This window comes from Schistocerca gregaria, chromosome 3, assembly GCF_023897955.1.
Source record: "Schistocerca gregaria isolate iqSchGreg1 chromosome 3, iqSchGreg1.2, whole genome shotgun sequence".
Lineage (NCBI taxonomy): Eukaryota > Metazoa > Arthropoda > Insecta > Orthoptera > Acrididae > Schistocerca > Schistocerca gregaria.
The window spans coordinates 768612674-768756852 of record NC_064922.1 but is presented as its reverse complement, the minus strand read 5'-3'; positions in this window follow the sequence as shown (position 1 = coordinate 768756852).

Below are 144179 nucleotides of genomic sequence, written 5' to 3'. Positions count from 1 at the left end.
TTTGCAGATTAATTGCCGACATAGTGTAACTGAGGCCAAACAAGAGGAGCTAGCCTGCATTCGCTAAGCCAAATAGAAAACCACCTTAAAAACCATCCACAGAATGGCCAGCACAATGGACCTCAACATTAAACTGTGAGGTGGATTCGTGCCAGGGACCAGCACACACTCCTGCCCAGAAAGCAGTGCATTAGACCACACAGATAACTGGGCGGCCATCTGCTACTTTGTTCAAGGCAAAAGAGGAGTTAGTGTAGTTTTTGGTAGAATGTGACAGGTGCTCATTGGCAGGAAATAACCACTTGAGGGAGGGAGGGGGGGGGGGAGGGAGGGATAGATAGATAGAGAGAGAGAGCATGTTCTTTGACAGGAATTTCCTAAGTATCAATAGCAAAGGCTTGCTGTCAGCTAATGCTTTGTCTGACATATAGTAACCAGAGGGGCGAAAGGAGAGGGGAGGAAGGGACTGCTTCTCCCAGCGTCCTCTGCTGCTGGTATTGTGAACTAGCTCAGTCAGCATCTGCACATCAGCATTAGTAAATAGAGCAGCTACATCCACTGACCTGGTATGGAAGTTGTGTGTTTGGGAACAAAACAGGAAGTGAGTCTTGTTTCAAATTTCAAAGGAAGCTGACATCTGGTATGAGTATTCCTCCACAGGCAAGCAGCGCCTCCCAGTAGAGCACCTGGTACTGAAAGGATTGCCAGCAGTCTGGCACATGTGTTGTGGTGTGGCTAGCACGAAGAAATTAAGAAATTACCAGACGGTTTTTTACTCTGGTTAAGGCTTGTAGTGGTGGAGGAGAGCGCTTTTGTAATCAAGCATCAGTCCATGCAAAACCTCAGACATATGATGAGTGTTTTTCATACAAATTGCAATATTACATATGGTCAGTCAGTCTGTGAGATGTTTCCTAGCAAATATACAAGAGATCAGTCAAAAGTGCCTCAGTATTTGCAAGGAATTGGGTTGGAGGTCGATACACTAGCGATTTTGACATAACTTCACCAGTATCCAACAAGAGGGTGTCAGGTGATTTCATAGGAGTAGAGGTACCACAATTGAGTTATTTCCCACCAGGGATGAGCTCTGTCTTCTGCAAACCCAATGAAATAAAGAATATGCAGCAATATATTATTGACACTGATTTGAATTTCATATCATGAAGTCCTTCCTCTCCAGCACAATCTTAGTTTTTCCAACAATTTCCAGTTGAGTATGTGGATGGGGAAGGAGGGGAGGGGAGAGCTGGGGGATTTTCCAAGAGGGGAGAAAGTGGTGCAGAACTGAACAAGGGCACGTTTTTCCAGAGGGTAGGAGGAGGGGGTTTCTCAGAAGTACTACTGTCCACAGGAGGTAATAAAACAACTCTATGGGGGCATGAATCACATGGCAGAATAATAGGTTAAGGTGAGAGGGAGATGTGGTTAAATTGATCAATTTAATTAAATAGTATATCAATTTGATATCAACATTGTGTCAGAACTCTCTTTGCCCTACTACTAACCACTATTCTATACAGATAAAATAAAATAATTTACTGATAAAGTTTCAGAGGTCTTGCATTTTTGCCTTATTGCACTGTTTACAACAGAACGTTTTTAGATGTTCATTGTCCTGATGGTTAAGTTGCTAAACTTCAGTGCTCCGCTCGGTACCAGCCTCAGCTCCAGCACACAACATTATAAGCAGTACCATACTCAGCTCATGGCACTCAAAGATTATTAGGCCCCTTAGAGCCCTCAAAGTGAGGGGAAGATTCGTTTGACTGGCCATTTCAAATCGTCCTAGACATTTGCTGTGCGATTAAAGTTGGATGATTTAGTGACTCATTCGAATACAATAGTGTTCCTGACACCAGCAAAGTACGTGTGTAGTCTTGTGAACACGGCTTTTGTCTGGAGATGTGAGTATCCATAGAAATTTCGTCGTGAATGTAGAAGAAAGGACAACAATTGGTCACTGAGGATGCTACAATAAAAACGCTGACTCACGTCCAAGTGTGTGGGCTCAGGTCGTAGTACATAAAACACGCCCAAACAACGCTGAACCACGTGTTTTCTGAACTGAACCTTCCACGCACAGTGGGTTAAATGTCACACTGGGCAATCTGTGCATGCGCTGGTTCCGTACAGCCAATTGACACAGATACTTTCCTTAGTAAAGTTATCAGTGCAGCGTTGGCGACAGCCTCACGCCAGTCCTACACCATCTGCAGCCCTGAAAAAGCGACGTGTTCGTTCTTTTAAGAGGATTATTATTATCTATATACACTCCTGGAAATTGAAATAAGAACACCGTGAATTCATTGTCCCAGCAAGGGGAAACTTTATTGACACATTCCTGGGGTCAGATACATCACATGATCACACTGACAGAACCACAGGCACATAGACACAGGCAACAGAGCATGCACAATGTCGGCACTAGTACAGTGTATATCCGCCTTTCTCAGCAATGCAGGCTGCTATTCTCCCATGGAGACGATCGTAGAGATGCTGGATGTAGTCCTGTGGAACGGCTTGCCATGCCATTTCCACCTGGCGCCTCAGTTGGACCAGCGTTCGTGCTGGACGTGCAGACCGCGTGAGACGACGCTTCAGTCAGTCCCAAACATGCTCAATGGGGGACAGATCCAGAGATCTTGCTGGCCAGGGTAGTAGACTTACACCTTCTAGAGCACGATGGGTGGCACGGGATACGTGCGGACGTGCATTGTCCTGTTGGAACAGCAAGTTCCCTTGCCGGTCTAGGAATGGTAGAACGATGGGTTCGATGACGGTTTGGATGTACCGTACACTATTCAATGTCCCCTCGACGATCACCAGAGGTGTACGGCCAGTGTAGGAGATCGCTCCCCACACCATGATGCCGGGTGTTGGCCCTGTGTGCCTCGGTCGTATGCAGTCCTGATGGTGGCGCTCACCTGGACGGCGCCAAACACGCATACGACCAACATTGGCACCAAGGCAGAAGCGACTCTCATCGCTGAAGACGACACGTCTCCATTCGTCCCTCCATTCACGCCTGTCGCGTCACCACTGGAGGCGGGCTGCACAATGTTGGGGCGTGAGCGGAAGACGGCCTGACGGTGTGCGGGACCGTAGCCCAGGTTCATGGAGACGGTTGCGAATGGTCCTCGCCGATACCCCAGGTGCAACAGTGTCCCTAATTTGCTGGGAAGTGGCGGTGCAGTCCCCTACGGCACTGCGTAGGATCCTACGGTCTTGGCGTGCATCAGTGCGTCGCTGCGGTCCGGTCCCAGGTCGACGGGCACGTGCACCTTCCGCCGACCACTGGCGACAACATCGATGTACTGTGGAGACCTCACGCCCCACGTGTTGAGCAATTCGGCGGTACGTCCACCCGGCCTCCCGCATGCCCACTATACGCCCTCGCTCAAAGTCCGTCAACTGCACATACGGTTCACGTCCACGCTGTTGCGGCATGCTACCAGTGTTAAAGACTGCGATGGAGCTCCGTATGCCACGGCAAACTGCCTGACACTGACGGCGGCGGTGCACAAATGCTGCGGAGCTAGCGCCATTCGACGGCCAACACCGCGATTCCTGGTGTGTCCGCTGTGCCGTGCGTGTGATCATTGCTTGTACTGCCCTCTCGCAGTGTCCGGAGCACGTATGGTGGGTCTGACACACCGGTGTCAATGTGTTCTTTTTTCCATTTCCAGGAGTGTATAAAGTGTACAGCCAACCGGTCGCAAAATTTTAATGTAAAAACGTTGACCAGGTTTCAGTAGCACTAAGGGTATCATCTTCAGAAGGAAGTCACTTAAATTAAATCACGTTAAAATTATAGACATACATGAAGAACTAAGGAGCTCAAGTCAAACAGCAGATAATATGGAATCAAGTTCTCCATGGAAACAGTAAAAGTTGTTACACAAGTAGAGCTTGTTAAAAGACATTACACCAGCTTTACGTATGTAATTGTTTGTACTGTTTCTATGGAGGACTTGATTCCATATTTTCTATTGTGTGACTTGAGCTCCTTAGCTTATCATGTACGTTTACAGTTTTAACGTCCTGCAATTTACGTGACTTCCTTCTGAAGAATATACCCTTTGGGTACTGAAAGTTTTTAGATGAAACTTATACGACCGGTTGGCTGTATAGTTTATATAATGAAAATTTATTTACGGTTGCTGCTGTCAGCCAAGTTTAAAACTGTGGAATTATTATTTTTTTCTGGTGAGCTTACTTAAGATCTGTTACACCTGTTTTAGTTAACTCGAAATTCAGTCTTTTTGTGAAAAGTATGTGTTTCGAGAAGCCTACTAAATTAATAGTAATATTAATAGTAATAATAATCATTTTTAATCATTATTAATATTGTTATTAATTGAAGCAGGTATTGATACAGCTAGTCAGCATACTCGACTGGATTAGGCATAAGGAAAGCTTTGTCTTTCAGCATTTACAACTTAAATATTACACAATATGGCTGATAGTTTTGCAGATACTGGGAACCAAAGCCCTATCTAATGACACTGTACCACACACTGGTACGGTGAGTTATGGAAGAGTTAGGAGAAAGCGGAGTTAAAAACATGACTGCTTTCAGCAGACAGTTATAAATCACAAAAACATAGAGTATATAAATAGATGCTGTTGGATCATATGAGGAGAGATGGTACCCTCAATCCAGGGTTTATCACCCTGTAAGTAGGCTGTATAGGTTTTTTTTTTATTGGTAACGCCAGGTAGCGCTCTGTATGAAAATCACTGACTGTGCTGCGTGCAGTCTTTGGCTGGTTTGCATTGTTGTTGGCTATTGTAGTGTTGGGCAGTTGGCTGTTAACAGCGCGTAGCGTTGTGCAGTTGAAGGTGAGCCGCCAGCAGTGGTGGATGAGGGGAAGTGAGATGGCGGATTTTTGAGAGCGGATGATCTGGAGGTGTGTCCATCAGAAACAGTACATTTCTAAGAATGGATGTCATGAACTGCTATATATATTATGAGTTTTGAACACTATTAAGGTAAATAGATTGTTTTTACTCTACCAAATTCCTTCATTTGCTAACTATGCCTATCAGTAGTTAGTGCCTTCAGTAGTTTGAATTTTTTATTTAGCTGGCAGTAGTGGTGCTCTCTGTATTGCAGTAGTTCGAGTAACGAAGATTTTTGTGAGGTAAGTGATTAGTGAAAAGTATAGGCTAATGTTAGTCAGGGCCATACTTTTGTAGGCATTATTGAAAGTCAGATTGCGATGCACTAAAATATTGTGTGTTAGTTTAGTGTTGATCAGAATAGGTAAAGAGCGAAATGTCTGAGTACGTTCAGTTGCTGAGCTGTTTGAAAATCAAATAATGTAAGAGATTTATCAGCACAGTAATTCAATAATTTTTCTAAGGGGACGTTTCAACACTTTCACAACACTGCCCGTCTAGCCTTCCATCCATGCATGACAGATGCTAAACACTTCAGAAGGAACTGCTGCCAGACCTTCACGAGCAGGAAAAAGACTTCTGCCCACACAAAAAACATTACGTTCACTCAGTACTCAGAGTAATGGAAAATTTCTGTCTCGCTCTTTCTCCGTCTCTCCTTCACTTTCTCAATTTTACTCGCTCGCTCGCTCGCTCCCTACTGCCCCTGTCCCCCTCTCTCTCCCTATCCCACCCTCTCTCCCTCCTTCCCTCTCTCTCTCTCTCTCTCTCTCTCTCTCTCTCTCTCTCTGTCTCTCATCGCTCCTCCTGTCTCTGCTGTAATTTATCTGTACACATAATATACACTGGCATGCCAAACTTGAGGACGGAAGTAAAAGTAGGTCGATGAAACACGGACCGTACTTAGAAAGATCTGCTACAGCATAGTACAGGAGGTAACTGAAAGAAATACGCAAGTAGACGAAATGAAATGACACTTGTATTCAAAGATATCAGTTACACTGAAGTTGCCGCGAATGGTGATGGTCCGCTGGTCACTACAAAATGTGGGGCTTAGTTCTTAACAGGGTGTGTAATGACCACGGACGGCAGTGCACACTCTGCTTCGTGTTCCCACGCTGGCCATAAGGTTAGTAAGCAACTCTTGTGGTGCGGCGTTCCATTCCGCCGCAACTGCGATTGACAACAGGTGGATGATCGTTGGTACACGGAATCGTGCTGCAATATGTCTCTCCCAGGCATCCCACACGTACTCGATGGGATTTAAGTCAGAGCAGCGACTAGGTCAGTTCAAGCGCGGAATCTCCTTTCGTTTCAAGATGCCCTCCACCAGGGCTCTTCGATTCTGTGACGTATTATCACCCATAAAAAAAATGTATCAGGGTTGATGCACCTCTGAAACTACACACATGGGGAAGGACTACAGTGTCACCGTAACGTTGAGTGTATTGTGTTCAAATATCTGGACGTCTGTACGCCCATCCGCCCATGCAACATTATGCCTCCCCACGCCATAAGACCTGGACCACCAAAACAATCACGTTCGACGACGCTGGACGTGCCCTCACACGGCGAGAAGTGGGGACATGTAATGCACTACACAGGGGTATGCCTCCCCACACCGTAACACCTGGACCACCAAAATAATCGCGTTCGACGACGCTGGACGTGCTCTCACACGGCGAGAAGTGAGGACTTGTAATGCACCACACATACGGTATGCTTAACTAGAGAGCTATGGAGTAAGTATGGGGCGCGAAAAAAATGACTGCTTAAGTACCTTTGGACGTGCTGCAGTTACCCTAATCTTGTTTGTTTGCAGTCACTAAGGGAGCGATATGTAGGGGTTGTTAAAAGTAAGTACGTAGGATAGTCAGAGTCTGTCATCAAGCATCTCCTACTTAACGTTTTTCGACATCTTCGTGACACTCTTCAATGCGTAAAACGAACCTGTGGCTATTCATGCTGCTACGTTCAATGCACCCTGTTGGTAATGTTTGGCACATATCCCATATACTTCAGCAGTTTTCTGGGATTGGTCAGACGAGTGTCTAAAGTAATGAAATTTCGCGAATACTTTCGTCTATGTATCATATTTAAGTGATTAAGACTGCAAGATCACAGGTTGATGATGTAAGCGCGAGATAAGCCATTGCAAATGTGAATTGCTGGTATATTAATAACCAGTGTACAGCCAGCATGTTGATTACAAGCATGGAAAAATGCATGTATTGTTTTACAGGTACCAGATAGCAGTTTGTGGGGTGCAGCCCAATTCCGTTGCACTTGCTCCGTGAATACAGGGGTGGTTGTTGTAGGTTCTGGATGATAGTGGAGTTGTCGGGAGACAAATATGGTGATCGAGCAGACCATGTAGACACTTTGTAGAGCATGTTAGGTTCGGTTACAACAGCGGTGTGCCGGCCAGGGTGGCCGAGCGGTTCTAGGCGCTACAGTCTGGAACCGCGCGACCGCTACGGTCGCAGGTTCGAATCTTGCCTCGGGCATGGATGTGTGTGATGTCCTTAGGTTAGTTAAGTTTAAGTACTTATAAGTTGTAAGGGACTGATGACCTCAGATGTTAAGTCCCATAGTGCTCAAAGCCATTCGAACCAACAGCGGTGTGTGGGTGAGCGCTGTACTTTTGGGAAACACCTCCTGGAATGCTGTTCATGAATGGCAGCACAACAGTCCATATCATCAAATTGAGGCACACATTTTCAGAGAGTGTTGTCATAAGAATTTACACTCTAGGCTATAACTCCCGGTGTAGGACCACTGCAATTAGCACGCAGACAGATTGGTTGCAGGCCCTCTTAATCAACACTCAGCCATCACTGGCACCTAGGCGCAACCAGCTTTTGTCAGAAAATACAATGAACTTCCGCTCTGACCTCCGATGAGCTCTCGCTTGACACCACTTAAGTCGCAAATGGCGCTGGTTTGGGGCCAGTGGAATGCACGCTACAGGGCGTCTGGCTCTTAGCTGTCCTCGAACTAACCTTTTTGTAACGGTTCGTTGTGTCACAACTGACTGTTGTTGCAGATGCAGTGCGACGCGCCAGAGCCATATGCCTAACACGATGGTTTTCCCTCTCGGTAGTGCCATGTGGCCATCCGGAGCCTGGTATTCTTGCGTCCGTACATTCCTGTGACCACCGCTGCCAGCAATCATGTACTAGAGTGGCTACATTCCTGCCGAGTCTTTCTGCAACATCGCAGAAGGGACATCCAGCTTCTCGAAGCCCTACGCCACCTTGTTCAAACTCGATAAGCTCTTGATAGTGGCGTCTTTGTCGCCTTAAAGACATTCTTGACGAACGTCAACTCACCCTGCCCAGTCTCAAAGGCAACTAACGCTCACGACCGTTAGAGCGTGTATTTAGAGGAAACCTGATCTGCATCCTCAAGTGGCGCTGCTAGCGCAGCTCTTATGCTACTGGCGCGAAATCTTTCAGATGTAGAAACACGCCTCCGAACTGTCGCTTATGTCGCACAACTCTTTCGTGTTGTGATTCGTTTTTCCGTCGGGGCAGAATCAAAAATTGAAGGAATATTTTTACAGTGTTTTTTTCTCGGAGATTTCTTTACTCTTATACTTGTTTTACGTCAACTTGGAAATAATCGTTTAATGTGAACCGAATACAGTTTTGTGTGAAGCTGGTAATAAGTTCTCAGTACAATGCGTCGTCTGCAAGAAACCTTTTCAGAATCCAGGTTTTTTTTTTTTATTTTCTTGTCATCAGTTGCCAATGATCCCTCGCGACGGGATTTGACGTGGCTTTGACGGTGGTACTACCGGAGATAACATTTGGACGCCATGGAAAATCTCCGGCACTGTAGAACGGTGTCAGAAGGTTCTTTGCACTGACGAGTCACGGTTTATGATGTGACAATTAGAGTGACGAGTGCAGACTAGGCGGGTGGCGGAAAAGCGGTGTTTCTCTCAGAATAATTTGACGGCGGTGAAATTCAGCGGAGATGGTGCCAGTTGTGTAGTGCTATATTTCTTGGTTTTGCCTCGGGTCATTACTCTTTGGTTCACACCAAACTCGGTGCAGGGGCAAACATTGTAATCGATGACACGCCTCTCAAACGGTGGTTATAGTTTACAGTATCTGTATCGGTATTATAACACACCTGTCTACAAAGTAAGGAACAATGTACCGTGTATTCTAAAAAGATTCATCCGATATCTCACATCTGTATACTCTATATGAATGAAGATAGAAACTTGGAATGGATTTCAGTTTATGCATAGGAAAATGAAGTTTTTATTTTCAGAAGATCTTTTACATGCATCCTGATATATTTTTTACAATTACATTTAGGAAAGAAATTTTTTATTTACATTTCATAACGTTCAGTGAGCTGTCCGCCGGGCGCACGATAAACGTCCAGACAATGGTCAAAATCGTCCAACATTTTTGGGAGGATGACGGATAGGGTGATCAGTAATCTGCTACCGTTTGCTGATGACGCTTTGTTATAGAAGGAAGTACCGTCGTCGTATGCCTGAAGTAACATACTGGATGACTCGGATAGAATTTCTACATGGATTGCTCTAAATTTAGAAAAATGTAAGATAATGCAGATGAGTAGGAAAAACAGCCCTGTAATATTTGAACACAGTATTACTGATGTTCTGCTTGACAAAGTCGACATGACTAAATATCTAGGTCTAACGTTGCACAGTAATATGAAACAGAAATAGAAAGTGAATGGTGAATTTCTTTTTACTGGGAGAGTTTTAGGAAAGTGTAGCTCGTCTGCAAAAGAGGCTGCGTACAGAGCATTTGCGCGACCCATTCCTGAGTATTTCTCGAGTGTGCAGGAGAGCCAACTTAATTCAACAATGACGTGATAGTTATTTGTGTACCATGCGGTTTGCTGTTTACTATTCTGAAAACAAGAAATATATACAAGAAATTTCCTTTCTTATGTTGCTGACGGAAGATTGCAAATAATACATATTTTGTTAATCTACTCACATCACAAATATGGAGAAATTGTTTATTTTTCCTTCCTCAAAATGAATTTCGTCCTTTTCGTCAAATAAAAAAATTTAAAAAGGCAGAGCACTGATCTCGTAAACCAGGATCGTGAGCTCGATTCTCACAGGGGGCAGCACAATTTTAAATCGGCCGACGTAACGCTTTGAAAAACAAATAATTTGGTCTAGGAGTAGTGCCTTTGGTTAGTAGTCAAAACGTCCTCAGTCCCAGGTTGCTGATTATCAGAATTGGCGGCCGAAGACTTCCGGCGCAAGAAATCACTCTCATTCTGCCAACGGCCTTGTCGAAGAGGAAGATGAGCGTACAGAGGTTCAGAGCATTCTCTTCTCCTTGGGGTGGGAGACTGCCCCTAAAGGCGGAAAAATCAGCAATGATCAACGGCACGAGGATGTAGAATGCAATCAAAACCACTGCATTAAGGACACAGTAAAGTGTACCCACAGAACATATGGCCTGCAATTGAAAAAGTGCCAGGATGATCTCTCCATTGGCAGAAGATTCCGGAATAGTCACTCAGTCGGATCTCCGGGAGGGGACTGCCAGGGGGGAGGTGACCATGAGAAAAAGCATGAATAGGCAACGAAAGGATAACGTTCTGCGAATTGAGCGTGGAATGTCAGAAGCTTGAAAGTGGCAGGGAAAACTTGAAAATCTGAAACGAGAAATTCAAAGGCTCAATCTAGGTATAGCAGGGTCAGTGAAGCGAAACGGAAAGAAGACAAGGACTTCTGGTCAGATGAGTAAGAGTAATATCAACAGCAGCGGAAAATGGTATAACGGGAGTAGGATTCGTTATTAACAGGAAGGAAAGTAGGGCACAGAATGTGTTACTCTGAGCAGTTCAGTGATAGGGTTGTTTTTATCAGAATCGACAGCAAAACAATACCATCAACGACAGTTCAGGTATACACGCCGATGTCGCAAGCTGAGGATGAAGAGACAGGGAAAGTAAACAGACATTGAAGGAGTAATACTGTGCGTAAAGGGAGACGAAAATCTAACGATCATGGCGGACCCAAATGCAGTTGCAGGTGAAGGAGTAGAAGAAAAGGTTACAGGAGAAAGTTGGTTTGGGACAAGGAATGAGAGAGGAGAAAGAATAATGGAATTTCAGTTAATAATAGGAATACTCCGTCCAAGAATCACAAGAGGAGAAAGTGTACTTGGAAAAGGCCGGGAGATACTGTAAAATTTCAGTTAGATTACATCACGGTCAGACAGAGATTCCGAAATCAGACGCTGGATTGTAAGGCGTTCCCAGGAAAGGGCATAGACTCAGATCACAATGCAGTAATCATTAATAGCACGCTGAAGTTTGAGATTAGTCAGGAAGTATGAATACACAAAGAAGTGGGATACGGAAGTACTAAGGAATGACGAGATACGCTTGCAATTCTCTAGACTGTAGATACAGTAGTAATGTATAGCCCAGTAAGCAGTTCAGTTCAAGAGGAATGGCCATCTATAAAAATGGCAGTCACAGAAGTTGGAAAGAAAAAAATAGGTACAAAGAAGGTAACTTCGAAAAAAAAGCCTTGGGTAACAGAAGAAATAGTTGAGTTGATCAGTGAAAGAAGAAAGTACAAAAATGTTCAAGGAATTCAGGAAATCGGAAATAAAAATCGCTGAGAAATGAAATAAATAGGAAGTGCAGGGAAGCTAAGACGAAATGGGTGCAGGAAAAATGTGAAGAAATCGAAAAAGAAATGATTCTCGGAAGGACTGACTCAGCATATAGAAAAGTTGAAACAAACTTTGGTGAAGTTAGAAGCAAGGGTGGTAACGTTAAGACCGCAATGGGAATTCCACTGTTAAATTCAGAGGAGAGAGCGGATAGTGGAAGACAGTAATGGCGTCCACGAGGGAGAAGATTAGTCTGAGGTGATAGAAGAAGATGCCGGAGGCGATACACAAGAGATAGGAAATCCAGTATTAGAATCAGAATTAAAGAGAGCTTTGAAGGGCTTAAGGTCAAATAAGGTAGAAGGGATAGAGTACATTCCACAAGAATTTCTAAAATCACTGGGGGAAGTGGCAACAAAAGAACTGGCGACATAACATCTAACTTTCGAAAAATATCATCCACACAATTCTGAAGACTGCAAGAGCCGACAAGCATGAGAATTATCGCACAATAAGCTTAACAGCTCATGCATCCAAGTTGTTTACAAGAATAATATACAGAATAATGGAAAAGAAAATTGAGGATGTGTTAGATGACGATCAGATTGGCTTTAGGAAAGATAAAGGCACCAGAGAGGCAATTATGACGTTGCAATTGATAACAGAAGCAAGACAAAAGAAAAATCAAGTCACGTTCGTAGGGTTTGTCGACCTGGAAAAAGCGTTCGACAATGCAAAATGGTGCAAGATGTTCGAAATCCTTAGAAAAACAGAGGTAAGCTGTAGGGAGAGACGGGTAATATACAATATGTACAAGACCCAAGAGGGAATAATAAAGAATGGACAACCAAGAACAAAGCGCTCGGGTTAAAAAGAGTGTAAGACAGGGATGTAGTCTGTCGCCCCTACTGTTCAATCTGTATGTCCAAGAAGCAATGAAGGAAATAAAAGGGGTTCAGGAGTGGAATTAAAATTCAAGGTGAAAGGATGTCAATGAAGCAATTCGCCGGTGATATTACTATACAGAGTGAAAATGAAGAAGAAATACATGATCGGCTGAACGGAGAGAACGGTCTAATGAGTATAGAATATGAACAGAATGCAAATCGAAAAAAGGCGAAAGTAATGAGAAATAGCAGAAGTGAGAACAGCGCGAAACTTGACATCAGGACTGATGGTCACGAAGTGGATGAATTTAAGGAATTCAACTACATACACAGCAAACTAGCCAGTGACGGATGGAGCAAGGAGGACATCAAAAGCAGACTAACACTTGGCAGCAAGGGCATCCTTGGCCACGAGAATCTACTAATATCAATCATAGGCGTTAATTTGAGGAAGAAATTTCTGGGAATGTACGTCTGGAGCACAGCATTGTATGGTAGTGAAACATGGACTTGTGGGAAAATCGGAACAGAAGAGAATCGAAGCATTTGAGATGTGGTGTTATGAAAGAATGTTGAAAATAAGTGGGCTGAGGGGGCTCAGCGTAGAATCGGAGAGGAAAGAAGTATGTGGAAAATACTGACAAGAAGAACGGACAGGTTGATAGGATATCTGTTAAGATATCGGGGAGATGACTTCCATGGTACTAGAGGAAGCTGTAAAAGGCAAAAACTGAAGAGGAAGACAGAGGTTGGAATACTGAGGACGTAGGTTACAAGTGCTACTCTGAGATGAAGAAGTTGTTGACACAGAAGAGGAATTCGTAGCGCGGCGCATGAAACCAGTCATAAGACTGATGACTCAGAAAAAAAAGGAAAAAGAAAAAAGAGCATGTCTGGGATGCAAGAGGGAGACGGGGGGGGGGGGGGGAGGGGGTTACATGACGTCAGCATCCACCAACCACTCTGCAAGACTTGTGAGCAGCTCTGCAGGAAGAATGTGCGTTATTGTCTCACCATGGGACTGATGACATCATTCACAGCATGTCCCGTCGCTGTCAGGCCTCTATTGATGCCAGAGGTGGTCACATCCCATACTGAGCGCCATTAACAAGTTGACAGAACCAGTGTGCAAATCCGTTAAGTTGGAAAGAGCGAAGAACATTTTTGTCTACTGTTATGCTTGTTGCAGTTGTATTCTTTACATTGTTTCTACTTTACTGTCTCCTGTTTACACTATTTGTATAAATAAACGCAGCCTTGCAAAATTTCCAATTGTTGCTTTAAATTTGGCCACCAGCGTATTTTTCAGAATATTTGCCCTTGACAGTGAGAATAAATTCGAAACGCATAGTGCTAAGCGTAAATAAATAAATTAATTAATAAACATACGCACCGGGCGCACTAACTGAATATTTAAATCAGAAACATTTGAGCAACAGGAAGAGAGCAATGGTGTCAACTAGCGATACAGGTGGTCAAACAACGAAACACGCAAAATATGCGTTCGAGTGAACCCAAAGGGTTCTGCCGGTCTAAACTATCGCGATACTGCGCATGTGCAGTAGTGAAAGTCTGAAAACGGTTTTACTCAACGAACCTAGAGTTTCTGCAAGTCAGTGCCTACTGCCTGCAACAGAAGCTCTCACGAAGCAATGAGCCACCTGCGATGTCCATCGCGAGTCCCAGTGTGCAGTTAGATCAGGAGCCGCTTACGTTTTCGTACTTGATGAGGCATTTCCGTTATTAAAATACTTAATAAGACCCTACCTTATATGCAGAGTTACTGCTAACGACAAAAATAAAGTTTTTATCTCCTGATCTCGTGCTCTGTAGGGTGTGCATTTGGTATACTGAGTTCCAGATTTCATGTGTTTGAACGGCATTTTGATTGTAAGTTGGAGACAGTAGATGGTACTGCGACGGCTACATGCGTACTGCATACTTACTTGAGGACTGGAAACATTACGATATGTGATCTTGCCGAGAAGCTGGAAATGGGAGCACTGAGAACTAACCAGCTTCTGTCGCCTGGTCCAAGTAGATGCAAAAACATGAGTGAAGCTTCTGTTACGAGAGAAAGATTAATAAATATTTTAATTCACCAGGAGGTTTAGTTCGACAGCAGTATGCAGCCGTAAAGAGAGGCAAATGCTGATGTGATGAACGTAACATAGTTATGTTAACTGTTTATTGTAAAGATGGTATAAAATAAGTAAATACATCAAATAATGAACAATACTTACAACTGCTGTCATGTAATTCCTCTGCAACCTTATTCCAGTTTCAACCTTTCCTTATCTGTAGCTGCTTGAAATATGGCCATAGATATGGAAGTTTCGCATATTTATTTTATAGCAAAATACTTTCCTCTTTGTGTTTCAACATTTCCCAAAATCTTGAACCGATATCTCAAACCGTTTATGAAATATGAGGTATTTATGAATATTTCATTTCGGCTTTTTTGCTGGCTTGTGCCTTCGGGACGGAGTGGCTTACACATACGACCCATTTTCTCGAGATTGGAGACAACAGCGATATCCTTCCAAGTTCAAAGAATAATTCAATATGTTAGCTACATTTTGTACGAAGCAACAAATGACCTAACAGGCACCAAACGCAAATTCACAGCGACCCCCAATTCTCAATGCAAACTTAAGAATTTCTTATACTACCGTTGTTGCGGTCTTCAGTCCGAAGACTGGTTTAATGCAGTTCTGCATACCATTCTATCCTGTGCAAGCCTCTTCACCTCCGGATATACTAATGCAGCCTACATCCTTCTGAATTGTTTACAGTGTTCATCTCTAGGTCTCCCTCCAAGAGTTTACCCCTCCTCCTTTCCCTCCAATAATAAATTGGTGATTCCTATATCTCTCAGAATATGTGTATCAACCGATCCCTTCTTTTAGTCAAGTTCTGCCACAGACCTCTTGTCTCTCCAGTTTTGTTCAGTACCTCCTCATTTGTTATACGATCTACCCATTTACTTTTCAGCATTCCTCTGTAGCACCACAATTCAAAAGCTTCTGTTCCCTTTCTGTCTAAACTGTGCATCGTTCACGTTTCAGTTCCGTACATGGCTACGCTCCAGATAAATAGCTTCGGAAATGATTTCCTAACGCTTAGGCCTACTTTAGATATTAACAAATTTCTCTTCTTCAGAAGCAGTTTTCTTGTCATTGTTAGTCTGAATTTTATATCTTCTCTACTTCGGCCAGCATCAGTTATTTTGCTGCTCAAATAGCAAAATCTGTCTACTACTTTAAGTGTCTTGCTTCCTAAGCTAATTTTTTCAGTATCACCTGATTTAATTCGACTACATTCCATTATACTTGTTTTGCTTTTGTTGATGTTCGTCTCATGTTCTCCTTTCAAGACAGTACCCATTCTGTTCATCTGATCTTCCAAATATTTTACTGTCTCTGACAGAATTACAAGGTCTTCGGAAACCGCGAAGTTTTTATTTTTTCTCCCTCCAAATGTCTCTTTGGTTTGCCTTACTGCTTACTAAATGTATAGGTTGAATAACAATGTGGAAATGACATAACCCTGCCTCACTTGTTTCTCAGACACTAGTAACGTAACAATTGTTACGAGTTGTCATCTTGCACTGAAAGCGTAGCTTGTCATGGAGCCAGGAAGAAAGCGGATTGTGGTTCACACGCTCGCAAAGCTGACGGCGGCTACTGGGCCGAACGAGCCATTGTACTCGCTTAACGTTGCGTGCAGTACGTTACACATACTCTCTGTGAATCTGAAGAAGTACTGTTAAACGTTAATCGATGTTTTTCATACTTATTCTACCAAAGTCTATGGATAATAGAACTATACTGCTAAAATTTTGAATTCGCAACTTCACTACTTTCGGAGCCAAATTTTTACCTAAAACACATAATGACCGTTCTGGCATTATTAAACCGTGTTAGGACCTGTAATGCCTTCATTTACTATGTTAATTGAATCTAGAATTACGAGGATATGTTCATATAATCTAATTTTCTGAAATTTTCTTTAGTTTCGTGGCGACAGGTTTCTGACCAATGAACAGTATATTGGTAAGTTATTATTTCATTGTGTTTCGATTGTGTGAATGTTTTGGAGAGACTGAGACAGTGAATGGGGGACATACGTGAAGTGAGAATGTGGTATTTTATTAAAACTGAGTAAACGTTAGCGTGAGAAAGTTGTTATGTAATAGGGGAATTTGTGACGATGTCCGAGATGTCCGAGTGAGACTGATTTCGTAAAAGGCAGCCCGAAGTGGCATTGGGTATTAACTTTATTAGTAACTTATTTTGTGGAAAGGAATAAAACTTTGTTTTCATTAAACTTTATTTAGTTTCGGCATTACGAAATTTCTACTCTAAATTCCTTGTGGTAATCTGATTGGCTGGCATTAGAAATACCGAGAGTATAGAAGTGCTCGAGATGATCTGATTGGCTACTTAACATACCATCCAATAGGAACTCAGCACTTCCCGCGCGTATGAGTAGGGCTTTGAGCCAAAGATCTATGAGTCGAGATGTCGCTCAGCTGCCGTCTTCCGGTAAGCACCTATGTTGGTAAATCGCGCAGATCAGATGAGTAGCAAAATGAAGAAATCTGCGCCTTTGATTGGTTGTCATGTAGCTGAACGGCTGTGTTAACTCGCAAGTAGTCGTGGGTCAGTAACTGCTTATGACGTATAAAACATCGGGTCTAACTAACATCTTCTGGCTGCTGTTGGGTGTGAACTTGCTACTGAGACAGTCAGCAACATTGCATACTTACTGTCGTGGTATTAAATATGGACTTGATAGCCATTTTCCTTGTTTTAGAGACAATAAATCAACTAAAAGGAAATTATTGACATTTTTTTCCAAACGAATCATGCGAGAATCCCGAAGACTCGATAGTTTAACTAACTTTCAGATGCTGCCCATGGACTGGAGTTATGTGGCCTTTGCGTGGTAGGTATTTAGCCGAATTGTGTCAACGCTGCTTTTGTCGGCTAAACCAGTATCTGCCATAGCAGAGTGAAGGGGCAGACAACCTGGAGCCTATCCAAGTAGGTGAAACGATTGTTTAAAGAATAGTGAGAGACCGACACGCTGTTTCCTTTTCATGCGTTTCATCTCTTACAAATACCGTCTGGCTTGTGTACGAATTGTAAATAGCCTCTCGCTCCCTGTATTTTACCCGGTTACTTTCAGAATTAGAAAGAGAGTATTCCAGTCAACATTGTCCGAAGATTACTGTAAGTCTACAAATGTTATAAACGCAGGTTTGCGTTACCTTAACCTATCTTCAAAGGTAAGTCGTGGAGTCAGTGTTGTCTCGCGTGTCTCTACATTTCTCTGACACCCAAACATATCTTCCCTGAGGTAGGCATTTACCAGTTTTTCCATTCTTATGTAAGGAATTCGTGTTAGTATTTTGCAACCATGACTTATTAAACCGAGAGTTCGGCAATTTTCACACCTGTCAGCATCCGCTTTCTTTGGGATTACTACACTCTACTTGGAATCTACCTCGTACATCTTGCACATCATATGGAGGAGTTTTGTCATAGATTGTTCTTCCAAGGCTATCAGTGGTTCTGACGGAATGTCTACCCTCGTGGCCTTGTTTCGACTTAGGTACTGCAGTACTCCGTCAAGTTACTCTCACCCATCTCATCTTCATCTACATCGTTTCCCATTTCTGTCATATTGATTTCATCTCCCTTGTACTGACCCCCTACACATTCCTTCGACCTTCCACATTTCCCTTCTTTGCGACTGGTTTTCCGTCTGAGTTCTTAATATTCTCACAACTGCTTCTCTTTTCTCTAAAAGAAGGTATATATTTTTCCCCTACTGGAATATGCTTGTAAATCCTTACATTTGTCGTCTATCCATTCCTAATTATCCATTTTGGACTTCCTGTCACACTCATTTTTAGAGATTTGTATTCTCTTTCGCCTGCCTCATTTGTTGGAGTTCTACATTTTTGCCTTTAGTAAAGGTAAAGGTAAAGGAAAGAAAAATTTTAAGACAAATCATTGGGCCAAAATTTCAAGACAATAAGATTATATACATAAAATATGAAACTCTCTACAAGAAAATTGAAAAAGTTTCAGATTCTATGCGAAAAAGGAGAATAAATTTTTATGGTCATCTTCTCAGAATGAATTCCAACAGATTAACTAAACAAATCTTTGACTTCTTCCGTAAACGAAAAACGAAGCCCAACTGGTTTAAAGAAACTGAGAAAGACCTGGTGGAATTAAAGATTTCAGAAAATTCACTTATTGATCGAACTGCTAAATTAATTACTAAAGATGAAAACATACGGTTCCAAGACAAATCCACACAAAAGTCCAAACCCTTCATCTCAGAAGAAGAAAGGAGAAGAATATCAGAAAGAACGAAGAAATACTGGGCCCTAAAAAAAGAAGAACGCACAAAGAAATGATTGATCCAGCGTACCCCAAAGAGGGTGAAACGGAAGAAGAAGAAAATTACATTCGGTATCTCCTGCATTATACAAGGATTTCTATTAGGCATTGCATTTTTACCTATTTGATCCTCTACTGCCTTCATTATTTTGTCTCTTAAAGCTACCCATCCTTTCCCCTGTTCTAGTCAACCGTTGCCTAATGCTCCCTCTGTAGTACTGTACCTAATCTAGAAATATCACGAAGTTACAGGCAATTCATCACTAAGCTAATTTACCGAGCGTTTTTACCGAACATTATCTTTACAGTCGTTTGGGAAAGAGTGCACATCGACCGACTTGCGCGCTCAGCCGCTCACGTACCTCACGCGAGCCTGCTAACTAACGCTCGCCGAATCAACAGGCTCCGAGGGTACGACACAATCAAGCGCAGGTAGAGGGAAACCGAGCGGCTCGGACAACGGGACAGAGGGCTGGTGTCCTGCCCTGCGTCTCGGCTGCTTGTAGTGTGCGGTGCGTCATTGGAAAGCTTGCTTAACAAAAGCCGCGCCGCCTCTGCCCAGCCTCTGCTGCCTCCAGTGTGCGGAGGGCCTTTGAAGTTCGCGGTCAAGGGCTGGCGTGTACAGCCCTGTAAGCGGGTGGCGAGGAACCGTTGGTTGTCTCATCCACCAGGCAGCTCTGCGCTCTACTGGTCTAAATATTCACAATGTCTCCGAAGGCCTTTACGGCAGGAACTGCTATACGTCATTAACATCCATGTGAGACGCAAACTTGGAAACTATACGCAAAGGGTCTTTTCAACTCTCTAGCATCAAGCGGGAAAAACGAACAATTAAATCTTTCTGTGCCAGCTCTGATTTCTCTTATTTTACCCGAGGTATTATATTTTCGGTTTCAACATTTTGCTGACAGGGAATTAGCAATTTTATTAAATTACTTAAAGCGTTTGTTAACGCGTCTGTCAAAAGTTGTAGTACTTACACTAGGCGACTAGTTTCAAACCTTACATGTTCATTTTCAAGCCTGGCCTACTGAGGGTGCAATGGCAGTCAAATTTAACTTGCTAAGCGCCAAATGTGTAATGTCACATTCATTCTGCAATCATTTTTATAAAGCACGTGTTCGCAGGAGAGGTTCCGTAAAGTTTGGAAGGTAGGAGACGAGGTACTGGCAGAAGTAAAGCTGTGAGGACGGGGCATGAGTCGTGTTTGGGTAGCTCAGACGGTAGAGCACTTGCTCGCGAAAGGCAAGGGTCCCGGCTTGGCTCTGAGCACTATGAGACTTAACTTCTGAGGTCATCAGTCCCCTAGAACTTAGAACTACTTAAACCTAAGGACATCACACACATCCGTGCCCGAGGCAGGATTCGAACCTGTGACCGTAGCGGTCGCGCGGTTCCAGACTGAAGCGCCTAGAACCGCTCGGTTACCCCGGCCGGCACAAAGGTCCCGAGTTCGAATTTCGGTCCGGCACATAGTTTTAATCTGCCAGGAAGTTTCACGCGTTTTCATGTAAGTGCAGCCTCAGTGTGCCAGGCTTGAAAATGAGCCTGTAAGGTTTTAAAATAGTCTCCCAATATAAGTACTGCAAATGTTGACAGAATCGTTAACAAATGCGTGAACAAAAATATTTTCGCTTTCAGAGGAGAACGACTGGTATTTCGTGAAAATATCTCGCTACAATGAAACACGCAATTGTCTTAATGACAGCCACCCTCTATCTTAGACGTGACACTCTCTCGCCTATTTCGCGTTAATACTGATCGTGCCGATCCCCTTTGAGATTTTTCGACGTCCTCCACCAACACAGTCTGGTAAGCATTCCATACGGCACAGCAGTACTCTTGCAGAGGATAGACAAGTGTAGTGTAGGCAGTCTCTTTAGCATACCTGTTGCATCTTCTAAGTGTTCTGCCAGTAAAACACAGTCTTTTGTTTGCCTTCCCCACAACATTATCTGTGTGATCGCTCCAATTTAGTTGTTCGTATTAGTAATTCCTAGGTATTTAGCTGAATTTACAGCCTTTAAATGTGTGTGATTTATCATCCAACCGAAATTTAACGATTTCCTAGAAATATATCTACATAGAAACTAAGTATGCCACCAAATGCTGCGTGGCGGAGAGTATCCTGTACAACTACTAGTTATTTCGTTTTCTCATCACTCGCACGTAGAGAGAGGAAAAAACGACTATCTACAGGGTGTTATAAAAAAGTACGGCCAAACTTTTGGGAAACATTCCTCACACACAAATAAAGAAAATATGTTATGTAGACACGTGTCCGGAAACGCTTAATTTCCATGTTAGAGCTCATTTTAGTTTCGTAAGTATGTACTCCAACGTGATCAGATTGTAAATTTTCACAATCAAGATGTGTGGGCTGACGAGAATCCTCACGCAATTGTGCAATCACGTCATCAACACAGATTTTCTGTGAACGTTTGGGCAGGCATTGTTGGTGATGTCTTGATTGGGTCTCATGTTCTTCCACCTACGTTCAATGGAGCACGTTATCTTGATTTCATACGGGATACTCTAACTGTGCAGCTAGAACATGTGCCGTTACAAGTACGACACAACATGTGGTTCATGCACAATGGAGCTCCTGCACATTTGAGTCGAAGTGCTCGTACGCTTCTCAACAACAGATTTGGTGACCGATGGATTGGTAGAGGCGGACCAATTCCATGGCCTCCACGCTCTCCTGACCTTAATCCTCTTGACTTTCATTTATGGGGGCGTTTGAAAGCTCTTGTCCACGCAACCCCGGTACCAAATGTAGAGACTCTTCTTGCTCGTATTGTGGATGGCTGTGATACAATACACCATTCTCCAGGGCTGCATCAGCGCGTCAGGGATTCCATGCGACTGAGGGTGGACGCATGTATCCTCGCTAACGGAGGACATTTTGAACATTTCCTGTAACAAAGCGTTTGAAGTCACGCTAGTACTTTCTGTTGCTGTGTGTTTCCATTCCATGATTAACGTGATTTGAAGAGAAGTAATAAAATGATCTCTAACATGGATGGTAAGCGTTTCCGCACACATGTCCACATAACATATTGTCTTTCTGTGAGTGTGAGGAATGTTTCCTGAAAGTTTGGCCGTACCTTTTTGTAACACCCTGTATACGACTCCGCACGCGTCCTAATTTCTGTAATCTTAGCTTCATGGTCCCTACGCGAAATGTACGTTGGCGGCAGTAAAATCGTTCTGCAGTCAGCCTCTAGTGCCAATTCTCTAAATTTTCTCAATAGTGTTCCTCAAAAGTAACGTCGCCTTCGTCCAGTGGTACCCAAATGAGTTCCCGAAGCATCTCCAAAATACTTACATGTTTTTCGAACATACCTGTGTCTAGCAGCCCGCCTCTCAATTTCAATCCGAGTTGGTACGAATCCCGAACAGTCGTACAGTGAGTCGGACTCGTGCCCTATATGCGGCCACCTTTACAGATGTGCCACACTTTCCTAAAATTCTCCCACTACTACAGTTCTTACATGCTTATTTAATTTCATATCACTTTCCAACGTTACGCCCACATATTTAAACCACGTGACTGGGTCTTAAAGCAACACACTACTAATAGCCGCGAGATGTGGCCGCGCTGTCTAAGGGCGCCACGTCACGGATTGCGAGGCCCCTCCCGCAGGAGGTTCGAGTCCTCCCTCGGGCATGTGTGTGTGTGTGTGTTTGTGTGTGTGTTGTTCTTAGAATAAGTTAAGTGGTGTGTAGGTCTAGGGACCTATTACCTTAGCAGTTTAGTCTCTTAGGAATTCACGCACACTACCAATGTTGTATTCGAACGTTACGGGTTTGTTTTCCTTTTAGTACTCAAGTGGATGACCTCACACTTTTTACTATTTAGGGTCATTTGCCACTTTTTACACCTTATATGCGTGCGTCTATGAACTCGTAAAACAGAAACAGACATAACAGAGTTAAAGGCCACTGAAATATTATTCGTAACTGTTCATGAAATATGATGACATACTGCGAATACGGTACAACACAGGTACATAGTATACAGAAAACAAATAAAAGTTTGTGACGCACCAGGACTCGAACCCGAATTTCTACGTTACACGAGCAGTCGCCGCAACAACTTCAGCTATCTTCTTTTTATTTTTATTTTATTTTATTTTTACACAAATGGATAAAGGGAAGGCCGTTCCTCTTCGGCTACATAAACAGAATAATAGCAAGTCGTCCCGTTACGACAAAGGATGCTCCATACTACAGCCCGCTGAGAATTTTTCGATGACTGTCTTCTCGTTGCTGTGTCGTTTCCGTTGTTTGTTCAATCTCATAAAAAAAGGAACTGGGAAGGGGTGCTATATTTGTCTCCTGTCATCGATAATCCAGCTGCGAGGCGGATTATGGAATGCGCTCCAAAGAAAATTAGAAACATATTGCCTATATTTAGGGTTCTTGACGATCGCACAATGTCGTTCGTTGAGGTAATACCAAAAATCGGGTACTGTCTTTTGGCCATTACCGAATAGGTAGTGAACAGCGTGGCCGCTGATCCACGTCACAGAGTTCGTTTTTGCTCTTGGGAAATAAATCTTATTGGGGAAAATAAGTGGTCGGGTAGTTATTCTGTCAGGAGTCGTGCGTGTGAGAAAAGTCAAATATCTGAAGCACCAAATACCAAACGTCCTTTGCCGACTCGCATTCGAAACGATGTTCGTCTGTGTCAATCACTTGGCATGTGGCACACAAGGGTGAATTAGCGAGGTGGATGCGATGTAGGCGGGTCTGGCACAACTGTTTCCCATTAACAGTTACGTACCATGCAGATTGCACCTCAGTATCAAGGGTGGTGGCATTCACTGCCTGCCACACAGCGCGCCACTTTGCATTGGGGTGTTTGCTTTCAATCACATTCGGCGTCATGTTCATTTGCATGGCAGCATATATCGCCCTCGTCATCATCAAGCGTGTGGATAGTAGTGCGGTGCGGATGTAGCTTAATTCAAGGAAGAAGAAAGGTGCTGGGATGTCCGATATCATCACAGGGGGTGCGAGTGAGATTGGTCGTAAGGCTTCCAGTAATAGACTTGCGAGGCACGTCGTGCAGGTGACAGCTGACGAACAGGGCCTTCGCTCTGTTCTGAACATGACAAAGGCCGAAACCTCCTCTGCTCCCCGTGAGGGTTAGAGACTCGTAACGAATCTTAAATAAAATGCCCGTATTAGCAACGGATCCCAAAACCGCCAACATGCGGTGAGCCGGGGTAGGTAGTATCGGGAGTATCTGTGCAAAATTTGGGATACGTGACGCCAAATAGACGTTAGCATACCGTGTCCGTTGCAGGAGGTCTAGATGTCTCAGAGGGAGGTCACTTACTCCTGCTCTCATATGATTCAATAAACGCCTGTAGTTAAGGGCTGTTGAACGCTTCATGTCAGATGTGAAATCAATGCCAAGACAGCGGATTGTGTCACTGATTCGTAGCGGTGCGACGCTCTCGTCGGGTAGGCCTTTGCCTATAGACAGGGCGTGTGATTTGTGGAGATTGAGATGGCTCCCCGATGCCGCGCCGTAGGTCGCCACCCACGCCAGTGCTGCACGAACATCGTCATTATTGCGAAGAAGGAGTACCGGATCATCCGCATAGGCAGTGCAGCAAAAAGTGTGTCCACCAAGGGACATCCCAGTCAAGCGTTGTCGGAAGCCGCAGAGGAGTGGTTCCAAGACGAGGGCGTACAATGTCGCCGAAAGAGGGCACCCTTGTCGCGCCGATCGCTGGATCTGTATCGGCGGCGTGAGACGGCCATTATATAACACCTTGGATGTCGCGCGACGTAGGAGCATCAGAACATTAACTATGGCGTCCGGATACCCCATGTGTCGCAGTACCTCCATCAAAAATGTGTGGTCGACTCTGTCAAAGGCCTGGCTAAAGTCGAGTGAGGCCAAAACCCCTGGCAGTTGGCGAGCTTTGGCTAGCGCGATCATATCTCTATATAGGCACAATGCAGTGCGAATATTATGGTCACCACCTAACGGTGTCTGGTCCTGCGACACAACATATCGTACTGATCGCTTAGGCATGCCGCCAGAAGCAGGGTGAAAATCTTCAAGTCACTGTTGAGTAAAGTCAAGGGCCGATAGTCACTGATCGTGGATCCGCCTCGTGGTTTGTGTATGGGCACAATCAGTCCTTCTGGGAAAGCCCCAGGGATCTGCGTCGTGGGAGACATAAGATCGCGGCAAATAGTCACTGATCGTGGATCCGCCTCGTGGTTTGTGTATGGGCACAATCAGTCCTTCTGGGAAAGCCCCAGGGATCTGCGTCGTGGGAGACATAAGATCGCGGCAAATATCAGTCCATGCTGGTGCCAGCAATTGTTGATATGTCCGGTAAAATTCCAGAGGAAGGCCATCAGGTCCCGGGGACTTATGAGCAGCCCCAGCCTGTATTGCTCTTCCGTTACATCTGCAGTCAAATCCGTCGCCGCTCTCGGAGAGATCGTGCCATAAGTGAGTTGAGAGACTTCGGCGATCACCTCTGGGGGATGTCGATGTTCCGAGTACAGCCTAGTGTAGTGAGCATGAAGAGCGTTTCCTATGTCGCACTGTGTATCAAGGCGTAATCCGTCTTCCGTCATGATAGCTTGGATCAGTGTCTTGCGTCGGCGCCGTCGTTATGCACTGACGTGGTACGTGGACGGTTCCTCCTGTGCCACTCTGTGTTGAGTGCGCGCTCTGACGATCGCACCCTCAAGGTGGCAACGTGTTAATCTGATGATCTGTGCCTTGGCACGGTTCACCGTCACCTGCCGTGCAGGTGAGTACGGCAGTGTTGTACATTCCCTTAAGATGCTATAGTGAAAGTCCATGGTATGTCTCTTCCATGCTGCAACATCTCGGCCGTAGCCTATCAAGGTCTTCCGGAGGGCTGGTTTGGCGCAGAGTAACCACCACGACAGTGTAGATTGGTAGGTGCCACGCCGGCGGCTACAAGAGTCCCACGTGTTCTCTATAAGGCGGCGGCATTACTGAGAAGTTAGGTGGGCGACGTTCAACCTGTAAGAAGACCATCCACAGGTTGTACGATAAATTTGTACAGTAAGGAACAGTATTGGAAGCGAAGCGACCTCGGCCTAAGCCTTTTCTTTCGCCGAAGAATATTGAAGCGGTACGAGTTGCTGTACAGAGAAGTCTAGGGGAACTCGTGTAGAAAGGCAGCAGTGCAACTGGGAATATCCACACGCTCCGTTCAACGCATTCTTAAAAGTGACCTCCATATGTACCCATACAAGATGACCTGTGCACAGAAGCTCACTGAAGAACACAAGCAGCAGAGACTACTGTTTGCTCACTGGGCATAGGGAAGAAACTCTCAACAACGTTTGGTTTTCAGACGAGAAGCATTTTCATTCAAATGGTGTGGTTAACAAACAAAATGTACGCTTTTGGGCCACTGAAAACGCACAAGTGCTTCATGAACGACAACATTATGCTCCGAGGGTTGCAGCGTGGGCAGCAATTTCCAGTCACGGTCTTATTGGACCCTTTTTCTTTGAAGAAACTGTGAACAGCGAGCGTTATTTGAGCATGCTTCGCAATAGCTTCATTCCATAGTTTCTTGCTGCAGCCTTGCCCTTCAACACGCACTGGTTCATGCAAGATGGAGCAAGACCACATACTGCAAACACTGTGTGGAGTTTTTACACGAGCATTTCGATATGCGGATCGTTTCACTCAGGTTTCCAGGACGCTTCAATGACGGACAAAATTGCCCCCCCCCCCCCCAATAGTCCAGACCTCAATCCATGTAACTTTTTTCTTTGAGGGTACCTAAAGGAAAAAAAAATTCCCAAAACGTCCACGTGATTTAATGGCGCTCAGAAGACTTATTCTTCAAGCTTGTAGTGAAATTACGGAAGATATATGCCATAGGGTAATCACTAACTTCAGTTTTCGTTTGAAGGAAGTTAGGAAACGAAATGGTGGACATATTGAGCATGTGCTTAATTAGAACAAATCTCCATGGACGGCTCTTCATTGTAGTATATGTTCCTTTCAGATTGTATTGACAATAAAGTTTATATTCAAAAACAAAATGGTAACACATTTCGTGCGTCACCTTGCAGATACCCGCAAGAAGTACGTGTGTGAACTCCACACGTAATTTTATTTACTGGCTTTTACGCAATGAGTACTTTCTGCCCCAGGATAGTTTCCCACAACACATAATGAATGAAAATATGCAAATTTCAAGGAGTCTCAAAAGATATGGTGCAGCTTTAATGTGTTATAGCTAAGTAATTGAGATATTTACAACACGTTTGGCTTATGTGACACATTCCGAACCTAAAGAAAGTTCCGTACCTAAAGACTGGAAACTTGCTCAAGTCACGCCAATACCCAAAAAGGGAAATAGGAGTACTCCGCTGAATTACAGGCCCATATCACTAACGTCGATTTGCAGTAGGGTTTTGGAACATGTACTGTATTCGAAGAAAACGATTGACTGACACATAGTCAGCACGGATTCAGAAAATATCGGTCTTGCGGAACACAGCTGGCTCTTTACACACATGAAGTAATGAGTGCTATCCACAGGGGATGTCAAATTGACTCCATATTTTTAGATTTTCAGAAGGCTTTCGATACCGTTCCTCATAACCGTCTTCTAACCAAACTGCATGCCTACGGAATATCGCTGAGTTGTGCGACTGGATTTGTGACTTTCTGTCAAAGGGTAGCTCTATGATTATTAACCAAGCAAAACGTAAGTCTCAGTTTTAAGAACTATTAATTTTTAAAAGTAACACAAATTGTCTTTGTTACCACAGTCTTCTACTTTCTAGTCAATGGTTACATAGGTAACTCTGAAAGCCCACAAAACTTTAAACTGTACTGTTTCAATCACTTGGAGTCTTTCACAAAGCTACATTTACAACCTCCCACAATTTTACCAACTTCACAGTAAATCTGAATACTCCCTTCTTACCAAATATCAAACAATATTATTTAATTAGCTGTTTGGCTTTGCGGCTTTCATTTTTTCCACAACAGGGATACTCGCTACTCATAGTTCAAACGGAGAGAAACCTGAGATGTGTTGTGATAAGGAAATAATGAATGTAGGTACATAATTTCAGTTATAAGTTACCTTATATTTGAGTACTCTATAACATCCAACGAACTGATCCTTCACTGTACATTACTATAGTTCTTCTGTTCCATTATAGTGATTGCGCAATGTGGTAGCGGGTGCATGTTGGTAGGTGGATTTGCAGGTAGAATTGCTGGACTCTGTCACTCGTTGGCGGCGCCGATAGATTTCAATTCCAACATAATTTCAACTAGTTACTGCATCCACCCGAGACCTTGGCACATTGGAAAAAGCCACAAAAGCCCCTCTCGGCAGCAGCACAATTCAAAACTTTTACGTGAGCTGTTGGTGGTTCAGTAGCTTATCCCCGAACTGGCTTTCCCTTCCACCTGTCTATCCATGCCAACTACAATTTGCGTGCGCTACTAAGTTCCGTTCAGGAGGGGAACCACACCACCTTTTACATACAAAATAACTAAAAGCCCTTTGTGAGGATCAGTCTTTACATAACAGCAAGCAGTTACTTTAAACAAAACTTATCATTTGCACACATTGATATTTCTATAAAAATTATTTAAACAAAATTACAATTATATACATTAAGTTTTGTTTTCCCTCCAAACGAGACAAAGAATTTAAATGATAGATAGATTACATATCATTAAACCAGGACATCAAAGTTTCTACAAAGAGAAAAGTACACATTTTTATATAGTACAGAATTAATCATAGAACAATTACAGAAGCTCAACGATGGACTGTTGAACAAAACAGAAAGCAAAACGAATCAGCAAAAGGTATGTAGTATCTAAGCTATAGTGTTACAAACAGATTATTTTAAATTTTTTTATTAAATGACCCTTGTAGTTTGGGTGCTGTAAACACAATGAAGTTGTAGCGTACCTCTTGAGACACCTATATTGTAGAATGGACTATAGCAAATTAAGTAAAACTGTTAACATCGGAAGGTTGGTAAGAAATGTTTTAAAGCAAGCAAAGATGGTTGACTGGAAACTGGAAGGGGCAGTAGAAGGAGGAAGGACGATGGTTAGGGTATGTAAAATTGATTACCGAGGGTGTGGACGTAACGGATTAGAGACGGAATTACAATGACAAGGTTGGAAGAGGAGCGGGACGGGATCGTGCGACTGATGACATTTAATAAGAAGAACATTAAATGTATTCGCAGTTGTGGGTATGGATAACCATCAACTGTGTAATGGAATGACGAAAATGAAAATTTGTGCCAGACGGGGATTCGAACCCGGATTTCCCGCTTATCGCGAGCGGTCGTCTTAGCATTTGGCTAACCGAACAGGATGCAACATCGTATTTAATTAGAAAACCTAGAGCAAAACTTATTTTAAAAAAAAATAGTCGGGAATTTCACTCCAGCGTAAAATGAGTAACGGCAATGGGAAACGCTACGCGTTTCGGATCATGAAAACACGGAAGACTGTGGACGTAATGCAGTGTGTCTGAATATGGTGTGTGGAGAGTGGGACCCGCATCAGGATTCAGCTGAGGACACGGCAGGTGTAAAGAAGGCCAGCACGGCCGCGGCCGGCAACCGGTTTGCAGTCGCCAGGAAAGCGCCGAAGCGCGCTGCCCAAACGTCGGAGAAACCGCGTCTGGCTGCCTGCGGCCGCGACACACCTCTGCAATGCTGGCGGGCACTGGCCACCTGCCCTGGGGATGCGGCCTCAATGGTGTCTTAGCCCTCGGATGCATGAGTAGCGGGGCTCGTGGAGGTGTATGAGAGGGACCTATTACTCCCTACCTTCATGCAAAACGTTAGCAGTAAAGCAATATTATCAAACTAGCTGGGCACCCGGCGTTGCCCGGATATGAAAACCGTTACTCCATCTCATCTCTCTCTGTCCGTATCTTTCTCCCTCTTCTCCGTCCATCTCCTTCTCCCATCCTCCATCTTTGCAGCTCCCCCACGCCTCACTGCCTGTCCATCTCCTCCTGCCCCTCTTTCTGTCCATCTCCTACTCCCCCCTCTCTCTTTCCATCTTTACCTCCCGACTCTCTCTGTCCATCTGGTCCTTCCCCATCTACTTCCCACTCCCTCGATCTCATCCTCCCCATCTCTCGCTTCATCTCACATTTTCTCCTCCCTCTGCCCATCTCCCACTACCCCTTCTCTCCCTTTCCTCTTCTCTTTCTCTGGTCATTTCCTCCTCCCCATCTCTCTGTCAATCTCTTCCTCTTTCCTTCCTCTACCTGTCTCGTCCTCCTCTCTGTCCCTTTCGTCCTCGCCCATATCTATGTCCATTTCCTCTTTCCCTCTCTCTCTCTGTGTCCATCTCTTCCTGCCTCCGTCAGTTAGTTAGTTAGTTATGTGTTCCATTGATCAATAGCACGGAAAACCGTTATTTTTACATTATAGCGTTATGCCTAAATATTTCTATTATTCTATCCCATTCCCTTAAATAGCACAAAATGCATATATTATAACTCCAGATTTATTTACTCATATTCAAGAATTCATCTATGGTATAGAAGGAGTTGTCAAGGAGGTATGATTTCAATTTGTTTTTGAAACTATTACTGCTGTCTGTCAGACATTTTATTTCATCTGGTAATTTATCAAAAAGTTTTATAGCAGCATATTTTACCCCTTTCTGTGCCAAAGATGGGTTAAATAAAGGATAGTGTAGGTCTTTCTTTTTTCTGGTATTGTAATCATGAATGTCGCTGTTGATTTTAAACTGGTCCATATTGTTGAGAAAAAATTTCATTACTGAGTAAATGTACTGTAAAGCAGTTGTAAGAATTCCTAACCTTCTAAACAGATGCCCCTAAGATGTGCGACTATGAACCCCACACATTATTCTAAATAGTTTCTTTTGAGCAGTGAATACCTTTTGCCTAAGTGTGGAGTTGCCTCAGAATACTATTCCGTATGACATCAGAGAGTGGGAGTGTGCAAAGTATGTTAGCTTACTAATTTCTACATCCTCAAAATTGGCAATTATTCTGATTGCAAACGTTGCTGAACCTAGTCGCTTTTGGAGATCCAAAATATGAATTTTCCAATTAAGATTCTCATCTATATGTACACCCAAAAACTTAGTATACTCTACCCTGGCTACTGACTTCTTTTGATGTGTTATGTTTACTGAAGGAATTATACTTTTTGCAAGTCCATTCGCCAATTAATAACTTTTCCAAAAACCTTATTTGTATCATTTTCTATCGGACTTTCTTTTACTGGATTCATAATTATCCTAGTATCATCAGCAAAACGTGTGAGTGCAGCATCTTGTTTCACATAAGAAGTGAGGTAATTCACATATATCAAGAACAGGAGGGGACCCATGATCGAACCTTGTGGAACACCTAACGTAATTCCACCACAATTAGAAGAAGTGGCAAACTCCTTTGAATTACTTGAAGCAATTAAAGAGACTTTTTTCTTCCTGTTATATAGATATGACTTAAACCACTCATATGCTGTTCCATTTATACCATAGACTTGTAATCTCTCTAATATAATGTCATGGTTCAAACAATCAAATGCTTGGATAAGTCACAGAATATTCCTACTGGTGACATTTTACTATTTAAAGACTCTACTATGTGGACAGTGAAATTGTATATTGCTGTCTCAGTGGAACAGCATTTCTGAAATCCGAACTGTGATCTACTAAGTATCTCATTACTTTTGAGGTGGCTAACCACTCTTGAGTACGTTTATTTCTCAAAGATTTTTGAAATTGCTGTAAGCAAGGATACTAGCCGGTAATTATTGACATCTGTGGTTTCCCCTTTTTTGCAGAGAGGTCTGACAATGGCATATTTTAACCTGTCTGGAAAAAAACACCTTGAGTCAGTAATGAATTACATATGTGACTCAAAACATCAGCTGTAATTGCTCCACATTGTTTTAATAACTTGTTAGAAATGTCATCTACTCCAACAGAAAATTTATTTTTCAAAGATTTAATAATTTTCCTTATTTCACAAGTTTGTTATCTGTTAATCTGACTAAAAATCTGACTAAAAATTTTCAAAATTGACTCTTCCGTGTACTGGCTGGCTTTTCCTTTTGAACTATTCTCACTATTTTTTTCTCTTACACTTAAGAAGTGATTGTTAAATACATTGGCTACCTGTGTACTGTTGGTTAAGATGGTCTCATTCTGTTTAACAGTAATACTACCTACCCCAGTAATCACTTTTCCTGTCTCCACTTTATCAATCGCGCCCAAATAGGAGGTTGCTGGTTTTTACTCCCACAGTATTTCTTTCCAGATGGGAAGCAATACGCTCTTCTTCCTAGGTGGGAAATATACAGTCTAAGACTTTTCATAGTAGGACCCTTTTGGTTGTCATCCGTGCCACCCTTACAGCACAGCGGTACGTCGACGATACTCCCCGTGTTCTTGCCCTTCATGGCAGCCATCCTTGTTTTACATTTCAGCAAGATAATGCCCGCCTGCACGCAGCGAGAGTTTCTACTGCTTCTGTCCGTGCTTGCCAAACCATACGTTCGCCAGCAAGGTCGTCGTATCTCTCTCCAACTGAGAACTTTTAGAGCATTACGGGCAGGGCTCTCCAATGAAAGCGAGATTTTGGCGGAATTTACTATTATATCCCTCAGGAGGCCAACCAACAGCTGTTATCAATCAATGCCAAGCCGAATATCTGCTTGCATACAGGCCACAAATAAACCAACGCGGTTTTTACTTGCTCAGTTTTGGACAAAATTATCCAATTTTTCTGAAATTGTTAGCATCGTTTTTCTGTACACGTACATCACATGTACGGATTTCCGTCCCCTTTGGATAATTCCTCCAGGCGTTTAGTAGGAGTTTCTTCATACGGCTTTGCTCCCAAACGCGTGTCTGATATATTTCACCTAAATACATATTTCACGCACATTTTCACGCATACTTCATCTATGTCTCTAGCGAAATTTTCGTTTTCACGTAGCTCAGAATTTACGACGTCATATAGCCTGGACTACGCATCGTAGGTGCATTCAGAGGGACATGTGAATATTACATGTGAAATGTGTTGCTAATAGAGTAAGTAGCAAAAATGTAATAAACTGAAACTTCATGCATGATGCGGTAGTTTTCACGTTTAGGGCCTACCCTAATGGAGCATTATAGATCAGTTTCTTCCACAATCTACGTAAATGACATAGAAGACAATATCGGAAGTTCCGTAAGGCTGTTAGCGGACGATGCTGTTGTAGAAAGAAACGTTGCAACGCTAGAAAGTTGTAGCGAAGTGCAGGAAGACCTGAAGTGGATAGACACCTGGGGCAGGGAGTGGCAAATGACCCTCAACATAACGAACTGTAATGTACTGCATATACATAAAGACTCATTATTGCACGAGAACACGATTGCAGAACAACAACTGGGAACAGTTACTTCCATGAAATATCAAGGATTATGCGCAATAATCGATTTTAAATGGAACGGCCATGTAAAACCAGTCGCAGGGAAGGCACATGCCACACTGAGTTTGATTGGCAGAAGCTACAGGACATGTAGTCCACCAACAATGGAGGTAATTTGTAAAACCCTCTTTCGACCATTCTCAGATGCTGCTCGTCTGTATGGGGTCCTTAACGCAAGGGATTGGTTATGAAACAAAGGAGATACAAAGCAGAGCAGCGCGTTTCGTTACAGGTTCATTGAGTAAGTCAGAAAGCATCAAAAGACATGAACCAAATTCGGTGGCACACGATGCAGGAGAGGCGCTCTGCATCATTTTATGGTTTACTAATAAAGTTCCTGAAAGAGTCAACAAACAATTGCTGCCTTCTACGCTTATCTCGTGAAAAGACAATGAAGATAAAATGAGTTTCGAGCCCAAATGGAGGCTTACTCGCGTTCGTTCTTCCCGCGAACTATTTGCGACTGGAACAGGAAAGGGTGAAGTGACGTGGTACACAAAGCTGTTACACTCTATTTTATTGTTTCCCTATAATTTTAGAACTGTGTACAATTAAGTGATTTCAACATTTTCCTGGCCGTTCTTCTTTGTAGCACGTATTTCTAATTTATCTCATTCATTACTCAGCATCGACCGACCGGAGTGGCCGAGCGGTTCTAGGCGCTTCAGTCTGGAACCGAGCGATCGCTACAGTCGCAGGTTCGAATCCCGCCTCGGGCATGGATGTGTGTGATGTCCTTAGGTTAGTTAGGTTTAAGCAGTTCTAAGTTCTAGGGAACTGATGGCTTCAGATGTTAAGTCCCATAGTGCTTAGAGCCATTTGAACCATACTCAGCATCGCACTTTCACTTACATTGTTCTAGACGTATTACAACAACAAATAGGTATACCATTCGCTATTTTCACTTAGTCTGAGCCTTCCTCAACAGCGAATTATTTTTAACAGTTTCGCCAGAACATGTTATTTTTCTTATTTGTTTTAATTAACTACCCCCAAAGTAAGAGATTCTTATTATATTAGTCGCTTATTTTCTGCATAAGATTTAAACCTCTTCTACTGTCTATCTCTTCAAAAAGTCTACCTTGTGAGCACCATTTTTTAAAAATGTGAAAATCTAGGCAGTTTTCCTCAAAACCGTTGGCATTACTTCGCTATGCGACAATTTTTCCTAGTTATATGACGGTAAGTTCTTCATTAACTATTATATCGCATGAAACTGTTGGTATGAACTGCTCTACATTCATTCTTAAAAATATTTTTAAAACACTGTAAGCGTTTAGAAGTTCTTCCAAGAGACTGGTCTTAGAGAGATTTTATTCCTTGTTCTTCTCTTATATTAGTCCAAGTATGTACTTTAAATGTCGATATGGACTGGATGTGACACCACATGCCTCAAAGTAGTACGTCACCTTATGCTGAGAAAGAGTATTCCGATCTGAGGTGCTACCAGATGATTGAGTCAATCGCGGTAGCTCGCTCTGCAAACTGTCATGATAACTAAGTACTGTTTAGTTTCTGTTCTGCTTTCTACGAAGCGTCGTCAGTATCTGACACGAAAGCACCGGACTGTGTCAACGCAACGCCTTACAAAGCAGCTGTCTACACAGATACAGACATAGCACGATTTATGGGTGTTTCAGTATCTGTGAAATGACCGTCTACTATTCGACAGCCTCTTGTGTACCTTGACAGCTTTCTACGTCGTTCGAATGTTTGTCCAGGCGCACAGTTAAGCAGTCGTTATCCCTTGCTGCAGGCCTCACGGTCTCCTCTATGCGGCATGTTTCTTGAAGGATTGTTTGAGGCGCCCCCCCTTTTTTTTCCAAGTTTAGTTTGCTTTACCTTGTTCATGTTGCATTGTGCAGCCTGCTCAAGTATTTTCTTTCCTGTTTATGGAGTGTGACATTATTCAGACTCGTAATGTTGAATGTGACTTTTAACAAATGCGGTAACGGGTCGTGACACGTTTACAAGCTGGTAGATAGTACATTTACGCCACGAAAATCTGTGTGTGTAGTATGTTATACATCTATATACATACTTTGCAAGTTCTTGGGCAGTGCACGGCGGAGGAAAATTTTTAACATTGTTGGTCATGCCTTTCCTGTTTTACAAAAGAATGGAGTAAGGGGAAAATTGTTTCCTGTTCGCCTCTCTATGAATCCTAATAGCCCTCGTTTTGTCCTTATGGTCAGTATGCGAGACGACAGCTGGAGATAGCGTCATTTTCCCGCATTCTATCGCAAATACCGGCTTTCTAAATTTTCTCAAAAGCATTTATTCTATAAAGGATTTTTCCATCAAAATTTATTTGGTGAAAGATGTTCCCTTATATAAATGAGAGTGCAGCTGCGGACAGCACGCGTTCCATGGAAATGTGGAATAGCCGGATTTTCCCCAATGCTCTTCCGTGGAAAGAAAGTCAGCTTCTCTACAAACATTCGCATCCGGTGCATTTCCGCAACAGGCGCGTTCTGATTTAAACCTTTAGAATTAAATTTACCAGCACCCGGCTTCGATGTCTTCCTTAAATCTAGTGAGAATCCCAAACTCTAGAGCAGTGCTTAAGAAGGAGTCACAGAAGCATCCTGTACTCGGTCTCCTTTGTAGATAAGCTACACTTTCTCAGAACTTCCCATTAACTTCACAGGGCAGTTCGCCTTTCCTACAAATGACCTTACGCAATCTTTCTGTTTCGAGTCGTTTTGAACATTACGCCAAGACATTTAATCAAACTTACTGAGCCAAGTCGAAAAGGAATTTCGCTAATACCCGTTTGCATTAACTTGCAGTTATTCATATTCAATGCAAGCTGCTATTCAATGCAGCAAATAAATACAACTGCATTCGCAATACGATACACATCACGGGAGCTACTTTATTTATCGTACAAAGATCTTGTCACTCTCTGTAAACGTGTAGACTATTTTCCTCATTAATGCACTGCACTGTGAGTGTGCTGCAAGTGATTTTATCACAGTGATACTTCGTTGTGCTCCACACCAACTACATAACATAATTACTATACATCCTGTACGCTAGCTATTAAAAACTGACAAAGAACATCTTGTTCACTCTTTCAGAACTAAGGATGAAAGAGCTTTGCTTGGTGAATTAGCCACGGCGCTAATAATTTGTGAAAAGTTAAAATTGTGCGTCGGATTAGGAGTCAAAACCAGATATCCACTTTTGGCCGGCAATGCTCTACTGCAGTGTTCCCAAACTTTTCCTCTGACAGAACACTTTGAGACTCCTGGTACTTCTACAGAACACCTTATTTATTTTGAAGGTTAATAAAATTATTAAAAAAAGCAAAAAACCTGTTTTATTCAGTGATTATTTCGTTTTGAATCATAACTAATAACACGAAAACCATTATAAAATTTTAAAAAACTAATTAGTGTCGTCAAAAATCCGGGAAAAGTGCCATATTATTATCAGTTTTTAGAGGAACACTTATTCACTTGCTACGGTCGCAGGTTCGAATCCTGCCTCGGGCATGGATGCGTTTGATGTCCTCAGGTTAATTAGGTTTACGTAGTTCTAAGTTCTAGGGGACTGATGACCTCAGATGTTATGTCCCATAGTGGTCAGAGCCATTTAAACCAACTTATTCACTTTCTACGGGACACTAGCGCTTCGCGGAACACAGTTTGGAAAGCCCCGCTCTACCGTTTGTACAACTCGAGCATGCCAAACTAATCAACAATACTCCAGACTTCCAATGGCTTTATTCCCATTTCTTTCGAGATAACCCCAGGCTGTTGACAAGTGCATACGAAATCCTGGAGTCAGAAGAGAGAGTGGCTTCACCGTAGACAAAGCTTCGTAATTCATTTACTTGGCACAGTCCTCTAAAATGCTCATTGTCTTTCTAAACAGAATCGTTTCAGAATTTATTTCAATACTCATACGTGAACAGATAAAACGTCCATTTATGATTTTTTTCTTTTCATAAATAACAGATGAAAGCTTGTTGGTACGAATCAAGTGATGCAGATCTTACCTTTTTTCTGTTTTTCATTATCATCGTCATCATCATCATTTTTGTCGTCGTCGAGCTCAATAGCAGCTGCGGCAGCAGCTGCCGCTTCTTTTTGACATCCACTGATTTCCATGCATTATCATCTCCACCTATATTCATCAATTAGATCCCGCAGGTTTTGTGTTTCAATTTACTACCTTCCGACAGACCGTCGTCTCGGTCAGTTTCGGCGTATTGGTTATAACTTTCAGTGTTATCAGCATTGATTTACAGGTACACATTAAATTTGCTCTATTAAGTTCTTCCATTCGTAGTTAAAGCTTATTTGGCGAAGAGACTAACAATGTCATCCAGAAAACGAATACCGTGCGGATATAATTCACTTTTTGTTTACCTTGCACACGTTTTTGTTTTTGTTGTTATTTTTATTGTTATTATTATCATTCGTGGTAGCAAGAAGTATCAGTTATACAGCAGCTTCCGAGAATTACAAACCGAGTGAAACAACGTGAACTACTAATAATTTTTTAAACATTTTTTCTCATGCTGTTGAGACACAATTGTTTTTAAAGTGCCAATGTGTTACACCTGGTTTCTTCTCCCTGCCCACTGGACAGGAAAAAAGAATGTTTACGTTCGCAAGATGCAATCTTCGTAGTAAAGTCTGGTTTCCGTCGTCTGTACGTCACAACTTACTTGTAGATAGATTTCCCAGTATACATATATCGAACAGCATTTTTCCGCACTCAGAAAATTAGATGACGTGGAAAGTAGACAGTCATTTCTTGCAGTATCTCGTCTTTACAAAGAATAACTCATGTTAGTTCATGTTCGCTCGCATCCCCTTGTGCCGGCCGTGGTAGTCGAGCGGTTCTAGGTGCTTCAGTCCGGAACCGCGAGACTGCTACGGTCGCAGGTTCGAATCCCGCCTCGGGCATGTGTATGTGTGATGTCCTTAGGTTAGTTAGGTTTAAGTAGTTCTAGGGGACTGATGACCTCAGATGGTAAGTCCCATAGTGCTCAGAGCCATGTTTGAGCCATCCCCTTGTCTAGGAAAACATTTGACAAAAAGCTTTCCTTATCTGGCAGAACATGGTACTCCAACCACTATCTGCATTTCAGTATACCCAGCAACATGTGCTTCGATTAGACTACATCAGATGTACGTTTTAATAGATTCATAGTGAGGAGATCCTCCAGGATATACAACCTATACTGAAACAAGAAAAAGTATTATGTATTTAAATAGAAAAAAAGTTCTAATGTACTTTCCGCAGATCTCAGTCTAAATGGGCCTCATAGCTGTACTGGACACTACAGCTATGTACTGGACAGTAATGCCTCCGAATATTTTATTTGAAAACTCTTAAAGCTTTTAAAATAAAACAAACGTTGTTAATATTCACATCTTTATCCTTCATGTTTGCATATTTGAAGCCCTCTGCCGCTAGATGGCTCCGAATTGCAGCATGTGACATCGCGGTGTGTAACGAAACTATGTCGGTGTATGAGGAACAGCGTTCTGTAGTCGAGTATTGAATGCGAACAGCAGCACCCACTCCTTCGGCATGACAGTGCCGGATCACACAATAGTTGCGCGACTTGTGCAACTGTCCTATGCCTTGGCTTCACTGTCATCGATCTTCCTCCATACAGCCCCGACTTGGCCGCATCCGATTTTCATCTGGTTCCGAAACTTAAAGAACACCTTTGAGGACTTCACTTTGATAGTAATGAAGCGATGCAAGCAGAGATAAGGTTGTGACTCCCTCAACAAAGTCAGATATTCTACAGTGACGGTATCAACAAACAGGTCTCTTGTTGAGTGAAATGTTTTCGTTGCCAGGGTAGCTATGTTGAGAAATAAACATGTAGGCATGAATAATAAAGACGTAGAATGTTAATAACGTTTGTTTTATTTAAAAAGCATTAAGAGTTTTCATACAAAATGTTAGGAGGCATTACTTTCCAGTACACCTTCGTATACGCAACTTCAGTCGAAAGAGACGTGTATCAAACTCTTTAGGTTATTTTCTACAGCTCTGATTACAAGCATTTTTATCTGTACCTTTTTATCTGTACCATCATACCATACACCAACAAATAGAAATATACACTCATGCTCATAAATTAAGAATAATTGCAGAATGTGGTGCCACACAAAGAGGCACTGCACAAAACTGTCGCTAATAGCATAGGCACACACTTGAACACAACGACACAGATCGGTATTGATGATAAGTTGGGAAAACTGTCCCGAAACTCATGTGTTACAAAACGCCATTGTTTCCTCCGCATGTACGCCGACATCAATATGGGATATGATCACCATGCACACGTACACAGGCCGCACAACGGGTTATCCTCTGGATAAGATAGTCGAGCAGCTGCTGGGGTATAGCCTCCCATTCTTTCCAGTGCCTGTCGGAGCTCCTGAAGTGTTCTAGGAGTTTGAAGACGTGCAGCGATACGTCGACCGAGAGCAACGCAGACGTGCTCGATAGGGTTTAGGGCTGGAGAACAGGCAGTCCACTCCATTCTCCCGATATCTTCTGTTTCAAGGTACTTCTCACGATGGCAGCTCGGTGGGTTCGTAGGGTATCATCCATAAGGAAGAAGGTGGGACCCACTGCACCCCTAAAAAGGCGGATATACTGGTACAAAATGACGTCCCGATACACCTGAACTGTTACAGTTCCTCTGTCAAAGACATGCAGGGGTGTACGTGCACCAGTCATAATCCCACCCCTCACCATCAAACCACGACCTGCATACAGATCCCTTTCAAGGACATTAAGGGGTTGGTATCTGGTTCCGGCGACAATCACATTTCAGACTATACCTGGACTCGTCCGTGAACATAATCTGAGACCACTGTTCCAATGACCATGTACTGTGTTCTTGACACCAGGCTTTACGGGCTCTCCTCTGACCAGGGGTCAGTGGAATGCACCTTGAAAGTCTGCAGGCGAATAAACCATGTCTGTTAAGTTGTCTGTAGACTGTGTGCCTGGAGACAACTGTCCCAGTGGCTCGGTAAACTCCCGAGCAAGGCTACCTTCAATACTCTGTGGCCGTCTGCGGGCACTGATGGTGAGATATCGATCTTTTTGTGGTGTTGTACACTGTGGACATCCCGTACTGTAGCGCCTGGACACGTTTCCTGTCTGCTGGAATCGTTGCCATTATCTTGAGATCACACTTTGTGGCACACGGAAGGCCCGTGCTACGACTTGCTGTGTTTGACCAGCCTCCAGTATTCTACCCCTTATAACGTCATCAATGTGTATTCTCTGAGCCATTTTCAACACACAGTCACCATTAGTACGTCTGGAAACGTCTGCACACTTACTAGCTGCACCGTACTCCGACATGCACCAACACACCTCTGCGTATGTGGACCGCTGCCAGCGCTGCCGTGCGACAACCGCAGGTCAAATGCACCGCCTGGTCATATCCCGAGGTGATTTAATCCCTCGCACCGCCCACCAGAGCGTTGTTCTACCATGTATGAGCATTATACTTAATTTATGAGCATGAGTGTACTTGTACAACATTTATTTAGAATAATTGCCTTATTACTGTGAATTAGTTCTGAAGTTAGATTGTACATAATACTTGCGTTATTTGATATTAGTAGTAACAAGTACACATCTGTCGGTTGAGCTAAGAAATTCATCAATGCAGTAGGAAGAATTGGCCACCAATAAATCATTTAGAATTCTCTTAAATTGAACTTTACTAGTAGTTAAACTTTTTATATCTGCTGCAACTTATTAGCAGTATGTGCTGTTGAATAATGGACCCGTTTCTGGACCAAAGTAAGTTACTTTAAATCTTTGTAAGGATAGCTCTTATTACTAGTACTGATGCCATGAACTGAGCTGTTGACTATATATATATATATTTTGACAAATTTTCATGATGAAACAATATATTCTGAGCTAGTAGTTAGAATTCCTTGTTCCCCAAACAGGCCTCTGCAGGACATTCTTGAGCTCACGCAACTCTTGCAACGCATTTTTTCGCTCGAAAACTATAGCTTGGCTTGGTGAGCTACCCCAAACAATAATCCCATACGATATCACGGAACGAAAGTAAGCGAAGTATGCTAGCGTTTGTATTTATATATCACCTATGTTTGGCAGCATTCTCACTACAAACAGAGATTTGTTTAGCGCTTCCTAATAACGATAGTTCCTCCAATTCTTTCAAGTTCCTCGTCCTCCAATGACACTGGTGTTCAGTAGCATAATTTGCTATTTGTCCGCAGTTTTTCTGAACAGCGATTCCCTACCAGTCCAAACCACTGGCTTAAGTTCTTAGGCCAATATAGTCTTTTACATCCTGGACCACATCTCACATCACTCTCCCGATGAAGTATTAATTGCAGCACGTTGCGTTTATTGTTGAGCATAACACGGCCAAAGCATTCGAGTTCTCTTCACGTGATAGTATCCTGAATTTCTAAAGCCCCGTTCATACACTGCAGTACTGCCACATTTGTGACTTCATCTGTCCTAGTATCCTTAACATTCTCCGAAACGCCCACATTTCGTATGCCTCCAATTTCTTACTTAATGCTACAGTATAAGTCCATACTATCGAGCAGGACACTGAACATTTTGAACTGAATTACTCGAGTCCGAAGTGTAACAGTACTGTAAGCGCTAATCAGAGTTTCCTTCAATTTCTGGAAAGAACTTTTGGCCTTGTCTATTCTGCGGCGAATTTCTTGAGAGAAGTCCCAGTTATCGTTGATTTGTCACTGAAAATATACACTGATCAGTCAGAATATTATGACCACCGACCTACAATCGATGCAAACTCGTCCAGGCAAAAGCAGCGGAACCTGGCGAAGAATGTCTGCTGGTCAGGAGCGCGCGCGCGCACGCACGCACACACGCACACACACACACACAGACACACACACACACAGAGTGCACTTAATATAAGTAAGTATTTCTGACGATGTGTTGAACGGGGAAGGTGCACGATCTATCTTGATTTGACCGAGGGCAGATTATGATGGCCCGGAGGCTCGGCTCGACAAAATGCACGACTTGGCGGGTGTTTGAGGAGTGCTGTGGTCAGTGTCTTCAGCACGTGGCGAAATCAAGGTCAAAGTACGTCCAGACGTCGTGGGGTTGGGCGGCCATCCCTCATTAAAAATGTCGGACGTCGTAGGATAGACAGACTTGTAAAACAGGACAGGCGGCGATCTGTGGCGGAACACACAGTGCACCGAACGCTCCTAACGATGGCTACTGCAGCCGATGACCCGTGCGTGTTTGGATGTTAACTCTACGACATCGGCAACTACGACTGCAATGGGCGCGTGACCATCGACAAAGGACATTGGTGCAGTGGCAGAGCGTGCATTGTCTGATGAATCCCGATGTGAGGGCGCGAATCGATCGTCTTCCAGAGGAATAGCTCCTTGACACGTGTACAGCGGGACGGAGAGAAGCCAGTGGCGGCACCGTTCCCCCAACAGGCCACATCGAACACATGTGGGATCTAATTGAAAGTGGAATCAGAGCTCATCGCCCCCCAACCCGAACTTCACGGGAATTAGGTGGCTAGTGTGTGCAGATGTTGTGCCAGCGAACCACAAAGGCCTCATATCCTCCATGCCACGACGCGTCGCCGAAGTCACCCATGCCAATGGCGTACATACCGGCTATTAGGAAGGTGGTAATAACGCGCTACCAGATCAGTGTATATATTTCTCGCATTACTATACTGAAATGTCTTTCTAGTACCCATTTAAAAGCTTCTTACTACAAAGTACCCATGTGCATTCTCACAGAAACTGCCATAACATTAGCTCTAGATGATGTCAGAACAATAAATAAGATGCGATTTACAATTTTTTTTGTCATCAGTCTTCTCACTGGTTTGATGCCGCCCGCCACGAATTCTTCTCCAGTGCTAAACTCTTCATCTCAGAGTAGCACTTGCAACCTACACCCTCAATTATTTGCTGGATGAATTCCAATCTCTGTCTTCCTCTACAGTTGTTGCCCTCTACATCTCCCTGTACTACCATGGTGGAAGTCATTCTCTCATGTCTTAACAGATGTCCTATCATCCTGTCCCTTCTCCTTATCAGTGTTTTCCACAGGTTCCTTTGCTCTCCGGTTCTGTGCACAACCTCCTCGTTCCATACCTTATCAGTCCACCTAATTTTCAACATTCGTCTGAAACACAACATCTCAAATGCTTTGATTCTCCTCCGTTCCGGTTTTCCCACAGTCCATGTTTCACTACCATACAGTGCTGTACTCCAGACGTCTACGTTCTCAGAAATTTCTTCCACAAATTAAAACCTATGTTTGATACTAATAGACTTCTCTTGGCCAGGAATGCCTTTTTTCCAATACTAGTCTTTTTTTGATGTCCACCTTGTTCCGTCCGTCATTGGTTATTTTACTGCCTAGGTAGCAGAATTGCATAACTTCATCTACTTCGTGACCATCAATCCTGATGTTAAGTTCCTCGGTGTTCTCATTTCTCCTACTTCTCATTACCTTCGTCTTTCTTCGATTTACTCTCAATCCATACTCTGTACTCACATAAGACTGTTCATTCCGTTCGGCAGATCATGTAATTCTTCTTCACTTACACTCAAGACAGCAATATTATCAGCGAATCGGATCATTGATATCCTTTCACCTTGAATTTTAATTCATTCATGAACTTTTTATTTCCATCACTGCTTCCTTGATGTACAGATTGAACAATAGGGGCGAAAGACTACATCCCAGTCTTACACACTTTTTAATCCGAGCATTTCGTTCTTCCTTCTTTGCTCTTGTACATATTGTATATTACCCCTCTCTCGCTACAGCTTACCTCTATTTTTCTCGGAATTTCGAAACCATTTTACACTATTTTTCTTTAGACTTGCTTCTATTATCAACCGCAAGTCAGACTTGCTTCTCTGATGCCTTTACCGTTCCTAAAGCCAAACTGATCACCATATAACACATCCTCAAATTTTTTTCCATTTTCTGTGTATTACTCTTGTCAGCAACTTGTATGCATGGTTTGTTAAACTGATTGTGCGATAATTCTGGCACTTGCAACTTTTGCAGTCATCTCAATTGTGTGGGTGATATTTTTCCGAAAGTCGGATGGTATGTCGCCAGGCTCATACATTCTACACACCATCGTGAATAGTCGTTTTATTGCCACTTCCCCCAATGATTTTAGAAATTCTGATGGAATGTTATCTATCCCTTCTGCCTTTATTGATCTTAAGTCCTCCAAAGCTCTTTTAAATTCTCTTTCTAATACTGGGTCCCCTATCGTATCTAAATCGACTCCTGTTTCTTCTCCTACCACGTCATCAGACAAATCGTCGCCCTCGTAAAGGCCTTCAATGCACTTTTTCCACCGATACACTCTCTCCTCTGCATTAAACAATGAAATTCCCGTTGCGCCGAAGGTTGTTTTGACGTTCCTATATGCTGAGTCTGTCTTTCTGACAATCATTTTTTTTTTCGATTTCTTCAAATTTATTACGCAACCACTTCGTCTTAGCTTCTCTACATTTCATATTTATTTAATTCCTCACTGACGTGTATTCCTGTACTCATGAATTTCCCTGAACATTTGCGTACTTCCTTCTTTCACTCAACAACTGAAGTACTTTTTCTGTTACCCACGGTTTCTTCGCAGTTACCTCCATTGGGCCTATGTTTTTCTTTCCAACGTCTGTGACTGCCTATTTTAGAAGTGTCCATTCCTCTTCAACTGTACTGCCTACTGAGCTATTCCTTATTACTGTACCTATAGCCTTAGAGAACTTCAGGCGTATTTCGTCATTCCTTAGTACTTCCGTATCCCACTTCTTTGAGTGTTGACTCTTCCTGACTAATCTCGTAAACTTGAGCCTGCGTCCCATCACTGCTACATCGTGATCTGGATCTATATCTGCTCCTGAGTACGCCTTACAATCCAGCACCTGATTTCAGAATTTTCCCCTGACCATGACGTAATCTAACTGAAATCTTCCCATATCACCCAGCCTCTTCCAAGTATACCTCCTCCTCTTGTAGTTCCTGAACAGAGTATTCATTATTATTAGATGAAATTTATTACAGACCTCAGTTAGTCTTTCTCCTCTCTCGTTCCTTGTCCAAAGCCCATATTCTCCTGGAACCATTTCTTCTGCTCCTTCCCCTATAACTGCATTTTGCCTCCATGACTATTAGATTTTCATCTTCCGTTACATACTGTATTACCCTTCAATAATTTTATGTACATTCTCTCTCTCTTCATTTTCTGCTTGTGACGTCGGCATGTATAGCTGCACTATTGTTGTCGGTATTGGTTTGCTATCGATTCTGATAAAAACAACCCTATCACTGGACTCTTTCAAAAACACACTCTCAGCCCTACCTTCCTATTCATAACGAATCCTACACCCGTTACCATTTTCTGCTATTGTTAATATTACCCTTGACCCACCTGACGAGAAATTCTTATTTTTCCATTTCACTTCACGGACCCCTACTATATGTAGATTGAGCCTTCGCATTTCCCATTTTCTTGCTTCCCTACCACGTCCAAGCTTCTGATATTCTACACCACAACGTTATCCTTTCGTTGGATGTTCCATCTTTTTCTCACAGTGCTTTCCCCCTTGGCAGTTCCCTCCCGGAGATCCGAATGGAGGACTATTCCGCAATCTTTTGCCTATGGAGATATCATCATGACACTTTTTCAGTTACAGGCCACATGTCCTGTGGATACAAGTTGTGTGTCTTTAATGCTTCTACATCCTTAAGCCGTTGATGATTACTGATTCTTCCGCCATTACGGGCAGTTTCCCACCCCAAGGACAATAGAGTGCCCTCAACCGCTCCTCCGCCCTTTTTGACAAGGTCGTTGGCAGAATCAAGGTGACTTTTTATGTCGCAAGTCTTCTGCCACCATTCCTGATTATTAATCGAAATTTAAGCGGTGGCAGGTTTCGAACCCGGGACCGAAGACGCTAACCCGAGACTACGGGTGCACAGCTCAGCTACTCTTCTCAGCCAGGAAATCAAGACCACCATCCTACTATCGATACAAACCGGTCAAGGCGATAGCAGCGTCACCTGGCGGAGAATGACTGCTAGTCAAGACTTATGCACGGTGCATGCAGTGTCAGTGAGCGTGCTCTCCGTTTGTAGAAAGGGGAAAGCACTCTATACATCTGAATTGGACCAATGGCAGATTGTGATGGCACGAAGGCAGGGCATGAGCATTTCGGAAACTGCACGATTTGTCGGGTGTTCGAGGAGTGCTGTGGTAAGTGTCTTCGGCACATGGCGATACCAAGAACAAATCACGTCCATACGTCACGGGGTTGGGCGGCCATCCTTTATCATTTAATGTCGAACGTTGTTGGCTGGGGAGACTGGTAAAAAAGGGCAGGTGGCGATCTGTGGCAGAACTAACATGAGACTGTAATGCAAGGCAGAGTGCTTTTATGTCTGAACACACTCGGCACCAAGGCTCCTAATGATGGGCCTCCGCACCCGACGACCCATGCATATGCCAATCTTAACACCACGACACCGGCAACTACGAATGAAACGGTTACGTGAACATTGCCACCCGAAGTTGGCGCAGTGTCAGGGCGTTGCATGGTTTGATGAACCCCAAAACCTTCTTCATCATGCCGATGGGAGGGCGCCAATCTGTAGTCCTCCAGGGGAACAGCTTCTTGACACGTGTAGGGAGGTACCGAGAGAAACTGACGGCGGCTCCATTATAGTCTGGGGAACATTCACTTATGCATCGAAGAGTCCAGTGGAGGTAGTACAAGATACCGTGACGGCTAAGGCGTACCGTACACTGCTTGCAGACCACGTACACCCCTTCATGGCGATCATGTTTCCCGGCATTTTTCAGTAAGATAATGCGCCAAGTCACAATGACAAGAGGCCTTGCAGTAGCTCGAGGAACACGGTGACGACTAACAATTCTTGTGCTTGCCCCCTAACAAACCAGATCTGCATTCGATTGAACACATCTGGGATATGACTGAAAGTGGCGTCATTGCTCACCGCCCCCCACCCCTCCACGGACTTTGCGGGAATTAGGTGACTTGTGTGTGCAGATGTTGTGCCAAGTGCCTCCAGCGATCCACCAAGGCACCACTGCTTCCATGCCACGACGCATCGCCAATGTCATCCGTGCCAAATGTGGACATACCGGCTATTAGGTAGGTGGTCATAATACTCTGGTTGATCGGTGTATACACACTGTACTTGAGACGCAGTCGGCGAGTTAAGAACTTCAAGCCGAAGGCCAGACAAACCGACATAAACATACAACAATTTAGAGTAGGGTGCCTAGGTGCATTTAGAACCTGTAAGACGCAGTTGCGTGGTAAGTTTTATAATAAAATAAGTCACGTAAATTTTTCTTCAAGATAAATTTCCATGACTTTACGAGTTTGCATCTACAATTATGTCGATGTTTGAATTTACATATTGTGCGAGAAACTTTTTTCCGTAATGGAGAGAAACAAATCTATCCATAGAACGAAGTTCAAACTAAAAGCTTGTCATCAAATCAGCAGTGCTCCGAAAGTAACAGTTATGATTTCGTGGAAAGCATTATGAGTAGCATTTATGGGCATGCACCATTTTTATGTTTATGTGTGGATAAAATAGTCACAAAATACAGTTCAAACTACACACATCAAAAAAGTTCTGCGTCACCTCAGTTCCGAGAAAACTGGAATAGAGATCAACATAAACATCATTTCCGCCCTTTTTAATGCTCATGAAACCACACATTTCATGTTGTACCACCATACAGCGAGACCTTCAGAGTGGTGGTCGAGATTGCTGTACACACTGGTACCTCTAATACACAGTAGCACGTCCTCTAGCATCGATGCATGCCTGTTTTCGTCGCGGCATACTATCCACAAGTTCATCAAGCCAATGTTGGTCCAGATTGTCCCACTCCTCAACGGTGATTCGGCGTAGATCCCTCAGAGCGATTAGTGGGTGACGTGTCTCCCATAAACAGCCCTTATCACTCTATCCCAGGCACGTTCGATACGGTTCACGTCTGGAGAACAGGCTGGCAACTCTATTCGAGCGATGTCGTTGTCCTGAAAGAAGTCATTCACAAGATGTGTGTGATGAGGGCGCGAATTGTTGTCCATGAAAACGAGTATCTCGCCACTATGCTGTCGATATGGTTGCACTATCGGTCTAAGAATGGCATTCACGTATCGTACAGCCGTTATGGCGCCTTCCATGCCACCAGCGGCGTATGTCGGCCCCGTATAATGCTACCCCAAAACAGCAGGAAGGCTCTACCTTGTTGCACTCGCTGGACAGTGTGTCTCAGCCGTTCAGTCTGACCGGGCTACCTCCAAACACGTCTCCGACGATTGTCTGGTTGAAGGCGTATGCGACACTCATCGGTGAAGAGAACGTGATGCCAGTCCCGAGAGGTCCATTCGGCATATTGTTGGGCCCATTTGTACCGCGCTGCATGATGTCTGGTTGCCAAGAAGGACATCGCCATGGACGTCGGGGATGAAGTTGCGCTCATGCACTCTCATGGGCACAGTTTGAGTCTAACACGACGTCCTGTGGCTGCACGAAAAGCATTATGCAACAAGGTGGCGTTGCTGTCAACATGGTTCAAATGGCTCTGAGCACTATGGGACTTAACTGCTGTGGTCATCAGTCCCCTAGAACTTAGAACTACTTAAACCTAACTAACCTAAGGACATCACACACATCCATGCCCGAGGCAGGATTCGAACCTGCGACCGTAGCGGTCCCGCGGTTCCGGACTGCGCGCCTAGAACCACTAGACCACTGCGGCCGGTCAGGTGTTGCTGTCAGGGCTTCTCCACTGCAGTAGTAGCCCTTGGGCGGCCTGAGCGAGACATGTCATCAACAGTTCCTGTATGCCTGTATCTCCTCCATATCTGAACAACATCGCTTTGGTTCACTCCGACGTGTCGGTCGGCGAGAAACAGCGCGCTGTGTTCGAGTTTCCAGTTCGAAGAGTTCGTCCACACGTGTAGCATGCTATTCTTCAGCACGACAATGCCAGACACCTTGGATTCATGGTCATCGATCATCCTCCATGCAATCCCGACTTTGCCCCATCTCATTTTCATCTCTTTCCAAAACTTAAAGAACATCTTCGAGTGCTTCACTTCGATAGTGATGAAGTGGTGAAATTAGAGGTGAGGTTGTGGCTGCGTCAACAGTGGCAGTATCAACAGACTGGTCTCCCGTTATGAGAAATGTGGCCGTTGCCAGGATGACTACGTTGAGAAAATACAGTAGATACACACACATGAAGAATAAGGCTGTAGAATGTTAGTAATGTTTGTTTTATTTAAAATGCTGTTAAGAAAATCGGAGACATTACTTCTCATCACGCCCTCGCATATGCAAAGCCAATCAAAAGAAAGTGTAACATAGAATCTTTAGGTTATATTCCACAGCTCTGATAACAAAATTTTTTATCTATACCACCAAGAACTGCTAAAATAATGACACTGCAACTACTTTTGACAAGTTACTTCATTATCTGATAGGTTGTAAATATCCGTTATTTCAATTGCTGTCAGTTACGTTCCACTATCTTCGTCTTAGTGTGACATTGGAAACTGAAATTGGCGCCGGATATTATCACTAAACTGTTTCCTTATCGACTGATAAGAAAAATTATGTAACAACAACGGTCCGGCTCACAGCTTTAATCTGTCAGGAAGCTTCAAATCAGTGCCCACTCTGCTGCTGAGAGAAAGACTCATACTGGAAACAGAAATAACTACAAATATTACTTGCCTACAGCCAATAACTCAGTGCGAATCCAGGGGGTGTGTTTCACTACAATATCCTTGACTTGATCACATCAACTTTAATATTCTATAAGGCCATGGCATTCAACGTGCAACGAGCTGATTTATCTCTACCGTGCTGCAAAATGCTCACAAACGATCCATCTTGAGCATACGTGTACATGCGAAATACACAGCACACACGATTTCTCGAAATGGAAAAATGACAGCAGCGCTGTGTAATGCCAGATATCAGCTGCTTATGGTTCGCAATTCACACAGTGTTTTCTACGAAAATGGACGGGCGTAAAATTCCTACGTTAGCCTATTAAAGCGCACATTTCCATTCTTGCCCGTATGCTAGTCAAATAGTTCTTTCTGTAGTATACATGAACGAAATTTGAATACTCATGAATGTGTTGTAAGGCAAAAAGGTTGCTCCCTGTCCCGTCAGTAACGACCTAAGGTTATTGAAGTTCAGTTACGAATAGTGTGTCACATGCTTACAATAGTCTTCCACGTACGACAAAAATTATTTCATCATTTTATCTTTATATAAAATCCAAAGGCCATTCTTACTTGACAACGGTTTATATCCAGCAGCGGAATCTTTAGTACATATGAAATACAGCACTTGGACCAAGATGGTACAATTATCTTACTGCAAGCAGAGCAAGCTCTCTTGTACGTAATGCCAACTAAACATATTCACTACTGAGAGGGCACTTATATTTACACAACATCGAATATTACAGAACATAATTCTTTTCAATTGATAAGAATGTCCCAGAACACTTAACTAAATGTGATAGTGAAAAAAGGTTTTTTGGGTTAAGCGAGACACGGACTAGCTACACAGCAGCACACTAGTCGTGTGTTTCTATTCGTTACACGACACTGAAAGAGGAAGAGGACAACAAATGCCTACCATCTAAGCTGGGAATCGGAATATAAAGATGAACAGAGGGGCATGTCTGATTGTTATTGAAACATTTTTTATATTTAGTAAGAACAATCTGTTTTCTAGTAGTAATGAATATACAGAGTAATGTGAAGAAGAGACAGTGAAATTTTGCAGTACAGGTAGTCTGTGCTGGTAATCGGTCACGTAATGAAGGACTGGCGTGGACTAGTAGTAAACAGGCAGGAAAAGTAGTAATTTCGTGTAAGGAGAAGCAGTTTTTGTTAAGCAGTTTTTACTCTGGTGGGACTCGGAAAATTTTAAGAGGAGAAGCGCAATACTGTGCAAAGAGGACGGCATACAAGCGTATGGGGATGGACGGAAAACAGAAGTTTCTAGAAAACTAACGCGTAAACTCTAAAATTTTCGACAAGAGATCTGATCTCAAAAATTTAATGAAGAGGAGGACTCACAACATGGGTAGGTCAGAAGAAAGCAAGAAGCAAGGTTTTCAAGACAGAAGATTTATCAAGAAATGAGCACAAAATACAACGGGTAGTCAAGGATAACAATAGGCTAAGAAGAAGGGACCTATAAACAGTTTCATCACAAAACATGGATGCACGGTTAATTGGACACGGCGGTGTTCTGAACAGTTATCATCTTCATTGAGGAGAGACCATGAATTATGATAGTGCTACATACTGTTTTGTGAAAAGTGATTGTATTGATATAAGTTCTATTTGGTGATTATGGGCTGTGAACGGGCTTTTTATTCGGTATATGAGTTATTGTGAGGCCAAAGCGTTCTGTTTGAAATCAAACGTTAATAAAGTGACAGTTAACAAGAAGAATGATTGGAGAGTCAATAAATGTTGTTTTTCTTTCGGCTTTAAATGTTACTGCGGTTAAAAGATGCTGTAAAAGATTTAGTGGTTAACTGCAAAATACTAAAACGAAAGTCTAATATTACATTTGTCAATGCAATTACAGAGTTGTTTGTTTCACTAATTACATTCATTTGCATTATTTCGTATTCACTCACGCTTAACGAAAACAGAATTAAAACTATACAATATCATAGTCTATAAGAGAAACTCCACAATTAACATTTTGCGTTACTATCCCTTTTAGCTTTAATTCCTTTTACACGAGGGGGTTCTATAAATTTCAACGAGTAGTATCAGTTTATACATCAGTGACTTTATTCTATGAAAGATGCATAAATTACTAAGGCTAGCAATACTTTGGAAGACAGCTCATTCAGAGTATCACATAGCGTAACACTCCCCTGTGGTTCCTCTACCAATCCCATCTGGTACTGATGCCAGACTGACAAGCAGAATCCAGGTATTGGTCGAAGGAGAGTTTCGTAAGCTACCCATCTGTGGATGGACTACACTTTCTGAAGATTCTTCCAAAGAATCTTGATCTGACATGTATCTTATTTACGACTCGTTTTATGTGGTCGTTCCACATTAAATCGCTCCGTATGCGAACTCCTCGATAATTTATGAATGTGAATGCTTGCAGTGATTCTTCTTCAGTCATGTAATTCTACACTACTGGCCATTAAAATTGCTACACCATGAAGATGACGGGGTACAGACGAGAAACTTAACCGACAGGAAGAGGATGCTGTTATATGCAAATGATTAGCTTTTCAGAGCATTCACACACGATTGGCGCCGGTGGCGACACCTACACTTGCTGACAGGAGGAACGTTTCCAACCCATTTCTCGTACACAAACAGCAGTTGACCGGCGTTGCCTGGTAAAACGTTGTTGTGATGCCTCGTATAAGGAGGAGAAACGCGTAACATCACGTTTCCGACTTGATAAAAGTCGGATTGTATCCTATTCAGGAGGGTAATACGGAACGCCCTACTGGATCCCATCGGCCTCGTATCACTAGCAGTCGAGATGACAGGCATCTTATCCGCATGGCAGTAACGGATCGTGCACCCACGTCTCGATTCCTGAGTCAACAAATAGGGACGTTTGCAAGACAACAACCATCTACACGAACAGTTCGACGACGTTTGCGGCAGCATCGACTATCTGCTCGGAGACCATGGCTGCAGTTACCCTTAACGCTGCATCAGAGACAGGAGCGCCTGCGATGGTGTACTCAGCGACGAACCTGGGTGCACGAATGGCAAAACGTCATTTTTTCGGATGAATCCAAGTTCTGTTTACAGCAATATGATGGTCGCATCCGTGTTTGGCGACATCGCGGCGAACGAACATTGGAAGCGTGTATTCGATACTGGCGTATCACCTGGCGTGATGGTATGGGGTGTCATTGGTTACACGTCTGGGTCACCTCTTGTTCGCATTGACGGCACTTTGAACAGTAGACGTTACATTTCAGATGTGTTACGACCTGTGGCTCTCCCCTTCATTCGATCCCTGCGAAGCCCTACATTTCAGCAGGATAATGAACGACCGCATGTTGCAGGTCCTGTACGGGCCCTTCTGGATACAGAAAATGTTCGATTGCTGCCCTGTGCAGCACATTCTCCAGATCTGTCACCAATTGACAACGTCTGGTTAATTGTGGCCCAGCAACTGCCTCTTCACAATACTCCTGTCACTACTCTTGATGAACAGTGGTATCGTGTTGAAATTGCAGGGGCAGCTGTGCCTGTACACGCTATCCAACCTTTGTTTGACTCAATGCCTAGGCGAATCAAGACCGTTATTACGGCTAGAGGTGATTGTTCTGGGTATTGATTTCTCGGGATTTTTGCACGCAAATTGCGTGAAAATGTAATCACATGTCAGTTCTAGTATAATATATTTGTCCAATGAATACCCGTTTATCATCCGCATTTTTTCTTGGTGTAGTAACTTTAATGGCCAGTAGTATATATAATAGGTCTTCTACCTATTTATGCGCAATGCGTTACACTGGCTTAAGTTCAGGGTCAACTGCCAATCCCTGCACCAAGCTTCGATCTTCTGCAGGTTTTTCTACATTTGGTTACAATTTTCTAATTCGCGACTTCTCTTTAATACAAGCATCGTCTGTGGCAAGCTTGATGGAACTACCGACGTTAACGACTAGCTCAGCTCATTTACGTGTGCTGTGAAATGTAACGGTCCTACAACTCTCCTTTCGAGTACACCCAAGTTACTTCCTCGGCTGAAGATTTCTCTCCATCGATACTGTCGAATCGTGTTCTGTCTGCTACACACTCTAGAATGCAGTAGCACAAGTCCATACTGTACGCTCGTACCTTGTTCATTAGGTTGCACTGCGGATCAGTATATAACAGATTCCACAAGTCAAGGAACACGGAACCTACCTGGACGCCGATACCTACTGCTACCTGGGCCTCGTGGACGAACAGAGCAATCTGGGTTTCAGACGATCGTTATTTATGGAAAACATGTTGATTCCTGGACGGGACTGCCGATCTCCAGAAATATCATAGTACGTGAGCTTATAAGACGTACCGAAATTTTAAAACTGTCATCACAGATAAGGGTCTATAACAGTATGTGTTGGTTTGACAACCCTTCTTGAAAACGAGAATACCTGTGCTTTCTTCCACCTAACAGAAACGCTTCGCTCCTGGCTACAAACACTACACTGTCCCTGAAGTAGAAGCAAGTAACTTCGGGTATTGCACGAGGTGCATTCAAGTTCTAAGGCCTCCGATTTTTTTCCTAATTAACTACTCACCCGAAATCGATGAAACTGGCGTTACTTCTCGACGTAATCGCCCTGCAGACGTACACATTTTTCACAATGCTGACGCCATGATTCCATGGCAGCGGCGAAGGCTTCTTTAGGAGTCTGTTTTGACCACTGGAAAATCGCTGAGGCAATAGCAGCACGGCTGGTGAATGTGCGGCCACGGAGAGTGTCTTTCATTGTTGGAAAAAGCCAAAAGTCACTAGGAGCCAGGTCAGGTGAGTAGGGAGCATGAGGAATCACTTCAAAGTTGTTATCACGAAGAAACTGTTGCGTAACGTTAGTTCGATGGGTGGATGCGTTGTCTTGGTGAGGCAGCTCACGCGCAGCTCTTCCCGGACGTTTTTGTTGCAGTGCAGGAAGGAATTTGTTCTTCAAAACATTTTCGTAGGATGCACCTGTTACCGTAGTGTCCTTTGGAACTCAATGAGGAAGGATTACGCCCTCACTGTCCCAGAACATGGACACCATCATTTTTTCAGCACTGGCGGTTACCCGAAATTTTTTTGGTGGCGGTGAATCTGTGTGCTTCCATTGAGCTGACTGGCGCTTTGTTTCTGGATTGAAAAATGGCATCCACGTCTCATCCATTGTCACAACCGACGAAAATAAAGTCCCATTCATGCTGTCATTGCACGTCAACATTGCTTGACAACATGCCACACGGGCAGACATGTGGTCGTCCGTCAGCATTCGTGGCACCCACCTGGATGACACTTTTCGCATTTTCAGGTCGTCATGCAGGATTGTGTGCACAGAACTCACAGAAATGCCAACTCTGGAGGCGATCTGTTCAACAGTAATTCGGTGATCCCCCGAAACAATTTTCTCCACTTTCTCGATCATGTCGTCAGACCGGCTTGTGCGAGCCCGAGGTTGTTGCGGTTTGTTGTCACACGATGTTCAGCCTTCACTAAAATGTCGCACCGACGAACGCACTTTCGACACATCCATAACTCCATCACCACATGTCTCCTTCAACTGTCGATGAATTTGCATTGGTTTCACACCACGCAAATTCGGAAAACGAATGATTGCACGCTGTTCAAGTAAGGAAAACGTCGCCATTTTAAGTATTTAAAACAGTGATCAGTCTCGCCGCTGGCGGTAAAATCCCATCTGCCATACGGTGTTGCCATCTCTCGGACGTTTTGACAATGAACGTGGCCTCATTTTAAAACAATGCGCATGTTTCTATAGCTTTCCAGTCCGGAGAAAAAAAATCAGAGGACTTAGAACTTGAATGCACCTCGTATGTAGAATCGTACTGGTATCCTGCAGGTCCAGTAGCATTTCCTCTGGTGAGTCGTTTTCTATCCAGTCACTTGTTTCGATATCTGTCATTCTGAGATCTTCCTTGGTGAAACAGTTTTGGAAAGGGCATTTAATGTTTCAACCTTTCTGTGTGTCATCCTCCTTTTCGGTGCCACTGTGGTCACAGAGTTTCTGGACAGATGGCTTCGATCCGTTTACTCATTTAACATTAGACCTAAACTTTTTCGGACTTTGTGTCAACACACCAGATAAAATTTTACTCTCGAAGTCGTCGAACGCTTGGCGCGTGGCTCGCCTTGCGCTATTTTTGGCTTCGTTTAGTTTTCATTTGTATGTGAGACTTTCGCTACTTTCAAATTTGCAGTGAAGCTATCCCTCCTTTCGTAGCAGCTTTTTAACACGACTGCCGAAAGACGAAGGGTCTTTCGCATCACTGACAACCGGCACGAACCCGTCGATGGCTCAGTTCACTCAGAAGTGGCATGGCGCGGATATTAGGCGGGGACGTGTCTCCGTTTCAAGCCACCTCCATGTTGACAAATGATGCAGTTCACACAGAGGTGGCGTGGCGGAGGACCATCGCTTCGTGGTCCGCGCCGCGTCCATTTGTAGCCACCACCGGCGCAACGAAGTGATGTGAGGCAGTGACGTTAATGTAACCCGCTGCTGTTTTAATTAATGTTGTCAGAATGAGAGATGACTTAGAGCTACATCTTTCCGCAGTCAGTTTCTCAGTAAAACTTTTTCTTTCCACACAGAAATTAAAGGCTCCTATTTTGAGATTGGCGCGCGTTCTCCGCTCTGGACTCTAACTCAATCGATTTTGAGGAATCTATTTGGAAGTTTTATAAACCTTGTAGTTTGATATCCCAGTCTGATAGAGAAGTCTTTTCATTTTCGTTATTGGCCACAGTTATTGTGATACTAGGCAAGTAAGTAAACCACTGGGCATATTTTAAAAAGTTTGCAGAAAGAATGAAACTGCTGGCCAGTTTATATCTTTGTGGGTTTTAAGACATAGATTGCTGCCTAAGAAATACAGCAAAGATATCGAAGTTGCATTTAACGAATGACGGAGAATAACCTCCTTTCCAGTCCGGAGTAAATAAATGATATATTTTGATTTTTGCCCTGGACGATCTACACTCATCAACAGAAGTTTTGCATCACGCCGGTTCCCAGAACTCCTGAAGATAGACGTTGACTGTGGATATTGTATCACAGACACAGTCCCTTTGACTGTTCAGAGATGTCACTCAACCCGCCCAAAGGTGTAAAAACAATTCATGAGCAGCGCCTGTTAGACGGAGTGGGTCCGACAGCGCATCAGTTCCAGTCATTCCACCAGGAAGGAGGAACACGGCCCGTGTTGTCTGTAGTTTAACCATGGCTAGACGGTCAGTACCACGGTTCGATCGCGTCCGCATTGTTACTTTGTGCCAGGAAGGGCTCTCAACAAGGGAAGTGTCCACGCGTCTCGGAGTGAACCAAAGCTATGTTGTTCGGACATGGAGGAGATACAGAGAGACACGACCTGTTGACGCCATGCCTCACTCAGGCCGTCCAAGGGCTATTACTGCAGTGGATTACCGCTATCTAAGGATTATGGTTAGGAGAAACCCTGAAAGCAACACCACCATGTTAAATAATGCTTTTTGTGCAATAGTCTGCATGATGAGCAACTTCACTCCCGACGTCCGTGGCGAGGTCCATCTTTGCAACCACGACACCACGCAGCGCGGTACAGATGGGACCAACAATAAGCCGAATGGACCGCTCAGGATTGGCATCACGTTCTCTTTACCGATGAGTGTCACATATGCCTTCAACCAGACAATCGTCGGAGACGTGTTTGGAAGCAATCCGGCTAGGCTGAACAGCTGAGACACACAGTCCAGCGAGTGCAACAAGGTGGAGGTTCCGTGCTGTTTTGGGATGGCATTATGTGGGGCCGACGTACGCCGCTGGTGGTCATAGAAGGCGCTGTACTGGCTGTACGATACGTGAATGCCATCCTTAGACCGATAGTGCAACCATATCGGCAGCATATTGGCGAGGCATTCGCTTCCATGGACGAAAATTCGCACCCCCATTGTGCAAATCTTGTGAAGACTTCTTTCAGGGTAACGGCATCGCTCGACTGGAGCGGTCAGCACGTTCTCCAGACATGAACCCTATTGAACATGCCTGGGATAGATAGAAAAGGGCTGTTTATGGAAGAGGTGATCCGCTAACCATTCTGCGGGATCTACGCCGAATCGCCTTTGAGGGGTGGGTCAATTTGGACCAACAGTGCCTTGATGAACTTGTGGATAGTATGCCGCGACGAAAAGAGGCATGCATCAATGCAAGAGGACGTGCTACTGGGTATTAGAGGTACCGGTGTGTAGTGCAATCTGGACCACCACTCTGATTGTCCCGCTGTAAGGTGGTACAACATGCTATGTGTGGTTTTCATGAGCAATAAAAAGGGCGGAAATGATGTTTATGTTGATCTCTATTCCAATTTTCTGTACAGGTTCCGGAACTCTCGGAACCGAGGTGACGCAGAACTTTTTTTTGATGTGTTTACAACGCACCACCGTTGAAGTTATGGCCACGCGCTATGCGGATATGTGGGTCGTGTTTCCCTTCTGTATGTGGTTTATGAAATAAATTACAATCGTTTTTTCAGTTAACATTGAGTGAAGAGTTATTTTCATTTTTAAGAACATAAACAATCGCCGACCCGGCGGCAGAGTTAGCTATACGGTATATACGCCGATTATTTCGATCAAGACTTTCATTCACGAAACGCTCAATAACTGCTTTTGTTCACATATTGTCGAAGCAATAAATGTGAAATGGCATTTTGCTACTGATATAACTGTTATGGATATCTTATGATTACCTATTAGGGCTGTCCCGATGCCAGCAATATATACGAGGTAAAACATCATTTTGATATTTTTCCATCAGTTATTACACAGTTACTTACGTTATCTTTTAAAAAAAAACAGAGCTATTTTTTTATTTTTTCTGGATGAACAATCTTGAATCTGTGCAATTATAACATTATGCTGATGTGTTACTTATTGCAGAAGTAGAAACCTTGCCTTTAGAAAGTACAACAACACAGGTCAAAATACATAATGTTTACTGCAATACTAAGCGAACCAGGAGCAGGAGAAAATGTTGAAAAATTTAACAGTACAGTATTCCTATTGCTGTTACACTAATTAGGTATCAAGCGGTACCTGTTCATAGAAATTCCGTTTTCCAGATGGGATATACTGTCACATATCAAGCAAAGCTATCTTCTTGGCACTTTTTACTGGTATAAGTTTATCATACAGTATATGGAATAGTGCAATGTTATCTAGCGACAGACTTGTTTTCCCAGCTCCTCTCTGCTTCTGTGCAATGTTTTTCTTTGCAAGGCCGCTGTTTTACATGTTTTATCTTTTCCTTCCCATTGGTGTAGTAGTATTGTAAGATGATTTTGAACAAGCCTCTATGAAGTCCTTGGTCTAGTGCACTACGATTCCTGAAATCCTCTAGTTTCGTCTTGAGCACAGGGGCTCCGTTGTCCTTGGCGTTGGCAATGACGGGAATCCATTCGTCTGAGTGAAAGAATGTATGTTCCTCTCTATAAGGGTAAAATCTCCATCATGTGGTTGGAAACTGGTCTGCAGCAGTTAAATGCTCATACTTACAGGAGATCAGATTTCAGGAGAGTGTCCCAATAAGAACATCTCTTACAAAATCTGCAATATTTTGGCTTACATTCAGATAAAGGCCATATGATACGTAGGAATTATGGTCAGAATATTCCAGTTTCTTCGCTTTTCTGTGAATGTTGTACCTCACTTTGTGTAACACGATACAGGCACACTTTATACCAATCTGTAAAAACGAAGGAGACTATGAGGATACATGTTCAGTTATTCATTACGTCGAATATGACATATTTCCTCTCCATCGTTCAGCTGTAACGGATGTACTCATTATCTTCTTCGCTGCTGAACGTTCATGAGTTGCGTTAGATCCACTGCATCACTACCTTCGTCTAATGAAGACAACATACTCTGATCGATTCGTAGCACGACCGCGCCACGTCTCTCTGGCAGCGCCGCTTCAGTGTGAATGCTCACGTTCCACCCACGCCACGCCGGTGACTCTCCGGTGCCAGATGTCTGCGTCATGCCATTTGTGTGCGACATGGCTTGTATGAGCGTAATTTGGTAAAACTGGTAAAAAATCAAGAAAAAATGTTTGTTTTGTAACCAACTCGTCTTACTCTCGACATACCCTCCTTTGAGGGATATACACTTGGACCAGCGATCGTCCAGTGTTTTTTTTTTTTTTTACATTAGGAATATAAGTTCTGTCAAACTCTGCAAAATACTCGTTGACTGCAACTATGACTTCCACATTTGATGAAAATTTCTTCCCAGCAAGCCAAAATTTCGAGTTAGGAACGGGACGAAGTCACATAGAGCTAAGTCTCGTGAACAGGACGACTAATGAACCAATTCAGAACTCACTTCATGCACTTTCGCCATTGTTATCTCTTATGTGTGGGATGAAACCTTATCTTGGTGAAAGAGCACTTTTCTACGTGCCAATCTTGGTATTTTTTCAACCACTGCAAGTATTAAACGATCCAACAATGAAGCATAAAATAGCCCAGTTATGATTTTGCTTTTTCCAAGTAATCTACATCTACATCCATACTCCACAAGCCACCTGACGGTGTGTGGCGGAGGGTACTCTGAATACCTCTATCGGTTCTCCCTTCTATTCCAGCCTCGTACTGTTCGTGGAAAGAAAGATTGTCGGTACGCCTCTGTGTGGGCTCTAATCTCTCTCATTGTATCCTTATGATCTCCTCGCGAGATATACATAGGAGGGAGCAATATACTGCTTGACTCCTCGGTGAAGGTATGTTCTCGAAACTTCAACAAAAGCCCGTACCGTACTGAGTGTCTCTCCTGCAGAGTCTTCCACTGGAGTTTATCTATCATCTCCATAACGCTTTCGCTATTAGGAAATAATCCTGTAACGAAGCGCGCTGATCTCCGTTGGATCTTCTCTATCTCTTCTATCAACCCTATCTGGTACATATCCCACACTGGTGAGCTATAATAAAGCAGTGGGCGAACAAGTGTACTATAACCTACTTCCTTTGTTTTCGAATTGCATTTCCTTAGAATTCTTCCAATGAATCTGTCTGACATCTGCTTTACCGACGATCAACTTTATATGATCATTCCATTTTAAATCATTTCTAATGCCTACTCCCAGATAATTTATGGAATTAACTGCTTCCAGTTTCTGACCTGCTATATTGTAGCTAAATGATAAGGGATCTTTCTTTCTATGTATTCGCAGAACATTACACTTGTCTACATTGAGATTCAGTTGCCATTCCCTGCACCATGCGTCAATTCGTTGCAGATCCTCCTGCATTTCAGTACAATTTTCCATTTTTACAATCTCTCGATATACTCCAGCATCATCCGCAAAAAGCCCCAGCGAACTTCCGATGTTATCCACAAGGTCATTTATGTATATTGTGAATAGCAACGGTCATACGTCACTCCCCTGCGGCACCCTGAAATCACTCTTACTTCGGAAGACTTCTCTCCATTGAGAATGACATGCTCCATTCCGTTATCTGGGAACTCTTCAGTCCAATCACACAATTGGTCTGATAGTCCATATGCTCTTACTTTGTTCATTAAACGACTGTGGGGAACTGTATCGAACGCCTTGCGAAGGTCAAGAAACACGGCACCTACCTGGGAACCCGTGTCTATGGCGCTCTGAGTCTCGTGGACGAATAGCGCGAGCTAAGTTTCAAGCGATCGTTTTTTTCGAAACCCAAGCTGATTCCTACAGAATAGATTTATAGTCTCCAGAAAAGTCATTATACTATAATCTATAAGGATTTTTCCTTGGGAATCTCAAAAAACAGAGGCCATCATCTTACCAGCTGACAAAATGTTTTTGCCTTCTCCAGTGCACTTCCAGCAGCCTTTGTACATTGTTTTGACTGCCGTTTTGACTAGGGTACTGCACCAGCAGTCACAAATGGGAGCAAAAAATCTTGCGGATTGCTATTAAACATCGCTGGACAATTTGTTCAAATGTGTGCAGCATCCGCTTTTGGTTGACTGAGAGCACCCAGCTTCTTCATAGCGAATACTCTGTGCAGGATATTAAGCACTCGTTCAGTTAAGACGCCTACAGTCTCAGCTATCTCACGAATTCTTATTCGACGGCCTTCCACTATCACATCATATTTTTGTCAATTGTTTCCTTTGCGGTTGACCTCAATTGGTCCGCTAGAGCGCACTTCGTCTTCTGTGCTTGTCCAACCACGTTTAAATTCATTAATCCAGAAGTCAACAGTCTTCAGTGATGGTGCAGGGTCCACGACAACGTATCCAATTCTGGTTTAATTTGCGCGTCAATCCAAGTCTTCAAATGAAAAATTTAATACCAGCACGAAACTTAGTTTTCTTTATTTTTAATCGCAGTCGACACAGAGGCGATTTCAGACGACTGTCAGCAATGATTCAAATGGCTCTGAGCACTATGAGACTTAACATCTGAGGTCATCAGTCCCCTATAACTTAAAACTACTTAAACCTAACTAACCTAAGGACATCACACAACACTCAGCCATCACGAGGCAGAGAAAATCCCTGACCCCGCCTGGAATCGAACCCGGGAACGTCAGCAATGAACAACACGCTGTACATTTTTAAAATTTTCCGGACGGTTCTTCGAATAATCCGTGAAGGTAAAAAAAAAAAAGTGTTCCATTCTTCCAAGGAAATTTAACAGACTGATCAGTCTCGCACAATACTCGCGAACTTTCAAAAATGGTTCAAATTGCTCCGAGCACTGTGGTACTTAATTTCTGAGGTCATCAGTCCCCTAGAACTCAGAACTACTTAAACCTAAGTAATCTAAGGACACCACATACATCCATGCCCGAGGCTGGATTGGAACCTGCTACCGTAGCGGTCGTGCGGTTGCAGACTGTAGCGCCTAGGACCGCTCGGCCACGCCGGCCGGCTCGCGAAGTTTGTCCAGATATACTCAAATCTAAATAATCCAGTTATGCACACGAAGAATGGGTGAAGGAGTTAATGCTTCCACGGGAACTTCCTTACTAGAAAAAAGTAGATGAACAACAGTGGGGTGGCCGAGCGGTTCTACACGCTACAGTCTGGAACTGCGCGACCGCTGCGGTCGCAGGTTCGAATCCTGCCTCGAGCATGGGTGTGTGTGATGTCCCTAGGTTAGTTAGGTTTAAGTAGCTCTAAGTTCTAGGGGACTGATGACCTTAGAAGTCGCAAAGTGCTCAGAGCCATTTCAACCACTTTGAACAACAGTGAGCACGGTTAATGAAAAGAGACCGGTATAACAACAGTTCCATTCCTGCGCACTTTCTCTGACAGCTCAGGAATCACGACGAGCGCAGGGCGCACTGAACTGCCAGGGCGTGTATTTAAAGCCGTCGGCGCGGGTGCTCCACCGGCCGCGTGGGTGAGTAGGAGCGGAGCGCTGAGGCGCCGCACGCAGATAGGGGCCTGAGTCATCAGCGGCCGGCCGGCCGGCGCTTGTGCTAACAGCCCAGCGCGCGGCCCGCTACGAAAAAAGACGCTGGCGCCGCAATTTTTAGACTCCCAGGAGTACAATGGCGGCAGCGGCCGGCGGGCCCGCCCCGAACTGCGGCGCCGCCGCACGCGACCCAACCACGAGGCCCAGCGTCCGCCCGAACGGCGATTTACACATTCACAAAATTAAAGAACAGACGTGTCGTGCTACAATTACGAGAAACACGCACTCAATAATTATCTCCATTCTTTTCTCTTCTTCCATTTCACTTCACATGGTAGGTTTACACACAGTTCCGTCTTCACTGAAATGTATTCGCAGTTGCAAATACGAACCAGGCTGTATATTGCAGTGAGGACAATGCAAATTTGTGCCGGACCCGTACTCGAACTCGAATTTTCTGCTTCCCGCGAGCGGTCTCCTTAACCGCTTCGGCTATCCGCACATGAATCATGGTCACACCAAAACTTCCATGTGTCGTCGTTCTTGCGTCGCAACCTGTACTCGTATCGAGCGATTATATTTTAATTGAAATTCGCCGCATGGTAATGGCGAAAAAATAGGGAACAGCAGTGCCTGTGTTGTTAGTAAGTACGTTACAACGTTCTGTAGGACATGCGTACAACGTATTTCCTAATACCATAGGTACTGTGATTTCGCATTTATTTGTCAGTAACAGGACCTCGACTCTCAAGAAATGTCTCCTTCCTGGAAGGCAATATACACTACTGGCCATTATAAGTCCTACACCAGGAAGAAATGCAGATGATAAACGGGTATTCATTGGACAAGTATATTATCCTAGAACTGACATGTGATTACATTTTCACGCATTTTGGGTGCATAGATCCTGAGAAATCAGTATCCAGAACAATCACCTCTGGTCGTAATAACGGCCTTGATACGCCTGGGCATCGAGTCAAACAGAGCTTGGATGGCGTGCACAGGTGCAGCTGCCCATGCAGCTTCAAAACGATACCACAGTTCATCAAGAGTAGTGACTGGCGTATTGTGACGAGCCAGTTGCTCGGCCATCATTGACCAGACGTTTTCAGTTGATGAGACATCTGGAGAATGTGCTGGCCAGGGCAGCAGTCGAACGTTTTCTGTATCCAGAAAGGCCGGTACAGGGCCTGTAACATGCGGTCGTATGTTATTCTCCTGCAATGCAGGGCTTCGCAGGGATCGAATGAAGGGTAGAGCCACGGGTCGCAACACATCTGAAATGTAACGTCCACTGTTCAAAGTGTCGTCAATGCGAACAAGAGGTGACCCAGACGTGCAACCAATGGCACCCCATACCATCACGCCGGGTAATACGCCAGTATGGCGATGACGAATACACGCTTGTACTGTGCGTTCACCGAGATGTCGCCAAACACGGATGCGACCCTCATGATGCTGTAAACAGAACCTGGGTTCATCCGAGAAAATGACGTTTTGCCATTCGTGCACCCAGGCTCCTCGTTGAGTACACCATCGCAGGCGCTCCTGTCTGTGATGCAGCGTCAAGGGTAACATCAGCCATGGTCTCCGAGCTGATAGTCCATGCTGCTGCAAACGTCGTCGAACTGTTCGTGCAGATGGTTGTTGTCTTGCAAACCTCCCCATCTGTTGACTCAGGGATCGAGACGTGGCTGCACGATCCGTTACAGCCATGTGGATAAGACGCATGTCATCTCGTCTGCTAGTGATACGCGGCCGTTGGACTCCAGCACGGCGTTCCGTATTACCCTCCTGATCCCACCGATTCCATATTCTGCTAACAGTCATTGGATCTCGACCAACGAGAGCAGCAGTGTCGCGATACGATAAACCACAATCGCGATAGGCTATAATCCGATCTTTATCATAGACGGAAACGTGATGGTACGCATTTCTCGTCCTTACATGAGGCATCACAGCAATGTTTCACCAGGCAATGCCGGTCAATTGCTGTTTGTGTGTGAGATATCGGTTGGAAACTTTCCTAATGTCAGCACGTTGTAGGTGTCGCCACCGGCGCCAACCTTGTGTGAATGCTCTGAAAAGCTAATCATTTGCATATCACAGCATCTTCTTCCTGTCTGTTAAATTTCGTGTCTGTAGCTCCTTATTTCGTGGTGCAGCAATTTTAATTACCAGTAGTGTACGAAACGAACGAGTGCAGCTTGTGAAATGCGGGTGACCACATGTTGGGGTTTTGGTCTAGTCGTGATTTGTGCTCGGATGGCAGAAGTGGTTAGAGAGATTGCTCGCGTCACTCCAAAATCCGGGTTCAAGTCCCGATTCTGCACACACTTTCACTTTCCTCATTCCAATACACAGCCGATGGTGGTCCATATTCGCAATTGCTAAAACATTTCCTGTATTTCTTGACGGTTGTATTCGCTACAGTGTCTATTTCTTCGGACATACACGCATGTCAACAGTCCCCTACAACTTCGAACTACTTACACCTAACTAACCTAAGGACATCACGCACATCCACGCCCGAGGCAGGATTCGAACCTGCGACCGTAGCGGTCGCGCGGTTCCAGACTGAAGCGCGTAGAACCGCTCGGGCCACTCCGGCCGGCTCCGAAGGATCATTGCAGGCACTTCTATTTGGCGTTCACTGAAGCCATTTCTTCCTCTGTTTTCGTACATCTTTCCCTCTCTTGTTTATATTATTATCAAACCACTGACGCAGTGCACCGTCTCGGTTGAGGTTGCCAATCTACGGATTCCAGGGGCGACAAAAATTTGATATTCATCATGACCGAATTTAAAGATTTAGAATGCTGTCCATAATCTACTCATTAAGAGGTATAATTTTATGTTAAAAACTAGACACTATATGATCCGAAAGGCAATGATAACATCGCATAATGCAGTTACCTTTTGTGGATTATGGAAGAGCATTTGATAAAATTCACTCAGCTAAGATGAAAAATGAGGAATCCCTAAATATCTGACCCAAACTGTAAAAATCCTCTACATAACCATCAAATTAGAAGCGGCACGGCTAAAGAGATAAAACCTGAAATACAAACGAGTTAATGAGTAAAAATAAAGGTATGAAACGTCACGAACGTTATCTATTTAGATGACGCCATCAGGGAATGAGAGAGAGACAGAACACCATCGGGCAAAATTAATGGGTGAAATAAACGTATTAAAACGATGTTTTTGCGAATGATCAAATTATCACACGAGACGGTGAAAGTAAATAAATTATACGTGGTATTACGTAAAGTAAATTAGATACGCGTGAGCTACAATCTGACGGTATCTGTATATAAAACTGAAGTGGTGACCTTTTTAGGTATTAACCGAGTACGAAGAAAAGCAGTCCTCAATAATAAAACTGTAGAGCAGATGGCCTATTTCAAATTTTTAGTAACATACCATGTGAACAAGACGTCGATAAACAGAAAAAAGCTGACACTTACCAGCGAATATGTGGCATAATAAGGAGAACATGTAAGGGTAAAACAAGGAAACAGACCAAACTGAAATTTTACATGGAGCCATGGCACTTCCCACTATATAATATGAGGCGGGAAGTTGGACTCTGAGAAACAAACATATACGGCAACTAGGAGCATCAGAAACGAAATTTCGAACGCGAAAGTCTGCACTATGGAAGACAAAATCAGAAAGAAATAATAAGGGAAAACTTACGGATGCAACCAATAACTCAGATCAACACAAATCAATGCAAAGAAAAATGTAGAGAAGGTGTGCTCCCTATCCCGCCACAATGACTTCCTAAACTAGCAGTGGGACAGCAGAGGTGTGTGAAGACTGAGGAAGAGATGGCGAGACCGGAGCAGGCCCCAGGCGTAAGCACGGAAGAACGGCAGAAGAAGAACAAGAAGAAAGCAAGTATTAAAGTTGGAAACTGTATATGTCTGGAGTCAGAGCAACTCATGACGTGCAAAATATCCAGAATTTACTCGTCCAGTATTTGAAAATGACAGCACTTAGCGATTTCTAATGCACTTAACATACAATATCAGACCTTCCCGAGACTGTTCCTTCCTGATAAACGCACTACACACATGTAAAGATTATCAACTTTTATCGAATCTACTCATATAAAAAGAAAAACAAAGCGGAACTGAGACGCAATAAATTAATAAATAAAGTTTAATATCTCAAGTTCTTCATTTGTAATATTGTTTTGTGTTGATCTCTCAGAGAGCATCCTTTAAATTTTCCTAAAAATTTCATTTCATCTTCCTCTATTCTTCTTTCATCCAAGATTCGCTTACATATACTAAAAGAGAACTAGCCATTACTATGTTAAATTTTTTGCTTTGTGCCTTTCTTGTTTTGTCGTTCTGTGTTCAGAATATTGTGTCATGCGTCACTTGAAACTTATTTAATTTATTAGTGACGTAATTTTCATATTCATAGCTAACAGCCAACCCAAACAGTTTTTTCATATTCATAGCTAACAGCCAACCCAAACAGTTGGAAATGTACCATGTCCCGATTGGTTGCTCATCTAGCACTACTTTGGAGCGAACTGGAAGTTTCCCTTTGAAAGTCACCACTTTAGTTTCTTTTTCTGATATTTTTAGACGATGGTTTCTATATACACTCCTGGAAATTGAAATAAGAACACCGTGAATTCATTATTCCAGGAAGGGGAAACTTTATTGACACATTCCTGGGATCAGATACATCACATGATCACACTGACAGAACCACAGGCACATAGACACAGGCAACAGAGCATGCACAATGTCGGCACTAGTACAGTGTATATCCACCTTTCGCAGCAATGCAGGCTGCTATTCTCCGATGGAGACGATCGTGGAGATGCTGGATGTAGTCCTGTGGAACGGCTAGCCATGCCATTTCCACCTGGCGCCTCAGTTGGACCAGCGTTCGTGCTGGACTTGCAGACCGCGTGAGACGACGCTTCATCCAGTCCCAAACATGCTCAATGGGGGACAGATCCGGAGATCTTGCTGGCCAGGGTAGTTGACTTACACCTTCTAGAGCACCTTGGGTGGCACGGGATACATGCGGACGTGCATTGTCCTGTTGGAACAGCAAGTTCCCTTGCCGGTCTAGGAATGGTAGAACGATGGGTTCGATGACGGTTTGGATGTACCGTGCACTATTCAATGTCCCCTCGACGATCACCAGAGGTGTACGGCCAGTGTAGGAGATCGCTCCCCACACCATGATGCCGGGTGTTGGCCCTGTGTGCCTCGGTGGTATGCAGTCCTGATTGTGGCGCTCACCTGCACGGCGCCAAACACGCATACGACCATCACTGGCACCAAGGCAGAAGCGACTCTCATCGCTGAAGACGACACGTCTCCATTCGTCCCTCCATTCACGCCTGTCGCGACACCACTGGAGGCGGGCTGCACGATGTTGGGGCGTGAGCGGAAGACGGCCTAACGGTTTGCGGGACCGTAGCCCAGCTTCATGGAGACGGTTGCGAATGGTCCTCGCCGATACCCCAGGAGCAACAGTGTCCCTAATTTGCTGGGAAGTGGCGGTGCGGTCCCCTACGGCACTGCGTAGGATCCTACGGTCTTGGCGTGCATCCGTGCGTCGCTGCGGTCCGGTCCCAGGTCGACGGGCACGTGCACCTTCCGCCGACCACTGGCGACAACATCGATGTACAGTGGAGACCTCACGCCCCACGTGTTGAGCAATTCGACTGTAGGTCCACTCGGCCACCCGCATGCCCACTATACGCCCTCGCTCAAAGTCCGTCAACTGCACATAAGGTTCACGTCCACGCTGTCGCGGCATGCTACCAGTGTTAAAGACTGCGATGGAGCTCCGTATGCCACGGCAAACTGGCTGACTCTGACGGCGGCGGTGCACAAATGCTGCGCAGCTAGCGCCATTCGACAGCCAACACCGCGGTTCCTGGTGTGTCCGCTGTGCCGTGCGTGTGATCATTGCTTGTACAGCCCTCTCGCAGTGTCCGGAGCAAGTATGGTGGGTCTGACACACCGGTGTCAATGTGTTCTTTTTTCCATTTCCAGGAGTGTATTTGATGTAGGCGATATATTGCAAGTTGTAGGTAATTTCCTGTCTGTTGAGTCATTATTTGGTCCTAGCCAAAGAACAGAGTATTTATGTGTGTGTTCTTCTCTTTTCTTATATATTGAATGTAGTAGGTGAACACGATGATTTGAGTCACAGACTTTGCGTCAATAGTTTCGGTTTCTCTAAGAATCATTTATCCACGAATTGTGTTACCCGAGTCTTTCTGAATTCGACTTTTTTATCTAAGGGAGCGACATTCTCCGAAACTCTGTACACTATTGTCTGGGTTCATCAAGAGCACGATACAGGCACCGCGGTCGTTCCCGAGCTCTCGAAACGACTGAATCTTTACTTAGTCTGCAGATCTCTCCTACTTATCGTGTTAATCTGTTGATCCTTATTGGTCCTGTCATTACTTTCCCTATATCTACTATCATTTGCGTCGTTTGATAAACCTCTTTTATATATCTTTCATAAAATATGATACCCTCTTTTTTCCACTGTGTTATAATGCTTGCTTCTGTTCACTCTGGCCGGCCGGTGTGGCCGTCCGGTTCTAGGCGCTTCAGTCTGGAACTGCGTGACCGCTAAGGTCGCAGGTTCGAATCCTGCCTCGGGCATGGATGTGTGTGATGTCCTTAGGTTAGTTAGGTTTAATTAGTTCTTAGTTCTAGGCGACTGATGACCCCAGAAGTTAAGTCGCATAGTGCTCAGAGCCATTTGTTCACTCAGTCGAAAGCCTTTTTAGATCCATGGATGGAAAGTTAGTTCCCAAGTTGTATTCTCCTTGTTTCTGAGTTAACTGGAGAACAATAATCATTATTACAACACGACCGTCCCTTTGTAAAGCCATTTCGTTCGTCCTTTAGGGAGGTGTCAGCTATCTTCCTTCCTCTATTGTTACTAATTCTTGCGTGGTGCCTGTAAGAAGATTTAGTAAGCTTATTGCTCAGTAGATACCACATATATTTCTTGCTCCGGTTATGTAGAACGGTGTCACCTTTGCTGTCTTCCACGGTTCAGGAACCACCCCTGTCTTCCTGCATCAGTTTAAGAAGTTAAGAGCCTTAGTTTTAAATTTAATCCTCAGTATTTAAGGAATTCTACGTTGATTTCATCGGGTCCTGCAGCTTCCCTGTTTTTCATCTCTTTCAGGACCTCTTGTATCTCGTATAGTGTGACGTCATCTCCAACTTTTATGAACCAAATACGCCAAACTGCATTTAGGAGAACTCCTACGTGGAACGAATACAATTACATATTCAGCAAGCCACTGCATAATACTCTGGCATGCAAAACTAAAGAACGAAAGTAATTTTCGCATGATGTATCACTGGCACAACACGGCTCGATGAAACCTGGATCATACATACAGAGAACTTCTACAGTAAAGAACAGAAGACAACTGATTGAAATACACAATAAAATGAACACAAATGACACTTTTTTTATTCAAAAACTATAATTAAGCTTTCGTCACGGCGCTTTATGACGGTTCCCTGGACACTACAAAAATCGGAACATTTTTTAATAGGGAATATAAACACCAAGCATGGCAATGCAAGCACTGCAACGTGCTCCCTTGCTAGCCACAACGGTGATGAGGAGTTCTTGTGGTAGCGATTTCCATTCCTCCTGCAGCGTGGTTAATAACTGATGGATGGTTGTTGGCTTATGTAGATGTGCTGCAATACGTCCCCACAGCGCATCCCACACATGTTGGGTGGTATCTGAGTCGGAGGAATGGGCGGATCAGTCAATTCGACGAATATCCTCCCATTCCAAAAGTTTCTCCTCGTGCTCTTTCCAATGCAGCCGCTCATTGTCATCCATAAACATGAGGTCGAGGCCGAATGCACCCCGGAAAAGACGTACAACTTAAATAAGTACAGTGTCACCAAAACTATGACCGGCCAGCGTGCCGTATTCAAAGATTTGGAGGCTAGTACACCCATGCAACATTATGCCCCTGCACACCAAATACCTAGACCATCGAACGCTTGTGGAACGGTGTCAAAAGCCTTCCGCAAGCCTAAAAATATGGGGTCAGTTTAATATTCCCTGTCCATAGCACTCGTTACTTCATGTAATGAAGAGTAAGTTGAATTTCAGAAGAACCATATTTTCTGAATCCCACCGTCTGTGATTGCTCAAATCTTGCAGGCGGAGAGGCTTTCCCTGAAACAGGGTCTGGCACAGGATGTTTGCCAGTCACAGGCAGCACCTGAAACCTGTTCGATTAGCTCCCAGAAATTCTTTCGCTGCAACCCCTCACTCGGCCACAGCTGAAGGGTCAACATTAGTATTGGTACAATAGTGAACCAATCAGAGGACATGTGGAACATGCTGGATTTCCCTTGGATCCCAACTTCCGGCCTCCCATGGTGATGACCACTGGCAACAGCCACACGCTCCATGACCAAAACTAGCACTGCCTGGAGCTGTGAACGAAGGGTCATCAACTCACCTCACACTTGAACACAGCAATTCCCGTCCGTATCTATACTAAAGGCGGAGGAAACATATTCCACGCACTTATTAAAATGGAGAACTGTGCACAAACAAGCAAAGAAATTTAACAGTTTAAACTAATGAGCAAGCATGAAATTCAAAATAATAATTTTCTTATTGGAGGCTGTGTGCGATTTGGTATGCGCTCTATCCTCTCTCGTTTCACTTAACCTCATGACCTCTAAGCGAGATGTACGAAGGAAGTAATACATGTACCCTAACTTTACCTAAAAGCGTTTCGCCAAAAAGTCACATTTCTTCCAATTCGGTCTTTCCTCGGCGCTGTCCGTTCGAAAATAGGCATCGACCTTACAATTCCCTGTAATCCAGGCATTACCTAGATCTCGTACTTGCAAGAGTAACTACTCTTGCTCTCACTCTTAATCAATGCGATTATGATCCATCTACTAATGGAAAACAAGAAAAGGTAGCTATATTACAAATCAATTTAAAAAGTGTCCTCGACCGACTGAGATAAACAGAATAATATATTCAATAAAGCACTCAGTTACAGACATGTAAGCTCATTTAACGTAATAACACTGAAATGGGTGTCAAAGTGAGCTTAAACTGCACAACGCTTAAAAGTTATTAGTCTCGCAGCCATTGCTCGATCGACCTGGGCAAATTACACTTTATAATAATTGTAATAGATTTTTGTGCAGACAGTGTTGTGGAGCTTTACTGAAGGTTAAATACTGTATAGTAACATACACAGCTGTAACAGTATGTTTCACTAAAGTCGACTGATTTCGGTCTAAGGTCAGGTCATTATCGGGTCCCAAAAACGTCTCGTTTACACGTTTACGCAACTGGAATAACAGTTACTAATTGTAGACTGTTCCATTACAAACATTAGCTGTATGTGCTTCACATATATTTTCTGTCAGTCTCAGAGACGCTAGTATCTTCTTGTTATCACTATATGATAGCAAGCACACAGAAGCCTATCTGAGGCTGACAAACATATACGTGACGCACATGCAGCTAATGTTTGTAATGGAACAGTCTACAACTTGTCACTGTTATTCCAAACTTGTAAACGCAAAGCCCAGGCGTTTGTGACCCGTTGGTGGTCTGATCTTAGACCGGAATCGATCGTTTTTAATAAAAAATAATGTTACAGCTGTGTATATCATTATGTCATTTTTAAATAGTTATTATAATAGTGGAGAAAATGAGTGCACCCGGGGGCACAGAGGAGGAGGAGGAGGAGGAGGAGGAGGAGGGAGAGGGGGACGGAGAGAGGGACTGAGGGAGAGAGAGATTATGTCAAATATGGTAGAACGGCAGCATGGATGGCTCCGCGGTTCAGGAGTGGTCGTATTTTCGAGATGGCATCTTTATAATTCTTAATCGGAGTGTCACTACGAGTGAGCGACAATATGCATGATTTTTTTTTTAAATTGCTAGCTGATCGTTGGACACACAACATCGTTGTTAAAATCTACGGCAACCACTTCACAGATGTTATCCACTGAAGGGTTCACGCACACGATTGTAGTGAACCCCCCAGCATCAATTGAGGTCTGAAGATGATATTTTTAATCACCGAAACTGGTAGCTATAATAATAAATAACTTCGAAAGGACGGCTACAGAAGTTCCACTTCGCTACTAAGTGAATAGCCAAAGTCCTTCAAACCTTCAATCAGAAAGATGGCCATACAAAAGAATGAATGGTTTGCTCGTCGCTAACCACAGGCCTTTCCTAAGCCACTGAGACTTCAGCATTAAGGAACACTTCTCCATTATGACGCCTAAGCTTTTGGTCCTTGTGGCTCGGGCCTGACTGTATCCGATGTATAACCGCTTCTTCAGTTCTCCATGGCGTGCACAAAATGAGGGTCTTCGTACGTATTGAGAGCTATTTATGGCCTCTAGGATTTTATGTTGCCTGCAACTGGCGTCTTCCAACCGCCAGCTTCAGCTTGCAGATGTGTCCCTGCAAGTTCACGCAAAGAGTTTTAACAGTAATCGCCATATTGGAGATATTCAGGATTATGTTAAGGCCACTAGGTACCGAGCAAATACATCTGTACCTAAACGGTGTGATCACAAACAATTTGAGAACCTTGTAAGGGTGTTGCAGGATGAATTGTGCTGATACATATTTGTCAAGAAAAAAATTCTACACGTTGCGCCATTCCCGTGTTAATTAGTACTGATGTTAGCGAATCAAGCCATCGCTCGCAAAAAATCAAGAAGCCCGCCAGAGAAGGTGTCGCTAAACGTGTTTTTCGATTGATTCCCTGAAACCGAACAAGAGAGCGATACAAAAACTAGTGATAATATTAAGAAATAAATATGTAGACATAAAGAATAAAGATTATTATAAAGTTTGTTTTATTTACAAAGCTTTAAGATTCTGCACTTACAAAATTCTGAGGCATTACCTTCCAGCACGACCTCGGAAATAAAGTAGCCATTCATTACACCAATTGGGAATTCTGCGTTAGGCTTTATACACTTCATTACGGTCGTCCAAATATGACTGTTTCCTGCAGACAACAGTATTTTCGGCCAATACTCTGACAATGCTTCTTGTATTTGTTAGTCTGAGTCGTTAGTCTTCTGACTGGTGGGATGCGACCCGCCAAGATATCTTCTCCTGCGCCAACCTCTTCATCTCAGAGTAGCACTTACAACCTATGTTCTCAGTTATTTCCTGGATGATTTCCAATCTTTGCCTTCCCCTGCAGGCAGTTCCCTCTAGTAACATGGAAGTCATTCTCTTATGTCTTAACAGATGTCCTATCATCCTGTCCCTTCTCCTCGCCAATTCGACGGAGAACCTTCTCTTTTCTTACCTTATCAGTCCACCTAATTTTCAACATCCTTCTGTAGTATCACACCTCAAATGCTTCTTCTGGTTTTCAAACAGTCCATGTTTCACTACCATACAATGCTGAGCACAAAACGTATATTCTAAGAAATTCCTTCCTCAAATTAAGATCTCTATGTAGTAGACTTATTTTGACTACTATTGCCTTTTTGCCAGTACTACTCTGCTTTTTATGTTCTCCCTTACCCGTCCGACTTGGGTTATTTTGCTGCCTTGCTAGCAGAATTCCTCAACTTCGTTTACTTCGTGATCCCCAATTCCAATGTCAAGTTTCTCGCTGTTCTGATTTCTCCTACTTCTCATTACTTTCGTCTGTCTTCGACTTACTTTCAATCCATATTCTTTACTCAACACATCTTGTAATTCTTCTTCACTTTCATTCAGGATTGCAAGCCATCAGCCATTCTTATCATTGATATCCTTTCACCTTGAATTTTAATCGCGCTGTTGAACCTTTCTTTTATTTCTGACACCACTTCTCTCATATGTACAACGAACAGTAGGGGCGAAAAACTACATCCCTGTCTTACATCCTTCTTAATCCAAGCACTTCGTTCTTTGTCTTCCACTCGGTTTTCCCCCTTGGTTCTTGTGTTATTGCATATTACCGTCCTTCCCTAAAGCTTACCTCTTTTCTCAGAAATTCAAATACCTTGCACAATTTTACATCATCGAACGCTTTCCTATGAACTTATGTGGATGCTGTTTTTCCAAAAGTCTGATGGTATCTCGCCATTCTAATAAATTCTAACACTAACGTTAATAGTAGTTCTGTTGTCACTTCCCCAATCATTTTACCAATTCCGGTGGAGTGTTATCCATCCCTTGTGCCTCATTTTATTTTAAGTCTTCCAAAGCTCTTTTAAAGTTTGATTCTAATAACGGCTTCCTTGTCTCTTCCCTATTGACACCTACTATTCTTCTATCACGTCATCAGCCCTGTCCTCCCCCTCATAGATACCTACAATGTAATCTTTCCACCTACCCGCTCTCTCCTCTGCAATTAATAGCGGACTTTTCACTACACTCTTAATTTATCCGGCAATCTTTTAATTTCACCGAACTTTGTTTCGACTTTTCTACATTCTGAGTCAGTTCCTCCGACAGCCGTTTCATTTCCATTGCTTTAGATTTTTCATGCACCCATTTCGCTTTAGCTCCCCTGCACTTCTTATTTATTTCGTTCCTAAGTCACTTGTATTTTTGTATTCCTGAATTTCCCTGAACATATTTGTACTTCCTTCTTTTGTCGATCAAGTGAAGTATTTCTTTGCACTTGAATTCCCTGTACCTACGGGTTTCATTCCAATTGAGATTGCCTTTTTTAGCGATGTCTATTCCTGCTCAAGTATGTTGTCTACTGAGCTTTTCATTACCTCAGTATCTAGAGCTACAGAGAACTTCAAGCGTATTTCTTCATTCCCTATCATTGTTGTATCCTACTTCTTTGCACACTGATTGTTCCTGACTAGTCTCCTAAACTTCGGCCTACTCTTCATCACTACTAAATTGTGATCTGAATCTATATCTGCTCCTAGGTACGCCTTACAGTCCAACATCTGATTTCGGAATCTCCGCCTGACCATGATGTTATCTAACTGACATCTACCCCCATCTCCCGGCCTTTTTCAAGCCTTAAGACTTTCGGTATCCGAAATGTGAAATAATTTGGGTGAAGGTCACGGTTAAAGCAGGCTCAAACATGGTATTTGGATGTCTCTACAGGCCCCCTGGCTCAGCAGCTGTTGTAGCAGAGCACCTGAAGGAAAATTTGGAAAATATTTCGAGTAGATTTCCCGATCATGTAATAGTTCTGGGTGGAGATTTTAATTTGTCCGATGTAGACTGGGAGACTCAAACTTTTATAACGGATGGCAGGGACAAAGAATCCAGTGAAATTTTTTAAGTGGATTATCCGAAATCTACCTTGAGCAGTTAAACAGAGAACCGACTCGTGGCGATAACATATTAGACCTTCTGGTGACAAACAGACCCGAACTATTTGAATTAGTTAACGCAGAACAGGGAATTAGCGACCATAAAGCGGTTACTGCATCAATGATTTCAGCCGTAAATAGAAATATTAAAAAAGGTAGGAATATTTTTCTGTTTAGCAAAAGTGACAAAAAGCAGATTTCAGAGTACGTGACGGCTCAACACAAACGTTTTGTCTCAAGTACAGATAGTGTTGAGGATCAGTGGACAAACTTCAAAACAATCGTACAATATGCATTAGATGAGTATGTGCCAAGCAAAGACGTAAGACATGGAAAAGAGCCACAGAGTTAGAAAACTGCTACGGAAGCAAAGGGGACTTACAGCAAACATAAACATAGCCAAAGCCTTGCAGACAAACAAAAATTAAGCGAAGCGAAATGTAGTGTGAGGAGGGCTATGCGAGAGGCGTTCAATGAATTCGAAAGTAAAGTTCTACGTACTGACTTGACAGAAAATCGTAACAAATTTTGGTCTGATGGCAAAGCGGTAGGTGGATCAAAACAAAATGTCCAGACACACTGTGACCAAAATGGTACTGAAACAGAGGATGACAGACTAAAGACCAAAATCTTAAATGTCTTTTTCCAAAGCTGTTTCACAAAGGAAGACTGCAGTGTAGTTCCTTCTCTAGATTCTCGCACAGATGACAAAATGGTAGATATCGAAATAGATGACAGAGGGATAGAAAAACAATTAAAATCGCTCAAAAGAGGAATGGCCGCTAGACCTGATGGGATACCAGTTAGATTTTACACAGAGTACGCGAAGGAACTTGGCTCCCTTCTTGCAGGGGTGTACCGTAGGTCTCTAGAAAAGCGAAGCGTTCCAAAGGATTGGAAAAGGGCACAGATCATCCCCGTTTTCAAGAAGGGACGTCGAACAGATGTGCAAAACTATGGACCTATGTCTCTAACGTCGATCAGTTGTAGAATTTTGGAACACGTATTATGTTCGGATATAATGACTTTTCTGGAGACTATAAATCTACTCTGTAGGAATCAGCATGAGTTTCGAAAAAGACGATCGTTTGAAACCCAGCTCGCACTATTCGTCCATAGACACGGGTTCCCAGGTGTTTCTTGACTTCCACAAGGCGTTCGATACAGTTCCCCACAGTCGTTTAATGAACAAAGTAAGAGCATATGGACTATCACACCAATTGTGTGATTGGGTTGAAGAGTTCCTAGATAACAGAACGCAGCATGTCATTCTCAATGGAGAGAAGTCTTCCGAAGTAAGAGTGATTTCAGGTGTGCCGCAGGGGAGTGTCATAGGACCGTTGCTATTCACAATATACATAAATGACCTGGTGGATGACATCAGAAGTTCACTGAGGCTTTTTGCGGATGATAATGTGGTATATAGAGATATTGTAACAATGGAGAATTGTACTGAAATGCAGGAGGATCTGCAACGAATTGACGCATGGTGCAGGGAATGGCAATTGAATTTCAATATAGACAAGTGTAATGTGCTGCGAATACATAGAAAGAAAGATCTTTTATCATTTAGCTACAACATAGCAGGTCAGCAACTGGAAGTAGTTAATTCCATAAATTATCTCGGAGTAGGTATTAGGAGGGATTTAAAATGTAATGATCATATAAAGTTGATCGTCCGTAAAGCAGATATCAGACTGAGATTCACTGGAAGAATCCTAAGGAACTGCAATCTGAAAACAAAGGAAGTAGGTTACAGTACACTTGTTCGCCCACTGCTTGGATATTGCTCACCAGTGTGGAATCCGTACGAGATAGAGTTGATAGAAGAGATAGAGAAGATCCAACGGAGAGCACCGCGCTTCGTTACAGGATCGTTTAGTAATCGCGAAAGCGCAACGGAGATGATAGATAAACTCCAGTGGAAGACGGCAGGAGAGACGCTCTGTACGGTACGGGCTCTTGTTGAAGTTTCGAGAACATACCTTCACCGAGGAGTCAAGCAGTATATTGCTCCCTCGCACGTATATCTCGCAAAGAGACCATGAGGATAAAATCAGAGAGATTAGAGCCCACACAGAGGTATACCGACAATCTTTCTTTCCACGAACAATACGAGACTGGAATAGAAGGGAGAACCGATAGAGGTGCTCAGGGTACCCTCCGCCACGCACCGTCGGTTGGCTTGCGGAGTGTGAATGTAGATGTATAAGAAGTCACCCTCATGCTGCCAGCGGCCTTGTCAGACAGAGCGGAGGACCGGGCAGAGATTCAGGCGACTCTTTTGCCCTTGGAGCTGGAAACTGCCTCAGAAAGGGGGAAGAGTCAGCAATGATCAACGGCATGAGAATGCAGAAGGCAGTGGAAACAGCTGCAATTACACAATGTGTATGCAGATGACATGTGGTCTTTAATTGAAAAAGTGTCATGATGGCTGGGTGTTGTGTGATGTCCTTAGGTTAGTTAGGTTTAACTAGTTCTAAGTTCTAGGGGACTGATGACCATAGATATTAAGTCCCATAGTGCTCAGAACTATTTGAACCATTTTTTTGTCATGACGATCTCTCGACAGGTAAAAGTTTTCAGACCAGTCCCTCATTCGGATCTCCGGCAGGGGACTGCGAAGGGGGAGGTGACCATGAGAAAAAGATCGAAAAACCAACGAAAAGATAACATTCCAGAGTCGGGGCGTGGAATGTCGTAAGTTAGAGCGTGATAGAGAAACTAGAAAATCTGGAAAGGGAAGTGCTAAGGTTCTGTTTAGATAGAGCGACGGTCAGTGAAGTGAAGTGGAAAGAAGGCAACAATTTCTGGGAAGAAGAGTTCTACACCAATATCAACAGCAGCGAAAATGGTATAACGGCAGTAGGATTCGTTATGAATGGGAGGCAGGGCAGAGAATAAGTTACTGCGAACAGTTCAGCGGTGGGGTTGTTTACATCACGTGAAGGGGGATGGAAATCTAATAACCGCGAGGGAGTGGAATGTGATAGTAGGGAAAGGAGTAGAGAAAAGGGTTACTGCAGAACACGGGCTTGGTAGCAGAAATGCGACAGGAGAAAGACTAACAGAGTGCTGTTCACTAACTGAAGAATCGTATCTGTTATTATTGAGAACATCAGCATTCTCACGCCATATCCGACGTTGCTATCGTTTCCATCTAAACATATCTCGAAGCCATCAGTTATCTGTGAAAAAACGCAGTAAGATCGAATCTTCGTTATCAATCGACATTGTGGCACACCATCTGGAAGTGCGCGAGGACAAAATGTATCTGTACCCTTGCACCACTGTTACCAAGATAAAGCGTCTGAAACAAGGGATCTGTGATCCACAGACGATTTTATTTGAGCGATTGCTGTATAATCAGAACCTTCTACGATTTTCTGAGATACAACTGAGGAAACTATACCTCGATTGGAATAACAAATTGATTCATGTCTAGCTGTTTACAAGGCTGCTACCATTGCAACAACCAGTGAGAGATCGTACTTGGTCACGCCTTCTGTTCCATTTACCGTTTGTCAAAGTGCAATCATAGGCAGGTGCAGACGACGCTTGCGCCCATTAACCTAACAGTGGTGACCCGTTTTCGTCGTGTGCTTTCTTTCTCTTCGCGGACTCTTTATATTGCGCTACAGAATGCCTGAAGCTTGGCGTGAATGTGTGCAGGCGAATACGGCTACTAAATGGATTGTTCAGCCACCTACTCACCTCACATTTTGCGTCTCAGACATGGGAATCTGTGCAGTGTGGGAATATTTCGAGAAGGAGAGAGACTTTAATGCGAATCTCTTGGTTCTAAGGAAAATGGAAATAACAGCAAACGCTTTGAAATTTAATGAAAACACTGTCGTGAAAGTTTGTAAGGAAAATCATTGTGCTGAACACGAATCTGCTGTTTCGTTTAAGCTACAGACAGCTCAAGGACAGAACGCGAGTAACGAATTCGAACTCATTCCAAAAGAATGCGGTTCGTCGCCCGCTGCTTCACTCGCGTAGGCTGTATGGCCTCCAGAGATTTTTTTGTTTTCATCTAATCGAATGTTTATGTTGTTCACAAATTGCAACACCTAAGTTTTTCACAATAATTGAGGCCATATAAGCATGGTCTTTCCCGAACGTACTTTTGACCAAAAAGCTATTCCGGTAGTTGGCGTCCAAAGTTTTTGTTAAATATTCCTTTTGCGTTCTTTTGGAGATATTTCCATAGCAGATTTCATCCCCTAACAAATTTTTCTTTGTATCGAATAGAGAAGTGAAATACCAGTTTTCGTAAATTTAACTTTTTTAATGTAACGAAATAATTTCTTAAAAATTTTCATCCTCCATTGCACTCCCTTGGGGGCTGAATTTCGGAAAACAAGGAAACACGTATTCATTTTATTTCCAACCGAGAAGTCAAATACCAGTTGTCATAGACGTATCTTTAATAATCCTTTAGTAGTTCCTTCGCATATAGTTAAATTTTAAAAAAAATTGACCCAACATTTTACCCCTTAGTGGTCGAATTCCCAAAAAAGTCGAAACACTTTTTTTTCTGACATAGAAATTCCAGCTCTCGTATTTCTAGTTTCAAAATTATTTTAATTGCTACATACCTTGAGGAAGCCTTTCCTCCTCTATTTCACCCCCTTAAGAGTGGAATTTTGGACCACTCTTTCTTAAACGACGCCTATAGTGTAAGATCCACACCCCCTCCAAACTTCAAGTTTCTACCCTTACCGGTTTGGCAGGGCGATGATGAGCTACTGAATCAGTCTCATCTTATTTCATTCCCTTCGGGGTTCAGTTTCGAAAACCAATTAAACACGTATTTTTTCATCTCTAACCGAGAAGTCAAACACTAATTCCAAAAGATTAGTTTTAAAAATGCATTTGCAATGAAGTATTTTCATAAAACGCTTTATTCCCTATCCCCCCGTTTTGGGTTGAATTTTCAAAACCAGTCACATTTGTATGTTTTATTTCTAACACAGACGTCAAATACATATTTTCATAGATTTAGCTTCAAAAATGTTTGCACAATGAAATATTTCCATAAAAACTTTCATCTCCCGTTTCACCCCTAGTAGGGGCTGAATTTCCAAAAACAGTGATACACACATCTTTTTATTTCTAACTGAAAAACCAAATTGAAATTTTCATAAATTTACCTTTAAAATGCTTTCAGAATAAAATATTTCCATAAAAAAAAACTCATCCTCTATTTCACCACCTTACGGGTTCAGTTTCCAGAGACATTGAAACACTTTTTTTTTAACCGAGAAGTCAAATAACAATACTCATAACTGTAGCTTTAAAAATACTTTAGTCGTTCTTTCATCCATTATTTCACTCCCATAGTGTCAAAGCCCCAAAAATGCCGAAACACGTATTTCCTTACTCCCGACCGAGGAACCTGATACCAATTTTCCTAAGGCCAGCTTCAAAATTGCCTTAACAGCGACGTTTTTCAAACAAGCCTTCATCCCGTATGTCACCCTTGTAGGGTCGGAATTTCAAGAAATCCCCTCTTAAACGACGCATGCAGTGTAAGATCCACTCCATGCTGGGCGATGATGAGTCAGTGAATCAGTCATTTTGTCAGTCAGGACATTGCTTTTTATACACAGATATTACGAGAGAAAAGAACATCTAACCATAAGCAAAATGAGCGTTATACTTTTTGAGACAGGATTGTTCAGTGGCAGCAAGACTTCTATGTTAGCTGTTGTCAGATCTTTCCGTTTTAGGTACAAAAAATGGTTGGATGCAATACTATAAAGGAGAGAAGTGATATCGTTGCGAGGCGTTCTCGATCTTCAAGAGACATTGTTAACCATTTGGAGGACACTGCGTGGCTCGCACTTTCAAGAGAAACACCATCTCGTTATCAAGGAATACCCCTCTGCACAAGTACGATTTAATCGAGTACGCTAGTTCTGTTGGTTGGTTGGTTGATTTTGGGGGGAGGGAATCAAACAGCAAGCACATGGGTCCAATCGGATTAGGGAAGGAAGCGGAAGGAAGCCAGCCGTGCCCTTTCAAAGGAACAATCCTAGCATTTGCCTGAAGGGATTTAGGGAAGTCACGGAAAACCCAAAGCAGGATGGCCGGACGCAGGTTTGAGCCGTCGCCCATCCGAATGAGAGTCCCGTGTGCTAACCACAGCGCCACCTCGCTCGTGTTTTTTTGTTATTTTCATGTGGTTCATTGCTGTATTCGCGTGAAGGATTGAAGTCCATCCGAGCACCCCTTTCGTACCGAATACGTCACCTATACGTAAATAGTTCAAATGGCTCTGAGCACTATGGGACGTAACTTCTGAGGTCATCAGTCCCCTAGAGCTTAGAATAACTTAAACCTAACTAACCTAAGGACATCACACACATCCATGCCCGAGGCAGCATTCGAACCTGCGACCGTAGCGGTCGTCCGGTTCCAGACTGTAGCGCCTAGAATCGCTTGGCCACCCCGGCCGGCTATACGTAAATCATGCTGATTATTGTTAAAGACAGTGTACGTCCTATTGCGTTTTTTGAGATATAGAAATAATAAGCAGAGGAGTGCAGTCGTTAAGCGACTATGATATAACGATCCCGTTGCGCGAATTCAATTAATGGATTCGGCCATGTGGAGTCGCTGTCGGCTCTGGTAACTTGCCGATGTTACTCCTGTTTTTGCATATCATCATCATCATCATCATCATAAGAAGAAGAAGAAGAAGAAGAAGAAGAAATAACGCTCGTGGACGACCTCTATTTAAAAAGTAGGGAGCAGTTTGGTGGTACAGAATATCTGTCCCTAAAGTGAAATGGAATATTGGCTAATTCATTAATCCCCTCCCGCCCCCCCCCCCCCCCAGTGAAAGCTACAGATTCCGAATTATTATTGAATTATGAAGGCCCTAAAATTGCCAAAGACGAGCCTCTTTTAAGCGAGTTGGTCCTATTGCCAAACTAATGAGCGAAACTGGTCAATAAAACTTACCAAGTGCGACTTGCGGCTGTCCTGAAAAACTTAAATACACAATCTTCTACAGGCACAGCATTTCACTATTGAACCAACGTACATTCGGCCCGGCGTCCGCACGAGAGGGATGCCAAGGCCAACCATACGCCAAAACTTTGATTTTACCGACAGCTTACCGAGCTGAAACGAAGGCCAACCGCTTCGTTGGCTCCGATTTGCCGCCCGTGCCCAATAAGCAAATCTCGGCCAGCGAATCGGTTGTCTATCGTTCGTTGGCCTAGTGTGTACGAGCCTTCACGGTGAGATTGCTGCAGTGACCCTGGCGCGTTGTTCCTTAACTGACACTCGTCTGTCGCGAGTCGTCCTTTTTGTTTACTTGGAGCCACCGAAACTGCGTGTAGTGGAGGGTGCCGTCTGCTGTGCAGACTGGCATATGAACGGTTGAAGTAAGGCTTATGAGGCAGTCTTGCTTGCAAAAGTGTGTAGTAGTAGCATAAAGCAAACAAAAATGATAATAATCTTCACTAAAAATCAAAACGAAATTCCGTGCAGATGTTCTTGACTATGGTCACATTGTAATTTCTCCACGCTACTGAGAACTGAATGCTTAGAGAGCCTCGTCGAAACAGTTGAAAACATTTACCCTCTCGATAAAAATATACATACAAATGCATGAAACAATACTTAAAAGGCACTACTCGGTACTTTTTTCCTTCGTGACTTGTTTCCTTTTTAACTGCCAAATATGGTCCAAAACTGCTTGCCCATCTGCAGTAGACCTTCTTCTTTCGAAACATTATTCATTAAAGACTGTTTTTCCATCTATTGTAGTGCTTATTTATGCACTGTGTAGTTTCTTTCTTTGTGCAGGTACCGTAAAATTCAAGTAATCTTTATACTTGCGATTGTTTCGTGTCTCTAGTGGAAATATAAACTTACGATAAGTAAACCCTCGCGCAACCTCTGCAATGCGTCACGACATCAAAGTAAATAATAATATAAAGATTAAACAAATGAACAGCACTAAAACCAGAACTACAAAACGAGCAAGCGTCGCGATGATTAGTGAACTTCCGATGTTGGCAGACGACACCATCGGCCTGTTATTGCGAATGCGCGATCTTCAACATTATCAGGATTTTACATCCTAACAGTTGGCACAATCTACTGGTCATTAACGTCAGAGAGTCACTCGCAACGTGGTTGGCAGGCTTATGCTCGTTGGCATGTGACGCATATCCAGACAAATAGTTGTTTTTGTCCAAAAAATCGTTTGTGTGAAGCAGGCTCTATAGGTTTAATTGATGAGCGGTTCCGAAGGGTTGAGAAGGCGAAGTTAAGGCGGACCGCACTTTCCGGAGACCCTAACTGCATTGGAAGAGCCGGCCGCGGTGGTCTCGCGGTTCTAGGCGCGCAGTCCGGAACCGTGCGACTGCTACGGTCGCAGGTTCGAATCCTGCCTCGGGCATGATTGGTTGGTTGTTTGGGGTAAGAGACCAACTGCGAGGTCATCGGTCTCAGCGGATTACGGAAGGACGGGGAAGGAAGTCGGCCGTGTCCTTTCGAAGGAACCATCCCGGCATTTGCCTGGAGAGATTTAGGGAAATCACGGAAAACCTAAATCAGGATGGCCGGACGCGGGATTGAACCGTCGTCCTCCCGAATGCGAGTCCAGTGTGCTTACCACTGCGCCACCTCGCTCGGTCGGGCATGGATGTGTGTGATGTCCTTAGGTTGGTTAGATTTAAGTAGTTCTAAGTTCTAGGGGACTGATGACCACAGCAGTTGAATCCCATAGTGCTCAGAGCCTTTTTTTTTTGCATTGGAAGAGGAAGATGCGCCTCTCTCAACTCCTCGACAAGAGAATAGCTAGTTGTACTAAGCCTGAGCCATACGACCTGGTTACTGCACCTAATACGTAAACCGATTAACAGGCACTTAGGCTAAGAGGGTGAAACCTACAACGGATGTCATCCTAAAAGAGCAGACACGTATTTTCACATTGCATCTCCTTTGTTACATTGTTCCCTTTGGACCAACAGTCATACAGCAACGTTGCGAGTATGTGGGCGAGTTATTCGTCAACCTACAGTCCGATTAAAATTACTTGATAGTTGACAGTTCACGCGTTGGAGCTAGTTTCCTCGAATCAGAAAGCTAAGCGTAGCGCCCGAACCATTTTCCGTTGCCAAACTGCCACAACAAGTTGGCCAGCTCGCTTCAAGTTTCTTGTCTGGCATTCTTTCTTGGTGTGTTTGGATCCCGAATCATGGGTCTGCAACTTTTGTTTCTTATTTCATCACACAAATAACATATATACATAACGATGCTAATGAAAAAACATGTTTCACACACAGCAATAAAGGTGCGTTTATACCTGCACGCCTTGAGCTAGGCGCCGTACTGCTATAACTTGCCCCACACGCAAGTAGAGGCATGCGGTATAGGTTGCATCTGCTCCCCCCCCCCCCCCCCCCTCGCCGTCCTGCCCTCGTCATTTGCTTACGAGTGTGACTCCCTTCACACCTGTGTTCACACTGGGCGCCTCTATTTCCATGTGGGGGATCAAGCACGACGAGGAGCTGCAAGGAGCACAGGTGAGAACACGCCTTAAGTAAACACTACTGGATACTTCCGCACAAGACGCGATTCAGCGCCACATATGCTGACATCATAATCACAGATATCAGCTTAAGTATATCAGTTTCGTACGGCAATGCATAAAACCAAGTTTTGTAAGACTGCAATTGAAGACATGCGCGGAAAAACAGGCTAACTCACAAATGTAAAAGCTTCGAGACACATGTTGCCATCTGTTGCTGCGTACGAAAAGTATCAAAATTGACACTGGTGTCTCTCGTAAGTGATATTTGATGGTGAGACGAATGTCAATTTTGTTATTTCCCGCACCCAGTAACAGATGGCAACACGCGTCTCTAAGCTTTTACATGTGAGGGTTAGCCCGCTTTTCCGCACATCTCTTCATCATTGCGACTGGGTGGTCACATCAAAAATTTAACACCTTTATACAGTGTTGTACTTCAGCGCAATGGTCAGCTTATTAACTTGCCATGCTGAAAGATTGTGTATATTTTTACTTCTAAAACTAATCAAAAGAGATTGACAATCATTTTTACGAAGTTAACTGGTTTAAATGTAATTTGTTTATTTCTAATTATTTGCCACGTCATTTTCATCATCATATTGACTTTTGTGTTCGCTCTTTTTTCTGCCTATCATGTGTTTTTCGTCTGGAACCCGCCTGTGTCGTCTATAATCGGCAACCAAGTGCCAACGAAGACTGCTCGTCGCTTGGAAATGCAGCAGCTCGTATAGCCCGTGAGGCGATAGTTTCAGGTAAACAATGGCAGCAGGAAATTGCAGTGTGCGTTTAGCGCTGAAGCTGGGCTTTTTATGTCTTCAGTTTTGTCGTAGAGGTTAGCTTTAGCTGGACAAAGCAATCGTGATTTTAGTTCTACCGCAGACTGTCGACCTCTGCTTTCTCGGATACATTACACATCACGAGGCATTGGTTAGGTTAGGACATGAGTTTAAATTCAGGGCTACAAAAAGGCGTCGTCTGCTGCAGTTCGGTCCCTCGACCTCCAAAATGCCTATGACCGTGTATGGTATCCCGGTCTCCTCTTTAAACTCAAAACCTACGCCATGCCTATCAATTTTGGCCGTCTCGTCGCTTGCTTCCTCTCGCGCCGTCCTTTCTATGTCACCCTCCACAACACCAACTCCCGTAACTTTTATGCCATTGATGGCGTCCCCCAGGGCTCTGTCCTCTCCCCTCTCCTTTATACAGCCGATATGCCTAAGCCACTCCCACGTGTCCACCTTCTCCAGTATGCTGATGACACCGCCTTCCTGGCTCTCTATCCTACCCTTCAACGGTCCCAACGCACCCTCCAAACCCACTTTGACCAGTTCACCACCTGGTGCAACCAGTGGATCCGCCGTCTCAACCCCTCCGAGACCCAGGCAATCATCATAGGCCACACCACCCGCTCCTTCCGTCTCCGTGATTTCTACCTCACCCTTTATGTTCGTCCCTGGCTGGGTGCGTATGGGCGGGACTAGGACACAACAGCCACAAGCGAGATCATGAGCAGAGACAAGGAACGCGTATTCGGAAAAGGGTAAATCCCAACGCTGGAAATTTGAACGGCCGTTACTCGCATCGACTTTGCTTAGAATAGACAATATTCCACGAAATGGTGAAATGTCAGTCAAGCTGAAAGGTGGGCTACTTACCGCTCTACGCGAATCTGTAATAATTCACAGTCCAGTATTAAATCTGAATACCTCTGCGATCTCAGAAATGTGTAGTGTTACTTCATCATTGACAGTTAGCACATGCGATATTATCGGTAGCATTCTCAAAAAGCTGCCGATGTACCAATTAACTATCGATTGTTTTGTGAAGATATTTCAAATGAAAAATAGCTTTCTAAGAATTCTCATTGCTTAAACTACAACAATACAAGATAGGCAAACTTTGTTTTATAAAAAGTGAGAAATTTAAACCCTTGTCCTTTAGTCTACTGTTTAAAATACAGCATTAAAAGATAGAAGTAAGATGTTTAAATCCTCCTCCTTTAGTCTGTTGTGTTTTTCAGTAACTATTTATCCTGCCTTGGAGAAAACCAACTCTGTAAGAACTGAAGTCGTTGGACATCACAAAAATTTAGTGGCTATTACACGCAGCATACTATTAGGTTTTGCACAATATTCTAATACACAAACCTGCTTGTCTATCACAGGTTTTCAAAATATTTATGTAGGTCAATTAGGGAGTCAGTGACTGGTATAATGACATCGACGTTACGCTGTTGTCAATTGGGCAAAACAGTAGATCATCCAATTTCAAACTGTTAGACGTATCAGTAGATGTTTTAGCACTGGTCACGGATGGCTCTTTTTCTGGTATTATTCTTGTAACTAATGCGATTAAAGTGAAACGTCCCCTTTGAACAATTATACATGACTGTGCTTAAACTGACACACAATATTTTTAGCGCAAAGCAATCTGACTTTCAGTAATCGCTACAAAGTTTGGCCCTGACTAACATTAACCTATACGTTTCACAAATCACTTACCTCACAAATATCTTGGTTACTGGAACTACTGCTATACAGCGAGCGCCACTACTGCCAGCTAAATAAAAGATTCAAACTACGGAAGGCACTAACTACTGACAGGCATAGTTAGCAAATGAAAGATTTTAATAGAGAACAAACAATGTATATACCTTAATAGTCATCAAAAGTCGTAATATATATAGCAGTTCATGACATCCAGTCTTACAAATTTCAAAACTCCGCCATTTCTCTCACCACTGCTGGCGGCTCACCTCCAACTGCGCAACGCTACGCGCTGTTAACAGCCAACAGCCCAACACTACAATGGCAGACAACAATGCAAACTAGCCACAGACTGCACACAGCATAGCCAGTGATTTTTCATACAGAGCGCTACATGGTGTCACCAATGTAAAAACCTAAACAGCGAACTTACATAGCCCCCATGCTCCTCACAAAAATTTTACAAATTGTTTTGGGCAGTGGCCAATACAGATTTGAGAAAATTTTTCATAATTACAATAACAAAGAAATGAAATGCACACACTTATCGTTACAATGGTGGTCAAAAGCTAAAATTTTCTCACAGTCCGTAAAGACAGTCCTGATCGTTCATCACAGTAAAATTGCAGTGTTTTTCTCAAAGTCTGAGCAGTAAAAGAAAATGCACATGGAAGTAGTGGATTTCCATGCAGTCTTGAAGTAGTGTTGTCCTTCCAACGGAAAGACAGTGCTGACTCTTGACATGCAGATAGGTAATGGGCCACAACAGAGCAAACCCACAGCACAGTCAGTCGAAGTTTTGAAGAATACTGGTAGGTAGGTAATCACAGAGCAGAGCCACTGTAGTCCTGGTAGAGTGTATGGTATTGGTGGGCCACCAGAGGTGCAGACCCACTGCAGTCCTTGTAGAAATAATGGTATTGGTGGGTCATCAGAGGTGCAGACCCACTACAGTCCTTGTAGAAATAATGGTATTGGTGGGTCATCAAAGGTGCAGACCCACTACAGTCCTTGTAGAGGCGGCCAGCAGCCATCTGTTGCGACTGTGCAGGTGCACAATCACCATCGAAGAGTCTTGCGGAGAATATAGCAAGTCCATAAACCACCACTTGCACACTAACAAAGTTTTTGGAATTGTCCTTACAACCAGCAATGCTGTTATCCAGTCCTTTGCTGAATTATTAACATATGTGCAAACACTATACGTCTCTACTTCTCATATATTGTCCATATACTATGACCAGCAGAAATGCGTGCAGTGAAATGTAACTTACAAGTTACTTAATTTGATGAACTGGTGTCAATTACAATTTGAGAACATAAGAATACAATAACAAAGGTACAAAATACACCATTAAAAACATAATAATACAGATAACATTTGTAGTAATACAGGCTATACAAAACAATAGAAATAAACATGTACATCAGTGTTACAGGAATCATAATAACTTTTGAAACATCAACTTCACAAATGAGCATTAAAACAAAACAGAATAAATAATGTCCAAACATTTTTACAAAGTAAATAACATAGTATTAGAAAAATTCTACAACATAACTCTCATCAGATAAACACATAAAGACAGGAAGAACACAAATACCCAAGGGTACACTAACACATAGTGGAATAACACAAGGAAAGGACAGGGTTTGTTTTACTGCAGTATTTTGCTAACAAAGCTTTCTTTACTTCTTGGAGATCTCCCTTCATTCTTCATTATGTCCAAAAAGTCCTATCTATACCTTCTTTCTGTACTTTTTTCGTATAAATTCTCAATGCATTTCTTCCAATTCATCGCAACTCATTCTCTTATATAGTCTACCCCCTCTTAAGCTAATTTAAATCTACTGAGCTCAGATGCTAAACTAAGGGACGAGGCAATGCAGCAGCACAAAACAATTAACACAAACAGCAATGACAAAAAAATGGAAATTGGCAAAGCAAGGTACAGTAAATTTAATTACCAAGCAACGCAACATTACAACTAATATGAGCCAATGCGCAGCAACAAGAAAAATAAATCAGTAGTAAAACTAGCTTAATGGAGCAATACAAAGTGAAATTTAGTAGCACTATGCTTGGCAAACAGCAGCAGCAAATGCAATAACTTATGTGTAAACATGACAAAGCTCAAGCAGAAAAAATATTACAGTAACAATGGCCATGTTTAATACCTATGTCACATCTTAACACTAGAGTGATGCATCACCTTGACTTACTCTAGCAAATAAGTTACCAACCAGTTAAAAAATTATTTTTGCATTTCCTGTCAAGGGAAATGTCTATTTGTGCTCTCTTTTCTAGGAAAGTACATCATAAAATTATTCTTTACTGGATCTGTAGACAGAAAATAGTTATATTAGTACATATATTAAATTTTATTTTAACCAATGCTGCTACAGCTAGAAACTTGGTATTAAACAAAATGAGCAAACTCTCAATAGAAAGACAATAGATGTAAAATGTTTCTCATCATTTCATTAGGCATTTTAGTAAATATCATAAATTAAGAGCTCCACAGTATAATCATATGTTTTCAAGTTTTAGCGTGTCGTATTTGCGATGCTTTCTACAAAGGAACGTCAATAACGAGGATATGCCCTCTGTTTTTCTCCACCTAATGGCTTTCTTCTGTCAGACAACTACCTCTCAGCTGGGCGCCCAAAACGCATTATGTCAAGGTCACTTACCTTTCTTACTGTAATATTTACGACAGCAGTTTCCGCTACGGTGGCAGTCTCATATAAAAAATTTCACAGGTCAAGAATTTGCGTTACAAATCTGCAGAAGCAATATCCTATTGATATAACAGCATCCAACAAATTTTCGTCGGCATTGTAATACATTCACACATTTACATACATTTCATAACTCTTAAAGTACGATTCTTGGTTTCCAACGACCTTTTTCACAAACCAGAGTTCCTAACCACTACTCATTATTCCTTGCTTTATTACACATATACATATTCGTAGAAACTTCTTCAATATTTCATCATAATAAATACATATCATAATAAACATTCCTGAACAGCATAGTAAACATTATCGTCGTAATATCATAACAGCTCAGTCAAATCTCAAAAACGTCATAGCTTTCTGTAATAATTTCAAAACCTAAAAAAAAAAAAAAATTCTCTGCTCATTTCAATAGTGTCGTCTGCCTCAAATGTACTTTAAAAATCGTGATCCAATACCAAATACATCATTCAAAGCTCTCATAGTATCACAATGGTTCCGAAAAATATGTAGGGTTCACACAGTACAGGCAAAATACAATTTCATAAGTGTTAAGTTATCCGGCTGTGTAATTGCGTAAACATCTGTCACTGACGTATTTAAAAAAAAATGTTTGTCTCTCTCAGTTAAATGATTAGATATCTGTGTAATTTATGTGTTAGAGAAATATGGTACCGATGTGTAAAGTTGTATAAGCAAATACCATATTAGCTAGAGCTCCTTGTGCTTGCCAAACACGTGATACACAAAGTAAGCGTGTACCCCCCTGAGGATTAATGTAATTATACTCTCAGGTGTTAAAGATCACAGCAATGGACTGAAATGTATCACGCAAAACTTTCTTTTTAATTCAAAAATCTTGAAAAATAAATGGTTTAAGTACAAAATTAATCACTCAAATGCGTGTCCTGTAACGCTAAATGTGCGTCTTACTGTAAGATAACTCTGTGGAAGTGTCGTAGTTATCGTCCTCTGTAAGCAAAGTTCTGCTGAAGTCAATGTACTTACCTCATCATAAACGAAAGTAAAATGCTTTGCGTATAGATATTGTAGTTATTACATACCTTACCGTGATCAAGAAAGTACTAAAATGTAACGTATTGTTGTGCTACGGAAAAGGCTGTCTCATTGTAGCTATACCACAAAAGTTACTACTAAAACATGTTTACTATCCAGAAAAATACAGAAAAACTGTGCAGATATAAAACAGATACACCGCAAAAGCAACAGCGTAAATTGTGCCACATATTAGTAGCGTCGTGATATAATCGTGTAGCTATCAAAGAAACTAACCGCTGTGTCATCTGGTGTCTCTCAGAAAGCACTTTAAATCCATAATGTATTTTCAAGTAAACCAAAATCTTGCAGTAACATTTCATTAGCAGTACTGGTATATGTTATAAGTATGTAAGCCTTATAGTCGTGACGTAATCGTGCAACTAACAAACAAGCATGTACACACACAATAACACTGTGTCGTGTGTTTACTATAACAATGCATTCGTAATTACTGCCTAAATATGTTCCGTAGGTTCTAGACTGGATAGTTAACTTCAAAACATTGTTGCATGTTAACAGTTTCAAAGTGTGACTACGCATACTAGTAACGTGAAGTGAAAAGTTTTATGGAAAAGACAAAGTTAAAAAGCAGATTATCTTTCAATAAACGGTTTTACATGTGAAATGTGGTGTAAACCTTTACTCTTCCTAGTAAGCAGAGTTTCAACATCAACGCAATTATGTGGTATACGTAGGATTCTGTAAGGTCCATTGTAAATCAGAAAGAATTTGTGACTCAAGTGTTTCTTCTTATGTGACAATGAATGAGCTTTAATGAGAACTTTCTGACCAATCTATAATTTCTTTGCATTTGCTTTACCGTGTAGTCTTCTCCTTTTGTCTGCTGCAGAATTTATATTTTTAATAGCCAAATCAATTATGTCTTTGTGTCGAAGTTTACGTGTATTCGGAAAAGTTACAACCTCTCTGATTCTGTTCGGTGGTTCTTCATTCTTCAATACAAGAATAGGTGGTAAAGCAGTGGAGTCATGAGGCATTTCATTCAGCACGTTTTGAAATAAATGTAAATATCTGTCCCAAAGCTGATGCTTTCTGTGACAATAAAGTCTGCAAAGCTTATTGATTTCTTTCATAATCCGTTCAGACGGGTTACAATGTGGTGAGTACAATGAAATAAAAACAGGTTTGATTTTATGGTTCCGAAGCATGCGTGACCAAACACCAGATCTGAATTGCGGTCCGTTGTCTGAAATGACTTTACTAACGAGTCCAACTTCACGTAAGAAATTTTTAACAAAGGCTTTGGATACAGACCGTCCAGTGGCTTTACGTAACGGAGTGAAATAAACCAATTTTGAAGTAAGTTCAATAGCGACTAGAAAGTACGAAAGTCCATTCGATGTTCTGACAAGGGGTCCCAAGAGATCAACAGCAGCACATTCTTTTAATTTAGAAGAAATGTTAGGAAACAACGGAGCACTATGTGAGATAGTAGATGGTTTCGCCTTTTGACAAAGTTTACAAATAGACAAGACTCTTCGAATTCTCTTTTCCATATTGTTAAAATAACAAGTCGTTCGAAGAATATGATATCATTTTCGTGGACCAAAATGTGCGTAGCTGAAATGAATGTACCAAATGAGTTTATTAACAAACTCGTCTGGAATGCAAAGTACCCATAGCTAGTCATCAATAGTGCAGCGTTTGAAGAGTACGTTGTTTCTAACCAGATAATAATGCCGAATCAGAGTGTGCGGCTTTTCATGCCATTTACTTTTGTTGTCTTTCCAAATCGGATCTTTATCTTGTTCATGAGCAATGTCCTTTAAAGATGTGGTGATGAAGTTTTCAAAGGCGACTTTCTGAATGTAAAGAATACTGAAATTTTTCTCGAGGTTGCCTTCTGTGTTACTTTTCTCAAGCCCAACCGGTGCGCGTGACAGTGCGTCCGCAACAATGTTCTCCTTGCCGGAAATGTAGACTATTGTGAAGTGGAATTCTTGCAGAAACAATGCCCAACGTTTTAACCTGTCATGATTTAATTTTGAAGACATAAGAAATTGTAATGCACGATGATCACTGTATGATTTTACGTGCTTACCAGAAAGAAAGAAACGGAATTTGTTAAATGCCCAAACGATAGCTAAAGCTTCTAAGTCAGTAACGGAATAATTTTTTTCAGATTTTTTTAGCACTCGGCTAGCAACAGCAATGCTTTTCTGAACAGTAGTGTCATTTTCTATGGCTTCTTGAAATAAATGGGCACCAAGACCGACTTTAGAAGAATCCGTGCTGAGGCAAAAATCTTGAGAGAGATCTGGATGAGGTAGTATTGGCGCGTTAAGTAGCGATTCTTTCAAAGAATTGAATTCCAACTGTGCTTGTTCCTCCCAGTTCCAAATAGTATTTTTTCCAGGGAGAGAGCAAAGTTTTGGTGTAACTCGAATTTTCATATTCAGAAAATGACTACAAAAACTGACGAGACCTAGAAAACTGCGGACTTGTCTTTTTGTGGATGGAACTGGAATGGCTCTGATTGCTTCTAACTTTTCAGGTTCCGGCTGAATGCCTTCAGAAGAACTAATATGTCCCAAAAACCTCACCTTTGACCTACCGAATTCAGAATTTTCCAAGTTAACTGTAATTCCAGATTCTGCAAAAATACGTAACAAACTGTTGAGGATGCGATTATGTTGTTCCCATGAGGCTTCTGCTATTAGAATATCATCCACATATAAGGTGATGTGACGTTTTGAGAAATCAGGTAATATGGAATTTAGCCCGCGAATGAACGCTGCTGAAGAAATGTTCAAACCAAAAGGAAGTTTCCGAAATTGATAACAAACGCCGAAACAAAGAAAAGCTGTGTATTTTCTACATTCTGGATGAAGTTCGATCTGATAAAAGCTGGATCTGAGATCAATAGAAGACAACACTTTTACACCATTAAAATTTTGAAGAAGTTCTGCAATCGTTTGCGGCTTGTCTGTTTCAGGAATGATGATAGTATTGATTTGTCTCGAATTTAAGACAAGCCTGATCGATCCATTTTTCTTCTCAACAACATGTAATGGATTGTTGTACGAGCTTACTGCAGGCTCAATAATGCCCTCATCAACCATAGATTGTATTTCTGTTCTAACACGGTCCCTATAATGTGCTGGAATTACGTATGGTCTAACACAAAATTTAATATGCTCACGAACACGAAATTGGTATTGAAATCCCTTAATTGTTCTTCTTTTGTGAGTAAAAACTGTGGAATGTGCTTGTAAAATCCCTGTCAGTACTTGCAGAGTGATTGTTAGTGTCTAGTTCCGTAGAAAATTCCGAACTGTTGTCTAAGAGAAAGTAAAGCCGATTAATTTCCTCGTCATGGTTTGAGAGCCAATCTTCAAATTTCAAAGCTATTTACTTACCTTCTTTCTCTAAACTTATTTCAGCATCGTGAAAGTTTAAGATTGCTATGTATTCATTGAAAGAGTCTACTCACAATATAATTTCCGTCGACAATAATGGAACAATAAGAAAGTTCATAGAGAAGCTGTGGCTTTGACAAGAGAATTCTAAGTTGGTTTGTTGGCATACATGTACACTTTTCCCAAAGATTGCACCTTGTAATTTAATCTTACGTAACGAAAGTGTGGGACAATCGTTCGATTTGTTGCAGTTGCTAAAGGCTGTTTCACTAATTACTGAAATGGGACTGCCAGAGTCAAGTACTGCCGTAAATTTTACGTCATTTACTGTAACGTGAATCACAGGATATGCAATGTTGTTATGTTTTACGTCGTGTTACTGGTGTAAGATGTCCCTAATGTCTTCCATTTTTACGTAATTACTAGCTGCGGCAGCTGCGTCGTTAATTTTATACGTACATTTTGTGGCTGCCAGCGGTATGGGTCATTGCCTATTGTCTCTTTGTTAGCGCGCGTCGTTATTGGGATTTGGAGACCTAACTTCTACAAATTCACCTTGTCGAGAGGGCCCTACTCTCTTTGAATCCCGCCAGTTCTGATGCAATTCAGGTCTGTCGTTACGATCATATCGTCTGTCGTCATGTCGGTAGATTCCATAGTTACTTTCTTGTCGGTAACGTGGTGGAGAATTTCTTCCTGCATCGTAACTGCGCGCTGGTCCGTTGCGTCTAAAGTTTTTCTGTCTCCCTTGGTAATATTTATTTTGGTTCCCATATTGTCTGTTTCTCTGATTGTCTCTGTGGTAGTCACTACCACGGAGAGGTGACCTTTCCCTGTAATTATTACTGCTGTGCCAACGGTTGTCATACGGGTGGTGTCTGTTTTGGTCACGATTTGTGTTGTGAGAATAGCCTTGTCGTGTCCAGTTATTATTTTGTTCATCGCGGAATTGCGACGGATGTGACCTGTAATTGTTGTGTGACCGTTTTCGCGTTCCGCGATTCTCAGTGTCTATTTCTAATTCTTGTAAGAGTCCCTGAAAAGCTTCAATGTCGTCTTTGCAACGTCCTGCCAAAATAATATGTCGTAAATGTTCAGGTAATTTCGCTAAGCAAATGCGGATGAGTTCTGAGGGGCTGTATGGGTTTGACAGGTACTGATTATTGTGCAACATGTCTTCAAAATTTTCACAAAACTGGAAAATTCAGATTGTTCGAAATGTTTCATTCATTATGATGCTATGTTTTACTCGGTCTTGTGTGGCTTGAGACCAATATGCTGAGAGGAAGGCATGGTAAAATTCTCCTTCACTGTGGCAATCGTGAATGACCGATCGCATTTTTACAGCTGGTTCATTCTCTAAGTAGCCACACATAAATTCTAATCTGTGCTCTTATGACCAATTGGGAGGAAAACAATGAGAGAATTGATGAAACCACGCTTGTAGATGAATGTCGTGGCCAGAATTCTTAAATGTTTTGAATTTATGTGTAGTAATGAACAGCTTATAGTCAAGATCATCATGTCGGCGAATCGCATGTCGGTCATTGTTACGTCGTTTCGGCAGTTCCATCTCAAAATTCGGTGTACCTTGCCAATTTCTTTCATAATTTCCGAAATGCCCTGTGTTATTATTTTGTGGCTGTTCCGTATTTCTATGCCCCTCTTCCCGTATTGGAGCGTGTGTGTCCTCTGAAATACGTAATTCTTGTATTACCTGTTCAGCTGATCTTGTACTTCCCGGATTTCTCTTTGGTATTGCGTATTAATTTGATACTGATTTTGTTCGAATTTCCTAATTTGTTCGAACTCTTCTGTGTCATTAAAGACTACCGGTTTTGTGTAATTCAGATTATCATCTACCTTCGTAGGTAAATTATTTAGCTGATCCGAAAGTTCAACTACTTTCTCTGATAATGAACTAATGTCCTTCATGTATCTTTCTGAACCAATTTTCAGAGTATCTACTGTGTCCTTTAAGTTCGCTTGAGTTTTTGCAAGTTGCGTAACCGAATCGGTAGATGCAACTGAGCCAATTTTAGCTTGCAAGGTCTCATGATTTTCATGAACAATAGTTTGCAGTTCTTTTATGGCTGCTTCGTGATTCTGTAATGCATTTCATGCCGCGAAAAAATAGGTTGGAAATGTTCACAAATTTGTGTTTTTACGTCATTACAGACTTTTTGACATTTCGATTCGATTTTATGTAATTCAGTAGTTAAATCTTCACGTGTGTGTTTAAGCGTATGTTCCACTGAGTCTAACGTTTGTAGCTTTTGTTCCACTGCTTCTAACTGTTACTGAGTTTGTCTCTGTTGTTGTTCCATTGTGTCTAACTTTTGAAGATTTTGTTCCACTGTGTCTAACTGTTGCTGTGTTTGTCTCTGATTTTGTTTCATTTGCTGCATTAATTGCAATAATAATGTATTAGTGTCTGGAATCTGTTTCTCTATGCTTTTTGGCAGTGCATTTTCACCGGCAACATTCACATTTTGACAAGCAGAAAATGTGTCTTGACTCATTTGAGAAAACGGTGAGGACCCAAAACCTGAGTCTACAGTATTTACAATATTGTGTTCTGTCATTCCCGATTCCTGAGGTGAGCTGTTGCCGACCGTTCGATCGATAATGCTTCCCTGTTCACTTCTTGTTTCACTGTCTACACCATTATTTGCCGCCTGCTCCATTTCCCTATCCACAATTACCAAATTACTACTTCGAATGTCTGTTAATTCATTACACAGTGGTGCTGATAAGCTACGTTCGTCGTCACTATTATTTCTCAGTTTACTTTGGAGCCTAGTGTTACGTTTTTCACACGCCATTATTGTCACAATATTTCACACGATAACACAGAAAAGCACAATTTGAAGAGCAAAAATAAGAGAACACATTAACATAGCACTGAAAATAATACCTCGTAAATTGCAAGCGCAGCTGCAAAATACTTGGTGCAAATCTACATGCATGCCACAACTGTTTTAATGTACAACACTGAAAAACTACAACTACAAAGGAAATTCTCTCTATAATTACGCGCTAGCAATAAACAAAAGCTACACTAATTACACAAACTACAAAAAAAAATCAGAAGATTCCAGTGAGGTATCCTCGGCTAAGGGTCGACATATGAAACGCCCCTTTGAACAATTATACATGACTGTGCTTAAACTGACACACAATATTTTTAGCGCAAAGCAATCTGACTTTCCGTAATCGCTACAAAGTGTGGCCCTGACTAACATTAACCTATACGTTTCACAAATCACTTACCTCACAAATATCTTGGTTACTGGAACTACTGCTATACAGCGAGCGCCACTACTGCCAGCTAAATAAAAGATTCAAACTACGGAAGGCACTAACTACTGACAGGCATAGTTAGCAAATGAAAGATTTTAATAGAGAACAAACAATGTATATACCTTAATAGTCATCAAAAGTCATAATCTATATAGCAGTTCATGACATCCAGCGTTACAAATTTCAAAACTCCGCCATTTCTCTCTCCACATCCACCACTGCTGGCGGCTCACCTCCAACTAGACTTGGCCACTGTTTCTATGTTTCGATACATTGTATCGATACGTGGAACTGTTTCAGTGTTTCGGAACGGCTATGGTTCACTGTTTCGAAACAGTGGTGTTTCATTCCGCCCCCGTCTCGTATCTCGAGCCAAACACAGAAACTTGTACCGTTGTTTCAAAATAAGACTGTTTCAGTCCACCTGTGCCTGGAACGGACTAATTGTATCAAAACAGTGATGTTTCATTCCGCTCTATGTTGGACGAGATTCGGGCTCGGCACAGGTACTGAAACACAACATAACACTTCATGAACCACTTTCAAGAGTGTCGAAATCTTTTGACAAGCAATAGCATGAAGCTTAAGATATCCGAAAATAAAGCTTCGTTTCTAGCTAACTAGTAAGACTACAACATTTTAAATAAAAAAAGGCTTAGAGTGACAGTTATTAGACATGTACATAAATTTGATGTAGGTATAATTGCAAGCAATCTGTTTGACATATCATTGATAGTGTAATGGTGAGCGGGAAGCATAGTAAATTTATAGTAACGGTTCGAAACACCTTGAAATACAAAATATTTTTTCAGTTATATTTTGTTATTTATTCGAATTATTTGCCGTTATTTGTGAGTCTATTGTCACTGTGTCTATTATCCACAATGATTCCCTTTGTGTGCATGGAAATCAGCAGGATGGGTATATTAGCCATACTAATGGAATGTGGGAATCCCAGTAGCGCATCTGTTGTTTCTGCAGTTTGCTCCCATCTCCAGTTCCGTTCGTGGTGGTTTTTCTGTCTTCAGCTAAGGCTTTCCTCAGCCAATTGAAAAGTATGAAAGTCACATGACACAAAAGCTGCGCATTTGCTGCAGGAAAAACGAAACTGCCAAGACGCCTAAGTGATAGTTTCATACTTTCTGCGATGTGATTAGCGCTCTCGCACCTCATTTGTGTTTATATGGACATACTTATACAGTAGACATTCAAGATGATAAAATGTGTGGGTTTATTAGATTACAAAACACAAACTGTTTCACTGTTTCGAAACACCGTATCGAAACATTACATTGTACTGTTTCATTTGTTTCGAAACATTTACGTGTTGTTTGCCAATCTCTACCTCCAACTGAGCAACGCTACGCGCTGTTAACAGCCAACAGCTCAACACTACAATGGCAGACAACAATGCAAACTAGCCACAGACTGCACACAACACAGCCAGAGATTTTTCATACAGAGCGCTACGTGGCGTTACCAATGTAAAAACCTAAACAGCCTACTTACAATAGCAGCAAACTGTGTCTGAAGTACTTGAGCGGCGTTCTCTACCTCTTGATATGTCCTGAAACAAGTTTTTTAAACCTAGGATCTAATAATGTCACAAGTTTATTACAGCCAATGTGTTAAATGATTTCACTCTTTCATTAACTGATTTAATCACGGAGTCCTGAACACTTCGACCTTCATTAGCTGTTAAGGTGCTTTCCAAGTCTGAAAATTTTGCAGCAATACCTTGTATAAGAGATATAATTAGGGAAGCAGTAATATGACTCCCCTGACGTCGTCGTTATTGCTACTTCAAAAGGTACAAGAAGAAGTATTATCTCTTGTATGGCCAAGTAACTTTCTGTTGTGAGGGTATACAGTGCTTTTGACCGCAATCTCAAGCTCACTTCATACTTCCAAAATTGCGTAGAGCGTGTGCCATGAGCTGTTCCATCGGATCGGCACCTCTTGTATCAGTCTCAGTTCTTCGTTGTTTGCTCTTTTTTGAACACTGCGCAGTTTATCAGTGGCTAGTGTACATTTATGAAAGAAAGTCACAACAGTCTTTGTTTTCAAGAAAATATTGGAAAACGTTTCTGCTTTGAAACACTCTTTTACTGTTAAAAAAACTTGACACTCGATGGGTTATGCTTTACTTTATTCAGTTTTGCAGGAGCTGGTGTGTCCTTGAAGGAACAAGCTCCGCTAATCGAACGCAACACGGGCAACTAACATATGAATGTTATTTGTTGTTCTGCAAAAGCGAAACTGACGTGTGGGCATTAGGATTCTATCAGTGTGTTGTGTTTTCTAATCACATTAACATGTACAACTGAAAACACATGTAAGTACAATGAGGACTCAGAAGAGGGCAGTGGCAGGTGTGTTTAATTAATAACCTTAATAGTTGTATTTATTTTAAAATGTATTATACAGTACGATCACAAACACTTAACAAATCTTTAAAATGTCATTATCTCCTCTCCTAACTGCGTTTAATTACAGAAGTCCTTCTAACATTTGTATTCCTTGCTATAAATAAGTTTAAATATGAAAATCCATATAATGAGCATTCACGAATCCAGTTTATTTGTGTGTGTAGTTTTTACCAAATGTAACTGATCGGTACGAGATGCTCGGGAACGTGAGCTGTCATCATTGAAAGATAAACAAAAAAAATTTCCTCTCTCACGACCCGTACCCCACAGCGACCAATATATTACCAACATAGTTTATAAACAACATAGACTGGCTAAGGCGCCACCATATTTGATGTTGAGTAAATACCTCCATACAATCTACTTTCCCTCTGCACTCCAAACGCCATGGACGTAACAGGAACCGACAATTTTTCAGGAGCCAATTAAAACATAATTACACCAGGCTACTGATAGTGACGATAGTGCAGATGGTGTCGATTAATCGATTGTTTATCGATGTTTAAGTAACACTAGAAGACTGAGGCTCATCCCATGATACAGCAGTATTTGAATATCTTCAAAACTACGGAAGTTAATATTTCACAACGAATAAATATTTCCAAAATGAACTTCTGAATTAATAACTTTTAAATGGTTCGTACGATTTCAATAAGTGATATCTCGGATGATAACATTGCACTATAGCTAACAGCACTATAGCTATCATTTCTGGAAGCTACATACCTGTTCATCCTATTTCTTGATTTATTACGTTTTTCATATCGTTCCATTATGCAAATAGTTGTCAGTACACAGTACTAACACAATTACACAGCAAATGAACACAGTGTCAATACCTCATATTTTGTCATACTTGTGTACTTATTTAATAACTACTTGGCTGTTTTGCCAGTAACTTTATTCAAATGTTGACTGCAAGTGCAGTTGAAAAAACAGTGTCAATTTAAAAGTGGTCAGTCGCATGTGTTAGGGGACAGTACATCTGGAAAGAGTGCTGAAGGGCGATTCTGACAAGCAAGCCCAAAGAACTGTTCAATCAATATTTAACAACATAATGTTGTCATTTATCTAAGCGCACTCGCGCTGGCTTATTTATTTACGGACAAACCTTTATTTATATTTATTGTGAATGGCTGAGTGTGACTGAAAGTTTATAACATTTCTTTAAGTATTGTTGTAATATATTAGTTTTGTCCGGAAAGTTGCGAACGTTCAGGAGCCATAGCTGCAGCGAGTCTGAAAGTATGTGGAAGTTTCTCATAGGTACATTTGTAACGTATGTAACTAAGGTGAGTGAGTGGCACCGAGAGTGTTCCCTAACTGAAGGGCGGAGCGGAGGTCGAGGGAGGCTTTGCCGATTTAGTGGCACACACGTTAATAAATCAGATCCTGTTTGAGGATCGTAAGGGCGATGCATTTTTGGTAATGACGTCCTTCAGCTAATGGAAAGGTAGACAGTAGCGGAACATTACAGGAGCCAAGTGAAGACTTAGGCTTTTCAAATGAAGAGATCAAGGGACCTACTCTGGACACCTACATGTTCGTTCTGGAAGAAGGCAGACCTGCCTGTGTAACGAGTGGTTTTTGATGGAGTGGGTGACTGATTCTGGGTGATGACTGGCCGCTACCATACTTTAATTTCTGAAAGGACTTTACATTTCGAGAGGTCTTAATGTGCTCCAGTGCAGAACTCTTAACTTTTTCCACTTTTATTACACAACTGAGGAAGGGCAGAGTATGAGTTACTATTCTTTGCTTCGCATGTGTAAATTTGTGAATCATCCTATTGAAATCTAATCTCTTTTGAGTTGATCAGTATTTTATGTATTGTGATCACGAAATAGATTTAGTTTCCGGGTATCTTTGATAACAGTCTAGTTTGGGTATTTTGCTACTACTCTCGTAACGCTCTCAACATAACTTTACTGCGTTTCAGAGGAGTATTTCTGTCTGCATTGTACTCGGTTATGGTGGGATCTCTCTATGTTTATTTGACATGTCCTTACTTGAATAAACATTATTCAACGTAACACTCTGAGTTCTACATCAATTACGGACATTAAAATCGAGCACTTGTTATTAAATTATTCATTTATCTTTTGTTACGTATTTCTGTGTATCTTATTAATTCGCAATTCCGGTCAACGCAAAACCGATTGGAATGCAGGTTCACAGCTACAGGTTATTGTTTCCGGTCAATTAGCTGCGGAGCAGCAGAGTGGACGTGTGCGGCTCATTGAGCTGTTCTTTTTAAACAGAGCCGTGAATAGCTCTAGTGTTTACAGCACGAGTAACCGCAGGTGAAGACGCTAGTGGTTTGCTAGTATGAGATGCTGTCTACAGGAGCAATTATACAGGCAGTGTCAGTTAAGTACTGTCGCAACATCAACTTATTGTTTAAAGAAATGTCGGATTTAGATGTGGAGGTAACTGCCAGTGTTCATGAGTCCAATCTAGTCAAGCTCCATTTCGCGCAACGCCGACTCTCACTCCTGTGATGCTAAGTGTGATACTTTCAGTTCACCACTGACAAGACAACCTGTACCTGAGTTGAACAATACAGGTTGTAAAAAAAAAAATGTATATATAATCCGATCTAGCACGACTATATTTCTGAAACTAATAAGCATATACAATGATCATACAATGAAGGCTTTGACGACCGGAAGTTTCAGCTGCCGAGAATTCCTTCGGGTTGTATGACCGTGGTCCATGGAACTCTTCAATCCCTGACGTTTCGTCCAAAGCTACGTTGGACGAAACGTCAGGGATTGAAGAGCTCCATGGAATATGCGCCCCTTAGGACACACGGCATATGTCAATGCGGTATTCAAATTGACACTGCATCGAGCATGTCTTGGGTTACAGCTTCCACAGTTGCTGTTATGCGATGTCTCAAGTCATTCATTGCTGTTGGTAACGGAGGCACATAAAGAGTGTCTTTTATAAAGCCCCCAAGAAATAATCACACAGAGTAAGGTCCGGTAATCTTGGAAGCCAGTAATGTACGGCTGAATCATTTGGTCCAGTGCGACCGATCCATCGTTCAGTAATCCTTTGATTTAAAAACTGTCGCATTCCCAGATGCCAGAGCGGAGGTGCCCCATCCTGTTGGTACACGAAGTCGTTCTAATGAAGTTCCAGCTGTGGGAAATGAAAGTTCTCAAGCACATCGAGTTATTTGCTTTCTGTACCTGTGTTCTCGACGAAGAACGGACCCTTCTCCTGTGAAACAGCACAAAACATATTAAATTTTGGAGAGTCCCTCTCTTGTTGTACAACTTCATGTGGTTGTTCAGTACCCCAAATTCTCACAGTATGATGGTTCACCTTTCCATTTACATGGAATGATGCCTCGTCACTAAAAAGTAAGCGTGGAAGAAAACTGTCACCCTCCCTCTTGACAAGAAAGAAATTACAAAACTCCACACATTGTTGATTGTCACCTTCACGAAGAGCTTGCAGTAGATCAATTTTGTATGGTTTTATATGCAAACATCGACGCAATACACGCCAAACGGACATCAGGGGCGTGTTGGACTGTAGAGCTGCACGACGAACAGATTTCTGCGAACTTTTTGTGAAACTATGGTAGATGCGTTCGACGTCTGTGTCAGACACTCGGGGACGGCCCAGCGATTTGCCATCACACAAACAACTTGTTTCTCGAAATTGTTCATGCCATCGTCTAATCCTCTATGCTGCAGAAGGTTCCCCGCCATCCCTAGTACGAAAGTCACGTCACGCTGAACAGTTATTACTGACCGCCTTGCGCAAAACGTAGAACACAAAACGCTTTCTGTTGTCTCGACAGCATTTTTACTAAAACTGAAGTGGGCACACACTGCTGCTACCTGGCGGGAACCATCTGAAACTCAACAATTTGCTCTTTCCAACAGTACGTTGTTCAGGCACATATCTCAAATAACATAACAGTTACGATTTTTTAAAAATCGGTGATTCTTTTTGACACACACTGTATTTCCACGCTACAGGTCTGATGTTGCCCTCTTTTTCTAGAAGCACACAATTATATCCTTTACAAAGGACTTACAATACAAACGGGCAGTTCCACCGTAATTACACGATGCATTTTCCGTCAAGGGGAACTTTTCCCACAGTCAACAGACCACGGAGAGGTGAACACGAAAGCATCTTGTAACATGGGTCTGCGTTTTCCGTGCTCTTGAGCCCACAACTGCCCGCCTGGTACAGTTTATCTGAATAATGCTGTTTGACCTTTTTACAACAGGTTCTGGTGCTCAACTTGTTATGCAATAAACATCAATATTCGGAACGGAAATTGAGCTATTGCGTCGCGAGCTCCCTTCCACATCTTATTTCGATTATGTTGGGATACCAGCGGAGAAATGTTCCTATTGGAGGACAAAAAAATGAAAATATTCCTCTTTACTTAAAAGACGGACTGAGAAGTGGGAGAACAGCTCTCTCATTCTAACTTCCGCAGTACATTAAAAAATTTTCCCAAAATTTTGGCATGCGAACATAATGGCTCTTTTTTAACGTGCAACTCACTTCTCACTCCTGCTGACTCCCTTAGGCAATTACAGCCACCAGACCAGTACAATAAGCTGTTCACATCCCTTCGCTTCCAATTGCCTTTCTCACTCATTAAGCTCAGCTCTCATTGTTTCTCTCTGCTCTTGTATCCTATGTCACACTCACAGTCCCCTTCATTTCTGTCTTACTACTACTGTCTCTTCTCGATGTCACTGTCTCCCTCTTATTCTCTGTTACTGCTAATATCTCCTTCCTTCCTCTTTCTCTTTCTCTTTCTCTTTCTCTTTCTCTTTCTCTCTCTCTCTCTCTCTCTCTCTCTCTCTCTCTCTCTCTCTCTTCCTCGTTGTCACATGCTCGCTCTCTCCTTACCATTGGCTCCCTCACCCACTTTCACTTTCTGTTTCTCTTTATTACCCCCACCCCTCATGTGCTCTTCTCCTAGCATGGTTCTGTCGCTGTCAATTATGGGCCACTGCCACTGCTTCCCACACTCTCTCACAATGCGATTCTGTTCTTCGCCCTTCCTGCAACACAATCACTGTCAACTGATTTCCAGTTTTTATTAATTTTACATCTCTTTTCCATTGTCTTCTTATTTCTCAGTATAAAAAAGCGCGAATATGTTCGCGCCCCAGAACTTTTGGGTAATTTTTTAAAGGTGCTTAGGAAGGTATAGTGAGGCAACTGGTATACCACTTTTAGTCGGTCTTTTAAATAAACAGGTACGTATTGGCATGTTTTTGTGCTACGCTACGAGCGTTTGTCCGCTGGTTCCCTTCTTTTCCCTGCTGTAGCAGGGCACGCAACTAATATAAAAGAAAGTGTACTGGTCAGTAAAATTTTCGTAGATTACTGATTATGTGAAACTTAAATAACGCAAAAGTTATTTTACATCTCAGACCGGATTTTACGTACAAAATTTTTTTGTATATGCTTCAACACCACAAAACGGAGACATTTTAAAGCATATTTTTCCGTGCTATGTCACTTTATAAAGCACGTTTTCTCCTCACGTCGGATTCTAAATGCGTATTTTATGTGTACAAGCAGGACAACTTTGAACCCTTTAACTCGGAAACAGACAAAGAAATGAAGAAAAATTCGAGGCTCTTCGAGACCGCTATATCAGTAACCCACTGTAAAAATTTCAGCAATTTTCTGTGCACAGCCGTCTTGGAGTCCTCGGCTGTGTTTTGGACCGCTGGTAACAGGAAAAAAAAATAAAAAAAATTATATATATATATATATATATATATATATATATATATATATATATATATATATATATATATATATATATCAAAAACCGTTTTTGTGGTATTTTCCGACAAACTGCCCATGAACCTATGATGCTTCCCCGAGTACCATAAAACCCACTGTAGACCACAAAATTTAGAAAGAACCAACCGATTTGCTCCATTTGCCTAAGCAACATTTAGTGTCTTTCATACTTTCACCCTGCTCTGTAGGATAGTGCCACGAAGACGATCTTCTGTTCCGTATAAAAGTGACCCTAGCTCCAGGGCTATCGAAAGTCCTGACTTTTTACCGTCAATTTAGTCTGTGGTATTAGCACCGGAAAATCCCGTTTCTGTGCGGGGCGTTCTGAGACATGTCAGGTACGCATGCTGTCGCATGCACTCTGATTCTTCGGAAACATCGTCTGCCAGTGAATAAACGCTGCCTAAATGACATCTAAACTCCATAAATAATAGTTACTAACTTTTTACACAGCTTAATGTTAGACGATGGCATAATGGTAATGGGGGGGGGGGGCGAGGTAAATATTATAGAAACTTTCGCTAGATGTAATATTGCTGTACACCGTGTAGCGGTGGTGGCTTTATGTATGCTAATAGTTGGACAGTTTTGTGAAGACGTATAGCTGCGAACTTAGTGGTCGAAACCACCAAGCTCAAATACTGAAGCCATCTCTCTTAAGCCGGAAACCTCTTCGGAAATTAGACTGCCCCCCTGACCTTCCTTTCACTGGTTGCATCCCAATGAATTTTATGTCTTTAACACCGTTAAAGTTCCTCAGTCGGTCGTTTACGGCACCCAGCAGTAACTCCAGAAGGTGACGGTCAAGAGTAGTGCAGGCAGTCGCTGTTAGTCTTACCTACCTTTAGAGATTTGGAAGCTTATACCTTTCTGATGGCTCTCCGCTGTTATTGGTTTGTTCTCTATATGTATTCTGAAAAGAAAGTTCCCTCACTCCCTTTTACAAGAATCAACCCTGGTGCTCCGGCATGAGGTGGCGAAGTAGTAGAACCTCTGTATTGCAAGTATCTGCTTCGCACGTCGTCCACGTTGAAATTTCTCAAAGCTGTCCAGTTTTCACTGCACAAGTATCGTTAGCAGAATGAAGTGTGAAAACATTGGAAATTAGCATCCTATTTCAACATGGACCAGCAATGAAGCATTCTTGTAATATGCGTGTGCGTCTACTCCTCCAGGTTGTGACGGAAAACCTGAGGTGAATCTTCGAAACCCCGATGGAGCTTTTGCTCCGAAACACTTAACAGAAAAAAAATTAATATGCCGAAGTAGACAGTCGACGGACAATTATGGACTGCAATAGGGATATTGATATCGGATGGCACAGCTACATATTTGTTAGAACACAATTCTGTTTTCCTCTCTTGGCTGTATTACGATTAGTTTTAATTGTGGATTCGTTAAAAAATGAAGATCAATTTATTGGTCAAGTTATCTTTTCTCAGTGAGGTGTCATTCAAGGATGTAACGGTCCAATTACGTACGTTGTAAGAGGTCCATGATTAAGGAACTTGTTGTTAGCGCACTCGAGCAGATGTAATTTCGATGGACTGCTCACGCGCTGCCTGCGATATGTAAGCTGTAAGAGAATCTGAGACCAAAGAGCAGTGTTGACTGCAGTAGGAACTGTGTGGCAGTAGCAGTAAGTAGTAGTTAGCAGTCTGGTGTATCGTGTAGGTTGGGCCGGTCGTGTGCAGCGATGGCGGAGCCTGAGCGTTGTAGGATAAGGTAAAAAGCAGCCTCGCGAATATGTAGTATTGTTATATCAAGTCCCATGTAAATGTTTTTTTAAAAAAATCGTTTAATAAGAATCTTTCTCATAAAAAGTAACTTTTGACAATCATTCATTTCAATTTAAAGAATTTACTAATTTCTCCGATCCTTGGTCATCCCGATTATTGAAAAGAAAAATCAGTTCTTTCCTTTTATATAAGACAAATCTATCGGCCAGCATTGCACTTAGCTGTGCCAGAAAATTTTTTTATAGGCGCAGATATACACGCGTTATCCGGCGACCTAATTAAGGTAAGATTTTTCAGTTTATTCAGAATGATGTATCAGGGCCATGACGCAGCACTGCTGACGTCCAGAATTTACCAGGTTAAATTGACAGTCAATTATTGAAAGGTTATAAGTGAGTCGCAATTTTATCTAGAGGTTTGTCACATTGATTTATTGATGTTGTTGTTGTTGTTGTTGTTGTTGTCTTCAGTCCTGAGACTGGTTTGATGCAGCTCTCCATGCTACTCTATCCTGTGCAAGCTGCTTCATCTCCCAGTACCTACTGCAACCTACATCCTTCTGAATCTGCTTAGTGTACTCATCTCTCGGTCTCCCTCTATGATTTTTACCCTCCACGCTGCCCTCCAATGCTAAATTTGTGATCCCTTGATGCCTCAAAACATGTCCTACCAACCGATCCCTTCTTCTAGTCAAGTTGTGCCACAAACTTCTCTTCTCCCCAATCCTATTCAATACCTCCTCATTAGTTACGTGATCTATCCACCTTATCTTCAGTATTCTTCTGTAGCACCACATTTCGAAAGCTTCTATTCTCTTCTTGTCCAAACTAGTAATCGTCCATGTTTCACTTCCATACATGGCTACACTCCAAACAAATACTTTCAGAAACGACTTCCTGATACATAAATCTATATTCGATGTTAACAAATTTCTCTTCTTCAGAAACGCTTTCCTTGCCATTGCCAGTCTACATTTTATATCCTCTCTACTTCGACCATCATCAGTTATTTTACTTCCTAAATAGCAAAACTCCTTTACTACTTTAAGTGTCTCATTTCCTAATCTAATTCCATCAGCATCACCCGATTTAATTTGACTACATCCCATTATCCTCGTTTTCCTTTTGTTAATGTTCATCTTATATCCTCCTTTCAAGACACTGTCCATTCCGTTCAACTGCTCTTCCAAGTCCTTTGCCGTCTCTGACAGAATTACAATGTCATCGGCGAACCTCAAAGTTTTTACTTCGTCTCCATGAATTTTAATACCTACTCCAAATTTTTCTTTTGTTGCCTTTACTGCTTGCTCAATATACAGATTGAATAACATCGGGGAGAGACTACAACCCTGTCTCACTCCTTTCCAACCACTACTTCCCTTTCATGCCCCTCGACTCTTATTACTGCCATCTGGTTTCTGTACAAATTATAAATAGCCTTTCGCTCCCTGTATTTTACCCCTGCCACCTTTAGAATTTGAAAAAGAGTATTCCAGTCAACATTGTCAAAAGCTTTCTCTAAGTCTACAAATGCTAGAAACGTAGGTTTGCCTTTTCTTAATCTTTCTTCTAAGATAAGTCGTAAGGTCAGTATTGCCTCACGTGTTCCAACATTTCGACGGAATCCAAACTGATCCTCCCCGAGGTCTGCATCTACCAGTTTTTCCATTCGTCTGTAAAGAATTCGCGTTAGTATTTTGCAGCCGTGGCTTATTAAACTGATAGTTCGGTAATTTTCGCATCTGTCAGCACCTGCTTTCTTTGGGATTGGAATTATTATATTCTTCTTGAAGTCTGAGGGTATTTCGTCTGTCTCATACATCTTGCTCACCAGCTGGTAGAGTTTTGTCATGACTGGCTCTCCCAAGGCCGTCAGTAGTTCTAATGGAATGTTGTCTACTCCGGGGGCCTTGTTTCGACTCAGGTCTTTCACTGCTCTGTCAAACTCTTCACGCAGTATCGTATCTCCCATTTCGTCTTCATCTACATCCTCTTCTATTTCCATAATATTGTCCTCAAGTACATCGCCCTTGTATAAACCTTCTATATACTCCTTCCACCTTTCTGCCTTCCCTTCTTTGCTTAGAACTGGGCTGCCATCTGAGCTCTTGATATGGTGGTTCTCTTCTCTCCAAAGGTCTCTTTAATTTTCCTGTAGGCAGTATCTATGTTACCCCTAGTGAGATAAGCTTCTACATCCTTACATTTGTCCTCTAGCCCACTCTGCTTAGCCATTTTTCACTTCCTGTCGATCTCATTTTTGAGACGTTTGTATTCCTTTTTGCCTGCTTCATTTACTGCATTTTTATATTTTCTCCTTTCATCAATTAAATTCAATATTTCTTCTGTTACCCAAGGATTTCTAGCAGCCCTCGTCTTTGTACCTACTTTATCCTCTGCTGCCTTCACTACTACATCCCTCAGAGCTACCCATTCTTCTTCTACTGTATTTCTTTCCCCTATTCCTGTCAATTGTTCCCTTATGCTCTCTCTGAAACTCTGTACAACCTCTGGTTCTTTCAGTTTATCCAGGTCCCATCTCCTTAATTTCTCACATTTTTGCAGTTTCTTCAGTTTTAATCTACAGGTCATAACCAATAGATTGTGGTCAGAGTCCACATCTGCCCCTGGAAATGTCTTACAACTTAAAACCTGGTTCCTAAATCTCTGTCTTACCATTATATAATCTATCTGATACCTTTTAGTATCTCCAGGGTTCTTCCACGTATACAACCTTCTTTCATGATTCTTAAACCAAGTGTTAGCTATGATTAAGTTGTGCTCTGTGCAAAATTCTACTAGGCGGCTTCCTCTTTCATTTCTTAGCCCCAATCCATATTCACCTACTATGTTTCCTTCTCTCCCTTTTCCTACACTCGAATTCCAGTCACCCATTACTATTAAATTTTCGTCTCCCTTCACTATCTGAATAATTTCTTTTATTTCATCGTACATTTCTTCAATTTCTTCATCATCTGCAGAGCTAGTTGGCATATAAACTTGTACTACTGTAGTAGGTGTGGGCTTCGTATCTATCTTGGCCACAATAATGCGTTCACTATGCTGTTTGTAGTAGCTTACCCGCATTCCTATTTTCCTATTCATTATTAAACCTACTCCTGCATTACCCCTATTTGATTTTGTGTTTATAACCCTGACCAGAAGTCTTGTTCCTCCTGCCACCGAACTTCACTAATTCCCACTATATCTAACTTTAACCTATCCATTTCCCTTTTTAAATTTTCTAACCTATCTGCCCGATTAAGGGATCTGACATTCCACGCTCCGATCCGTAGAACGCCAGTTTTCTTTCTCCTGATAACGACATCCTCCTGAGTAGTCCCCGACCGGAGATCCGAATGGGGGACTATTTTACCTCCGGAATATTTTACCCAAGAGGATGCCATCATCATTTAATCATACAGTAAAGCTGCATGTCCTCGGGAAAAATTACGGCTGTAGTTTCCCGTTGCTTTCAGCCGTTCGCAGTACCAGCACAGCAAGGCCGTTTTGGTTAATGTTGCAAGGCCAGATCAGTCAATCATCCAGACTGTTGCCCCTGCAACTACTGAAAAGGCTGCTGCCCCTCTTCAGGAACCACATGTTTGTCTGGCCTCTCAACAGATACCCCTCCGTTGTGGTTGCACCTACGGTACGGCCATCTGTATCGCTGAGGCACGCAAGCCTCCCCACCAACGGCAAGGTCCATGGTTCATGGGGGGAGGGTATTATTGATAGGTTACGCTAAATGTCAATGCTATACATATTTTCACTGTTCGGTAGTTACGCTAAATGAGAATATTATTTATATTATTTTTTTTTGCTGTTGGGAGGTTTCGGAAATTATTTTGTGGGGAGGTTACACTAAATGTGAATATTATTTATATTATTTTTCTGTTGGGAAGTTACAACGTTTCTTTATTCATCGCTAAAATATTAAGTTCAGATGTAACGCTAGGATAATGAATATCCAACTGTTGCTGAGTGATGGCAGAAGTGCAACGAATGGCCAAAAATCCTTTTATGAACAATTAAAAAAAAAAAAGTTGTTTCATGTTGACTGCTAAGAACGTGTGAGCTGCCACTCAGTTTCGCGTTCCCGAAAAGCAGCAATCTGAAAAAATGCGCATTGGTGCAGGCACGAATCGGTGACCTAAGATCTACGGAATACACAACCAGCCCTTGTCTCGGAAGACTGAAATATAAAATTCTAATGGTCAGTCGCCGTATTGTACTCGTCCTGAACTGATCGATTCTTAATTGCGCCAGGGCCATTCCAGCTACTATTCACATTTTTTTTAAAAAAATTACTGTTACGAAGTTAATAGTAGGAGGCGCAGTACCCGTAATTTATTCCGAGAATATGTTGTTTTCTTAATTCAGTGAACAATAGTTTAATGTCCAGAATGAACTTATAAGAAACTGTGCCGATTTATTTTCAGCACCTTTGCTTAGTGTGTAGTTTTTAAATAGCTGGGTGAAACTGAGATAAATATTTATCTTTGTTGGAACATCTTGTGCGCTCAAGAATTTTTTTTTAGCGACACCTGAAGCTGCGGAATGTTGTTAATGCAGTCAGATGTTGAATCTTGAGCCCCAATTATGATTTTAACACTGGTAAGTCACATTTTCCGGTTTCTTTTTTTTTTCTTTTTATTTTTTTTTTATTTAAGTTACTTATTGCAGTGGTTCACCCGAGACACTAGTATTGAACTGCAGCGCTCGGGACCAGAGGATAACTTGTGACATTTAAATAATTTCAGAGTCTCGTTATAAGAATGTGTGCCATCACAAGCATTAGTCTCTCAATGGGCTTGCCCATCACCGTACTTTACAAGGCATGGTCGTGATACAGGCAGGCGTTGTCCACCTACGAGAGCTGCGTTTGACGTTCCATCGACGACGTCATTAGAGACAGAGCTCGTGTTCTGGGTTCAGAAATGAAATTAGCCATTTTCCAGGGTTCCTATTGAGATAGGTAAAACCGGAACTGATATCGGATAACTTTGTCTGCCAGACTCTTAAGAACGCTCTCTCTCTATCATGAACCAGCAGACGTACCAAGCTGAAATTAATGCCACATACCTGAGGTCTACGGTCTCTTAGAGGCGGGGAAAATTCTAAGTCAATGCAATCAAAAGATGCGGCCATTTATGTCACAATGTTGATACTCGCAAACTCATTCATCAAAACCCATAGGGTACTTCTCGATGACCTGGAATCGTGAAATTTGGCGAGACCCCAAAAAGGGGGAAAAATCCGAATATATTTTATTTGTAATTATATCACACGAAAAAATAGTTTTTTAGCGTCCGTCCGTCCAACACTTAATACCCATTTTTCGAAGTAGAAATTTGCGGTGCAAAACATTTAAGCGTCTACGTCAGTGCAATCAAAAGGTGCAGCCATTTACTGTACATATTCTGATAGCTTGCCAGTATCGATGTCGATAGCAAGCAAAAATCGTCAGTTCCGAAACACTGCTAAAATTGTTTATGACAGTTATTTTTGGCGAGACTTGTCTATCACATTTGAGCCTGGTCGGTAATCTGTGAATAGTATTTATGGTGCTCGAACAGTCCACGGGTGTACTGCCGGTCCATAGAGCCCGTTGGACATTATGGACCGGCAGTACACCCGTGGACTGTTCGAGCAAGAAATACGCCAGGAGAAGTTGAAGAATCACACTATTTACAGAGGTTGTGTGTAATGTACTTGGTACTCAGGATTTACGTAAGTTCAGTTTCTCTCTCTGCTCTTAGTTTAAGGCATGTGGGTACTTTTTATATTTTATTTATAAGTTGTTTTCTACAGTTAGTCTGAGCTATCACAGCAAAAAAACAAGCAAAGTACACTGGTACATTGTCTCTATGCTGAGATGTGCATCGACCAAACTCCACGTCTGGTTATTTGTTCCTAATCTTAGGCTCTTTAAGGTGGCAACTGCTACCCTATCGCGAGAGTTCGAATTGACCTCCTCTGATTTACGCAAATATTATATTATACATTGTTGTTAATGTTGCTCATTGCCTGTTGGTGTGTTAAGTAAATGATTATTCATGCTTGATGTATCGTTCTGGAACATTTGTTAACTGAAATGCTTTTGTGTCTGCTCTACAAGTACCTGAATTCATTGTGATTTACTGAATTTTTTCTTGCGGCAGGAGCATAGTGAGGTGAAGCTGTACGCAAGGTCGCGACTTGAATTCTCAAACTATTATTCATCCGATCTAAAATACTACAGGTTTATTGCCATTTTTTAATGTTATAAATAATATTTTTAATTTAAGCTTATCAGATTCACATGTTCAGAAAATTCACACTAAGTCTGCACAACTTGTTGAATACTCTGTCCAGTCATATTAAATGTGAACGCCTGCAGAAGCCTGAATAAGCACCTTTTGCGATGCGGATCGCTGCGAGACTTGCTGGAAGTGAGTCAGCGAGGTTCTGGAAGGTACCGACAGAGACGTGCAGCCATGCCAATGCCGAGGCTAGCTGCTCCGGGTTGCTCGGTTGAGGATCCACACCGAGAGCAGACGATCGATGTGGTGGTCAAACACATTCTCGACTGGGTTTAAATCCTTGAATTCGATGGCCAGCGCGGTACGAAAACTCATACAGGAGCTCTTGCAAACGCCCGTGCACACCCCAGGCTGAGTGGCATGTAGCACTGTTGTGCTGGTACATGACAGTGTCGAGCAGGAAACAAATGCATGTAGGGGGTGACCATGTTCCCCAAAGGTCATCCAGACTAACGAAAACACCCAGGTAATGCCACATAAACATTCCCCAGACAACGCCCCCTCCTTCGCCCTGGACCCTCCGACAATTATTGTCGGGTACAGCCATATGTCCGATGGAGCATTAAACATGGTTCCACAGTCATTGAACACCCCTGTCATCTATGGCCTGTGGTGCTGTACAGTTGCGCTGATTTTGGACAGTGCCATTTCGCCATGCACGGTGTACTTTAACCACGCTTTGCATATCCTGCTCTGCAGTGAGTGCCACCTGCCGTCTGTGTGTTAACGAGCATTTCGTTCTCATTTAAATATATGTCCGAAAGAGCCAGCCTTCAGGAATTGTGAAACGAGCCCTGTCGTCCAGGAACGTGTGCCACAAAGAGCGCAGAATAGCCACGAGAAGGGGAAACCGTGCTCAATGAGGCCTAAGCGATGTACATGTACATCTACATACATACTCCGCAATCCACCATACGGTGCGTTGCGGAGGGGCCTTCGGACCACAACTAGTATCTTCTCTCCCTGTTGCACTCCCAAACAGAACGAGGGGAAAAATGATTGCCTATATGCCAAGTACGAGCCCTAATCTCTTATCTTTGTGGTCTTTTCGCGAAATATAAGTTGGCGGCAGTAACATTGTACTGCAGACAGCCTCAAATGTTGGTTCTCTAAATTTACTCAGTAGCGATTCACGTAAAAAACGCCTCCTTTCCTCCAGAGACTCCCACCTGAGTTCCCGAAGCATTTCCGTAACACTCGCATGATGATCAAACCTACCAGTAACAAATCTAGCAGCCCGCCTCTGAATTGCTTCTATGTCCTCCCTCAATCCGACCTGATAGGGATCCCAAACGCTCGAACAGTACTCAAGAACAGGTCGTATTAGTGTTTTATAAGCGGTCTCCTTTACAGATGAACCACATCTTCCCAAAATTCTACCAATGAACCGAAGACGATTATCCGCCTTCCCCACAACTGCCATTACATGCTTGTCACACTTCATATCGCTCTGTAATGTTCCGCCCAAACATTTAATCGACGTAACTGTAACAAGCGCTAAACTACTAATGGAATATTCAAACATTACAGGATTCCTTTTCCTATTCATCTGTATTAATTTACATTTATCTATATTTAGAGTTAGCTGCCATTCTTTACACCAATCACAAATCCTATCCAAGTCATCTTGTATCCATTGCTATCCACGCCATCCAAAAGATCATTTATGTAGATCGAGAACAACATCGGACCTACCACACTTCCCTGGGGCACTCCAGATGATACCCTCACCTCCGACGAACACTTACCATCGAGGTTCTATTACTTAAGAAGTCTTTGAGCCACACACATATTTGGGAACCAATCCCATATTCTCGTACCTTAGGGGTCTGCAGTGGGGCACCGAGTCCGGAAGTCAAGGAATATGGCATCCGTCTGATACTCTTCATCCATGGTCCGCAAGATATCATGTGAAAAAAGGGCGAGTTGCGTTTCACAGGAGCGATGCTTTCTAAAGCCGTGCTAATGCATGGAGAGCAAGTTCTCTGTCTCAAGGAAATTCATTATATTCGAACTGAGAATAAATGTTCGAGAATCCTGCAACAAACCGATGTTAAGGATACTGGTCTGAAATTTTGATGATCCGGCGTAGTGCGCGAGCGAGACAGATGAGAACCTACGTTATAGGGAAACCCCATAAAAGCTGTTTGTGGCTAAGGAAACGTAACAGTGTTAAATATGGCGGACCTAAGATCGGCCATAAAGGGAAACATTTATGAAAACTATTTAATTCTGTAGTACTTCAGGGAATAAAACCACAGTAATATTAATCCACCATCCTTCATAAATTTTCATGGTGATTCCAATGAAACTTTAATATTGATCGTGTCTATAATAGTTTATGATTTACTTTCAAAGTGAAATCAACAAGTTTTGTAACAAAACCTGAATGTTAAAATCTGAACGCTTTGGTCGGTCTCAACGATCGACATTTCATATAGAAGCGCATCATTAAAATGACAAATGTAAATATCAACTCTGTAACTTTATTTGTTTAAAATATATGCTACAATATTACTTAAAATCCGTCTTGATGCCAATTTTTTTTATTCATATGACAGGTTTCGGTTCATTCAGAACCACCTTCAGATCTGATATTTCAGTTACAGGAGTAACTCGCGCAAATCAAGCAATTTTCACATGCTACGTCATGACGTAGCATGTGAAAATTGCTGTAACTGAAATATCAGATCTGAAGATGGTTCTGAACGAACCGAAACCGGTCATACGCATAAAAAAAATTGCAATCAAGATGGATTTTAAGTAATATGATAAAATCACTGATAGTTGTTATTCCATAAGACATTATGTCTGTTTTTGTAAAATATATGCTAAATTTAAATTTTCTGTATTCTCAGTTAAGCATGAGATAATCCTTTCCTTCACACAAAACACATTGAACGATGACAGCATGACAACTTATTGCAACATTAGGTAATAGAATATTTGTTGCAAAGTTTAGTGCATAATACTTACTTTTGTTTTTCACTTATTTATCTGAAAGCACATTGGGGCAAGGCTACTGGCTATGACATTCCAAGTTAAGAAGGAAATTGTACTGTTTTTATGTAAAATAATTTAACGTTTATTATGCAAATGATATTGTTGTTACTTTATTTAGAACGTGAAAGTGGTCAAGCTATAATTTTTAAATGCGTTAAAATGTAAAAATGTAGAAATGTAGAATAAGCTGTAGCCAATCAGATGGGCGGTTTCAGGAAAGGGAACTGCCGTAGTCAGTTGAGGGAGGATATTCGGCGCGCGGGAAAACGCGGCCTGTGAAGGACACAGAGGCAGTTCGAATTGCGACGCGAAAGTGGACGGTCGGTCTTTAGGTAGCTAGGAAGTGAAACGACTTAAAAAATTTCGCGTTGAGTGGTATCGAGGGATCTAGTCTCTGAGCCGTGAGCAGCCACGCGCCTAGTGTGAACTCTTAACTTTTCGTGAAAATAACGGGGTGGAGTATTGTATTACGCGATGAGATTGTGAATGACCGAACTGTGTCAAATGGATACGTCCACTTTCGCTATTACTTTGCTTTCTGAATAAACATTATTCTAACCCAATCTCAACTGTGTGGCCTTCATCACTAAAGGTTGTTAATTTAACTCCCGGTATTATTAGTACTGTTGGTATATGTTGTGTTAAAATTGTATGCTTCATAACATCCCGCAACCTTGGCATCAGGCAGACAATTTAACCAAAGAGTCACAAGTGTCTAATTCAGGGCGTGTAATGCAACACGTGCGGTTCAATCCCTAGACGAGTTTCAGCCAAGACATTTCGACGAAGAGGAGCCGCATGTGAGCCCGAACACCTTTGGAATGTTACCTCACAAGTGGATATTGCACACTGATGTCGAACACATGCGGTGGTTGCATGTATGTGAGTGGACCGTGGTAATAGGAAGAGGGGTGAAAATCTGAGTATCGAAAAATACTAGCACCAAGGGGGAAGGCTGTGAGGAAGGGCGGGTGGGGGAGGGAAGGGGCGATATCTTTAAAACTAAAGCTTTGCTATCTAGTACTCACGCAGCCCTCACATCGCATGCGCTAAATCACAAACCGACCGCCATGTGGTCGGTGTGGCGCCACACTGCATATGCTGCAGTGCTACGTGGTAATGCGGCTTCCCCTCTCCTCTCCAGAAGACGACCATAAAACTCGCCGCAGCCTGCCGTTTTATTACCTCGCAGCGGACCTTCACCGGGGCTGGCGTCCAGTTCCCCCAACTGGTTCTGCCAGACCACGCGACCAGTGTGGCCGGCTGCACTTGCGTCTCACAGCGACGCCTGACCTGGGCGGCACAAGAAGCGACGACTGAGACACTGTGACAGACCCGGAACGTGAAGATTACACATCCCGACACAGAGCGCATCAAGGATTGAAAGCACTCTATATTAACCCGATTTAAATGTTCATAACTTCAAAAACGTGTTAGTGATACGGCCACCAACAGAGCAAAATAACTGATGATGGTCCAAGTAGAGAGGATATAAAATTTAGACTGGCTATGGCAAGGAAAGCGTTTCTGAAGAAGAAAAAATTGTGAACATCGATTACAGATTTAAATGTCAGGAAGTCGTTTCTGAAAGTATTTGTATGGAGTGTAGCCATGTATGGAAGTGAACGATAAATAGTTTAGACAAGAAGGAAAAAAAGCTTTTGAAATGTCGTGCTACAGAAGAATGCTGAAGATTAGATGGGTAGACCACATAACTAATGAGTATGTATTGAATAGAATTGGGGAGAAGAGAAGTTTGTGGCACAACCTGACCAGAAGAAGGGATCGGTTGGTAGGACGTAGTCTGAGACATCTAGGGATCACCAATTTAGTACTGGAGGGCAGTGTGGAGGGTAAAAATCATAGAGGGAGACCAAGAGATGAATACGCTAAGCAGATTCAGAAGGATCTAGGCTGCAGTAGGTACTGGGAGATTAAGCTTGCACAGCATAGAGCAGCATGGTGAGCTGCTTCAAACCAGTCTCAGGACTGAAGACCACAACAACAATCACGTTTATCTTCTGCGAAAATATAAGTCTTACTTCTTGTGTTAGTAACTCGTTTTATTGAAGGTGATCGTCACTAGATGTGAGGTATCGCTTTGCTAGGCTATCCATATGAATAACTTCTTACACGTCTCTAGCATTTCAGTGATGTAGCAGGCCCACGAACGATAAGCAGATACGATGCAGCACTTTCGGAAGATAAAGGTTAATTTAAATTAGTAAAACCAGAAGGGCCGTTACACGCTCCGTAGAAGCACTGCCCCATCTCAGGTCCTGTTTGGTACATACTGTAGATTCCTCTTGACAGGACGTTTCTAAACAGTGTTGACTAACGATTGGTCTAAGGACCATCAGCAATACCGAGAACGAACTGACAAGGAGACCACATGGGACTCAGATGTTTTTTGTACTTAAACTACATGAAGTTCAGAACTGAAATATCAATTACCCAAAGCAGTTCGGTGAAACAATCAAATCATCAAGGACAATTTACTTTAAACTTTCCGACCGCCTTTACCCTATGTTTGTTCCAGTGAGCGGTGTGGTTATTTGGTACAATGATGGCCTGCCATGTGGGTGATTCAAGTTCGATCCACGCTGTGGTAAAATTCTAAACGAAGGTGCATGATCCATGATCACTTCCTGAAGTGTAAAATACGCAAGGATGAAAAAGTAGTAATTTTTTATTTAAACAATCTTCATTAATAACATTGTATACAAGTATGATAGTTTACATTTGCAATGAAAACTAGCCTTTGTGCGATATGTAAATTTTTTCGTAAGAATAACATTTGGTATGTTCGGTAAGGACAGAAGCCGAAGCAATTAATTAAAATTTGTACTATGGCTGGGACTTGAATCCAGGACTGCTGGTTAATAGGCAGATGTGTTAACCACTAAATCACTGTAGCACTGTGGCTGCTCTGACTACGATGGACCAGTGCCCAACCTAACCCAAACTCCAATACATGCATTTCATGCAGATGTGGGAGCCACAGTGCAATGGAGATTTAGTGGTTAGCACACCTGCCAAATAAGTAGGAGACCTAGGTTCAATTCCTGGCCATGGTACAAATTTCAGCTTCTACAGTTATCGAACGTAAAGTTCAGACACTTATGTTTCCATGAAAATGTAATTCCATCAGCTCGATTATATATATATATATATATATATATATATATATATATATATATATATATATGACAATTAGCATATATTTGATAAATATTATAACTTAGGTGCCCCGAGTGAACGGAGAAAAAAAAAGAGAAAGGAGTGAACGGAGAAAAAAAAAGAGAAAGGAGTGAACGGAGAAAAAAAAAGAGAAAGGAGTGAACGGAGAAAAAAAAAGAGAAAGGAGTGAACGCAGAAAAAAAAAGAGAACGGAGAAAAAAAAAAGAGAACGGAGAAAAAAAAAAGAGAACGGAGAAAAAAAAAAGAGAACGGAGAAAAAAAAAAGAGAACGGAGAAAAAAAAAAAGAGAACGGAGAAAAAAAAAAGAGAACGGAGAAAAAAAAAAGAGAACGGAGAAAAAAAAAAGAGAACGGAGAAAAAAAAAAGAGAACGGAGAAAAAAAAAAGAGAACGGAGAAAAAAAAAGAGAAAGGAGCGAACGGAAACAGACCGGCAGCGAACGGAAACAGACCGGCAGCGAACGGAAACAGACCGGCAGCGAACGGAAACAGACCGGCAGCGAACGGAAACAGACCGGCAGCGAACGGAAACAGACCGGCAGCGAACGGAAACAGACCGGCAGCGAACGGAAACAGACCGGCAGCGAACGGAAACAGACCGGCAGCGAACGGAAACAGACCGGCAGCGAACGGAAACAGACCGGCAGCGAACGGAAACAGACCGGCAGCGAACGGAAACAGACCGGCAGCGAACGGAAACAGACCGGCAGCGAACGGAAACAGACCGGCAGCGAACGGAAACAGACCGGCAGCGAACGGAAACAGACCGGCAGCGAACGGAAACAGACCGGCAGCGAACGGAAACAGACCGGCAGCGAACGGAAACAGACCGGCAGCGAACGGAAACAGACCGGCAGCGAACGGAAACAGACCGGCAGCGAACGGAAACAGACCGGCAGCGAACGGAAACAGACCGGCAGCGAACGGAAACAGACCGGCAGCGAACGGAAACAGACCGGCAGCGAACGGAAACAGACCGGCAGCGAACGGAAACAGACCGGCAGCGAACGGAAACAGACCGGCAGCGAACGGAAACAGACCGGCAGCGAACGGAAACAGACCGGCAGCGAACGGAAACAGACCGGCAGCGAACGGAAACAGACCGGCAGCGAACGGAAACAGACCGGCAGCGAACGGAAACAGACCGGCAGCGAACGGAAACAGACCGGCAGCGAACGGAAACAGACCGGCAGCGAACGGAAACAGACCGGCAGCGAACGGAAACAGACCGGCAGCGAACGGAAACAGACTGGCAGCGAACGGAAACAGACCGGCAGCGAACGGAAACAGACCGGCAGCGAACGGAAACAGACCGGCAGCGAACGGAAACAGACCGGCAGCGAACGGAAACAGACTGGCAGCGAACGGAAACAGACCGGCAGCGAACGGAAACAGACCGGCAGCGAACGGAAACATACTGGGAATGAACGGAAACAGACTCGAGTACGGGATGACCAGTGTCGAGTGCTACTGATTTGTTTTCGTCTTTGTGTGTTTTACACTTCACAGAAACTCCAGTAGAAAATGCTCCTGTGTTTAAAAATCTGTGTTATTCAGAATGTGAATACAGGACCACTACCTGACAGGTGAGCATTACTATGCATCCTGTCGAAAAAAACTGACGGTTTTAAGATCGAAAATGGCGAAGCATGGTGAGGTCCCATACTCCGAGGAGCGTAGGGGACAATGTCGGAGACCCGCACTGCTGTACTAGGCAAGGTCCTAGCGGATGTGGTTTTCCATTGCGTTCCTCCGACAGCAATGGTGATGAATGATGATGACAACACCCAGTTATCTCGAGGCAGGGAAAATCCCTGACCCCACCGGGAATCGATCCTGGGACTCAGTGCGCGAGAACTCTACTGCAAGACCACGAGCTGCTAAATAGGTATGGAAATGTGATGTACGTCGTAATTATCTCTCCTCTCTATCCATCTCCGCCTCTCCCCGCCCATCTCTTTCCACCTCCACCATCTCCATCTCCTCCTCCACCTGTTCGTGCCTTCTTCCCCGTCTGTATGTCCGCCTCCTCCCTGCCAATCTCCTCTTCCATACTCTGACCTTGAGCCTTGTTTATTGCTACTGCTAATGAAACTTTCGTTGGTTAAAATAAATGGGTAAATCTGTTAGGATCATTGGCATTCGAGATATGAGGGACGCCGCCCTGCTGCTTGATCTGTCAGGATAGTAGCTTCAAGGACTGTTTTTCGCATAGTTCTATGATGCAAATGGGTAGTGTTACCAAGTTTTGGACGATTTGTATTCGATGGTAATGGTAGTGGCAGTGACAGTACTGGGAGGGGCACATAAAAGTAGTCCCGACGAGTGGATAGGGTTGAACCACTGCGGCAGCATTAATGGAGAAGGAAAGGTCTACAGTTATCTCCAGCAACATAAAGCAACTGTCCATAAGCAGCCGAACCTTGGATCACATTTACAAAATGTTCACGCTTTACGGAGATGTTAGCAGAGGTCAATCAGGTCGCGGCCCTAGCTGACCACCCAGGTCACACCTGTCTGTGCGATTATTTTGTGTGGGGGAATCCTCAAGTCTAAGGTGAATCACACAACCCTCAGTCAAGAACAGCAGCAAAACGCTTCGGATGAGACTGCAACAATTTCATCAGTCCAGCTTCGATACGCCTTTAGAAACTTGCTGGCCAGGGCCCAAAAGTGAAGAGAGATTAATGGTGGTCACTCTCAACATCTGCTATAGTCAGATTAGTACTGTTCTTCCTATCCTCTGATGTTTTCATTGTACCCTGGAACTCTGTGTATTCGTATGCCGGTAAGTAATAAATACAAATTTCCTGTTTTCAGCTAAAGCCGATTGCGATAAAGACAGCACGCAGTTGTGTACACAATTTTTGTTTTAAATTGCATGCAAAGAGAAAGAATATATATGGAAGAAAAAGTCTAAGGGTTTCAATGTCCTGTTTTAGTGTAGAAAGAGAATGATGCAGCATATTTTCACAGCACAGCAAAGCATTTTCTTTCTTGCCGTCAGTTTTAACAGAAAACTAGCATTGTTAAAAAAATTATGTAGTCTACACCTGCACAGATGTTCATTACAATACCGTTTAAAATTTTGAAGCAAATCTTTCAAGAACTTTTCGAGGTTTTTGCTAATAAATTTTCGTTGCTGTAAATCCACCAACTTTTCTGAGGATTTTGGCGACAACATTAAACAACGAGTTGTCTTTATATAGTACTACACATTCTCCTATCACAGGTAATTGGTACAGATGATGTAATTACACTGTTTTCTTTATATGAACCATTATCACCTCTTCCCACTGAATTACAAGTAAGATGCAGTTATATTTCATCTAGTCTGCAGGTTACTTTCCTCACGGCTCACTCTTTTTCTTGTTGGCTCCAACTACTTAACGAAAGTACCTGCAACCTCACGGTCTAGGTCAATGTGATCGGCATATTTATTTTATAATGTTAGTTGACACTGTCAACATGGACAGGCGACCTATCGTAATTTTTGTACCAAGGACTGAAAATCCTCAAATCAAAATCGTAAACAAGTATCTGATTGCTAGTTTCAGCTACACATGAGTTATCTTCTGATTATAAAAGGATTCTCGAATAGTGTAATTGCCTTAACGGCTTAATATCTAACATTCTGCGTCGTGTCTGTTCTAAGTCGTGTCTCCCTACCACTTTCGCGCAACGAAGCTCTGAGCGTGTTTTTTACGGAATTAACTAGTTTGAACCTGGGGCCTGTTGCTGATAAGGAGACGCCAGACCACACATGACATGTAGAATTCAGAAGAGTTCAGTGAGACTAGCGATGATATAACCAAATACTAAATGATTTCAGCGTCAGCTCCACTGCACTCCCTGTAAAAGAATCTTAATACTAACTAAATTTAGTGGAAGGGTTGAAGGCTTTCCTATTTTTAGTTAGCTGGTAAAATAAGGTGGAAAAAGCAGTTAAGTTTACCATTGGAAATTTTATTCTACTCACAAAACATTGTTTATAAATTGCACTATTGATAAAAGGAAATATTTTAATACAGGATGACAAAAACAAAATGCGTTCAACAAAAATGTGAACGAATATTCCCTGAATGGGTTTCCAAGTTGTACAATGGATTAAAGGATGACCAATGCCATATCACATCTATAATCTAGGTTTAAGTTAAGTTTCACAAGAGAGAAAACTATCAAAATGGTCTACAGTGACCCTTAATTATCTTTAATTATTTAACTTGTCGTAAATTACAGTGGCTGATGTGGCTTCTCAATAATTTTATAACAGAAAAATAATCATGTTTCAGATTTTTACTTTAAGTAGCAAATGTGAACACCATGAGATTTAATTGACGATCGAGACTAGTATTATGTAAAAAGGGGATGTAACAGATGAGACTACTGCAGTTCTGAGTGAAGCCTTATGCACTCAAAAATGCGGCATCGCGTACGTTCATTACCTTGTCGGTGTTTAGGCAGCGTCAGGGGGGCGGCGGGCGGAGCAGCTCCTCGCATCTCGCCGTCTTGGAAGCAACTCTCTCTCCTCTAACTTCTCCTTACTACAATTTACCGAAGTTGGTTTAAAAAAGCTATCTGGCTGTGTTTTCAACTGACCAATCAGGGTCTCAACGTTAACCTTAAGCTCCACCTACAAAATTCTGTCTATCCAATGAGAAACGCCATACTTTAGGTGGTGGGGGCAATGTTTTTAACGTTTGCAACGTTACAGAGAGGCCAAAAAGCCTCACGCTAAAACTTGCAGCTGGTGTGGTCGTTTTAGTGTTATCGTAAGATCTATACTGTTGTTCTAGAGGGTTCTATCTTTTAACATGGGCTGGGAGGGGGGAGGGGGGAGGGGGGGTTTGGCAGTTGGCCGGCGATGTGGGTGTCCGTCCCTTATCGTAGGGCCTTCTAGCTTAACACGGTTTTGCTGTCGGCTTCTGTTCTCGTTTCTTCCCTCGGAACTGCATCTGTTTCACGGTGGGAAGGTATGACATGCATTTAGGCGTACTTATGTTAGTCTGTCGTATTCTATTTGCCACTAGTTGATCGTATTACTTTGGTTAATTTAATGTCAAGATTTATTCGGAGCTATGTGACATACTGCCGGTTTTTTTATCATGTCAGGGTTTTCATGGAAGGTGTTGGATATGAGTGACACCTTACAAATAGAGCGCTAAAATCTTTTTAAAATGATAGCGTACATTTTATTTAGATGTCGTATAAAGAATTCACTAAACGATCACTCTTACATATTGTGAAAGAGCCCTAAGTTATCTGTAGTCTAACAAAATTCGTAACATGTCTTTCGGAATATCTGTGTAGCTTCCATGGCGATACTAGTTTCGCACTGTGCGTAATCTACTTCGGAAAATTTCTGCGTGTAAATTACGCCAGTGTGTTCCTAAAGATATGAATACTTTGGAATGAAAACTTGTTCTGTTAGAAAATAGGTATCTATATGGTGCATTTCCTGCGTTTTTAAAGAATTTAACAATTTATTTGGCTTTTCTTAATTTTCATTGTCCTACTACAAAACGTTTTGTGACAGTGGCATTGAGTATCATTCACAAGTATTTTAATCTATTGTTAAACCTATAATTTCAAACACTTCATGTGCATGTACCTGTGCCAGAACAACAGGAAAGATAAATACAAGCCTTAATTCAGCTTTTGTTTTCTATGAATTATGTAAATCGTTTTGTCATAAAATGTTTGGTGAAAAGGTAACGTCTTTGTGTTAACTGCTTTTTCCGTCAATTCCTGGTTGAACGACTTCACAATTATAAATGAAAATCACAGTTTGCTGCAGAACGTCCGCAACTTGGTGCTGGAACACAACATCGTGTGATGTACAGTGAGATGAACACCCGACTTCCCGCGTCAAAACGCAACACGTACTGTTCACGCCTTGTATGTACCTTTCATTTCTTTGAGCTATTCTTCTCTGGTAAGTGTCCGTAGCTGTTCCAGTTAACAGTCCGAGTGACAAACCGTTGAACCTCACCAGTCGCTGCAAGGAACAGCCCAAGACTGCGCTAAAACAGTATGTCCAACATTCTTTTTAACACTTAGTGGTTGATGTAGAAACCTTGTAACTGATGCAGAGTAATGAATTTTTACTCCCATTTCAAGTCAGTCTCAGTCCGCGTAATATAGTTCAGAATACATGCAACCGTAAAAGTATTCTTGTCTTAGAAACCTGCAGACATCTGCTAGTTCAACAGTCATTTAAGTTGCAGCAGCTCATCTCAATTTCTGTCCGAAGTACACCCCAGCTTCCATTTATTTAATAGTTTTCCTGCAGATCTTCGTACTACTGTGCAACTTACACATGAGCCTCGTTTCGGTTTGTCACCGAAAGCCGAGAAGTACGTCGCTTTCAGATCGACAGGGCAATTTCTGTCTGTTAATGTCCACAGATGAGAAACGAGAAACGCAAGGTGTACTTTGTTCCTAATTAACAGCGGAACTGATTCGCAAGCCACTTAAGTGACTGCGGCATAAACATTTCCATCTTCCTCAAGGCAGCACATTTCTTTCGCAAGCAGAGAACGAAAAACGTCGTTAAAACGCAAATGAAATACTGCAGGGACGAACAGATGGCTTCAGTGCTAAATTCACCAAGTGCGTAGTTAGAACCATTATCATTTGAGACAATGTTATGTACAAAAGCAGTTAACAGTTTGAAACAGGTTTAGAAATAAAGCAAAGAAAAACTGCTTGCATACAGCAGTTACGCAATAACATTTACGGAAGCAATAATAGCCTTGTCAGCGTACCTTGCTTTATGCAGAAAAAACTGCCAAGTTCTGTTCGATGCATCACGAGAACGACAGCTGCAGTCTTCACTACGAGGAGGCAAAGTTTGCATTCACTACACTAGAGGAAAAATGGAAGGACTTCTCGCTTCCGGCGGGCATCTCTATATGTAACAAAACCTTGGAATGCTTAAGGAAATCGGCGGTGTCCTTCCCAAAGGAGACACTCAGCCATGTTTAAGAAATTTGGGGAACCAATGAAAATCTTTATGTGAATAACTACACGATTATGTGAACCGCCATCCCCCAAAATACCGGCAAGTACCAACTTCCCTATCCTCTCGCTCAGCCCAGATGACCCGATCATACATTACGTTAACTCAACTTCCACTTTCTTTAAGGTGCACGAAAGCAATCTACCTATTGTCGCTACAAAAAGTTTTACTTTGTCGCCCTGTCATCTATCGGACGTGTTTCGATGAGCCTCGAAAGTATGGCTTCCATAGCAAAACGAAGTTGAATAGTTTTAAGAAGGACTTCATTCCTTAAAACTTACCAGCTAATTGGAAGAAAACTCAACTCACACCTATTTACAAAACGGGTAGTGTAAGTGATCAGCTAAACTACCGTCCATTATCCTTGACATCGTTTTGGTGTAGAATCTTAGAACTTTCTGAGCTCAAACATAATGAACTATCTCGAACAGAATGACCTACACTCCATGCGAACTGGCATGGCTCCCGAAACATCAACCATGCGAAATCCAGCTCACACTTTTCTCACATGACATAATAAAAACTGGATCAAGGCTGTCCGGTAAATGCAGTAGGTTATCTCCGAAAAGCATTTGACTCAGTCGAAATTTGTGACCGGATGGAGGATTTTATGGTAGGATGGAAGCACATTATCTTGGATGGAGAATCACCAACAGACGTAGAAGTAACTTCTGGAGTGCCCCAGGGAAGTGTGTTGGGCCCTTGCTGTTTGTGTTTAAAGACCTCGAGGGCAATACTAATAGTAACCTCAGAATTTTTGCAGACGATGCGGTTATCTGTAATGAATTGCTATCTGAAAGGAACTGCATAAATTTTGTCATTCTAGAATACTGCTGAAGTGTGTGGGACCCGTACTAAACAGGACCAACCGGGATATCCAGAGTATAAAGAGAAGGGCGGCACGAATGGTCACATATTTGTTTGACCCGTGTGAATGTGTCACAGAGATGCCGAAGAAACTTAACTGGCAGGTTCTTGAAGATAGACGGAAACTATCCCGAGAAAGCCTCCTTACCAAGTTTCGAGAACCAGCCTTAAGTGGTAACTAGTCATATGCTACAACCCCCTACTTATCGGTCACATAGGGATCGTGAGGACAAGATTTATTGCAGTACACATAGTGGTATTTAAACATTCTTCCGTGCTCCAAATGTGAACGCTACGGGAAGAAACACTAATAATTGGTACTGTGAGACGTACTTCAAAGTGGTTTGGAGAATACAGACGCAGATGTACATGTACATGTTGGGCGCCTCCTTATTTAAAACCCCTTAAACTGCACCTCGTATCTGACTGCTAGTGAGTTAAGGACACAGATAACAAGCCATAAACACGTCTGCAGCTAAGCGTTGTTGAGTCTGCACCAGAGGTCGTTGCATAATGACTAGCACTTCCCACGTAGCTTGACAGTAGTAGTTTCACTTCACACAAGACCAAATTACGGTATATGCGTTCTGGTGTCAGAATAACAATGATGTGGTACATAAGGGGTTTTATCATCAAACCCTTACTACACAGGATTAAGTCATCGTATTCAGTAGTGGCCGTGTTCAGGGAATTATTGCTCCCGGAAACTGCGTAAAAGAAGAGAGGAATGTGTAACCCATTATACTAAAGATTTCTAAAGTTTTAGTTATTGTATTTGGCTTCCCTTCTGAGGACCGCGTTAATTTGGGTCAGCCTCGTTTCATGACCACTCTCCAATATTACACTGAATAAGCTTACGTAATTAATTTTGTTAACGTACACGTCATCAATCCCTTTGTAAGCTGAAGTTAACGCGCCACATAACGTTAACACCGCTAAACGAGCCGAGCCCAAACCAAATGGCGCAGACCTTAGATAAAGCTGAGTGTCCTCTGGTAATTCAGCAGCAGCGGGAATTTTGCAGCTGTTAGGTCAACCCAGGTGATTTCTTTGGTCGCACCATACTCAACGTTGTCAATGAATTGCGCCTTTACTACTATAATTTTTATTTTATTTTTCCTTTTCTGACTAGCAAGGAATATCTTGAGTGCGCGGTCGGAAGTTCAATCTTTAGTAAGGTTTATCTGAAACTTGTGTACACAATTACGTCACGAAACATTAGCTAATAATACCGCACCATGTGCATATACATAAGGAGGGCAACAAAAATATGTACAGGAGGTAGGGATCAACCTTCCGTATACGTATGTATATGCAGGGTGTTTCAAAAATGACCGGTATATTTGAAACGGCAATGCAAACTAAACGAGCAGCGATAGAAATACACCGTTTGTTGCAATATGCTTGGGACAACAGTACATTTTCAGGCAGACAAACTTTCGAAATTACAGTAGTTTCAATTAACAACAGATGGCGCTGCGGTCTGGGAAACTCTATAGTACGATATTTTCCACATATCCGCCAGGCGTAGCAATAATATGGCGTAGTCTCTGAATGAAATTACCCGAAACCTTTGACAACGTGTCTGGCGGAATGGCTTCACATGCAGATGAGATGTACTGCTTCAGCTGTTCAATTGTTTCTGGATTCTGGCGGTACACCTGGTCTTTCAAGTGTCCCCACAGAAAGAAGTCACAAGGGTTCATGTCTGGCGAATAGGGGGCCAATCCACGCCGCCTCCTGTATGTTTCGGATAGCCCAAAGCTATCACACGATCATCGAAATATTCATTCAGGAAATTAAAGACGTCGGCCGTGCGATGTGGCCGGGCACCATTTTGCATAAACCACTAGGTGTTCGCAGTGTCGTCGAAGGCAGTTTGTACCGCCACAAATTCACGAAGAATCTCCAGATCGCGTGATGCAGTAATCGTTTCGGATCTGAAAAATGGGCCAATGATTCATTTGGAAGAAATGGCTGCCCAGACCAGTACTTTTTGAGGATGCAGGGACGATGGGACTGCAACATGGGGCTTTTCGGTTCCCCATATGCGCCAGTTCTGTTTATTGACGAAGCCGTCCAGGTAAAAATAAGCTTCGCCAGTAAACCAAATGCTGCCCACATGCATATCGCCGTCACCAATCCTGTGCACTATATCGTTAGCGAATGTCTCTCGTGCACCAATGGTAGCGGCGCTGAGGGGTTGCCACATTTGAATTTTGTATGGATAGAGGTGTAAACTCTGGCGCATGAGACGATACGTGGACGTTGGCGTCATTTGGACCGCAGCTGCAACACGGCGAACGGAAACCCGAGGCCGCTGTTGGATCACCTGCTGCATTAGCTGCGCGTGGCCCTCTGTGGTTGCCGTACACGGTCGCCCTACCTTTCCAGCACGTTCATCCGTCACATTCCCAGTCCGTTGAAATTGTTCAAACAGATCCTTTATTGTATCGCTTTTCGGTCCTTTGGTTACATTAAACCTCCGTTGAAAACTTCGTCTTGTAGCAACAACACTGTGTTCTAGGCGATGGAATTCCAACACCAGAAAAAGCCTCTGTTCTAAGGAATAAACCATGTTGTCCACAGCACACTTGCACGTTGTGAACAGCACACGCTTACAGCAGAAAGACGACGTACAGAATGGCGCACCCACAGACTGCGTTGTCTTCTATATCTTTCACATCACTTGCAACGCCATCTATTGTTGAAAATTTTAACTACTGTAATTTCGGAAGTTTGTCCGCCTGAAAATGTACTGTTGTCCCAAGCATATCGCAACAAACGGTGTATTTCTATCGCTGCTCGTTTAGTTTTTATTGCCGTTTCAAATATACCGGTCATTTTTGAAACACCCTGTGTATGTATATATTACACTTAACAAAATGGGCATAGTCGACAGTCAAGAGATGTTCAAAACAGATTAACTTGCTCTATGAATAACAAATGAAAAAAAATGGCGCACCACAGTGATCACACAGGTTCACTCCATCAAGATCGAAGACTAACAGCTTGGGAGTTACAAACCGTGTATGACGTTCGTCTAGGTATCCGCCCTTAAGGAGGGTACGACGTCAAGCGGGCCGGCTTGGAGCAGGACAGGCACCACTGGACGTTTTAATTTTCGCTGTCCGTAATTTTGCAAATAAATTCATAAAACTTCGTCAGGATGACCAGGAAGGATTCAGGATTCACAGTCATAGCAGTGGAAGTTCAGAAACTTAGCAAAATATTTTTTTACCTGTGAAATTTCATAATTTTACTTACGGCTGCATTTATTTCTATAGGTGCACTTTTCTTCGTAAGTAAGAGATTCTTCGATGAATTTTGCACAGCATACAAACCATACATACAGGTGTGTCAAACTAGATTTTTCCAAAACCATTAAAAATTCTGGTAAAAATTGGGAATCAAGTATAAAATTGAGTTTTTTTTGTAAACATGAAGTTTAAAATGTAACAGCTCGTTCCTTCATTCATAAATTAAGTCCCCATGAATTAAACATCAAGCTTACCGTTCACCTATGACTAGACAATCATTTTGCTGCCTGAAACACCCCCCCCCACCCCCCCACCCCCCCAGAAGCTTGCTGTCCCCAGTCTGCACCTCTCACGATAACGTAAACAAGTCTTGAAAATAAATGACCCCACCCAACACTAAAAACCTACACAATATATCCCAAGAAACACACAACACGCATCAGCCCTTAATGAATACCGAATACGATACACACAGTTGTCATCCTCCGTTTGCACATTTCTAGTGCTTCTTTGGTCTCTTCTTTGATTTTACTTATACTACTCATCGGATCGATTCTGGCGCACCCTTTAACGGTCTTAAGAGTCCAACATATGAGCATTGACGTCTTTGATAATTGTTGCTTCACCTTCACAGGTTACATGGTTTCAACCACTGGGTACATGCGCTATTATTTTATCAGTAACTTCTTTGTTTTTCCTTTCACACATTTGACTTCACCACTAAGGGGCCCATCTTGTACTGAGGTAAGGTTTCCATGTTCTGCTCTGACTTCTGTTGCCTCTCCAACAGCTTTGTGTTTTCTTTTTGGACCTCTTCCAAACTTCTGTCACAGTTCTCGCGAACACACTGACTCCATTCCTACTCCATTTCCAATGGTGATGGCATCTTTTTACTACACACCAGCTTCAGTTGCCACAACTGCATGCCGATATGCATTTCCGTACTATTTGCATGTACCACAGAAGATGAACATGAATCCCAGTCGCTGTTCAATGAATAAAGTCGGTCAGGTCTGACAAGAAGTTTGTCACCTGATCATTGGTATTGTCTCTGGTACCCCAAAATTAACAGCCACCTATTCAACACCTGCGTGACAGACTGCCAGCTGGTCTGGCGTTGGCACCATCTAGATATAACGAGAGATGTGGTCTATAGAAATCAACACAAAACGACTCCCTGCTGGAGTTCAGTGGAATGGTCGTAAAAAAACCATACCAATAAACCGAAACGGTTCCACATCTTCTGACAATCTCTGCAACAATACTTGTTTTTGACACCAATCAGCATGTTGTGCACACAACTCTTGATGTACTTATTGACTTCAATATTATTTACAGCTTCTGGTACACCAACACTTCGTTCCCCATAGGAGCTGTTTCGTCAACGGCACTGCAGGCCACGGCCGCTGAAAAATAAATCTTGAAACGATACATGTACAACAATTTCTCTAAATAAATAGCACACTGCACCTATTAGATTACTACCCTTCAACAATAACAATATACCAACTGGTATTTCAGACTTCATCCTCACCCACCGAGACTACCTGGTGCCGCTCGACACACACACACACACACACACACACACACACACACACAAATTAAGCCTTAATTTCACTGCGGATGGTATATGTGAATTGCTACTAAGCTAAAAGCCCTTCATGATAGATCAACATTTACGACAGGCTCCCCTAGCCAGAATGTCTTCCCACTAATTTCCATCACACATTGTCAACGCTCAATTATGGCATGAAGATGATGCATAAAATCTAACCCTAGGATCGTTCTGTAGCACTCGCTTACATGAGAGATCTTTTATACAATGCATGGAGATTGTTAGGTGCAGCAGCGCGAATCATCCTAGATATTTCCAGTACCAGCCCCTCATGCATTCATCTTGTGCTCCTTGCTCATCTTCGTGTTATATCATCTTATTCGTCTCATCACTGTCTTAATTCATACATACACATAATTTTCCTAATTTCGTCTGAAAAGTTCTGACTTCATTAGACCTCTTGAAATAATGCTTACCCAACCACAAAAAACCTCACCATTCTGCTTCTTGTACATTTGTAACAAAACCTTTCTCACTGCTTCTGCGCATCATACCTCCTGGAAGGCACGATCTTGCTAAGTGCAGCAACTACTTGTCCGACCTACCCACTATCTTAGCTCATGACAAGAGATCCTTCGCAAATGTAAAACATCCTTGGGTGGCCTACCAATACAGGAATACGGAGGCTCGTACAGTTGGATCTAATCCTGGATTCTGATCGTAATAATCCCAACTCTCCATTCCTTGCTGTCAGCTCATTATTTGCAAACGTATTTTCAGCTGTTCCAATACTTAATGAACAACACTACAGTACTTCTTTGTCTAATCATAAGCCACTTGGACTCCCTGCATTGTTTCGCCATATGGCGCGACAGATGACACGTGAAACAGGCAACTGCCACAGACTCAGCGCAAGAGGCTGAATGCCAAGTAAATTACATTTTGTACACCATACCAAGTCCTTACAATTACCCCTGAATTGAGAAACATCCACCGGTTTTTCTGGCCTCACAGAATTAACTTTAAAGTTGCAATGACATTTCTCGATCCGATGTGGTATTAAATACGAAAAATAGTTCCACCCTACAACGAAGATACTCTGGGATGTCGCGCTACGGGGAGGTGGCATGACAGTGACATACTCTATTCTGTATGGCCCGTTGGCGGAGGGTGGGGCTGAATCTTGGCCAGTGGGAACCAGTGACAGTCTGGTAGTTGGGAATACATTTTCGTTTTAATTATACTTCTGCATCATCAATGACAGGCGGACTCAATCCATCCCGCCGCAGCTGGTCGGGGACTGTCAGTGGATGGTTGTCTCCTACACCATATGGACACCATGTGTGTAGTCACCTAGCGATGACATCAGATCTAGGAAGCGAGACGGCTACATCATTAGGACAAAGCTCCAAGGTCAGTGGCAAGCTTCTCATGTTGAACACCTGTGTCCAGCATCTTCGAAAATGACAACGGTTGACTCCCGTGCACAGAGCATGACCCCCTGCCTACTGACAGGAGACTGGCGTCGGCTAGTATAAATGGCAGATTGTCTGTACTGTTGCACCAAGTCCTCCAATGTCAAGTTAGTGTGAGACCCACTGTCCCTTCCCAGTCTCTAACACACGGGTGCAACGAGTGGCACAATCTCTCCTCGTTTAGCATAGCCCTAGTATGGTGATGGCACTGCTGGGTTCAGAATGCCTCTGCCTCAAAACCTACGCCGCTCTGAGGGGCATCTATTGCACTACAGCCTGGCTCCCGGTCATGTAGCTCATAACATTTTCGTCCCCCTTGTGGTAACGCCGTCCTGACCACTGACTATTAATGCTGTGCTCTTCAGGTTTCGCTTAGCACAGCTAACATGTCTATTATTTTGAGTACATATTGCTATAACCGACACGACATCAGACTGTGCTTACCTGCAGTAGCCAATGCAATGCACCATGGCAGCTTCTCACAAATTTCACGTAAGACCAGACAGCGGCGCTTCATTATGTCTGCCTTCAAGTCACTGCCACTTATGTAAGCATCGTACAAGAGGTGCCCGTATTGGACACACAGTGTACCTGCACAACCTTTGACGACTAAGAGGTTCACTGCACTGGAAATGTGTGCATTAATGAATGAATGAATAATATCGTGGGGGAAACTGACAGCCAGAGAAGTATGTGAATTTACATTTTAATTATCAAAATGATTCAACGATGCCGATTTCAAACATCCGGAGATGTAATTCTACGTTATTCACAAGAGAGATTTATCGGCTGACAAATGGTGCAATGGAAAACAAGCTTAGGTTAAACATTACTACAGCGGCTCTACCTCAGATCCCTTCATCTGTGAAATTTTAAAGAAACACTACTTTCGCCCCAGTAAGCCACTGTACACTCCAGTCGCCATGGCATATATGGAGTGTGAATATTTAAATTTGTTTTCGCCTTCACTGACTGAAGTAAATACAGATCGTGTCGGTCCTCTCACTAATGTTATTGTAAGAAGGCTAACGTACTTAGTGTTTCAAAATGTACCAGAGTGTGTAATGTTTCCAGACTTCCTGGCAGATTATGATTGTGCCACACTACGACTTTGATCTGGAACCTTACAGAAGTGAAGCTATGAGAGCTGATCTTCGATTGTACCTCTGTAGGGCAACGCTCAAGGTTACAGTCCCAATCTGACAGCTTCAGTGTACCAGAAAGCTTCACGCTTGGAACTTATAGTTAACTTCGAAAACTTTCTAGGTCTCAATGGGGCTATTTAGTGAATGTGTTAAGAGAAAGTAAACCCACGTGCAGAAAATCTTGCTAAATATGTGGCAGACGAGATTGAAATTCATCACATCTGCTGGTCAGCTGATGTCTAGCAGTTAACTAAAGGTTTCAGAACATAAGCACAGTACAGCAAAAGTGTCAGGGTTCTATAATATTCAATTAGCTAAAGATTACTTTGTATTCTTCTGTTATAAATGGAATCACAGGTTAGCTCACAGTTTGGGCTAATAATGCACCATGAGAATAGGGAACAAATAATGCCGCCGTATCTAGGTACAGTGGGAGAGAAGGAATTAAACCCTCTTTAGAAATAACTTCGGATGTACAGGGTGTCAGAAGCAAAGGTGTAAGACTAGCACTGTTGAAGCAGATATACTGACGGCTAGCAAGAATTAAGTTCTGAGCACGTATAAAAGCACATCACACAAAAGTGAAATTTTAGAGGGAAGAGCATTTAAAATGTAAAAGATGTGTGAAAACTTCACAGAAAGTAACGGTTGTGTGGTGCCCTATTCTAATACTAACAAGCGCAGAATGACATTGGAAGGAAGGTAATTTTAACTGTCAAATGGTGTGATCATGCACCACCACTTAGACAAACACTGAACGGCGGACACCGGGTTGTAAGATATCGTTCGTGATAGCAAAATTCTGAAAAGTGTTTAGGAACTAGCATGTTTACACACATAACCGGCCTATCAAAATCAGTCATGGATGTTAAAATGCCAATTTCCATCTGAGTTACTGAAGGCATGTCTTCATGGTAGTACACGGAATCGGGAAGTTAACTAACTACGGACAATACTCTCGTCCTCCCATGTATGAGGCTTCTTACACTGGATGTCTTAGTTGTCTCATCAACCGAAACGTCACTACTGCTCATAGTGGTACTGGACTATCAATGGCCACAGCAAAATTCTGAACTGAGCTTCACAAAATCTGTATGCTACGTTACTGACAAGTGGAACAACTCTAGTGTCGTCCAGTCACTGTGGGTCTGGACAAGGTGAGCGGGGCTTCATTCTCAAAGCTGTTTTATCGAAACGACAGCAGTAGTGCTGCCGCTCTTCTCCAGTAGCAACGCATTGAAGGAATACGGAGGTCCTCTTCCAGCACAGGGGTTGAAGGACAGGAATCGGAAGTTGGAATTAAATGGCAGTTTGGGAACTGCCCCTGGGGGAGCGGGTGGAGGAGGGGTGGGGGTGAGGAAGGGAGGGGGGCGACGTGACGAACTGCGCCACAAATTGTTTAAGTTACTGTTTTTACCATTGCTGGGAACGCTGCACAAAATGTGCAATCTCCGTACAGAGCACGAGCTGTGTCACGCTAACTGAACATTCCATTGTCCACCAGTTTCGGGCACCAATAGAGCTATCTGATGCCGTTCCAAACTGTCGCGAGAATGCAGAGGGTTGTCACATTGCGCAACGTTTGCAACCTATAACAAACTAGGTGCGCAGTTAACAAATCTTAGTCTCTCGCGTGGTATCAAATGTATGTATTTTAATGCCTTAATCGTTTTATCTTCCGCATGTCCTTAAAAACGTCACCAGAAAATTTCACAGTGCTCTTAGGTAGTGAAAGTTTAATTATAACCACCCTGCAAATATACAAATATACTTAAAACTGCTTTTTCACCTTATCCATTGTGTTTTGCCTTCTTTTCAAGTACCAAAATCGTTAAAAACTACAACAGACATTACTTTCAAGTTAAAAAGTTAATGAAAATTTTTTTCATCATGTTCGTATCCATGCCAGAGTAAGTTTTTTTACGTCCAAGTATCTTTCGCTTTCGCATATCTGATCTCCAGCCGAACTCTTAGAAAAAATACAAAAGTCATGTAACCTTTGTTAAGTGTCACGAAAATTAAATATGGAAAAGATTAAAGAAAGCAAAGCAAAACATTCACTGCTGTGACAGGAGTGAACACGGCGAGGATACGTTTACTTCCTGCGTTCGGGGACGACGCCACTACCACCACGAGAGACGAAACTTCTTTCCGAGAACACTTTATGTTGGCGGCCTGCTCCATTCACAGGCTGTGGTGTGAACGCTGCGCTCAGATCCGTTGTGGAATGTTATGACGTTCTGTTTCGTGACGTTCAGAGTGAACCGACGTAATTCTAAAGTACTGCTCCTCTGTTTGGCGTCCTCGTCACGTAGTCATGGCAGCAAACAAAGAACGAATTGACAAACGCGCTGCCAGGGCCGTAGCATGTCAATGTAGTTGATAGGAAAGCGAACAGCGTTGATCGGAGAACAATTATGGGAATATTTTGAAGAAAGAGTGCGTTTTCGTAATACTGACTGGTACATTTTCCCGAACCAGTATCCCAGGGAAATCATGTGATAATTTTGATGCTATCGTCATACGAGGGTATTACCAAAATTCCTTTTATTTTCACAGAAACTGCACCTGATGCAGTAAACATTAAAGAAATGGTTCAAATGGCTCTGAGCACTAAGGGACTTAACATCAGTCCCCTAGAACTTAGAACTACTTAAACCTAACTGACCTAAGGAGATCACACACATCCATGCCCGAGGCAGGATTCGAACCTGCGACCGTAGCGGTCGCGCGGTTCCAGACCGAAGCGCCTAGAACCGCTCTGCCACTCCAGCCGGCATTAAAGAAATGGAAGAGCATGATTTCACTTACAGGCTGTCCGTTTTTTCACAGCCACAAACCTTCGAAAAGCTTTTTGCCAACCATGGAAAATGTCTGCATACTGCTCTCGGAAGTAGCTGAACTCTTATGTGGTATAGGCTTGACGATAGAACCTGAGTTGGCCACTTAGTCCAACTATCGTAGGTAAAACGAAACTGAAGTCTAAAGCTACTACACCAGAACAGTACAGTGAATGTGGTAGGCTAGTGCAATAAAAATGTGGCAGTACGTGGCCTGGTTACAAAAATGTCGAGCCTGTCTTCATAATTCAGGCTTTCGGTCTAGACCGTTTGTGGCGTTCTGGATTGGTAGCTGCTTTAGAGCCCAAGTCATCCAAAAGAACCATACCTGGTCTACAACAGAAGTTTGTACATTAGATGAGAACGGCTGTCTTACTAGTTCCATGTTAAATTCGCATTTCTAGACTCCTCTCACTTTTATATTCTAATTCTCAGTTCTGACGTTGCGACTCCTCTCCAGTGATTGTAGTACGAATATTCCGCCTTCGGCTTGGTATTAGTCCCGTTGGTGCAGTCACATTTCCATTCGATGGTATTTCTTGTCTCTCAAGCATCCGCGTAACCCATCTCACACGCAGCGATAACCAAGGTCTGAGGCATTACAGCACACTAATGTAGCCGCCATGTGCCAGTCGTTACGGATAAGTTGATCGAGACGCTGTCCACGATAAGGGATGTGAGGTGAACAGGATGGAGCAGGGTGTGGGTTACATGCGCATGTCATTCACCACTACTGAAACGCAATTACCCACCACCCCACATCAGTCACTACTACCGTATCGTCCCCTAACACCATCAGCAAATATAAATGAATTTCAAATCGAACAATTTGTTTAGCGGCGAAGATTGATGCCTATAATACGTACCTCTTCCATTCGCCATTTTGACATTGACATTTAAAAATGTTTCCCTACTTTTGCTGTCTATGACAGGACAACCAAACTAATAAGCCACTTCCGAATAAATTCACGAAATTGTACTGCAGTCTCAAAAAAAAAAGGAAAATTAATAAGAGACAGTTTTAGAATGACCTGTACACACCTCACGCAGAGAACTTACAGGATATTAAATTTAGGCGCGTACATAATCCTAAGAAAGTAATAAGTGAATGCATTACGACAGAAAATGCTAATATAGGCATGTAGCACTCTGCTACGTACTGTACAGCGTATTGCGGGATCTCCTTGTAGATGGAAGTGTTAATGGGGCCTAGCGCAACAAAATAAAGTTTTTGGTTATTTTTACGTTCAAGTATTACTTTCCTTAATTATCTGCAAAAAAATGGCTCTGAGCACTATGGGACTTAACATCTATGGTCATCAGTCCTCTAGAACTTAGAACTAGTTAAACGTAACTAACCTAAGGACAACACACAACACCCAGCCATCACGAGGCAGAGAAAACCCCTGACCCCGCCGGGAATCGAACCCGGGAACCCGGGCGCGGGAAGCGAGAACGCTACCGCACGACCACGAGATGCGGGCTTAATTATCTGCATTTCGTATTTAACTTAATTCTAAGCATGCTCTAACAATACGCCGACAGGTTTGTCGCGACTGTCATTCAAATTCATTGATTCCACATAAATATACATGGAGCATGTTGACAGTCGGCTTACGTCGTACTACAGCCATTTCCGTTCCATACTTCGAGTCTCGACAACAGGTTAGGGTCTTTGGCGTTTCTTTGAAGATTTTACGGTCCCTTCAGTGCAGACACGGAGTGCTTCGGAAATCATGCTTTTAAGAAAGGTAACTACAGGAAGGTACATGAGTAACAGTGCCATAATGTGGACATCGTTGCGAGCGGCAGTGACGTTTCAGGTAACTGACAACTGACCTCCAGTGAAGAAGTTTCACAGATCTTATGACAATATTTGATCGAATTACACTTTTTCACAAATTCCGATCCCGTGTACGATCATTAACACATTTGGCGTTAACTCCTTAATAGATCTTTGAACACTGCCTTCCTAACAGCCCTGACAGTTTTTGGTAGACTGGTTTACGTGCATAAACATGCTCTGATCCTTGTCTACTGTATTTCCACAGTGTCCTGCCTCTTGGGATATATATGTTCGAGGGGACATAAAAAACCTGTGGAATGCGAGGTAATTTCTACTGAATGCCGCACTTCAAAGTGATTATGGGGCACTGTTATTCACCAGTCAAGTGTGTGAAAAACTGAACGTTCTTTCAATTTTTCAGTTCCCTGACGATAGAAATCCTCCACTTGGTCACAGAGCCTTTCAAGAACTGCCGTTTCAATACTTCCACCGTCGAAAGTCTGCAGCTGCTGTGAATTTATTCTTCGAGTGCCTGGACACTTCGATGGCCTTCCCCATTAGTATCACCATCGTTTTTGAGGCTTCTGTCAAATTGTTGGCGCAATTTCATTACGGATGGACGCGATGTTATATTAGGTTACTATACCGTCAAAATTTCAGTCAATACATGCCAATTTGGTCGTTTTATTACAAAGGTCTTACTGTTTGGACGTTTCCAGTTGCCGTGCCACGTCAGTGTCGCATTGCTGCACCTGTTATCTGTACCGCAGCAGATGTCTCCGTAGGGCACCCAGAACGTAGTCTCCTCTGACAACGCGTCAGACTTGTCGCGCTATGGTCTTAGCGTTGGACCATGTGCCCAACTTTTTTTTTTCAGACTCCTCGTAAACGTTGCAGATCGAGTGACAGGGTATGGATTATACGATGTCGTTGCCACAAGGGAATTAAGAGCCATGAGCACAATAAAATAAATATTCACTGGCAATGTGTGCAAGAAGAATGCTGAGAGGAAATAAGTCAGGCGAGATAAAGTTTCCAAAAGCCTGAATTCGGCCCTGTCTAGTGCCACGGAAAATCTTGAGTCTAAAAATTCGCTGATCTGTTGTTGAAATTTCGTGAACAGTTTCAAATAAAACTACTTTTTGCCTAATAAGGAACATTTCGAAGTTACGTATTACGTCATAAAATGTTTGATGTTTGTATAACGTGTCATTTCATGTATTTTATTAAACCTTTATAATAAATTGCCTGAAAAAATTAAGCACCCAGAAAATATGGTCTGACGTAAATGGAACTTCCAACAGTTACACACCATCGACCAATATGTAAATAATACAAATTCCCTGTGGGAGGTAGAGCAGCTTCGAGACTGGATTAGTGTTACGAGGCTTGGTCGTGGTATGTGAGGCGATCGTCAGCACCCGACAGTTTGACATGGGACACTGTGGGTTGACATTTGGTCGGCTGTTCGAATCTTGGAATACCCAGTTGTCGCGCCTTCCGATGTCGGTGGCTCGAGGTTGTGCTGCTTGGTATGTTGAGGGCCGGTACTCGCGGGTCAGAGTTCCGGTTGAGCACGTCTCAACCCCTAGGGATGGCTGCCGTATTTAGCACCATTCAAGTCTTAACCCTTCTAGTATGTGCATGCCATCCGAGTAGTGGAGCGCCTGGTAAGTTCTGTATCACCCCGCACCGCTGGCTGGATACTAGCAGCCGCCAGGCTTTACCACTACCGTTCCATCCGGAGGCTGCTATCAACACAAACGGCTGTGTTTGAAGTGGCGCCGTGACCGGGAAGCAGTGACTGCTGCTGAGTGGCATCACATCTATGTCACAGATGCATTCTTCTACACTACCCCGAATGACTCAAGTATGGTGTCGACCTGTGGGGAGGTCTTTTTCTTATGCTTTGTCGTGATTCCTGGCATTGTGTAGGAATCCATCGTTGTGCCATTTTTTAAATTAACTCGCGTCCATACACTGCAAGTGTCTATGAGCTTTCTGCAAGATATTGAGGCTCCTGTGGCCAGCAGATCCCAAGATCCGACCCCGGCAGAAAATGAGTGGGTCTATTGCACACGCCAACTTCGTCCCAGAGCCAATATACAGTATTTCAACGACCAGTTACATCAGTTGCAGCCAGTTTGCCTGAGGAGTGGCTACACGTTCAGTATCAACTGAGCAATAGGGAGTATTGCGCAGTAATACTGTGTGAGCGCAATATACTGAAGCAGACTCTCAAATTTTAAAAATACTAATACATCGCTCAATACAATGTACCATATGAGGAGATACC